The 130232-nt window shown below is 42.9% G+C and overlaps 1 protein-coding gene across 3 annotated transcripts; it reads right to left on the bottom strand.

Annotated features, from left to right (window-relative positions):
- Nucleotides 1-21894: 21894 nt before the first annotated feature.
- Nucleotides 21895-121041, bottom strand: LOC115459096 (AMP deaminase 3-like). 3 transcript variants are annotated; one of them, XM_030188962.1, is made up of 16 exons: nt 120035-120239; nt 113095-113320; nt 104784-104882; nt 88640-88847; nt 84738-84903; nt 74899-75118; nt 73088-73217; nt 58680-58874; nt 56593-56724; nt 46826-46989; nt 42635-42761; nt 35782-35945; nt 31312-31432; nt 25366-25539; nt 23756-23866; nt 21895-23295 (listed from the first exon to the last, which is right to left on the bottom strand). In XM_030188962.1, exons 1-16 carry the CDS (start codon nt 120054-120056, stop codon nt 23122-23124), a joined length of 2433 nt encoding a protein of 810 aa, XP_030044822.1. In that variant the 5' UTR covers nt 120057-120239; the 3' UTR covers nt 21895-23121. The 3 variants fall into 3 exon arrangements, with proteins under 3 accessions (XP_030044822.1, XP_030044821.1, XP_030044820.1); XM_030188961.1 differs by lacking the exons at nt 104784-104882; nt 120035-120239 and adding an exon at nt 120919-121041; XM_030188960.1 differs by lacking the exon at nt 104784-104882.
- Between the last annotated feature and the right edge of the window lie 9191 nt (nt 121042-130232).

Genomic DNA, 130232 nt, shown 5'->3' on the forward strand with positions numbered 1-130232 from the left:
ATAAGGGAGCCTACCCTAACAATTCAACTTAACTAAAGCCTGCCCACACGATTCTTACCGACGATTGTTATACATTGACCATGTTTCCCATTATTCTTATTGCTATCCGATATCTATTCCTCTCCATCTTCCTACACCTACCTCCTAACGCTCATTTCCTTCTTTACCCAATTCCTCCTTTTTTTTTTTTTTTTTTTTTTTTATAAGTTTCAGTTTTACAAGCATAAAAACTTGTTCTAAGAAAAATTGAAATTTAGAGGTTACAAAAATTCAGGAAAATCTATTTTCATCATAAATATTCCTCTAATCAATACAAGTCCACCATAAGGGAGTTCAAAATACAAATAAGTTGAAGCAAATAAACAAATTAACATTTAAAGAGAGTGAATAAACGCATCTAGCCGTTATTATATTACTATTGAACATTATTACTAGTTGGAAAACTAGTTCCAACTGTCCTTTTAGATGTTATAAAAGTCTCAAGTTGAATAGGATCAAAAAACGCAAACTTTTCGATTTGGTAGGTGACTAGGCATTTGCAAGGGAATTTAAGGAAAAATGTTGCCCCCAAAGTGAGCACTTCTCGTTTCTTCTGTAGAAATTTCTTCCGGCGCAGCTGTGTTTCCCTTGATACATCCGGAAAGATGCTGATCTTTAAGCCTCTAAAAAGTTTTGCCGAATTTTTATAGAATAATCTCAGTATCCAAGTTTTATCCGGAGATAAAACTACCGTAACTATCAAAGTAGCAGGTGTTACTTGTTAAGTGTCCGAAAGCTCTAATAGAGCTGATACATCCAACGGTTGGGTTTCTAGTTGTTGCAAGTTCCTAGACGGAATATAAAATACTTGTGCCAGAGGAGGCATATCCTCTTCTTTTATTTGAAGAATTTCTTTAAAGTATAACTTTAACATCACTTTAGGAGCCATAGTGTTCAAATAAGGAAAATTAAGAAATCGAAGGTTGTTACTTCTGGAAAAATTTTCCATTATTTCCGCTTTTCGTCTTAAATTACTTAAGTCTTTCACAACTACATTTTGAACTTCCTGTAGTTGTTGAATATCTTTGGCTTGTTGTCCCACCTGTGTATTTAAATATTTTACTTTATCTTCTAACTTTTCAACATCTTGTTTAACTTTCTGCATTTGGGGTACTAAAGCTTTGCCCAAATCCATTATAAGTGTCCAAAGGGATTCAAGAGTCACTTCGGGGGGTTTGATTTGTGTTAAAGCAAATGAGAAGGCTCCTACCTCCGTCAGTTGTTGTTGCTGTGTGTTTCCTGGTCGACTAGAGCTAAATCTCTCCTCCGCTGATATTCCATTCAGCTCAGCTCTCTCCTGATCTTCAATCGCCCCCGGCGTCCCTACTGCTACCTCTCCTTCCGGAGTTCGACTCAGAGACGCCGCCACCAAAGGAGGAAACTCGCGAAACACAGGAGGAGGAGGAGGTGTTCGAGCGTCCGGGCTCAATGAAACTTCCAGCTCAAGTGTGTCTCGCATGCCTTCAACTGCTGCGGGAGGCAACAGCGAACCGCCCGTCGGCGTACTAGCGGCCTGGGCCCGCTGTAGGAACGGTTCAATCGTGCCGCTTCGAACCGGGGTTCCAAGTCGCTGGGGGCCGATAGCCGCGGCTTTTCCCCCTTCTTTTCGGCATATGAGGTAATCTTAGGCAAAAACCAGTTTCACCCAAGTTCTAAAAGGAAAGTTCCTCAGGAGCTACAAAGATGCGTCTATCCTCGGCAGCCATTTTGAACTCCAATTCCTCCTATGTTCAATTTACTTATCCGTTAACCCTATTAATATACATTTACTACAAATTGTATATTCTTGTTATGACTTTGTAAGTCATATTGTTACTATGTAAGCGGCATTAAGCCTGCCATGTGTGGGAAAGCGTGGGGAAGCGTGGGGTACAAATGTAATAAATAAATTCTCAGTGAAGTAAGGCTGAAAGAGTGACAGTCTGCTGCTTTTAAAGTCACAGTGGTGTGATGTGGCGCTGCAGGTCCTGATTATTTTCCCAGACCCAGCTCCTTAGGATGAAGTTTATCCATGATTGCTCAAGAGCAACACATACTGGCTACTTCTGTGCCAGTTTGTTTTTTAATTGGGGGTGGGGGGGGGACAGTACTGCTACTGTTGCATTAGTTGGGACTATATGTATGAGAGATCAGACATAAAAATTGGAAAACCCGCAGGGAGCAGTGAATAGAGACCATCACCCCTCTACTGGGGTAAGTCTGAGCCATATGCTGAAAGGAGCAGGTGAAAGCTGCTGGTCAAATTTTAAAAGATTAACATGAAATTATTAATTAGGCTATATCCAAAAGCTTTGAAGAACAATATCAGAATTCTGAGAGTCCTAAAGCGTGATGTTAGGTTTCCAAGCCCTAATGGATATGGACTCTAGGTTAGTAGTGGTGTCTTAGAGTTGAGTTTAGCATGAATCTCCTGTTACAATCCAGTGACTGAAGCAGAATTCTAAACTGGTAAAGAAACTAAATTCAGAACTGTCAGATTTGTATTCATCATTATCCCGTCTGCTCTGTCACATTCAGCAAGTTTACCTAACAGTTGCATATATATCTATACATTTTTCTTTAACCTTTATACATCCCTACTGTGAAGTCATACTAAATATGTGTTTAACCCTCTAGTGTATGGCAATAAAGGAAAACATAAAACTGCTTTTACTGGCCAATGCTTTCCTCTCTCTGTCCCCCGTCTGTGTATCCTAGGGTTAAGGAGCTGACCGATGAGGAGGAATGCTGTATCTGCATGGATAGCCGAGCTGATCTCATTCTGCCGTGTGCACACTCTTTCTGTCAGAAGTGCATCGACAAGTGGTAAGGCATTTAGAGGTCTAGTTAATAAGTTGTATTAACTGTTAATGCAGCAGTTAAGCACACACACTAACGATTAATGCAGCACCTTTGCAGTGAATGCATAGTAATATGGAGAATGGGTGGAGACAGAGCAAGGGGGAGACTGCATCTTACAGTTTATGTAGAGAAATCACCACAGGTTATGGCTTATTAAACGATGTACTGTCCATCTTCAGGACATAACGTGGTGGTTAATGTTCTTCAGAAATGGAAGAGTGTCATAATTTGATAGGAAGAGGAAATAAGAAGAGAGAAACAGTCTTTAGTACTGACACACACACTAAAAAGTACACTAAATAAATCATGTAAGTAGCGATAGAAAGGCAAGAATTGGAAGACTAAGCTAGGTGCAATGCTCCTAAGATTCTCACCAAAAGCTAGAGAAAATAGATGGATTTCAATTCAGTCTTGAATTTTGGAAATGGAAAGTTCCAGTCAAAGGGGTACTGGGAAAGAATTCCAGAGTGATGGCGCATGCAATAACATGCTCTTTGTCTAGTAGACTCCCATTTTGCATTCGATAAAAATTAAATATACAGTTGGCAGTTGTTAAGGGAATGCAGTACCATAATGAGGTGTAGGGAATGACGGCAGATAACATGGTACAATTTATGTCACCTGAATAGGCACGGCTAAATGCTTCATATTATCTGCAATGCAGTTAACACACAGTGGTGATACTACCTCTGTTAATGGGACACCCACAATAGTTCTCTGAGGTTTTGCATTTAGCACACAGTAACTGCAGATCCTTACGGCACCTCAGTAGATAGGCATAATAAAGCAGTTTATTTCTAGGAATGTGCATTCATTTAAAATGACAAAGGAAATGTCTTTGGCATATGAAAACAAGCAGAAACAAAACAAATTTTGTGGGGGGTTTTGTGTACTTTCAATACTGTGCATTCTTTTGAAAGAGCACATGCTGTTATCACTCCCATGATATAATGAATCCCCTCCTCCCCCCCCCCCCCAAAAAAAAAAAAAAATTTTAAAACATAAATGCCCAGTGTATTCATGGTTAGTGCAGTGGGCTGAGAACCTGAGGAACTGGGTTCAGTTCCCACTGCAACTCCTTGTAACCTTGGGCAAGTCTCTTAATCCTCTATTGCCTCAGATACAAAACTCAGACTGTGAGCCTACTAGGGACAGTGAAAAGTACCTGCTTTTGAGCAGGGACTGTCTTTTCTTCATGTTCAGTTGTGAAGCGCTGCATACGACTGGTAGCGCTATAGAAATGATTTGTAGTAGTATATCATCATGATCCTTAACCTTTATTTTCATTCAAGGCTGTGTGTTTTCCATAGCGCTTACAGATGGATTTCAAGTAGCTGGAGTACATTTGACTTCTGAAATCAGAAGCTAGTTTTAGGGTAATAATGTTACAATGAGTGTAGTAATGTACAATTATGCAGCAACAAAAATAGTGGGTCAGATCAAGCAAATTACATGCTGGTGAAAAAAAATAGCGGAAGGGGGGAAGAAGGACCTCAGACTGGTGACACTCAGCCAAATTAATGGGATTACTCATGCATATATACCCATATGCACAGTCACCATACTTCAATCACTGGTCCTCAACCAACCACCTCCCTAGATGTTAAACAATGTCTATTTTTATAACAGTTTTTATGCAAAATGTGCCACATACACACCTCCTCAGGACATAGAGAGCAAAGGAAACAACTTATCTTATAGCAGCGTTAAACTTGGGCCTCCCCAACGGTCCATTTCGCCGGTAAAGGCTTCGTCAGGGGAAGGACGCCCTAATGTGAAATCCTGCTCAAATGGCAAACGACAAAATCCTGAAACAACAAACAAACATCAGACTCACCCATTTCACATGCAGTGCTATAACTAAACAGAAGAACAAAACCTACACGAAAGCAGCTACACATACGGCTTGCCTTCCTGCCGTCAACTACACTGCGTACGCCGCCACACAGAGCATTGCACACCGGGCGTGCTTTTTAAATCCCTTTACGACAGCCAACTCGTAAACCCAATGGGACCGATGCACAGCTGTGTTTGGTTGATAGCGTGCCCTGCCTCAAAACCAACGAGCCCCCGCCAAGATGTCGTACCGCCCACCTAAAAATTGTACATACTGCTCAAAACCTTTTAAGTTGTTACTAAGTAAAACAAAACGTGGGGCGGAAAACGGAGGACCCCCACCGTGGTCACATACTATCCACCTAAACAAAGGGGGCCTACTGCTAAAAACGATCTTTTGAAATTACAAAAAATGATGGAATATAAGACAAAAGACAGAAATAGCCTCAATGTAATGCAGGAACAAACCTTACCTGTGAAGAAATAAAAAAATAAGTGAACAGAAAAGAAAAAAACAAACAACCACATCACACTAACCTAGGACATTCATACACCTCTCAATCTACCACATTTAGCCCGGCGTGCATTGCTCTGTGTGGCGGCGTACGCAGTGTAGTTGACGGCAGGAAGGCAAGCCGTATGTGTAGCTGCTTTCTTGTAGGTTTTGTTCTCCTGTTTAGTTAGCACTGCATGTGAAATGGGTGAGTTTGATGTTTGTTTGTTTGTTTGTTGTTTCAGGATTTTGTCGTTTGCCATTTGAGCAGGATTTCACATTAGGGCGTCCTTCCCCTGACGAAGCCTTTACCGGCGAAATGGACCGTTGGGGAGGCCCAAGTTTAACGCTGCTATAAGATAAGTTGTTTCCTTTGCTCTCTATGTCCTGAGGAGGTGTGTATGTGGCACATTTTGCATAAAAACTGTTATAAAATAGACATTGTTTAACGTCTAGGGAGGTGGTTGGTTGAGGACCAGTGATTGAAGTATGGTGACTGTGCATATGGGTATATATGCATGAGTAATCCCATTAATTTGGCTGAGTGTCACCAGTCTGAGGTCCTTCTTCCCCCCTTCCGCTATTTTTTTTCACCAGCATGTAATTTGCTTGATCTGACCTGCTATTTTTGTTGCTGCATATTTATAAGTTAAGCTGTGTTTTTCCCATTTTTTTTGTTATTTTAGTAATGTACAATTACCAAATAGTTATTATTCACAAGGGATGAAGAAATCATATTTATGTTTGAGCTAAGTCATTTATTTTGTTGAAAACAAATGATTCTTGAAGGATCATGTGGAAATCAAGTTGTTATATTCAAGTTATAGGTACTTGAGGGAGCCTATCTGCGGCCACTCTGATTTTGTTTGCATTGTCTATGGTATATTTGCCTCATTCCTTTTCACTAAGTGTGTAGATTGATACATCCAGGTTCCAGCTTTAGTACAAATTTTCCATAGACATACAGAAGGAATATTTTTCTTCCTTTTAGGATCAAGCACCAAGTGTTTGTACAGATGAAATAGAGGAAACACATTGCCGCTGACCTATAGAGTAGGGTTAAAGGTTAAAAGTTCCTCAAACGTTCTGTTATCTGTTTGAGAGCTGGTTCTTGGACTGGATAGAGTACGATGATAGTTACCTCTGGAGGGAAAACATACTTAAGTTATTGTCACATTCTGCAAATTCAAATTCACTATGGCTGTTGAACGTAAGTGTAAAAATGTTAGTAATAAGAATTGTAGCAAAAATTCAACACAAACAAAAAATAGAGAAAAGAATAGAAGAGCAAGAAAACAAATGTTTTCTTATCAGAGTATCTTCTCTGTACCAATATGGAACATTCCTGTTTATGTGGATGTTCTGATAGAGCACATCCTGTTGGCATACATACAATTAAGGTGTATTTGGGAAGAATAAACGCCATAGTTTTGCCAAAATTTATCACTTTCAAGAAAGAAAGTGACACAGTTCAACAAAAAAAAAAACAATGTTTGGCAAATATTACAGTGGTTGTTGTAAAAATGGCCGCTAAACAAGTACACTCAGGCTCCTCCTGTGATGTGGCTGTCACTGCTTCAGAATCCCTTCCTTGAGTCCTTGGAGAAGAGACAGAGCAGACCTGTGAATCCCCTTCCTTGGCCAGAGGAACAAGAAGTTAGTATGGAGCTTGGGAATTATTATTCTGAGTCCCAGGAGGAGGGGAACTGAAATTCGTGTGGGCCCGAGGTTTCTCTCCTGGAGCCATGAACACTCAAAGGTTTGGACAGGCCTAGAAATTGCTTCCTCAGAAACGAGACACACATTCATACAGGCTCAGTGAACCCTCCCTGGGTTACAGGAATAGAGAGATGTTGGATAGATACCTGGGGGGATTTCTTTTCTGGGCTACAGCAAGTAGAAACTGTGTGCAGTAGGAATTTTACAACTTAACAGACTTGCACAATTTTTGGCATGTTTCCAGTTGTTATAATAATCCTGTGTTGATCTCTGTTGCTTTCCCCATCCTCCTTTGGTTCTAAATGATCTTTTCTTTTTTGCTTTTTGTAATGACTTTTTTTGAAACATATTTTTAAATGGACAAATAACTTTATCTGGGGGGGCGGGGGCTGTATCTTGAACAGGAGCGATCGCAACAGGAACTGTCCAATATGTCGCCTGCAGGTGGCTGGGTCAAAGGATTCATGGGTGGTGTCGGATGCCCCTACAGAAGAAGATGTTGCAAGCTATATTCTCAACCTAGCAGATGAGGCAGGCCAGCCACACGGCCCATAGTACTGAGGACCAAGCTTTGTTCATTTAATAAATGCTTTTTTGAGGGGAGGCAGTTCAGTTGACATCTGTTTGTCCTCCCTGTCATATATTAACATGTAGTTTTCTTACCTTCTGTTTACATGGTTTGTTACTGTAAGCTAAGTTTATACTACTGCATAGGTCTGATTATTCAGTTCTAATGGCACATGGAGGTGAATAATGGAAATTACTTAAATGCTTCCAGTCATCTTACACTTGAAGGAAAGATCTTAAAGATTTATGTTTTGAATAAGAAATTAACACTTTTAATTATTTTCATATGGGATGTAGCTGTGTTGTGTAGTTTTTATTTATAAAACATTTTACTTTGTGGTATGCTGAGCTCTTCATGGTCTTTATAATATTATGGAAGAATTCAGGGTGGAAATTGTGAGATTTAACAATGATAAATTCCAGATTCACTTCTGAAATTATAGGGCGCGGCTTCTGCCCCTTGACTATTAATATTCACCTCAGTTTTTACAGAAATACTGGATTTTTGTAGGCTGTAAGGCCCTTTATTTATTGGATATTTTACTTGCCCAGTAGCTATACAGCCCCCTGGCAAGAAAAAACTATGAGTACAAATACTGCAATCAAAAACAACAGCTTTTTAGTTCAGCTAAGGATGGTTGTCGATCTGAACCTTGAGACCAGAGGGGTTCTTTCTTCACGCACAATTTTACCCCAAGGCCTTTGGATAATTATTATGTTAGTTTCATATGGGTCTATAAAGAATACAATTTTCTTCAGGGCCAATATGGCCTTAAGGAAGGCTTCACAGGCTAGCTCTGGATTTAGTGATGACACTTCTTAGACACTGAAACTATCACATGATAGAATCAAAACTACTAGTGTAGAGCCTTGTATATGAAGATGCTGAGCACCTAATTAGAAGCACTTAGGGGTCCTTTTACAAAGGCCTGCTGAAAAATGCCTTGCGGTAGTGTAAGTGCGGATTTTGGGCGCGCGACGATCCATTTTTTAGTACGCCTGTAATGGACGTGTGGCAAAATCAAAATTGCCGCGCGTTTATTTTGGGTCTGACACCTTACCGCCAGCCATTGACCTAGCGGTAAAGAATGCGGGTGGTAATGACCTATGTGCGTCAGATGCCACTTGGCGTGCGTCCGTTACATGCGCCCAAAAATATTTTTCAGATGCGCGTATCGGATGCACGCCCAAAATGAAACTACCACAAAAGCCACGTGGTAGTCGGGTGGTAACTCCATTTTGGCACGCGTTGGGCACGTGTAGACGCTTACACAGCTTAGTAAAGGGGCCCCCAAGTGTAGGTGCTTAAATTAAGTTCCTAACTTGAGAGAGTAAAGGTTCCTAAAAATAACATTTTCTGAATATCAGAACCTTAACTTTAGGCACATAATCCAGAACAGTGGTTCCCAAACCTGGTCCTGGAGGCACCCCAGCCAGTCAGGTTTTCAGGATATCCACAATTAATATTCATGAGAGAGATTTGCATGCAAATCTCATGAATATTCATTGCGGAGATCCTGAAAACCTGACTGGCTCTAGGACCGGGTATGGGAACCACTGATCTAGAAATTCCTGAATGTTAGGTTTGCTATGGGGTTGCCTGAGGGTGGGCACTCAGCCCTTTTGAAAACTGACCTAATAGTTTTCAAGTAGTCTGTCAGTCATCTGTTTCAGATAGCTGTGGATTTCTGAAGCGGTGAGTGTTGACCCTGTCCTGGTTGCACACTTAAGCAATTTAGTTTACAGAATATCTGTAACATAATATGCATGAGATGGATTTGCATACTTGGGAGAGTCAGTATATACAGATCTATTTCATGCATATTCATAGTGCCTGTCATAAAAACCTGACTAGTTAGATGTGCCCCCAGTACTGGATCGAGGAGGATTGCCCTATTATCCCAGGCTTAGCTTTTGGTGCCCTGATAGATTAGGTAAAGGTTTTTATTTATGTGTAATCTGTAAGGGAAAATCTGCTTCCAGTTTTATGCATTATTTTTAATAAGGATCATTGACACTTAGAATGTAATGTTTTACATGTTTTCCTATTAAAGGACTATAATTGCACCATTTGCCATTATTAGCTTCATGTTGTCTTGAGATTCTGTTGGCATTTACCCTGGGTTGAGTAAAACAGCAGCATTACCTTTCTAATGAAAAATATTATTCACATGCACTATTGTCTTTGCACAAGAGGAATAATATGCCTCTTATTTACTAATAAAGTCTGATATGATTAGAATCCACTGGAATATGAGGTTTCAGAAGCTGAAAAAAGGGGTGTAGGAACATAAGTATAATTTGACTGCTTTGTTTGGCGGTGCAAGGAGGTAGGGAGCTCAGATTGGTGGGTGAACTTTCTCCCCTTTCCTCAGATTATCATTGATTAGTTCTCTCTCGCCTCCCTCCCCACTGACACACACTGTGTCACCCACACATACACATTCATACTTTCTCATTTTTTCTTTTTTTCACATTTCTTCTCTCTTCTTATTTCTATCAGTTCAGTATTTAAACTCCACACTCTGTTTTAAACACCAGCTGTGGTATTTAAACGTATACTCAAATATTCAATGCCAGCCAATATCTGGATATTGGCATTGCTTATCTGGGTACAACAGTGAAGGCTGCCATTATTAAGATAAGTATACAGATAACTTAGGACAGCCTCTTTACTCTCTTGAGTTTTCTGGATAGTTTTCTGCTTTCCTCCAGCATATATCTCTTAATCTGAAAAGCATGCAGTGCAAATTACTGTATGGTGACACAGTTTTGTGGACAATCTATAGGTGCCCCCCAAGACCTCTCATGCTTTCTTGTGTAGAAATCCCTACCTTTAGCCATCTGTAATGTACCTGGAATATATTATCTTGAGCCACTGCCTTTAGAAGAGATGAAATACAAATTAGATTGACCCATAGCAGTTGTCCATGAAAATAATTTATGGAACACCCAACCCTTCTGATGTCACCATAGCCACTATCAGAAATGGACCAGCTACTGCTTTGTTAGTGGAAAGAGGAATGAAGAATGCAAGAGTTCATGCATGACTTCCTAAGTGAGATCTAATGCCTCGTTTACTAGTCTTTTATTCCCCCCCCCATAAGGACAAGAGGAGAACAGGCTTACCTCCTGATTCTGTATATGGCGCCCAACTTTACGTGCACTTCCAAGATACATGTGCAAATAAATTGGATAATGAGCTTTGAACCATCAATAATTGGGTGCTCACAAGCAATTATTGATGTTGATTGGACATGTATTAAAATTTAAATGCGCATCTGGATGCTCACTATTCTATAAGGCACTGCACCTAACTCCTACAACTTGTATCTGAAAAGGAGGCACAGACATGGCAGAGTGTTCTGAAAAGTTGCAGATGGAAGTACAGAATACTGCCTAACTTGGGTGCTAGCAGTTACATGAGGTTTTAGCAGGCATAGGTGTGGGATCCACACAAAACCCTATTCTATATACAGTGCACACCCTTATAGAATAGGGCTGAATATTTTCAACACCTAAGTTTCAGCGCCATTTATTGAATCAGGCCCTAAATTCATCAGAAGTAATCATATTGCAAGTAATTTGTGGTTATTGTGATGAACTTGTGAATTGTAAGCACTACTGGAGTTAATGTGGCATGAGAACAAACACGTGAGTCATGATATATTCATATATAAAGGAGAAAGAATCGGGAGGGGATAAACAGAACAGGTTAGAGGAAAGAGAGATCAGAAAGAGAAGAAATGATTGCAGATGATGTTGGAGATTGTAGTTGTCCTTTTACTCTGTTGTGGTAGAAAAACTGTGAAAATGTAAATGACATATTTCTGCATAGCCTTTTTAATTTTTTTTTATTTTGCTAGTTTAAGTATTGCTGTAGCACAGGTACAGGACCATGGGGTAATTTTATAAAGCACTTTTCTGTGTGTAAAACATACGCTCAGAGCATGGCATGCAAGTAAATGCCACAGTACAACCAAGAAAAATGGAAAAGGAACCCCTACGCAGAAAGCAGAACAAAAATAGGGGTGAACCAAAAAAACACTTTCAGGCAAACAAATATGTGAATCTTTACTGGGCACTACTCATTCATGAGACCCGACATGGGAACCATGTTTTAACGGGAAACACTGTCTGCCTCGGGTCACTTACTCAAGAGGATATCTTACATAAGTCGGTGCAAAATCAACTCTGTAGAACACTGGACTGCTCAACTTTGCAGTCTGTAGCAAAGATGCCATCAAAACCACCAAATTAGCTACACACTGCAAAGTTGAGCAATCCAGTGTTCTATGGAGTTGATTTTGCACCGTTTTATGGAAGATATCCTCTTTTGAGTAAGCGACCCCATCAAAACATGGCCCTGTGTCGGCTTTCATGAATGAGTGGTGCCCAATAAAGATTCACATATTTATTCATTTGGCTGGAAATGTCTTTTTGGTTGTGTGAAGCAGGATTGCAGTGTATATATGTTCTTTACAAAATACTCATATACACAATTGCATGTGTGCATTTACATCTGCCTCAAAAGTGCTGTAAATTGAGTGAGAGCATTTGTATGCTATTGGGATTATTGAAGGAGCCTGTTTTCTAAAGGCACAGAGGTACCTATGTTGTCTGCATAAAATAGGCATGTTTTTGAGAATTCTTGGAGATGCCCTGCTATGAAATTACTCCCTGAAAGAAACTGAACATGTTCTATAGGTTTTTCTTCTCTCCTCCATTTAGGGGGTAGTTACATACTTGTGTTAAGTGTAATGCATGTTTAAGTCAGTGTGCTATCTGATTATTATGTTAAATAATGCAACTTGTATTGAACTTTGCAAGTTGTGTTATTTGTGAAAAAATAGCACCAGTTTTGAGCTGGTGTTATTTTTCCTGCCCATGAGCACTGGGCCACTAATGCATGGCCTGATGCTCCTGGGCAACTTCTTAAAGGGGCTTGTGAGGTAGGAATAGTGGTGTAGGCTTCACTCCCCTCCCCCTCCAGGCATACCTCTGAAATTGCTGGTGGTCTAGTGGAATGAGTCAGGAGTGACCCCCAGTTGCTTCTACACATAAGAATGTAAGAATAACCATACTGGGTGAGACCAATGGTCCATCTAGCCTAGTATCGCAGTGGCCAATCCAGGACACAAGTACCAGGCAGAAACCCAATTAGCAACTGCAAGACTACTACTAGGGGTCAAGAGGCATCAATTTGAACTCAGAGCCCGACAGGGTAGGAGCGAATGATTGCTCCTGCCCCATTCCACTAGACCACCAGCAATTTCAGAGGTAGATCCGGGAGGGGGGCTATAAGAGGAATGCAGGAAGGAAAGGGGGCCTGGGGTTGCTGTTGATCAGGGAGGTGAGAGATTTTGACTGGGGTTTGAGGGGGGGGGGGGGAACTATGTAGCATTTATCCGTCACCAGCCCTTTTAAGAATACGCCTGGGGAAAAAATAGCACATTATCTTAGCTTAATAACTAGCCCCTTTAGTTGGATAAGAGAAAGACACTTGACACTGTGCTTGTAAAATTCTGTGGTTCTCTGATGTGACTGATTTGGAGTAGGAATTAGTTCACTCACTCACAGGTTTCTTAGATTGTAGTTGGAAGAAGAGAATCACAATGCCATATTCCAGGACAATGTGAAAATTCCTAATACAGTTGTTAAGAAAACTTTAAATATCACTGTATTTAAAATGTACAGGCAATTGTCACTGACACTTTACTTATTGATTGTGTAATAAATGCATTTTTGGAGATCAGATAATGCGTAAGGGTAATATGTCTAAATTGTTCACATTGACAAGAGTCCAGTATCTTTGGTGCACACATAGATGGTTGTATTTGCAGCCTCCAATTTTTGACTCTTCTGTCCTGTGACTCATCTACATATCTGTACTGTGGAGAGGAGTCAAACTTGGTTAGTTTACAAAAGCTAAACACTTCTTCTATTGTTAGCATAATTTTCCTAGCTCTCAATTTTCATGTGCCTTTGATTCCCCTACCTTAGAATTTTCTTTAGGCATATGGGCTGGTTCAGTTTAGTTCTATTGGAAGCTCCATAATGTTAGAGTATATTGTGATGTCATCAAGTATTTTTATTGTTGCTTTGCCATTTGTGGTTGTGGTGTGTTTTTAAATCTGTCCTGCCATTGGTTGACAGAAAATTATAAGCTGGCTTGCTGTGGTTTAGTGCATCTCATCACCAATGTATCCTTTTCCTACTTCATTCAGGGGCCCTTTTACTAAATGGTGGTAAATCTTGCAGAGTGCACAGTTGCAAAAAAATACTGTGCAGTAAGTGCAAAAGGCTCTGTGAGGTAAGTGCATGGGTGTGGCTACCATTTGCCTGGCATTTACCACACAGGGCATATGGTTACCACAGAGGCACCAAGTTACATGCAGTTCAATGGACCCCCGCATGGGGTATGGGGCAGGATTTTTTTTGGTAGGGATTGGGTTTCTTTGATGGGGGCGGGGGTGAAATTGAACTGGAGGGGTTGGAGTCTTGTGGCAAGGGGACCTGAACTTGTAATGGGGGTGGGGACTGTTGAACTCTGGATAGGATGGATATGAATTGCAGGGGTTGGGGTTCTTGCTTGAGGAGGGCTGTTTTTTGTGTCAGGGCTCAGGGTCAGAATAGGGGGGATCAGGAAAGGGTTACTTTTTTGTGGGGGTGGGGGGTGAGTTGGGAGTACCACCATATTCTAGCAGCTGCGCTACTGGACTGCTGGTAGCACAGCTGCTATTACCACCTTTTGGGGTGGCGGTTAATTTTGGTTGTGCTAGCATCAGTTGTGATAGTTAGTGTTCATTATTGGCCCATCTGCTAGCTGCAACACCTCCACCTGCCCATATCCCACCCTAGTCCCATCCAGCTAACGTGGGATTTTTACTTCTGGCTGCCTTTTTAATGCAAGAGACAGTAGTGCAAGTCTGTTCTACTGTCTTCCACATAGTAAACCGCACAGTTGCAGCTTAGCAAAAGGGCCTGTAAATGTAGGAAAAATTATTAATATTTTAATGGTGTATTTATTAAACACAGGGGCTCATTTTCAAAGCACTTAGACACAAAGTACCATAGATGCTTTCAACATTCTAAGTGGCAAAGCCACAGTAGAGCCTGTATGTTGACAGCAAATGTTGTTTCTTTCTATGAAAATCCTATAAAACAATTTTTAAATCATTGAGGGCAATTATATGAATTGGCATCTCAGTCTAGGTGCCTTAATGCCATGCATTTAGTGCCAGTTCTATAATGGCATTTTGGTGCCAAGATTCTGTTACAGGTATTAGAATAAGGTCTCCATTGGTGCAACCATGTGTAGGCATTCCCTCAAGCCATGTCAATGGCAGGCATAAGTTGGTGTGCCTAGGTGAGCCAAGTGACACTCATAGTTCATAGTATTCTATAAGCAATGTACATACCAGGGAGAGCAGCCCATGTGTTCACACTCCTTGCAGTTAGGCACTATATGGTAAGAACATAAGCATTTGCCACACTAGGACAGACCGAAGGTCCTTCAAGTCTAGTATCCTGTTTCCAACAGTGGCCAAACCCACATCACAAGTACCTGACAAGATCCCAAAACAGTAGAATACATTTTATGGTGCTTATCCTAGAAATAAGCAGTGGATTTTCCTCAAGGCCATGTTAATAATTGTTTATGGACTTTTCTTTTAGGAAGTTATCCAAACCTTTTTTAAACCCCACTAAGCTAACTGCTTTTACAACATTCTCTGGCAACGAATTCCAGAGTTTAATTACACGTGTGAAAAACATATTTTCTCTGGTTTGTTTTAAAATTACTATTTTGTAGCTTTGTGTGCCTCCTAGTCCTAGTATTTTTGGAAAGAGTGAACAAGCGATTCACGTCTACCCATTCTACTCTACTCATTAAAATAAGTGGATGATAAGCCATGATTGCAGGATACCAAAAGGAGCCCCAGTTTCTGGCCTGGACCTAGAGTTATCTCTACAATGACTGGACTAAAACAAGATGGAAGGGGATATAAAGTCAGGGGAAAATCCCCACAGTTAGTTGAAAGTGAAGGCTTATAGCAGTGGTTTCTCAAACGTTTTCAGTTAACGGCAGCCGTCATATCTGAGCAATTTTTCACGGCACCCCCCCCCCCCCCAGGCCACACTGATCTTTGCTCCCCACCCTCGACCACACAGATCTCTGCCCCCCACCACCAGCTGCACAGGTTTCCATCTTTTTCTGTGCACAAATATAACAGTGCTAGGGTGTCCTTATAGCCAGCCCCTCCAAATGACCTCTTTCATATCTCCCCTCAGCCGTCTTTTCTCCAAGCTACCTCCCCTCAGCCGTCTTTTCTCCAAGCTAAACAGCCCTAGCCACTTTAGCCTTTCCTCATAGGGAAGTTTTCCCATCCCCCTTATCGTATTTGTCGCCCTTTTCTGTGCTACCTAAAAGAATAGCACCTTATGCACATAGGCATCTGCCTTTCAGTGGAGCCTTTAATGCAACTAAATGGCACCTACCTCTAGCTGCAACCTTATAGAATTGCCCATATTTATGTTTACGGCCTTTGAGAGGAATTCAAACCACCTCACGAGTGACACTTTCTGGTTGACTCGGCCCAAATGTTTGGGTTCCAGTGGGTGTCACAAGGTCAAGAGGGCTGTTGGTGCAACGTCTGGACTAGGCAAGAGAGGAGGCAAAAATGAAATGGGGGAAAATATTTGGGTAGTAGTGAATGAAGAATCATGACATTTTTGAATGCAGTAGGGTAGGTTCGTGAAGCCCAAAGGGGAAAGAGGGTGCCAAAAAGACACAAAAACAAATATCTTTTCCAAGGTATATTAAAAAGATTTCTGGACTTGTTTTCTTATACTGTGCTTCCACCAAGATGTGTATAATTATTACCTATGTATTCCAGTTTTTAAACCACTTTCCATAGGTATGCTCAGTGTGGTGTAACAGAAGAAAAACAAGGAAGCTGACACATTTTTCACTTTTTAATGTAATTCCCATCTTTAACATTCTTAATAAATTACTTATACATTACTTAAAGTGTTCACATCATCCACAAAAACTCAGTATGGTGTACACAGAAAGTTAACATCATTCAACCATTGTGAACAATCAGAAAATGTCTGACCAGTAAAAGGGAAGCGTGTTTGGCATTGTATATCAAATGATGAAAATTGGTCTGAGTTCAAGAAATACAAACCATGGCAGAAAGATAGTTCTTTAGTGATAAAGACTGAGCAACTGGCAAAATATTAAAGTACCACGAAAGATGGGACTAGTACAAATCTAGAAAGCTGTGATTAGTAAATGTTAGACCTTTGGCACATGCTACCATAATAATTTGTTATGGTGGAACATCAATTACAATAACCTATTTGTGAAAAAATAAATTAGTTGAACAGCAAAAACAGTATCAAAAAGAATCTTTGGCCAAGCAGTTGTAAGATCTGACAATGCCAACTTGAGCACTAAAGGAAAGAAGAGTCTTTGAATCAGCACTTTTAGATCTCTTAGTAGCATGTGGTCAGAGTTTACGTTTACTTCCCTTCTAGCTTTTATTTCTTCTCTCTCTTTGTCCCAGCATGCTTTAATACTTCTATTTTTGTTCAGTTATGGAATAAAAGGGATACACTTACTTGAGCACATCCCAGATTTTTAGCTATTTTATTCCTTGAGTTCATTCTTCACCAGTTCATGCAATATTCGTGCATTAAACATAGTGTAGTGCATGCATGGGATATTAATAAGGATTAGTACAGCAGCACTCCAATTTACTTCAAATTTGCTAAAAAGAAGGCTTCAAACCTCATAAATGCCGATACGGAATTGTGTATGAAATATGAGTTGGAAGACGAAGGTGGAATGATAAAGGACTTGCTTCCAAGCCAATGTGTCCATGCATAGAAAATGGAGAATGATGCTAGGGCACCTATTATCTATCCAGAGCAAAAACAGTTGACTGCCTCCTTTCCTTTCTTGCAAATAAAGAAGAAAACAAAGAGAGAAGATAACTAGACCTCACAGACATGTAACAGCAACACAGAAGAAGTGAAGGAAACAGAAGAAACGAGGACTCCAGAAAGTCAATGTAGGGCCTTTAATCTCATCAGCAAATTCAACACATCAACAACCTGACACGGCTGTATTTCAGAGTGTGAGCCTGCCTCAGTGGTCAATAAGTCCAATATATGTGTAAGTAGGCTTTAAACAGCCGTCCTGAGCCATAATCAGTAGTGTTGGTGGGCATTGTTCCTGTGTTTCGCATGCAACGTCATAAAACAAAGCCGTGTCAGGTCCTTGATGTGTCGCAAAGTTTGGGAAATGCTTGCTTCTAGCAATGCTTCTTAACCCATTCCTTGGGGCACACCCAGCCACTAGGGTTTTCAGGATAGATGTGCATACCAAGGAGACAGGGTATGCAAAATTATCTCATGCTCATTCACTGTGGATATCCTGAAAATCTGTCTGGCTGTGTGTGCCTCAAGGACCTTCCGGTGGAGGTTGTGGAGACGAAGACTGTGTCGGAGTTTAAGAAGGCGTGGGACAGACATGTGGGATATCTTAGGAAAAGGAGTTAGGGGTTACTGAGTATGGGCAGACAAGATGGGCCATATAGCCCTTACCTGCCGTGATGTTTCTATGTTTTTAAACTTACAAAAAGACACGCATAAAGAAAATTATACAGAACAAAACAAAACATCAAACTCCATCTGTAAAATAAACAGATTTAGAAGTAACCACTAAATTGCCTTAAATACTCATAAAAGCTTTTTAAATTGCAATAGACATGTACTAAAACACATAGGGCCAGGGACAGCATTCCACAGTACTGGCCCTGCAATGGGAAAAAACACTTTTAATTGTATAAAACATAATGTATCTGTCTCAAATCTCAAACCATTGCCTTCCTGTCATCATTTGATCTCTGTGATCTATTAGCTTTAGAAAGTTGCATTACATTTCAGGAGCAGAACCAAATACGCTTTGAAACATCAAAACTAAAAGCATATAGTCTATCTGCTATTTCATAGGCAACCAGTGTAGTTGTTTTCATACTGGTGACAGATGGTCAAACCTTCCTATTTCACAAATTATACAAGCAGTAGTATTTTGAATCATCTATAGTGAGAGCCAGTAGCTTATAGTGCTGATCACTGCCCTGGTTCCAATTGAGCTGGAAGTTCAAAGGAGCAGGGGGACACTGGCAGGTCCCCCCAAAAAAAACGTTTAGCCCTCTTCTATGCCATGAAGAGGGTTGGTTTTTAGATATTCACAATGAACATTCACTTTGTATGGCATGATTACCCTGAAAACCAGACCTGACTATAGATGTGCATTCCTTTGTAAAGGCTTGGAAAATGTCAATGTGACTCTGCAACTACAGGAAGAAATGCCCACATTTCAGCTTTTCCTGTGTCTCATAAATACCGCGCATTCTTTCCTGATAGTGTGTGCCGGGGGGGGGGGTGTTCTCGTGTCATAAATAGTGCACGCATGCACAAATAAATGCATGCCATCAGGAAAGAAAAAATGCACACTACTGAAAAACAGTGCACACTTGAAATGAAAAAAGAAACAAGTCCCATAACCAACACGTTTGGGGCAGAACATCCCTAGATCTGATAGCAGCCCTTGAGTGGTATAAAACCCCCTGCCTTAGATATATTAAGCTCTGGTGAAACTGTTCTTCATCCAGGACTGTGTTGGATCTTCTAAGATTAATTGGAGGGGGGAAAAACCACATTGGACCAGACTGCCAGTTGTCTTAACTAAAAGGTCCATGGCTTCCTGTAAGATCTGGAGGCATCCTAAGTCTGACTTTCAGAGTAGCCACAATATATGCATGATATAGATTTAGATAAAGGTGTATACCTGCTAGATCCAGTCTATTTATCATTTACTACAGCAGATTTGTTAGATATATCTTCAGAGCAGTGATTCCCAAACCTGTCCTAGGGGAACCCCAGCCAGTCAGGCTTTTAGGATATCTACAACAAATAGTCATGAGATCAATTTGCATACAGATCTCTTATGAATATTCATTGTGGATATCCTGAAAACCTAACTGGCTGGAGTTCCCCCAGAACAGGTTTGGGAATCACTGCTCCAGAGCAAGGTTGAGAATCACTGAGCTAGGAGCCTGTTGTGGGCCAACAAAACAAAATGGACCCTGAGTAAAACACTTCATTTCAAATAAGCAATTTTTTAATGATTTTGATAAACTAAGATTCCTGCAATAAAAACATTTTTAAAGTCTAATGTGAAAGTGATAACGTTTGGAAAACAGTTGTATGGAACAGAGTGTTTCCAAGTGGTAGTTAAAAGGAGTTGTCCAAACCTTGTCTTAGAAAAACATTATATAAATAAATAAATAAAACAAGCAGTAAACATGTCACCAAGAGTAAAACAAATATGATAATAAAAAAAACCTCCCTCAAAAGCCACACAGTTGAAACTAAATTTTAAAAATCAAACCACTTTTAAACAAACTGAATTGTGCTTATATTAATTTCAAACAAATATAAAATGTACTAGTATTTACAAAAACGACTGAACTCAATAATCCTTACATTTATGAATGTAAAGTATGACATAGTTGCACTATAGTTAAACTAGATGCAAGCAGAAGAAACAGAAATATGGCCAATAAGAAAAAGTAAAACAAGTCTTAAATATTACTACAAATGTTTAACTAAGTCCTACACATATACACATATGGAATTATATTTCATGTTTCTCACAGTCCGTGTGCAAGAATTCTCACTTTCTGAACATCCTGAGTAAAAAACATTTTCTTCCCAGACTCATGTTTCTTCCCAAAAGATTAATTAATCATATAAAAGCATTTTATCTGGTCCCATGGATGTTCTTATAGGAGGATTCCACTGGGCAGTATGTCTAGCAGGCCAAGTTATTAACGTTAACACGTTTAATGCAGGTTACTAATAGCTAGGTACGATTGCATGAAATAGGACTTGTATTAAAATGCCAGTTAACCACATTGACACACACTAAATTTGTAGTGCACATTAGTAACTACACCTGATCGTGCAAGCAGCAATGAAACAGCTACAAGCTGAGAACTCTCCACTATATATCAGATGAACTCTTTTTCAACAATACAGTCATTGGGGCTTGCCTGGCAGTCTGTGCACTGCTATGTGGGGAACCAGGGCTCAGGTCAAAGTTCAAATTTTCTGCTCCCATGGCTGGTTAGGACTGGAGATTCTATGGGGGTAGCATTCACAGTCCTTAGGAGGGAAGGGGGGACATGAATGCCAGTCATCCTACAATTGGAACACCGTGTGCCAAGATTTAAGGTCCATAATTGAAGGGCTCTAGAAGGAGCTCTGGTGCTTTCTTTCTCCTCACCCCCTCCCCCCACACTGACTGTCACTGACAACTAGGCTGGAAGAATATAAAAAATATTGGGGAAGAAATACCTGCATCAGGGCTGCCGAGGGGGGGAGCAGGGGGGAGGCAAAATTCCCCGGGACCCAGCCTCCAAGGGGGGGGGGGGGGGCTAGGCCTCCCCCTACTCCTGCGTGCTGCCCAGGACCCAGATGACTGTATTAGCGCAATATTGCGTTAATGCAATCATCTGGGTCCTGGCATGGACAGGAGCAGGAGAGGACACACCGTGGGAGCAGACATGTAGGAAGCAGCTTCCCGGGCCTGGGCCCCTCCCCCACTTGGAGACAAAGAGAGAAAGGTAAGGGGCCAGGTGGGAGGGAGTGGTGGTGCAAGTGGGGGGGCGGCTTGCGGCGGTCTGGTTCTGACCACAGGCCTGGCCACATCTCTTAGCGGCCCATGACACTGGATCTGAACTAGAACAGAGTCAAAAGCCCAAATGAAGCACAAAGAATACTGTCAGATACTCCCTCTCCCTCACTCAAATAGTCTTCCTTTCCCTCCTGCACCCACCTAGCATTATTCATTCTCAGAGATCACTGTTTGAAGTGATAAACCTTCTTATGGGGCAATTTCCAGTTAAATGCATGTCCCTGGAGGATTTTAATGTAGACTGACATACAGTATTGTGTGGAATATTTTGTTCAAAAGAATGCACATTTTTTGATTTTATGATTCATTAACAGCAAAACCAAATATTTTGACTAGAAGCTTAGGGAGATATAGAGGCCCTTTCATTAAAGCTTAATGTGGGCTAACAGAATTAGCACACACTACATCCTGCATGTCCTATCTTATACCTGTGTACCACGAGGCATGTGGCACTTAGCACATGCTAAGTGTGTGCACTAAGCTTTAGTAAAAGGGCCCCTTAGTGAATTGGCCAAGTTCACACAGAGAAGCAGTGGCAGAGGAACATCTTGGACTTATCTCAGGCTGCCTTCTGATTCCAGGGCTGTACCGAGCCAGAATCTCCCCCCCCCCCCCCCCCCCCCCATCCTGCCCACTGATCACAGGCAATGAAGGGGGAACAATTTAGGTGCCCCTGCCTTCCATGTGCTCTGTGCAGTGGCAGAGGACCCTCAGGCAGTATGGCCCTGCCTGATTCATAATCCCATGGGTTAATCACTAGACCACATCTTCTTGATGGGACCAAAACTCAAAGCTTGTAACCTTGCAGATACAATTGTAGGAAATAGGATCCTTATTCAAGTCAAGGGAGAAACTTCCTTATGCAACCCCCAAATAATTCCTACCTTGTGGCGAACATGTCAGCAAAGACATACATTGCATAAGTGATGTACTTATCTCATCATAAGGTGCATTTTGTATAGCACAATTATAATTTAAAACTTTAAAAATAAAGCATGTTAATTAGGATACAATTATAAGCTAAACACTGATCAGCCATAAAAAATTACTATAGAGTCAAATATATGCATATTATTTTTTCACTATTAGTTTCATTATATTACTTGATAATGATTTAAAAGATGCAGAAAAAGTGCTAAATAATATGCCTAAGCACAGTGTACATTTTGTACCAATGACAACATTGTCCTGTAAGTGAAAGAACCCTACAACTTTCTTCTCTATCCAATCTGACTGTTAACGAGTGCCGATTATTAAAGTGCAAGTGCTCTTATGGCTTCACTTGCCAATGAGATCTATCATTAAATCAAACAATATGATTTTCTCATGGTATTCTCAATGTAAAATACCAGATGTGCAATCCCTCAATTGTTTTTGAGGACCAGAATTTTGCATGTTACAAGAATGGATTCTGGAGATGTTACTTTTTAGAAGGATTTCTGAGGCGGTTTATGACTTAAAACTCATATCAGCTCAGATAAAAATATGCAATTGGTAGGTTCAATTACTGCTCAGTAGATGAATGTTATGATTTAGGATAACTCTTTTTGGAGCTGACATCTTAAACAATGACCTTCCACCTGCCTGAAAGAATCATCCTGAATAGCGAATTCTGATGTTTTTCAACACAGAATATGTTAAAGCTAATTGGCACAACCAACACAACCAGAAACATACTCATATAAAGTCTCTACAATGTCATGGTCGTTCCAACATAACCGAGGAGAATTCGATATGCTTCCAGTGGTCATGTGCTCCTCACGGTTGTGTTGTGATCATGGTCAGACGCAAACACTGCTGAGCAGAAGCTTGTATCCAGCATTGATCTATCTATACTTTTCAGTCTTGATGTTCACTGTGATGGAGCTGTAATCTCACATTGCATGGCGTCAGCTAGGAAACTCAACTCGTTGCATAGGGTCTCATATCGGAAAGCCATTCGAATCTGTGCAACGTTTGTCCGACGAATGTCGTTCCCTTCAGGACCTTCTTTCAAATAGTTCTCTCCCAAGAAGTGTTTCTTTTCCTGTGGAAGAAAACCACAATGTGGAGGAATGTAGAACACTACGAGTACCGGTCAGAAACAAAAAAAGTAGTGTAATCAACAGGACACTTCCAGAGAAGACACTGTTTATATATTTTTTAGACTCCTGATGCAGGCACACTAGCCAAAACATGGTGTCATGTCGAGTCCTTTTATGTGAGTTTTTTAAGGAAAGGTTACAATTCTTTCATTTTTGGAGCATGTAAATAGCTTGGAGAGTAAGGTTCTATGTATAGTATCTGTTTAAGTTGGTTAGTACATATGGAAATTCAGAAGGCTTAAATGCATGTTAGAAATCTCTTAGGTTTTTGGGTTTTTTTTTTTTCAATTTAAAGGAGATCTTGCATTTGCAGTTTACGATCAACTATTCCTAAACTCCTATTATCTGTTTCTGTTTTGTTTGGAAAATCTCATTATTTCAGTGCAAGAAAATACTTTTTACCTTGTCTGATAATCCGCTTTGCAGGACACTGTTTCTGGCAATTTCACACAAGTCACAGGTGCTGAGTTTCCACACTTGTGCAGCTATCGCATATTCTTCCATGAGTGCTTCCTGTGGAAGTCCACAATACAAAATAATGTCAGACCAGAGCAAATCTTTATTCTAATGCTATTAGAAACACAATTGTTCTTGCTAACATTACAATCATCATACAACCTCATTGAAATGTGCTTTAAACACTTGCCCCCCCCCCCCCCCCCCCATATTCAAAAGCATTTAACCAGCCAAGATCAGCACCTTGCCGGTTAAATATCCCATAACCAGCTATCCAGCAATATTCAACAGGTGATAGCTGACTACCCCACTGAATACTGCCGGTTAGTGGCTAGTGTATAACCAGTTATATCAGGCGATATAGCCGGGTATCTGCTGGTTTTCAGCCCAGGTTTAGTGGCCAAATATGGCCATTTGAAAACGTGGGATATCTTTGGCCAGCTTCAAGATAAGTGTCTACTTAGCCAGTTATGTTGAAACCGGCTAAAAATAAACCAATGTCAGTCACTGGAAACGGCCAGGCATTGAATATCCAGCATCACCATGGACTGTAGGCGTTAGCCAGGCTAACTCCTGTGGTCTGAATATTGGCCCCTTAAATGTCTCAATTCCCTGTGACTCTAAAATATAAAGAATTCTGAGAAGAGAAATAGCAATATACCAAAATGGAAACTCTCCAAAAACTGGCCTTTAAACAGCACTGCACAATTTGAGAATGATATATATATATATATATATATATATATTATATAGAGACCTTCAGCACTTATAGTAAGAAGAATATTTTATTGGATTCTATTGCGTCACTGCATGTCTACCAGTGACATCAGACAACGTTTCAGCATCCTGGGACCATTTTCTTTTGTGGTGGCAGAAAAACTATCCATGCAACAACATAGGTCTTGAAATTTTTTAAATAATGATTTTTGTAAACTAATATCTCCAAAAGGGGAAAAAAAAGAAAGTGAAAAAAAACAAATCTTTCAGTCCTTGTGTCATAATTAGAAGGAAAGTAAAGAGAAGCTATTCAGGGATTAGAGTAGGCTAATATTTATTAGGATTTATTTACCGCCTTTTTGAAGGAATTCACTCAAGGCAGTGTACAGTAAGAATAAATCAAACATGATCAATAGACAGACAATTACAGACGTAAAAATATTCAAATAACAATACAAAGTATAGCATAGCATTTTACATTACAATGTCAACACAATACGTAATAGAACATTTTAATTGACAGTATAGGGCAGTGGTTCCCAAACCTGGTCCTTGAGGCACCCCAACCAGTCAGGTTTTCAGGATATCCACAATGAATATTCATGAGAGAGATTTGCATGCACTGCTGGTTTCTGTGCAAACCAGTAAAATGAAGCACTGAGTGGGACAATGACCATTGTTGACATGAGACATGACCCACACATGCATTTGGATGCCTATCTACGATGGATCTATAAAATTCACTGGCAAATTCATATCCCCTATTCTTACGTCCTTGCAGCAGAGTCTGGTACCTCTGATTTGTAACCATGTCTCTAGGTGAGCTCTGCCATACTGACCTTAGTGTAGTGGAATTGCATTGGATCGTCCGTGGAGAGAGAGACCACCAGCCCCTTATGCAGAAATTCCCGAAGTGGATTTTTGGAATATTCCAGGAAGAGACTGTTGTTGCTTAATGGAGACATAGCAATGGGAATTTGTGCAAGGTAATAAAGGTACTGGAGAACTGGACTCTGTAAAAGAAGAGCACAAACTGTTATTAAGGAATCAATGGGCACACACAGCAAACTCTGAAGTGTGATAACGAGTTTTTAATGGTTGAATGAGTTTGTTGTGTGTTAACCTATCTTATCATTACATGGAGTTCTTTTCTCTTTTATTTTGAATTGAAATTTTACACCATTAAAGATAAAAAACTGATGAGCAAGAAATAATTGAGCTAGATTAATAGCTGAAGGGCTGTCTGGTAAGGTTTGCATTTTTGCAGACGATACCAAAATCTGCAATATGGTAGACACCCCTTATGGTGTGGATAACATGAAAAAGACTTGGCGAAGCTAGAGGAATGGTCTGGAATTTGGCACATTAAATTTAATGCTAAAAAATGCAGGGTCATGCATTTGGGCTGCAAAAATCCAAAGGAACGGTACAGTTTAGGGGCTGAAGTTTTTTTGCACGAAAGAGGAGCAGGACTTGGGTGTGATCAGATGTGATGATCTTACGGTGGCCGAACATGTAGAAAAGGTGACTGCGAAAGCTAGAAGGATGCATGGGAGCATAGGGAGAGGAATGGCCAGTAGGAAAAAGGAGTTAATGATGACTCTGTATAAGACTCTGCTGAGACCTCATTTAGAATATGGTGTACAATTCTGGAGACCACACCTTCAAAAAGATATAAACAGGATGGAATTGGTGCAGAGGGCGGCTACTAACATGTCCACCGGTCATAATAAAGTCTATGGGGACAGACTTAAAGCTCTCACTATGTATTCTTTGGAAGAAAGACGGGAGAGGAGAGATATGATTGAGACATTTAAATACCTACATGGCATAAATGCACAGGAGGTGAGTCTCTTTCAATTGAAAGAAGCTCTGGAATGAGGGTGCATAGGATGAAGGTGAATGGGGATAGACTCAGAAGTAACCTGAGGAAATGCTTCTTCACGGAAAGGGTGGAGTTTTTTTTTTGTTGCATTTGTACCCCATGCTTTCCCACTCATAGCAGGTTCAATGCGGCTTACATATTATATACAGGTACTTATTTGTACCTGGGGCAATGGAGGGTTAACTGACTTGCCCAGAATCACAAGGAGCTGCCCGTGCCTGCGGTGGGAATCAAACCCAGTTCCCCAGGACCAACGTCCACTACGCTAACCACTAGGCCACTCCTCCACTCGTAACCACGTCCCTATGTCTCTAGGTGAGCTCTGCCATACTGACCTTAGTGTAGTGGAATTGCATTGGATCGTCCGTGGAGAGAAAGCCCACCAGCCCCTTATGCAGAAATTCCCGAAGTGGATTTTTGGAATATTCCAGGAAGAGACTGTTGTTGCTTAATGGAGACATAGCAATGGGAATTTGTGCAAGGTAATAAAGGTTTTGTGGAACGGCCTCCTTGTGGAAGTGGTTTAGACGAAAACAGTGTCTGAATTCAAGAGAGCTTGGGACAAGTACATAAGATCTCTAAGGGAGCGATAGGGAGTGTAGACGGCATGGATGGGCAGACTGGATAGACCACATGGTCTTTATCTGTCTACATTTTTCTATATTTCTATTTTTAACCTTTGTACTTCTCCAGGATCGGGGATCATGTGTTGAAATTATTTTTCTGCCACTGACTCACAAAACTTTCTGGTCTCTGTCTTGAACACATGAAATGACATCTCACAAACTGCAGCATCATAATGTGCTTTATATCAAGAAACCAGCAACATTAGCAGCTCAGACAGCTATTTAAAACAGACTGCAATGACAATCATTGGCTGGCAAGAATTTAGTCATTATTTAGTTTCTACCACCATCTAGTGGCCAACTTCATTCACTTTTACAGAAATAAGAGCCCACAAAATATGTTCAAGGTGATATACACTTCAGGAGTTATGATCCCTTCTAGAGGCCAACTGAATTTCCGTTTCAATTTTGGCACCGAAACCAACCCAAATTTCTTTTTCTTCTCAGTTTCAGCTGAAAGGTTATTTTAATTTTCTGCCAAAAATGACTATGGGTTTTCAGTGGAAGATCAAATTTGCACTTTGTTCCATTTGTCTCCCTCCCCTCCAGGAGTTGCTCCTCCTCCTGGAACTCCTGAGTGCCTTCCCCCTTCCATCTGTAGCCTCCCATGGGCCTATCTTACAATTCCTGGTGGTCTAGGAGTGTAGTTGGGGCAGCAGCGGTCCCCTGGCTCTGCTCTGAAACTGGCTGCCATGACTGGGGCATCGCTCCTATCCTGACAACAGCACTAGACCACCAGGGATTGTAAAGTAGTCCTAGTGGGGGGTGGAGAAGGGGGACTACTCTTTCTATTCTTTTGTGTGTGTGTCTACTGCAATTGCAAGTAATGCAGTTATGATCTTGCATAATAATTTATGTGTTACATAGAGTGCTCCAAATAAATGCTTTTGATGTAAAATTTTAGAAGAATTTAAGCCTTTCAAATTTGATAAACTCCTTAGGAATTAGCTTCTCTGTGGTGTTATGACATCAGGTGTCACTCCAAGTGTGGCACAAAGTCATCCACTGTAAAGCCACTGTAGCTTTTAGTTTCAGGTTTTCATTGTGTGGAGTCTTTTAGCTTGGAGGTAAGACACAGTCTTTCGTTATTTAAAGTGTTAGATTCTTGATTGGGTGTGCTCTGTAACATTGCACATAGGGCCCTGTTTACTAAGGTGTGCAAGCGTTTTTAATGCATGCACAAAATTAGCTGTGCTAACTGTAGGCACCCCATAGGAATATTGTGGTGGCTACACAGCGCATGCTAATTCTTAGCACACAATAAAATTGCTAACATGCCTCTAGCATGGTTGAGTAAACAGGGCCCATATCTTTTAGAATGCCCACAATCCACCCATTCCACACCCCTTTTCCCAATCTGCATCTTAGAAAGTCCATGTGATGGCAAGATTATATGTACTTGTGTGTGCATATTCTAGGCCAGAGTTTGGACACAGCTTGGATGGAGTCTCAATTTACACACATATTTTATAAAATACATGTGATTATAATTATTGTACATGCATGCATTTATACTTACTCTTGAGCTGGTTTGTTTTACCTGTTTACACAAGTTTGTTTTACCTGTGATATCTGCACGATTTCTGCTAGTATATACGTTTCCAAGTTTATTAAACACTTGCTACCCTGCACATCAAATATCTGAGCGGCTTACAATTCTAGAGATAATAGAGGGAGAGAGAGAGATAGGGCAAGAGAACAGTATAGGAGGGTGAAATTGGAACTAAAATAAATGACAGGAAAGACTGACAGTAGTAGGAGACAACGAGGGGTTAAAGAAGCAAATCTGAGTTGGCCAGCAAACTCAGCTCAATGACAGCCTCAAGAGAGTATAAATGTTTTTTCAAAAATAAATGTTTTAAGATCAGATTTAAATTTTGCTAAGGAGATCTGCAGTCTAAGATGAAGGGGTAGGGCACTCCATAAGGTGGAGCCAATGACTGAAAAAAATAAAATGATGTGTGTTATCATACCTAATTTGTCAGAATGAGGGCTTAACCAGGAAATGCTGTTGGGATGAACGTAGAGCAAATGATGGAGAATAAGGAGTCAGGACACGTGCAAAGAAAAAAGGGGAACCAGAGCTCTTGATTTTAAAAACTAGGAGAAGAATCTTATAGGTGATTCTGTGGGAGACTGGCAACCAATGCGCACCTTTAAGAAGAGGGGTGGCATGATCAAATTTCTTTGAACCTGTGATCAGTTTGATAGAGGCATTTTGAATTAGCTGTATGTGGTGTAAGTCTTTTTGCCTAGACCCTTATACAATGAGTTAAGGTAATCTATTTGGGTGAGGACAAGAGAATAGACCAGTATTTGAGGAGCTGGGGGATGGAGAAGTGATCTAATTGATTGAATCAAACATAGTTTAAAGAAGCAACGTTTAATCATTGAGGACATTTGTGCTGGAAGTTGAAGGCATGTTTAAGTAGAATTCCGAGCGGTCTTATAGTGGGAACAAGTGGGGCTTGCACATCACAGAGTAGAAGTGGTGTAGGAAGTGTCATGAGAGGTGGGTCTGAAAACAAGAGGGCTTTAGATTTCTCCGGATTTTGCTTTAATTTATTGTCAGTAAAGTTGCAACCTGGGAGAGCTTGACATTGAGGGAGTGGATGTCTTGAAGACTGGCAGGATCTAGGGGCATCACTGAATACACACTTAAGGTGTCTTTATAAAATCGGTGCTTTTTTGCCCCCTCAGTCATAGAAACATGGAGGGGCATTTTCAATATGACATCTAAGTCCAACTTTGGATGTTTTGCACAAAAAGTCCAAAATCTGAATAGAAAATAAGGTCATTTTCAAAAAAAGAAAAAACGTCTTATCTTTTTTTTTTTTTAAATACTATTTTGAACAAGGTTTTGTGCTTTTTTCTGGACCATTTTTTAAAAAGAAAAACGTCCAAATGAAAAACGTAGAAAATCAAGCCATTGGGATGTAGGAGGAGCCAGCATTTTTACTAGATTGGTCCCCCAGACATCCCAGGAGATCAGTGGGTCACCCTAGGGGGCACTGCAGTGGACTTCAAATAAATGCTCCCAGGTACACATCTCGCCATTGCTCCCTTATCTTGTCTGCTGAGCCCCCACAACCCACCCGAAACCCATTACCTCCAACTTTACAACATTACAATAGCCCTTATGGGTGATCGGGGCACCTATATGTGGGTACAGTGGGTTTGTGGTGAGTTTTGGAGGGCTCACAGTTTCCACTACAAGTGTAACAGGTAGGAGGAGGTTTGGGCACTCCACCCACCACCTCTCCAGGGATCTGCATACTGCTGTAATGGACCTAAGTATAACATCTGAGCCTGGCATAGAGGCTGGTAAGTAATGTTTCTAATCACATTTGGGGGGGGGGTGTCAGTGGTCATCTGGTCATTTAGGGCACCTTTTTGTACTTCATTTGTTCTAAAAACAGGTCTAGCTCAAAACATCTTAGGTTTAGTCTTGGACATTTTCATTTTGTTCCATTATGGCTGAAAAACAACCAAGTCTTAGGAATGTCCAAATCCTGCCCTTAACATGCTCCAATATGCCACCATGTGATCTGAACGCACTTCTGACAGACTTCATAGAAAAACATCTAAAAATTGGTTTTCAATATATCAATTTGGATGTTTTTTGTGATGTGTTTCTCTTTTGAAAATGAGCCCCATAGTAACACAAGTAGATGATGACAGATAAAGACCTGTTTAGTCATCCAGTCTGCCCAGAAAGATAAACTTGTAGCATAGCATAACAGACACTCTGTTATAAAACTGCCCTCTTTATTCCTAAGAGAATACTACTACTACTACTTGAACGCGCCGTTCACAGCCGCTGCCTTGATTTTCTCTCCTCTCATGCCATCCTCAATCCGCTTCAATCTGGCTTTCGCCCTCTACACTTGACAGAAACGGCACTCACTAAAGTCTGTAATGACCTGTTCCTTGCCAAATCCAAAGGTCCCTACTCCATTCTCATCCTCCTCGATGAGGATGGAACCTATTTAAAAAAAAACATTTTGCACAGAGTAGGCGAAATAACTTAAATGTGGATCCCATGGGTGTAACAGTTGTTCCTATCTTTTACTCAGAAAAGGAATTTGTGAGGATATATGCAGTCACTGTTTTACCCTACAGTGGCCTTTACATCATCTGGAAATTCATTTTTATCTAAAAATGTTAGCCTTGTGACTATCTCTCAAAGCCTGGGAAAAAAACAAATGTGATATGAACAATTCCAAAAATGGCAAAGACCACAGATTTCATTCTGCACATGACAGCAGTCATACCTTCTTCAGGTTTAGTCCATGTGAGATGTTGTCAGCTGTCAGGAAGGCTGACACCAGGTGAGTAATGGAACCGGCTTCCCCACAATGTGGTCGGAACTGGAAGGTGCTCATCCCTCTCTCCCTGCAGAACAGGGAGCAAATCCAGAAGTGAGATCCTAAACCAGACCAGGATTCAGCAGCACTGTAGGCCTAAGCTAAGGTCAAGAAAACTCCAGCAACAATCCACTCATGCTTTAGAAAAATGTTATAATCATGCAGAATTTTATTATTAAAGTGTACATTAGACTTACAAAGTTACATAGAGGGGCATTTTCGATGTGATTTTTATGCTAAATGTCCAAAATTCGAATAGGAAATATGGCCATTTTCAAAACCACAAAATGTCTATTTTGTTTTTCAAAAATACCATTGTTAACAAGGTCTGTGTGTTTATCTTTTCAGGACATTTTCAGAAAAAAATGTACAAGTGAAAAACATAGAAAATGAAGCCATTAGGATGTGTAGGAAGGGTCAGCACTTTTTAGCAGACTGGTCCCCCCAGACATCCCAGGAGAGCAATAGGGCACCCTAGGGGTCACTGCTGTGGGCCTCATATAAATACTCCCAGGTACACATCTCACTGTTGCCCCTTTATCTTGTCTATTGAGCCCTCCAAAACCCACCCAAAACCTATTACCCCCAACTGTACACCACTACAATAGTCCTTATGGGAGAAGGGGGCACCTATATGTGGGTACAATGAGTTTCTGGTGAGTTTGGGGGGGCTCACAGCTTCTACCACAAGTGTAACAGGCTAGGAAGAGGTATGGGCTGGGTCAATCTATTTACAGTGCAATGCACCAACCATTACACTACTCCATGGATCTACATGCTACTCTAATGAACCTAGCTATAACATCTGAGGCTGTCATAGAGGCTGGTGAGTACTATTTTTATTCACATTTTGGGGGGATGGGAGGGGGCAAGTGACCACTGGGGGAGTAAAGGGGCTCATCCCTGATTCCCTCCAGTGGTCATCTGTTCACTTAGGGCACATTTTTGTGCCTTATTTGTTATAAAAACAGGACTAGACCAAAACATTAATGGTTTTGCCCCAGACGTTTTTGTTTTGTTCCATTATGACCTGCCTTAATCCTGCCTCCACAACACCCCCAATATGCCCCTTTGTGATTTGGACATATTGCAGATGAAATGCATAGATAAATGTCTGCAAATTAGGTTTCGAAAATACTGATTTGGATATTTTGAGAAAAAATCCGTCCAAATGGTGTTTTATGACACTATTTGGACATTTTTCTGTTTTGAAAATAAGCCCCAGAGTAACTCATGTAACTTTGTAAGTCTATGTGCTTTGAAAATGAAACTCTAAGGGGCCCTTTTACAAAGGCACATTGAAAAATGGCCTGTGCTAGTGTAGACGCGTGTTTTGGTCGCGCACAGAATCATTTTTCAGCGCACCTGTTAAAAAGGCCTTTTTAAAATTTTTGACAAAAATGGACATGCGGCAAAATAAAAATTGTAAAAAAAAACACACACAAAAAACAGGAATCACCAATAAATCCTGGCGTTTATTGTAATACATGTTCCACTGCTGTTCAGCACTAAGCTCTGGACAGCTCCTGCGAGGTACAAATACCCCACATCAAAAACTAAGGGGTCCTTTTATTAAGGGGTCCTTTTACTAAGGTGCCATAAGCACTACTCTGAGGCTTCCCACAGTAAGTTTTAAATGTGCGCTTGCTACCCACGCACAAAATTTTTTGGCTTAGGGGACATGTTTGGGGGGCAGTGGGTATTTCTGCGCTAATCAGTTAGTGTGTTAGCATTACAATACAGGTGGCGATAAAGGGTCATTTGCTAATTTTTGTTAATGGCTAATTTTTGTCAAGTCATATTTGATCTGTGAATTCAGTAAGAGAAGATGTTCCCAGCCATGAGTTACACTCACTCAGAAGACCAGGATCAAGGTGAACCTTTTATTTGACTCATGGCTGAAGTAATAAAGTGCTCCAGAACACATCCTAGGAGATCTGGTCATGCAATTGAGATATCTCACTAATACCTATGTCCCCAGTGCCTTGTTAGAATTACAGTTTAAAAATGAAACAACATTTGGATCTTATACTAGGACAGTCTCCTGTTGGGTTAGATAGCGATCAGAACTTTTAGTGTCAAACCATGCAAATATGTAATATATATCTCACATGTTGTAATTGATAGAAAGAAGGCATCTCCTGGACCAGTGGTATATTACATTTTTCATAAATAAATACTGCCCTGTGCTGTATCAGTTTGTCAGAAGTACTAGATTTGAACATTTTTTCTACTGTTAGATTCTGATATGCCATTTGTATAGTAATAGTAAAGTTTGATGGAAAATGCTTCCTGTGCTCATCCTTAGTAACTTTTCATGCTGCCTGCATATTAAAGGCATGAGAGCATTTGGTATAGTATTGTAGGAAGAATGCAGGGAATGGAGCTCCAATTTCCATACAAACTTACTGAACTTGTGACTCAGATGTCTATTATCTCCAGAGAAAGAAGACACTTTGAAGGCATTTGGTCTCTTGAGGTAATCAAATCTCTGTCCCTTGTAAGCATGCATTTTATAGAAATCTTTTGTCCTCATTGCAGTATTATGGTTACATATTATGCAGCATAGACTGTGATTTGCTGCTACCCCTGCGCTATTTAGAATCTACTCCTGAAAATGCCCCAGGCTAGAAACTAACAGGCTTATTTTCGAAAGAGAAGGGCGCCCATCTTTCTACACAAATCGGAAGATGGGTGTCTTTCTCCCAGGGTCGCCCAAATTGGCATAATCGAAAGCCGATTTTGGGCGTCCTCAACTGCTTTCCGTCGTGGGGACGACCAAAGTTCATGAGGGCATGTCGGAAGCGTAGTGAAGGCGGGACTGGGGCGTGCTTAACACATGGGCGTCCTCGGCCGATATAGGAAAAAAGAAGGGCATCCCTGACGAGCACTTGGCCGACTTTACTTGGTCTATTTTTTCTTGTGACCAAGCCTCAAAAAGGTGCCCGAACTGACCAGATGACCACTGGAGGGAATCGGAGATGACCTCTCCTTACTCCCCCAGTGGTCACTAACCCCCTCCCACCCTAAAAAAAACTTTTAAAATATTTTTTGCCAGCCTCAAGTGTCATACCCAGCTCCCTGACAGCAGTATGTAGGTCCCTGGAGCAGTTTTAGTGGGTGCAGTGCACGTCAGGTAGCGGACCCAGGCCCATCCCCCCCTACCTGTTACACTTGTGGTGGTAAATGTGAGCCCTTCACAACCCACCAGAAACCCACTGTACCCCCATATAGGTGCCCCCCCCTTCATCCCTATGTGCTATGGTAGTGGTGTACAGTTGTAGGGAGTGGGTTTGGGGGGGGGGGCTCAGCACCCAAGGTAAGGGAGCTATGCACCTGGGAGCAATTTCTGAAGTCCATTGCAGTGCCCCCTAGAGTGCCCGGTTGGTTTCCTAGCATGTCAGAGGGACCAGTGCACTCTGAATGCTGGGTCCTCTCATGACCAAATGGCATGGATTTGGTCATTTCTGAGATGGGCGTCCTCGGTTTACATTATCGCTGAAAACCGGGGACGACCATCTCTGAGGTCAACCTAAATGTTGAAATTTGGGTGTCCCTGACTGTATTATCGAAACGAAAGATGGATGCCCATCTTGTTTCAATAATACGTGTTTCCCCGCCCCTTTGCGAGGACGCCCTCAGGAAAACTTGGGCGCCCCATTCGATTATGCTCCTCAACATATTTAAAGCCTGGGAGACTCATAAAGCTGAATATTCTTCCAGTGCCAGTAAACACTTTTTAGTTGCTGCCAGTGTTATTCCTCGATATTCAATGCCAGGCCATGTCCAGGCATTGGCACTGAAAATCCAGGTTTATGCAGCCAGCTCTCTTTTACGCTGTTCAGTGCAGTATTCAGCAAGTAATTGCCTTAGCAATACCGCATAAAGATAGGGCTGACTTCTATGCAGTCCGATATGCACGCTTAACTTAGGGCCTCTTTTATCAAACCATGCAAGCAGCTCCCACTGTGATAATGCTGACAAAGCCCATTCACTCTGAATGGGCTCCGTCGGCTTTGCTGCGCGGAAACCACTAGCGTAGCTTGATAAAAGAGGCCCTTAGGCAGTTACGTGCTGAATATTAGCACTTAACTGCACCCCCTGGACCATCCATAAAATAGATGACTTGTACTGTTGTGGTCTGTGGTGATACTCAGTGGCACTAACCAGTTAAGGGTAGCTGAATATCAGCATATACCCTGCACAAGTGATTTAATCAGCCAAGAGCCATTTCTATCTGGTTTTATCTCTGTGAATATTAAAATTTAGTTTCCGTGAACCCTTCCTCACTTTCCCCAGATGTAATGGCAAAACTACAGACAGGTGGGAAGACTGCACTTATGTACTTATGCACTAATTCTTCCAAGCACTACTTACTTCCGAAGATTGTTGAGGATCATAATGTTTGCATACATATAATAGAGATAGTAGCTGTACGGGGGATTCTGCTCAATAATCCAAACATCAGGGCACGGACTCTTATTGCAAAACATGTGATCACTATGCTTAGATTCATCATCAACACTGTCAAATCCTGTCACCTACAACAGAAAAATGTTCTCATTAACTTCCTCAGGATGCTAGAGCTGCCCAATATACAGCAGATATTAAAGAAAGTAATAATATGTACAAAAAAACCCAACCCACAGCTATTAAACTACCACTCCTCCTCATGCCTATTGGTGGATCTCTCTCACTGCTGCAATATATAAGCTCTCTAAAAACACCAGCACTCTATAGAGAGTTTGGCCTGATTACTGGATGCACAATAGCTGCCTGTAAATCACTGGAGTTTCCACCAGGGGCCAGCAGAGTAGAATCAGAACCATTTCTTAGTGACACACACTGTCTGCTGTTCTGCAGAGATCCCCGGAAGCAGCAGAGCTGCAAATGACATTAAAATGCCATCAGCGTAGTATTTCTGGTAATTAAGTGAACAGAAAGTCACTGAGGGCACTAGGGGATAGGAGGTGTTATCTGGTGGCAATTCGTTAAAACGCCAACAGACATAAGAAAGATGGTGCTGCGCACCCCTGAACACTCCTGCTGGCAATTAAAGACATCATTGTGTTACCAAAACCATGAAAAGCTGCACAGCATGACTCACCAGTAATGAAAGTTTTATGTATTCCATAAAAATGCTATACTGTACGACAGTAGCGTAATAAGGTTGGGCAGAGGAAACAGTCTGCCATGGGTGCAGGCAGCAAGGGAGTGCACAGAGCAGTCATGCAGCTATCGGTTCCACTGGTTCCCTGCCCCCTCTGACGTTACTTTCTGTTCCAGGGCAGGGAACTGGTGGTGCCAACAGCCGTACGACTGCTCTGTGCACCCCCAGATGGTGAGGATAATGTGCTTCGGGGGGGAGATGGGTAATACACTTCAGGGAAGGAGGTGGGTGATGTGCCAGGGGGTCCATAGCAGCAGCCCATCCCGGGTGGCAGCCAACCTATGTACGCTACTGCTGTATGAAATACTAAGGGGCCAATATTCAGCATGGTTTAAGCAGGCAGGAGAGGAAGTAGTTAATCTTAGATTCAGAGAAGTATGCAGTGCTGGCAGCCACAGCTGTTTGAGGAAAGGCAGAGCAGCAGCAGCAAAAGAGATGCTCCTGTCACTCTGCTAATGACTAGCAAGTACAGGGCAGTTGAGGAGGGCTAAAACCAGGATCAACACAATGGATAAGCAGCTTTTAGTGCCCCCTGAACATTGGTACCCCCCTGCCATGCTTACCCCACTTACCGTGTTGCACCAGCTCTATCGATATTCAAAAGGATTTATCTTAAAACCCAACTGAGTGAGCCAGAACCTAGTATTCACTGGCACTTAACCAGTTTGTGCTGCTGAATATGTCTGCTAACCAGTCATCCCCTAACTGGCTAGGTTAGATGCAAGTAAGGATCAACCACCAAGGTGGAAGAATGTGAAACACTATGAACAGTGATCAGAAGCAAAACAGTAGTGAGCCAACAGGATACTTCCAAAAAGTCACGATGAGATGATGATAGGTTGTTGGGGTAGGGGGGGGGGGGAAACGGAGGCAGAGTTAGGACAGAGCATCAATTTAGTTGGTTAGCAGCGATTTTCACTCTGCTAATTGTCCAAGTAACAGCATAAGGTTAGGATAGCAAAATAGCTGTCTATGCAGTGGGTTAACCAGGCACCAGTCTAAATATTGACCAGGGACTGGTTAATTTCCGAGTTGGTGGACATGTGGATATTCAGTGCCAGTAGCTGCACATGCCTTGGCACTGAACATCTGGGATTAGTTCAGCTCACAGCTGGAAGCAGCTTAGCAGCCATTTACCACCATGGATTGAATATTGACCCCTGTAAATATATATATATATATTTTTGGGGACATCCAGTATATACACATCTATCTCATGAATATTCGTTATGGTATGCCTGAAAACCCAACTGGCTAGGTGCATCTCCAGGAGAGGGTTGAAATGCACTGCTCTAAAGTGCTGCATCAGAGGGAAATACTAAGCCATGCAGGCTGTACAGGCTTCATTTACTGTCATACTCTGTATCTTTCTACGTGCCCTACAGATCATCTAAGAATATCTACAATCAAATAACTTTTGCATTATAAGGAAATAACGTAAGAACATAAGCATTGCCACACTGGGGCATATCAGTTGTCTTTCCATGAGTGTATAAGATTTGCCCTCTATCCCTGTTTTTCTCCCCCTCCCACCATTTGTCTGAGCTACTACAGGTCCCCTTTCTGCCTGAGGGAAAGGTAGGAGAAAGTCTAAATCCTGCAACATCAGTCATGTGTCAGCAGAGATACCTCCTAAGTCAGTCATCATTCTATCTTCCCTCCCCCCTCAAGCATGAGCACACCATCTGCTCCCTCTTATTTTCCATGACAATGCCACCTCAGGGTATATCTGTTCAGCCTCCTCTTTTGCTCATCCCACAATATCATTTTGATCGTTGTTATCTTTTAGACCCCAAGTCAATACACTATCTGCTATGTTTTCCAAGAAAAACAATATGGTCTCTCAGACTTTTCATGTAAACTCTTTCCAAGAAGGTGGCTCATTACCCCTCTCCCTTATCCCAGCACCAGCCATTTGCGGTGTAACATTATTCCTCCCCTAAGAATCAATAGAATCACTTTGGGGCAATGCCAATGCATTAGTACAGAAAAAGTGTGAGCTGGGCAAAGCAATTTAACTTCTCAGATGGGTAGACTGCAGTGTGGCCATCTACCACACTCAGTGGGCACTGATGTGCTCAAAGGCTATTTATGATGGCAATTTCTGCAAACCATGACAAATGTTGAAATAAGGCCATTTTAACAAAGCCAGGCTGCTTTCCAAAAGCACACAAGGCAATATAGAATCAACCTTTGCCACCCCCCCCCCCCCCCATATAACACACATACCCAGAGACAAAGACTGCAGATCAACTTTCCTTTGGATTCTTGCGAGGGCCATTGTAATAATTTTCATTACACAATGCAAATCATCAGAACAAAAGACAGACAAAAGAGTGACAGACAGACAAAACTGTGGCAATGTACAGAGGTGTACTATTTTTGTTCATGGGTGAGAAAATATGGCAAGAAAGACAGTACTGCTTGAATTCTTCTTAAGAGACCCAGCAGTCATGCATAGGCATGACAAACAGAAAAGCCCTTCAACATGAACCATGACCAGCATTTAAACATGACACGAATAATGGGAAATTAACAAAAAAATACTGAATGCCAGAAATCTGACTGGGAAAGCCATGAGGCTAGCTGAATTAGTATGAGTGTACCTCAGAAGCATTGTCCAGAGGAGTGAACTATGAGTCAAAAAAAATCCCAGCATTCCAATTTGAAAACACAGTTTACTACTACTACTGTAACTACTGTAACTCTGCTGCCCGTCTCGTCTTCCGCCAGGGTCGCTTTACTCATACTACCCCTCTCCTCAAGACCCTTCACTGGCTCCCTATCCGTTTTCGCATCCTGTTCAAACTTCTACTAACCTATAAATGTACTCACTCTGCTGCTCCCCAGTATCTCTCCACACTCGTCCTTCCCTACACCCCTTCCCGTGCACTCCGCTCCATGGATAAATCCTTCTTATCTGTTCCCTTCTCCACTACTGCCAACTCCAGACTTCGCGCCTTCTGTCTCGCTGCACCCTACACCTGGAATAAACTTCCTGAGCCCCTACGTCTTGCCCCATCCTTGGCCACCTTTAAATCTAGACTGAAAGCCCACCTCTTTAACATTGCTTTTGACTCGTAACCACTTGTAACCACTCGCCTCCACCTACCCTCCTCTCTTCCTTCCCGTTCACATTAATTGATTTAATTAGCTTACTTTATTTATTTTTTGTCTATTAGATTGTAAGCTCTTTGAGCAGGGATTGTCTTCTATGTTTGTGCAGCGCTGCGTACGCCTTGTAGCACTATAGAAATGCTAAATAGTAGTAGTAGTACTACTACTTAACATTTCTAAAGCGCTACTAGAGTTACGCAGCGCTGTACAATTTAACATAGAGGGACGGTCCCTGGTCAAGGAGCTTACAAGTGAACGGATAGTCCGATAGGGGCGGTCAAATTGGGGCAGTCTGGATATAGTGAACGGTAAGAGTTAGGTGCCGAATGCAGCATTGAAGAGGTGGGTTTTAAGCAAAGACTTGAAGATGGGCAGGGAGGGGGCTTGGCGTAAGGGCTCAGGAAGGTTGTTCCAAGCATAGGGTGAGGCGAGGCAGAAGGAGCGGAGCCTGGAGTTGGCGGTGTTGGAGAAGGGTACAGAGAGGAGGGATTTGTCCTGTGAACGGAGGTTACGGGCGGGAACATAGGGGGAGATGAGGAAGGAGAGGTAGTGAGGGGCAGCAGACTGAATGCATTTGTAGGTAAGAAGGAGAAGCTTGAATTGAATGCGGTATCTGATTGGAAGCCAGTGAAGTGACCTGAGGAGAGGGGTGATATGAGTAAATCGGTTTTGACGGAATATGAGACGTGCCGCAGAGTTCTGAACAGATTGAAGGGGGGATAGATGGCTAAGTGGGAGGCCAGTGAGAAGTAAGTTGCAGTAGTCAAGGCGAGAGGTAATGAGAGCATGGACGAGAGTTCGGGTGGTGTGTTCAGAGAGGAAAGGGCGAATTTTGCTGATGTTAAAGAGGAAGAAGCGGCAGGTCTTGGCAGTCTGCGGATATGCGCAGAGAAGGAGAGGGAGGAGTCAAAGATGACTCCGAGGTTGCGGGCAGATGAGATGGGGAGGATGAGGGTGTTATCAACTGAGATAGAAAGTGGAGGAAGAGGAGACGTGGGTTTTGGTGGAAAGACGATGAGCTCGGTCTTGGACATGTTCAGTTTCAGGTGGCGGTTGGACATCCAGGCAGCAATGTCGGATAGGCAGGCTGATACCTTTGCCTGGGTCTCTGCGGTGATGTCTGGTGTGGACAGATATAGCTGGTTTACAGATTCTGTCTCAAGCGTGAGCCCTGGTTAACATCACTGCTTACAATTTTAGCACTTGTTTTTCTCAAAAAGTTGCTTATGTATTTGCTTTGTCTGTCTGCCTATTTGTGTACACATGGAGGGGCATTTTCGATATGACATCCAAGCTGGACTTTGGAGATTTTGTGCTTAACATCCAAAATATGAATAAAAAACATGACCATTTTCAAAATTGAAAAATGTCAAGCCTTTATTTTCAAAAATACCGTTTGTAACAATGTTTTGTGCTCTGTGTGTTTAATCTTTTCAGGCCATTTTAAAAAACGTACACATTTAAAACGTATAAAATCAAGCCATTGGGATGTAGGCGGGGCCAGCATTTTTTAGCAGACTGGTGCCCCAGACATACCAGGAGAGCAATGGGGCACCCTAGGGTTTGCTGCTGTGGACTTCATATAACTGCTCCCAGAAGCTCTGAGAAAAGAGGACATTTCTCTGGATGCGGTGTTTCAGAATGCAGCACCATGTACAGTTCATTGCATTTCAGAGTTTTCATTTGAAGATAAGTCATATCCGTGACCTTTTTAAAAGATCTGACTGCATTTGACCCCAGGCGCATGCGCGCTGAAACACAGCCCGTGTAGGGTCTGTTTATTAAAGATTCTTGATTGATCCAGTCCTGAAGGCCCTTTTGTGCTTATTTTTGTTTTATCCATACCACTAAATGAAAATGAAAAAGAAAACCTAACACCCTTGCATACTCTTAAAATGAAGTGGCCCTTTTACTAAGCTGCGGTAAGCACTAACGTGTGCATACTACAGGCTAAAAACCACTACCGTGGGACACACTCAGGCATCCCGTGGTAATTTTTGGATTGACGCACACTTCCCATGCTCTAAAAAATAATTTATATTTTTTGGTGTTGGGGCGGAGAGTAGGCGTGCCCAGCACTAATCAGTTATACACTACATCGCCGCACGCTAACCGATTAGCACATGGTTAGCATGGGAGCCCTTACCACCTAGATAATAGGTGTTGTAAGGGCTCCTGTGCTAATGACCATGGGCCAATTGGGAAATTAGCACATAGCCATTAATGAGGGAAATAAGAAATGTGACCATTTTACAGCCACACTAAAAGTGGTCTCAGTGCATGTGAAACCCACGCGCTAGTCAAAGTGCAGGACACTTTTTAGTACAGCTTAGTAAAAGGGCCACATAAAGTTTCCTGAAAGTCAGATAATGCTTTTGTAATAAGGTTTTGTTTAGGATTTGGCTGCCTTAACATAAATGACTGAGGTGAAAGTTTGAATTTGTTATTAAGGGGTTTATTTTAAAAAATTGGGGGTGGGGGAAGGGATCTAGGATATCAGCATACTGGGAATAAATACCAATAAACCACTGAACTGGAAACTAAACTGCGGCGGCACAAACCAGCCCAGTCTGCCGCTCCACTATTAGCCACTGTTGGGCAGACTGGATGGACCACACAGGTCTTTATCGGTCGTCATCTACTACGCCACTATGTTATGTAGCCGTTTCCTCAACGTGTTGTGCCCAATAGAAGAAAGGGAATATCTTTCAGAGTTATCCAATTACACAACCTGGCATGTTTTTGTCAGTGGTAAATCTCAATACAAGCCACTATTTTATAAAACCAACCATATATCACAATTAGTTTCTCCATAACAGCACGGCCTCTGTACTAAGGATATTCCTTCCCCTCCCCCATCCACAAGGCACAATACAGGAAGACCCACTTTAGGAGAAGGCACCCCAATGGTTCTGAAAGAAGCAGTTTCAAGGAAATACTTACATATTTCAGGAAAAGATGCAGCTCTTTATGCTCTGAGGGGTTAATTGTTGCCTCAAATAGAGGTAAGAAGATGTTCTCTAACATTTTCCCAAAACTAGGCAGAATCTTTTTTGACCTAAATATATCACTGAAAGACACAAATAAAGAGCTATCATTTTTTAAATGATCTGGACAACTTTGCTGCCATCTTGACATCTATGATGAAGCTGTTACTGTATCTCAAGTTTCAGTCAGAGCATGGGTAGAACTGTACTCCAAGGCTCTCAATAGTGCAAAGTTTATTATCAGGTCACAGGCAATATAAGGTCAGATCCCAGCTTTCTGCATTACAGGCAGACCTTGATTTAGGAAAAACTGCCTAGTACCCCAGATATTAAAGATGCCAGATAGCTGGGCCAAGGAAAGAGTCTGCCCCTACTTACTTTACAGCCATCCACGGTACCACTTCAAAAAAGCACTACTATGACACTCTGGTCCAACACCAGAACTGTCTGAAATACAATCCTTGGTCTGGAGGACTGTACAAAACCTGATTCCATCAACATTTATATAATCTGATCTGTTTTTTTAATTAACTTTGTTTTATATAATCAAATCTATTTTTTAATTGACTTTTTAAAAATAATGGGCCCGATATTCAGCCAGCAATGCTTAGCGTTTGGTGTTATACCCAGAAACTCAATGCCAGGTCATGTCCAGGCTTCAGCATTGAATTTCCAGGTTTGTGGAGCAGACTAATGCATAGCTGGTTAAGTGCAATATGCAACACTTAGGGGCCCTTTTAGAAAGGCGTGTAAGGAATCGGCATTACCGCCCAGCTACCGCATGCCCGGGTGGTCATTCCAAATTTGGCGTGCGCTGAAAACACACGGTAGAAAATAATTTCTTATTTTCTACCATGGGAGTTTCCCGGCAGTAATCGGCAGTTGGCGCACGATGGACAGTTACCACGTGGGTAACATGTGAGCCCTTACCACTAAGTCAATTGGTTGCGTTAAGGGCCTAGGCCATAAATAGACATGCACTGGTTTTCACTTTGCCACACGTCCATTTCCTGGCCCCCCGAAAAAAACGTTTTTCCAGACGCAGTGGAGAAATGGTCCAGCGTGCATCCAATACATGAGCCCACGCTACCACAGGCCACATTTTGGCATGCCTTTGTAAAAGAGCCCCTTAACCAGCCAAGTACTGATTCCACCAGTTTTGACATAGGTGCTAACCGGATATTTTCTGTGGTTACAACCAGTTTGCCGCTGAGAATGACCGGTGAGCCCTGAGCAGACAATTTAACCGGCCAGGAACCATTTCTTAACCAGCTATGCACACAGTGCCCAAAAAAATCCCAGAAATTCAATGCCGGTTGCTGGATAAGGCCCAGCATTACATTTCCAGGTTCCTCACCAACTGCGGGAGGCAGGCCAGCTAACTCCCGCGGTCTGAATATTGGCCGCCATAGTGCCTAGTGTTCTATCAACAAAGACATCCAATTTTCTGTCATTACAAACTTTGCAACTTTGTACGATAGAAAGTTGGGTGCCTTTGTTGAGAGAACACTATATTTCTTTTCTAGCTCACTGGTTTATTTTTTAATATGTTTATTTGAAAAAACAAGTCAGATTATATAAATGTTGATGGAATTAGGTATTGCATTGTCCCCCAGACTAAGGATTGTATTTTAGACAGTGTTATGATTTAGTCTTAGGGTTTATTATAATTTCATTTACACTTCCAGTATTATGTTCTTATTGTATTCAACATCAGAGCTGCCACATTATTTGGTTCCAGGAAGGAGATTTCAGGCTGGTCCTGGATTTCCAACAGCTCTGCAAGACTGCCTGTAGCACTAGAAAACAAGACTGTCTCCCTGTGAAGAGGAGAAGGAGTTTCCTTGGCCTTAAAACTCAATATATATCACTTCCATATTTTACACTAGTTCCCTATCAAATCAATGCTACAGCTCAAAGTCTGACACATTAAAATAGCTCCCTGTTGATTAGAAAATGTGTATGGGGACTCTGTGTTCCCTCCTCAGAGGCACAAAACGACTGAGTTCTTCTTGAGGAGTAAAAGAATGGCAGGAACTGCAGCACCCAAAATATGGAGAGAAATATCTAATCAGCTGATTTCCCCCCCAATGGCACCTTGCTCTTTAAAACTGGACTCTGAGGAGTCATTCTCAGGGTTAAGGACGGGGGGGGGGGGGGGGGACGACATTGGGAGAGAGGATGTATGTGCAGGGATTTGGAATTGCCAGTTCCTCTCCCCACCTGGACCCTGATCTGCTCACAGTTAAAGAGGTTCAAAAGTATCTCCAAACCCTACTGCAGTAGTCCCGGGGCAATTTTTTCAAGTTGATTAGTTTTGCGCCTAAAATGACAGGAATGGACCTCACTCTTAAGCCAGGACATGTGGAGTATAATCCGTGTCTCTCAAATTTACTGCTAACGCTTGCTGTGTGATTAATTTGATGAAACAGCACCTGTGTTGGACTTGTTATACTGGAACCAAGGCTGGAGGAACTTTGTACATGCATGCTATAAAATACAAGCCTAAGGACCAATCCCTGCCCCTGTGCCCATTCTTCACCATGGGATTGCCAGTGTTTTCTCAGCACCTATGTTTATGCTCAGATATGTCAAGGCAATTAGAGAAGCTCCTGTTTGGTCATGCAAAACACTGCTGTACACACTCAGGTGGTTTTTCAAATTACCCCTATGTGTCCCTGTGGAGCATTTAATCATAGCCAGGAGCGTAGCCAGACTTCGGCGGGAGGGGGGGTCCAGAGCCTGAGGTGAGGGGCACATTTTAGCCCCCCCCCCCCGGTGCCACCGACCCCCCTGCCACTTTTGACCCCCCCCCAGCGCCCCTCCCCCATCCATTTCGCCCCCCCCCACCGCCGCCAACCCTCCTCCGCCACCGCCAGGTACCTTTGCTGGCGGGGGTCCCCAACCCCCGCCAGCCGAAGTCCCCTTAAGTGCCGGTCTCCGAGTCCGGCGCGTTCACTGATCTGAATTCTGTTTCTGTGAGTCCTGACGTCCTGCACATTCCTATGTGTAGGACGTCAGGACTCACAAAAACAGAATCCAGATCAGCAACGGACCGGAGACCGGTGCTGAAGAGGACTTCAGCTGGCGGGGGTTGGGGACCCCCGCCAGCAATGGTACCTGATGGCGGCGGCGGCGGGGGAGGGTTGGCAGCAGCGGGAGGGGGGGTCGAATGTGGCGGGGGAGGGTCAGCGGCAGGGGGGTGAAAGCAGGGGGGACAGGGCTAAATTTGCGGGGGCCCATGCCCCCGTGGCCCCACCTAGCTACGCCCCTGATCATAGCTCTAACTCCTGAGAACTTACACTGATGTCTTACTGTCACTAATTGATCAGATATAGTATTCAACTGACTCTATGAATGTGGTGTAATATGTTTGTGCCCCTCTAAGACGGCTTTACTGATTTCATAACAGTTTCTTTTGTTTCTTTAAAACTGGAAATGAATTGCCTTCAATTTTGAACTTTTTAGATGAACAGGCCTGGCTAAACATAAAAACAATGCCATTTTTCCTTTATAATGTGCTGACATGGGTAGATAGCAATCTAGTAATACCACATACGTCCTCTGACGGTAGTCAGCTGGAAAATATATGTGAATCTACTTTGTTTTAGCTGTCTGCATTCTAGCCTGTTTAATTTAAATGTCCAGATTTCATATTCATCCTTAACAAAATCAAATCAGTAAAGTGGATGACAATAAACAAAAATACAATTACATACAAACATTAAAAACAATAACTTAAAAATGTTAATAATACTCATATGGATTATAAACAAGACAGAGTTACTTAACATCTAATCATGACTTCTTAACAGCATCGGCATTGCATGCAAAAGCTTAGAACAGACACAAACAAGACAATCTCCCAATTCAAATATAACAAAATCTTTTCCTCACTTTCTCAATGACCAGGGGAAAAATCAACAATGTTCTCAGGCACAGTTTCTTCAAATCAAATAAATATTGCTTCTTTATACCCTCAGTTACTGGTGGAGGACGGGAAAAGCAAAAGAAAAAAACAGGAAGAATGGAGGGACATGGAAGGAACTTGGTAAGGATCAAAGAAGAGAAAATAGACTAATACTGAAAATAGGTTGTTTGCACAATTGTAATCAGTTAATATTATTGATAGATTCGGTTTACTTACTAAATTCTGGGAACCTGAATTATCCAGCGCATGTTGGGAGAATAGACCTTGTTCTTGATGAACCAGTTTGCCAGAATGTTCCATTCATCTGTACAGCGTCCATATATGGACAGTCGAGGTTCTGTATACTGGTATTTGCTATCCTCTAACTCACGGGCCACCTCCTGTTAGAACAAGATAGTTGATAAATTTAAGTTATACGGTAAAGACTTTGCAGGATATTATGGGTTTTATCAGGAATGAGCCATACCCTTTATATGCCAATATATGACCATAGTGATATTCTCAGAAATGGTTGGAATCAGTCAATTCTGTGTTCCTCTATCTCAATGAGATTGACAGGTTTAGCTATTTCCACCAAATGTCATCAAAATGAAAGGCCATAATCTGGCTGCAAGAACAATATGGATCTTCCTCTCTATTGCACCCTTTCCAACTATCTGTTTGCCTCCCACATGAATTCATTTATAATCCTCCATATGTTAGTATAATGATTAATACATAAAACCAGGTTAGGGCTTTTCAGCTTGGAAACAAGAAGACTGAGGGACATTCAATTAAATTACATGGAAATACTTTTAAAACACATGTAAGAAAATATTTTTTCACTCAATAAATAGTTAAGCTCTGGAACTCATTGCCAGAGGATGTGGCAACAGCGGTTAGCATATCTGGATTTTTAAAAGGTTTTGACAAGTTCCTGGAGGAAACGTCCATAGTCTGCTATTAAAATAGACATGGGGGAAGGCACTGCTGAACCTGGAATTGGTAGAATGGAATGATGCTACTACTTGTGACCTGGATTGGCCACTGTCGGAAGCAGGGTTCTTATTTATATCATGAGGGAGAGATATCAACTGCATAATTCTGCCAAATTTCAGCTTCAGGTATGGACTAGATAGTTGAACGGGGACAAAAATTTCACCCGTCTCTGCTGGAACCTAACCCACCCCACCCCTGTCCATCCTCACAAATAATCTCCTCCATCCCTGCCCTTACCCATAACTTTCAGAAGTAATTAATTCTTTTTTTTTTTTTTAGTTTTTATTGAGTTTTAATAAAAATAAAAATAGAAACACAAACAAATATGCGCAATACAGGGATAAAACCAATACCCCTCCCCCATTCCCCAACCTTAAACTAAGAGACTGACAACCAAGGAAGAGAACAATAACCAGCCACTCAGCTCCAATACAGGGTTGGAATCCCACCAACACAGACATCTTAATCGGGGCTATATAGCATTGTCTATATGCACCTGCCTTTCAAAGTCCTCACGGTAGTGCAAGTTAGAAAACACAAAAGGACTCTCCAATCTGCCTCTTTTTTAAGAAGCCGGTTTCCTGAGATAGAAAGCAAGCATCCCAGAGAGCTTGTCATATGGATGCAAGTGTGGACATTTCAAGCATACACCATTTTTTGGCCACCTTGTGGCAAATCACTACCAGGCAGGGGAAAAGCACCTTTAAGACATCTGGCGGCACTCTTAACCAGAAGCGTAGCCAAGTTGAAGGCACAGGGGAGTCGAGAGCAGACCGCTGACGGTGGCTACGCGTGAATCACATATAAATAGGTGAAGGTAAAAGTCCATTTGGGTCAGATGAATGAGAGTTCCATAAATCACAAACTAAAATACATTCATAGTAACACAGTAGATGACAGCAGATAAAAACTTGTACGGTCCATCCAGTCTGCCCACCAGACATGCAGATACAGTACCTAGTTGCCCACATCCCTGCCAACATTTACCATCACTCCCCTGGGAGAAATACACAACACAGGATGGAGTCAAGTACCATTCTATATAATGATTTGATCCTATTTTCCACTAAATTCGCTGATATTGATACCCAAAATGTATTTTGATGAACAAGTGCTCAGTCCTGTTTTGTAAACACCCTCCCTAAATCCTGCTTCCAATTTAAAAGATACTTAGGTCAATAAGGTCCCATTCCCTCCAATAAGCGAGATGGTATTTTAGGCTGTCTAGAGCCCTTACGCATGATGACGTTTTTATGTTAGATGTACAACAATAATAGAGGTGAACTGAACAATCCAGAAAATCAATACTGTATCAGCTCATGTATACTTGGTGAGCAGAACCATGTGAAGAAAATGGTTTCAATCTGTATTATATAAGAGAAAAATGTGGAGAAAAAAAGACCTCAGGGGAAAATGCAAACAATTTCCCACAATAATTCAAGATTGCTACTCACACATCATTGGTCAGGAAAAAAACCACAAGTCCACATGCTCTTCATTATTTAATTTTATAAAGTTCACACTGGTACTAACTCACTGAAGAAAACCCCAAGTGGTATTTAAAACATTGCTCTCCAAGGGTTCTAACAGAGCAGTTTTTCAGTAAACAGGAGCAAAATATCATTCCAATAGTTTGTATACAAAATTCAACATCTCCAATAGTGGCTCTGATTGAACTTCATCACTTGGAATGGGCCAAAAACTCTCTTCCCCTTAACAGAATCTATGTTTTGCTAGAAGCTGCATCAGGAGGAAAACTCGGCCTCTTGGTCCGGCATGCCATTTTGGAGAGTCGATCAGCTGACCTGATGCTGCTGGCCTGTGCGTGTGTCAGACAGTGATTGCAGCTGTGCTGATCACTGAAAGGAGGAGGAGGTGACTGCGGCACAAAGAGTCCTCCTGGATAGGTACTAGGTTGGCCTGGCACTGTGTAGACTTCCACAGGAATCCAGCAGAAATTGCATCCATTCCTGCAGGACTCCCACGGGAGTCCCATGGCCCTGGAGGGGATTTCCCGTGGGATTCCCGCAAACCCCATTCTCATGCAGCTCTCTAGTATGGGCTACTTATGTCTTTAAAAAATGAGAAACATCAATTTTTAAAAAAGTACGTTTTTTGGAAAAACACATTTGAAAAACAGCAACATTTAAAACATCTATATCTCTGTAATCCATAGGAATTTAGGGATAAAATTTTGACCATTTTTGTATAGACTGATCACATTTCAAAAATTAAAGTTGCCCAAATTTACCCCTCCAAAATTTTATAGCCTTTATCTCTGTTATTTGTAACCTTATTTTTGGTACCTTGGTTACATATAGATCTGAGCAATATAAGTTTGAGTGCACCTGTCAATAGATATCTAAGCAGTCTCAAAAGCCCTTTTGCATCATGGGTGCAGCTTAAATATTTCAAACTTATTGATTCCATCACTTAATAGTGTTAAACCACGTGTACGCTTATGAAAAAATGCAATTACATTTAACAATGTCTCAAGAGGCAATAGGTATCCTCTAAGTTAATTTAAACTCAACCAAACACATTCTCCTCGGTGTGTGAGAGTAAGTGTGTGATAGAGAGAGAGTGAATGTGTCAGTGTGTGTGACAGAGAGAGTGAGACTGGGTGCGAGAGAGTGTGTGTGTGAGAATGAAAGTGTGTGCCAGGGGCCCCCCCTCCCTCCCAGTTCCAGGGTGGCCCCGCCCCCTCCCTCCCTCCCAGTTCCAGGGTCCCCCCCCATCCCTCCCTCTCTCCCAGTTGCAAGGTTGGCCCTCTCCCCCTCCCTCCCAGTTTCAGGGTCACCCCCTCCCTCCCAGTTCCTGGGTCCACCCGCCCCCTCTCCAAGTTCCAGGGTCCGCCCCCCTCCCTCCCACCCACCCAGTTCCAGGGTCGTTGCCCCCCCTCTCTCCCTCCCGGTTCCAGGGTCGTTGCCCCCCTCTTCCCCCCCCCCCTCCAGCCACCCTGCGATGTTTAACTGCAAAATTAGGGAGCTATGTAGTGTAATAAAACGCACCTGCAACGTTGTGAAGCTGACACCGTGGCTTCACTGAAGTGAAGGGTTCGTAAGGTTCATCAGATTCGTCAGTCTGTCACCATCTCTCTTGACCTCGCCCTCTCGCCTCTCATAGGTCCACCGCCCTCGACGTTATCATGTTTTGACGCGAGGGTGGGGCCGAGAGAGATGGTGACAGACTGACGAATCTGACGAACCTTACGAACCCTTCACTTCAGTGAAGCCACGGAGTCAGCTTCACAACATTGCAGGTGCTTTTTATTATAGTAGAGATAATTGCTTCATTAATCTGTTTGTATAAAGTAGGTACCTCTGAAATCTTCTTTTGGTTATGTTTATTGCTGTTTATATAACACAAGAAAGATATTTTGTAGAAAGCAAACACAGGACACATGTACAGAAACATCAAACCAAATTGTATTTCACAGTAAATATCAATGAATTATTTAAATCTTTTTTCCAGAGCAACCAAAGTGAAGAACAAATCAACTACAATGCAACAGCAATAATCAAAAGAACATAAGAAAAGGAATTGGGTGCCCAAAAGAACTAGAATGGTTCACTTTACAACCCAATATGCAAAAAAATTATATTCAAGTTCTGGTGTTACCAAAGTAACAGCAACACAAACTCTCTCCACTGCCAGGCACTCTGCAAAGCCACACAAAACCTTGCAAAAAAAAAAAAGGCACTCAGAACCTTATCATAATGTACCATAACAGCACTAACACTCAGGATTCAAATAGAAACCACCCTACCTAGCAATCTGAATAGTACAGAGGACTGTGAAACACCAATGAACCTACTATGGGTTAAACAGAAAACTCTGACCTGCTATCAGATCCTTACACCAGCAGTTCCCAATCCAGTTTTCAGGACACACCCAGCCAGTTGGGTTTTCACAACATCTACATCTAAATCTCCTGCATATTCATTGTGGATATTTCTACTTTGGTGTTGCAGTGCATACAGAGTTTGACTTTCTGGAGCTTCCAGTTCAGTTTTGTCTGCACAATCCTATTTCTAATTCATGATTCCTAAATCCAGTGGTTCTCAAACCTGTCCGGACTTCATGATATACCTAATGAATAAAGAGTCAGATTTACATGCCTGTCACCTTCATTATAAGCAAATTTCTTCATACATATTCATTAGGGACAGTGGTGTGCTGGTAAATGTTTAACAACAGGCTCTCTCCCCGGTCCCCCTCTGCACCCCCGCGGTCCCCCTCTGCGCCCCCCCCCCCCCCAATTGCAGAGCTGGCTATAGCCGGGGAGAGAGCCTGGGGGGGGGGGGGTGGCAATGAATTACTCCAGAAAAAAAATTAAATGATCCCAGGTTCCAATCTTACTATATAAATGAAGAGTGACCGACGTGCCGCGCATGCGCAGTACAGCGCAGCTGTGCCGCGCATGCGTGGCACATCACAGATCACTCCCGCGCCGTCTGTCGTTTACAGGAGTTACCCTGACGAGCTGCGAGAGCGCTTCTTAACGCGGCTCCTGCTGTTTCCCCTCCCCTCATCCGGAGGCGGGGGGCTGCCGAGGGGAAACCCATGTCGAAGAGGAAGCGGAGGAGTAATAAGGTGTGCGCATACTGCAGCGTGCCCGGAGAGGCTGTAGGCAGCAGCAGTGGTTCTCTCTCCTTATACTTGCTCCTGTCAGCGCTCCGATTTCTGCCTGCAGCACTAAAGATGAAGTCGAAGGGCTGAGAGGAGCAGGTATAAGAAGAGAGAGAGAACGTGGACTTGGTGGGGGGAGGTGTGAGGGTTCAGGAGTTAACAGAGAGAGAGAGAGAAAGGGGACCACGGGGAGGGGTAAGGGATTCAGGAGACCAGAAAAAATTACTGGTAGAAGAAGGGCAGAGAGAGAGATGTTTGAAAGGGACAGATGCTGGGAACAGGAGATGAAAAAAACAAGGGAGACTGTGGTCATGGAGTGGAAGGGAGAAATGGTGATCATGGAGGGGAAGGGACCTGGAGAGAAGAGAGCCAGGAGGAAATGGTCATACACACTCACACTCTCTCTCTCTCTCTCTCAACTCACTCTCACTGTCTCTCTCTCTCTCAACTCACTCTCACTGTCTCTCTCTCTCTCTCACACACACAGACAAAATATTACAACAATAAGGGAATTACATTTCACAAATAAAAAATGCTGCCCATTTTAATGGGCTAAACGGCTTGTCTAATTCATGTTTAATGTGCGATAAAATGCCATAAATAAGTAAATAAATATAAACTTTTAATATTGAGCACCTGATTCTCAAAGTGAACATATTCCAAACACTATAATGAAAATAAAATGATTTTTTTCTACCTTTGTTGTCTGGTGACTGTTTTTCTGATCATGCTGGCCCAGTATCCAATTCTGCTGCAATCTGTCCTCTTCTCCGTTTCCAGGGCTTCCTTTCCATTTATTTCTTTCCTTTCCTCCTTTCTTCTTCATTTCTGGTCCTCAGCTTCTGCCTATTTTCTTCATCCATGTGCAGTTTTTCTCCTCTCTTCCTTGTCCCTCATCTCATCTCCTTCTTCACTCTTCCCTCCCCTCCATCCATGTCCAGCATTTCTTCTCGCTCCCCTCCTCTCCCCTGCCCTCCATCCACCCATGTCCAGCGACCCTTCTCTCCCCCTGCCCTCCATCCACCCATGTCCAGTGACCCTTCTCTCCCCCTGCCCTGCATGCACCCATACACAGCGACCTTCCTCTCCCCTGCCCTGCATGCACCCATACCCAGTGACCCTCCTCTCCCCTGCCCTGCCCTCCATGCACCCATACACAGTGACCCTCCTTTCCCCTGCCCTCCATCCACCCATGTCCAGTGACCTTCCTCTCCCCTGCCCTGCATGCACCCATACCCAGTGACCCTCCTCTCCCCTGCCCTGCATGCATCCATATCCAGTGACCCTCCTTTCCCCTGCCCTGCATCCACCCATGTCCAGTAGTGACCCTCCTCTCCCCTGCCCTGCATGCACCCATACCCAGTGACCCTTCTCGCCCCTCCATCCATCCACCCATGCCCAGCGACTCCCTTCTCTCCCCTGCCACCCCCTCCAGAGTTGTTCAGCGAATTCTCCTCCCTCCCTCCCTCCCTCCCTCCCTCCAGATCCAGTCCCTCACCGACCTGACTCTGAGTCACCCTGCCTTGTCCTTCGAATTCTTTGGGGCAGGCACTTTTGCCTGCCCGCTGCCAGCGCTGACTCTCACCCGCTGCCGGATCGCACTTCAAAATGGCCGCCGAGACTTACAAGGGCGGCCTCCAAGACTTCAGCAGAAGTCTCGCGAGGCTGCCTCTGGAAGTCTCGGCAGCCATTTTTAAAGCGCAAATCAGCAGTGGGGGAGAGTCAGCGCTGGCAGCGGGCAGGCAAGACTGCCTGCCCCAAAGAATTTGAAGGACAAGGCAGGGTGACTCAGAGTCAGGTTGGTGAGGGACCGTATCCGGAGGGAGGGAGGAGGGAGGGAGGAGAGCCAGCTCGCGCTTTTTAACAACCGGCTCACAAGTCGGAAGAAAATTTAACAACCGGCTCTTGTGAGCCGGTGCGAATCGGCTCCAGCACACCACTGATTAGGGCTATCTTGAAGACCTGTCTGGTTGGTGGTCCCCCAGGACAGGTTTGAGAACTACTGTCTTATTCTGTATTTGGTGAGGGTCTGTTCACTTTGACTTAGGAGAGATATTTGGGTACAGTTTCTGCGTAGGGATCTAACATAGTAGATGAAGGCAGATAAAGACCTGTACGGTCATCCAGTCTGCACAATCTGCCCAATAAGATAAACTCATAGCATAAGGCAGTGAGTCCCAAACCTGGTCCTGGAGGCACCCCAGCCAGTCAGGTTTTCAGGATGAGGAGGAAGTGCAAGCAAATCTCTCTCATGAATATTCATTGTGTACATCCTGAAAACCTGCCTGGCTGGGGGGCCTCCAGGACCAGGTTTGGGAACCACATGCAAAACATATGATGTGATATTACATATGCATACTTGATCTTGATTTGTCCTTGCCATTTTCAGGGCACAGACCATAGAAGCATGCCTGGCACTGGCCTTGGGGAATACACATAGCAATCCTGCTTGTTCTGTCTTCCCAATAAGAGGTGTGTTGGTGTTCTAGGGACTAGAGTAATGTTTGTAATGCTGCCTTCTCATATATTACAGGAGTAAGGCTATGTGAAGACAGGGCTGCAGGGGTGGGAAGGAACAGTGCATCCCCCCTCCCCCAGTATATCTGGCCCTTCCACCCTACATGTGGGTATCAACACCTTTTTTCCTAGAAAAAATGCATGGACGAAGAGCGACAAAATTCAACTGTTCTCTATATACTTATATAGTTAATTTTGGCCACAATTAGCAGCCAGATAAGTTATCCATTTAAAGTTATACATTCAGATGACCAAGTTAAATGTTTGGCTCAGTTGAATATATGCATAATTTTAAATGAATAATTTGTATCCAGTTAAAGTTGTATGGCACCCACCTCACTGAATATTTTTGGAGTCATTATTGACAAATTACTTAACTACATATTCCAAGAAAAAAAATTCCTTCTTTAAATTTGATAGGCTCTTTGATCAAAAATCGTTATGCATCCTAGTCCATTCACTCACACTACACCAACTAGACTACTGCAGTGCCCTCTTTCAAGGCTTCCAGGTTACTGATATTAAACATCACCAACTGATCCAAAATAGTGCAATCATGCTCATAACAGGTGCACATCAATAGGATCATATGACCCCCATTATTGAAACAAGAATACTGGCTACCAATCACATACAGGATTCCATTTAAAATACTAACTCTGATTTATAAAATACAAAATACCAGCCTCCCTTCATTCTTACTGCATCTCTTGATCGCTTACCAACCGTCAGAATCCCTACACTCTCAAAATCAACACCTTTTATTGGTTGCCTCTTTTTCCAGATTAAGTTTGATTTCTTTTGTAGCAGTCTGTCTATCATCACAGGTCCATCTCTCTGGAATAACTTACCACTACATCTTCAACTAGAGCTCTCATTCTTAAAATTTAAGGCTATTCTAAAAGTGATTTCTTTGAAAAAACATTCCAGTAAAGAGTAGCCAACCTTTCTGTCAAGAGACAGTGGGACAAGGCTTGGAACTGGACAACAATGAGAATTAATCTAACTTACCCCCTTCCCCTTATAATGTAACTTCTTCCTTCTTACCCTACTCTTCTTCCTACTTTCCATTATCTACTATGATCTTCTATGTACTTACCTAGATTGTAAGCTCTTTGAGCAGGGACTGTCTCTTTATGTCAAATGTTAGCGCTGCCTTCGGACAAGATCTGGATTTTAAAGAAGTTTTTTTCAAAATAAAAAACCTTTCGTGGTTTGCAAACTCGTGTTTTTCCAGTTCTAGCGAGGGAAACGCAAAGGCGACGACAAAAGTTTTTACAGATGAGACAGGAGACACTTCAACTTGGCGCAACTTTTTACCTTAAATATTCTTGTAAATGTTTAATCTCCTATCAAGCCGTGAAATATGTTTATTTTGATCCTGACCAATTGTCATCTTTTTTAACATCTAAGAGAGCTCCTAGTTAAGTAAAGTCGAATAGAAACTCGTCTGTATCTCAAAATTTGATTTATAAAGTTTATTACCTGTTTTCTCCTATTTAGGAATCTTGGACTCCTGTTGTGGACTTTAAATGAAGCTAAAATACTTAATTTGTGTTATGAATAATATCTTTAGATTTAATTGTAATAGTGGATTTTTCTTTACAAGTTTATACTTGTTTACTATGTATAAAAACGATAAATAAAATTTAAAAAAATGTTCAGCGCTGCGTGCGTCTGGTAGCGCTATACAAATGCTATTAGTAGTAGTAGTACTTACAATTATAACAATTGTCAAACACTTAGCTGGAACACCGATAGGCAGTAACCTGAATACACTTCAAACTTGAATATCTATGCATTTTCGCATCTCACAAAGAGACAGCATATCCATAGAGAGCTAAAATAATAGTTACCTTGACAATACGGGCAAAGTATTCACCACCAAGATAGTTTTCAGTTTTCAAGTACAGGTCCCTCAGTTCACTGGCACCAACCGGATTGTATTTCGCATTAAACTTGTCAAATCGATGAAAGGTCTGGCGGCCCTAAAGAGGAAACAAGTTTCAGTCCTATTTCAGTGCATTAAATTTAAACATATTCCATTTTATAGTTAACTGTATCACTGCCCAAACTGTGCTTATTTTAAGCAATGTCATTTAATTACAATACAATATATTCCATGATTACCCATCAATTTGGTTCAGTACAGATTACAATAAAAAAGAAGGTAGAACATATCGTGGAATTAGAAACATAAAGTAAAATGTACCGTACTTTAACATAAGCTATCCTTTTAAACTTTTCTGAAAGAGAAATGTTTTTAATTTCCTACAAAACCACATGTATTTGGTTTCCGGTCTAGCTGCCATATCAGGGTGTTATTCAATTTACATAGTAATTAGATGTTTTGCATGTACTTGTAATGCTTTGCATTGCATTATTATGTATCCCATGGTAAGTTAAATAATATAAAGCACATAGAGGCCCTTTTGCTAAAAAGCATTAAGCCCTAATGAACCTTTAGTGTGTGATAAAAAGCTTACTATAAAACGCTTTAACACATTTTGTGATGATTTCGTCAGTTTGCACATGCTAACCACACATTTTTAAAAATATTTTTTTGGGAATGAGCATGGAAGCATTATCCAGCTAGCATGTTCGCATTAGTGCACACTAACGGGATAACACAGACTTATCGCGGGAACACTTAGGGCTTCCTAAAAAAGAGGTGGGACCCCAGTAAGTGATCCATCCTTTTTTTTTTTTTTTACAAGTTCCATGCACTAATGGAAAAATTAGTGTAGGACCTGAAAAACAAGTATAAAAATCTCTAAATATTGGTGCATTAAATCTGGGTTTAGCACTCAGGAAACTCCCAGGGCCCCAGAATTGCCATTTAACACGTTCTTCCAGAATCTATAAACGGCGACTACAGTTCCACGTGCAAATCAGCATATGTAGCTGATTTGCACATGGAACTTAATTGGTTAACAAGCCAGTCAGCTTGGATGTTAACAAGCAATTATCAGTACTAATTGGGACTAATTAGGATTTACACACATAACTCACTAAGCATATTCTATAAAGTGATGTGCATAAATCAGCCCACATGGATCTCAAAAGGGGGCATGGCCATGGGAGAGGCATGGGTGGATCGTGGGCATTTTGAAAATTTACGAGCAGTATTACAAAATATGCCTGATCAGCGCCTACATAAGACGTGGGCATTTACTTCAGGTTTTAGTTGACATAAGTGCCTGCGTCTAAATTTTAGTCACCAGACAGCTTCTCTGTGTATTCTATAAACCATGCCTAACTTTAGGCAAGGTTTATAGAATAGTGCTAAGCGCAGGTTGTTGTTGTTTTTTTGTGCTGATTTTTTAGGTGCCATTTACAGAATTTAGTCCATTAAGGGCAAATAACATGCATTATTGCCATAACACACCTTAATTACCATCCCCTTAATGATATGCTTCTTCAAGACCCTGAAGCACATTACAGGATCAAACAACAATAATATGCATTGTACAATCATGAATATAATCATAACAATAAAAAGTACTCTACCATGACTCAATAAATGGCTCCTACTTACTCCTTAAAAGTATCCATCAATCACTAGGCCTTAATTCCTTTTCAAAACACTAACAGGTCTCTCTCTTGATGAAGAGACAGAGGCAGAGAAATCCAAAGGGTGGGGATTTAATAAAGGGTAATTGATGAAAACATCCTTTTAGACTCTACATCCTTCACAGAAAAAAAAGGATCAGATGGTCCTGATTATGTAATGACTTATCAAAGGGACTAAAGTCAAAAATGTCCCATGTAAGCCAAGCTAAACCATAGATAATTCTAAATACTCAAATTACTTTTGAGTTACAAGGATGCTAACAAAGGGCTTTAGGTCCTGGGCAACTGAAGACAAAACGGCTGTATGCTACCATTAAATGAATGTGTTTTGGTTGTTATTACATCATATATGCCAAAGAAACAGACTTACAGCATGCACGTCTAAGGAGTCCACAGTGAGATCATAAGGATCCATGTTAAGACTATCAAACAGTTGCTTCAGCGTCACTTTCTTTCCTCCTTTCTCAGCAACAATCCTGTCTGATTCAGTCCGATAGGTATGCTTGATGAATCGGAGCAAATGTTTCTGATTCATGCAGGCAGCAGCATGGATGTGAGTATCAACCTAGAATGAGAAAATTACCACAGGCGTCCAGTCACTTAACATTTGAGTAGGACCATTATTGCCATGCAAACCAACGTGCAAAAGAGACAAGCTACATGAGTGAATTCCCCTAGGGTAGGGTTGAGGGTATCAGGTCTTGAACTGATGAAAGAGCCAGTTTGGAAGAGAGAAATCCCTCTGTGGCCCATTACAAAGAGATCCCTTTTAAATAGTGTTCTATTAGAATAGCCAAATCTAAATATTTTAAATAAATAAATAAAACGCTGACCACGGTATTTGAGTGTATGCCTGGATATTCATTATCAGGCCATAGCTAGATAGCAGCACAACTTGCCAGGGCTGCTGAGAGACAGAGCCAGACCCGGGATAGGGCCGCCGCCGCTGGGCACCCCAAAGGACCGCTGCTGCCTCCCCCTCTGGACCTCTGCATAGCCAGACCACAAAAATTGGGGGGGCTGGAGCCCAAAGTGGGGGCACATTTTGCCCCACCTTCCTGCACCCTGCTGCAACTCCACATACCTTGTCTGGTAGAAGTCCCCAAGCCCCACCAGCAGAAACCTTACTCCAGCATTGTTCTCTGCCGCATTACCTGCCCTGCAGCTGCTTTTCCCCTTGATCATGCATGATGTACAGGGTTTGGGGGCCCCCACCAGCCAAACCAGAGACCCCAAAGTCCTGTGTCTGCTCCTCCCCAGCCTCTAAGGGGGGTCCAGCACCGGAATTTTCTCTCTCCTGATCCTGTCAGGATGAGATCACCTGGGTCCCGTCAGGAGCAGGAGAGAAACAGACCCTGGCACCGGGCTCCCCTAGGAGGACGGGCCCAGGAGAATCTTGCCCCCCCCCCCCCCCACATCTCCCTCTCAGTGACCCTGCAACTTGCAACCTTATATGCCCCCCCCCCACCCTCCATCCTATCTTTAATATTCTTCCCTCTTCTATCTTATTTCTTTTTTTTTTTTTTTTTTTTAACCATATTTTATTAAAGATTTTATGGAAATTTTACATCAATGTGGAAACATCACTGATCGAACAGACACATACGGAATAACTTACTATTAGAAAACATCCCACAACCAACTTTATCAACACAATATAATTCCTTCTTTACTATTATTCCATCATTCCCTCCCTCCCCTCCTCGCCCCCATTACTATCCCCTCCCCCCCGGAGCCAGATTTTCTCACGTTTCTCCTCGTATGGGCCCCATGTTTTCTGAAACATCCCTAGCAAACCCTTCCTCATCGCAGTCAGTTTTGCCATTTGGTATATATATTCTACTTTATATCCCACTCTTTGCAAGGGTGGAGTTTCCCGTGTCTTCCAAGCCCTTGCCAGCTGCATTTTGGCCGCAGCAAATATCTGAACAATAAGCTTATGTTCTTGTACTCTAGTTTTTTGTGGGCGGGCATGCAATAGGCAGTATTCTATCTGGCGTGTATAGCCCCCTGTGCCCAGTTCATTGACTATAGCTATAATTTGTTCCCAAAAGGCACATACCTTGGGACACTCCCACCAGATGTGTAAAAAGGATCCCTGCCCCCCACATTCGCGCCAGCAGTCCTTAGATATCTTTGGATAGATCTTGTGGAGGCGTAGGGGCGTATAGTACCACCAAAACAATATCTTGTACCCACTTTCAATCATCGGCTGAGTGATTGATGAGCGCACCAGGAACCTGAAGCTATTAGCCCACCAGCCTGTAGGGAAATTCTTTTGTAACGTTTTCTCCCATCTGTCTGTATAAAAGTCAATCGGGGAGCCCATGAGCAAAAGAGCCTTATAGAGTCTAGTTATACATCCCTTCCCTCCTCCTACCCTTATCGCCCGCTCTAAGCCCGTCTCCGCCAGCTCCAGCTCATCCCTTGCTTTCCTCTGAATATAGTCTCTCACACAGTGATAGTACACGAGGTCCCTGGGGGATAAGTCATATTCCTCCTTCACTATCTCAAAATCTTTTACCGCATTCTCATCCCATAACTGACCCAACCTATATAGCCCTTTGCGGGCCCACATTTGATAGGTCTTTTCCTCCGTCCCCAAAGAAAAACCCGGGGCATCACTTATAGCCGTTTGTAAAAAATATTGCCTCTCTGGGAACACTCTATTTCTAACTTGTAGCCACGTGTTAAGCAGATGAGCTAGTCCCACCGGCACCTTGCGAAGAGCTGTCAGGATCTGTTGTTTCGGTCCCCATAACACATTGCCTAAATATTTAGTGCCCATCCATGCCCTTTCCCAGTGGAGCCATTTCTTGTTATTACTGGGCTGCCATTCAGCCAAAATTTTTAATTGGGCTGCTTGATAGTATAGGAAAAAATCGGGGACACCCATCCCTCCTAATGCTGGGGGGTGGTGCATTGCTCTCCTACGGATTCTTGGTGGTTTCTTTTTCCAGATGTAGGCAAATACTTTTCTATGCAGTTGCTGGAAAAAGGAACGCGGAATAGGCACCGGTAAGGCCATGAACATGTATAATAACTTGGGTAGTATAATCATTTTTATTGCATTAATTCGACCCGACCATGACACTGTCCTGGCTTCCCATCTATCTAGTTCCAGAAATAGTTCTTTACTTTTTTGGGGGTAGTTTGCCTGATATAGCTGATCTATTTTTGCTGTTATCTGCACTCCCAGATATCTAATAGAGTTTTGTGCCCATACAAATGGGTAACGCTGTTGTATCTCTCTCATATCATCCTGGTCTACTGACAGGTTTAGAATCTCAGATTTTGTCATATTTATCTTGAATCCTGACATCCTCCCATATTGTTCAAATATCTCCATCACCTTCTGCAATGACAGCACCGGGTTCGAAACTGTCAATAAGATATCGTCTGCGAAAAGCATTATTTTCTGCTCACGGGAACCCCGAACCACCCCTCTAATATCAACCTGTTCTCTAATTTTCCTGGCCAGTGGTTCTATCGACAATGCAAACAGCAAGGGAGACAGAGCACACCCCTGTCTCGTGCCTCTATACAATTGGACCGGCTCGGTTAACCCCCCATTGATCTTAAGTAGGGCTAGAGGTTTATCATATATAAGATTTATCCACTTGTCAAATCTCTCACCCATGCCCATCCTCCCTATCAAAGACTGCAGGAAGGCCCAGTCCACCCGGTCAAAGGCCTTCTCTGCGTCTATCGACAGCAGCAGGGCTGGGCTCCCCTCCTCCTCAATCTGTTGGATCACATGCATCAGGGTTCTTATATTGTCACTGCCTTGACGTCCCTCAATAAACCCCGCTTGATCCTGATGGACCACACGAGGCATTATCCCTCCCAATCGATTGGCCAAAATTTTAGTAAAGATTTTGTAGTCATTATTTAGCAGGGATATGGGTCGGTACGACGCGCACTTCTGCGGGTCCTTCCCTGGCTTCAAGATCAGTACTACCTCTGCCACTCTCCAAGAGTATGGCAGTGAATGTTCCTCGTCGAAGGACCCAATCGCCCGCAGTAGCAGGGGGGCAAGCCATTTCTTAAACATCTTATAGAATCTGATTGGGAAGCCATCTGGGCCTGGAGCCTTATGTGTAGGCATCCCTGTTATCGCCTCTTCCACTTCTTCTATTGTTATTTGCGCTGAAATGTCATCCCGGTCCTTCTCTGAAACCCCCTGTAAGCCCAGGTCCTTTATATACTCTTCCTGCTCTTCCCTATTTGCAGTTTGCTCCCTCTCATAAAGCTGGCCATAGTATTCCCAAAAAGCGTGTTGTATAGCCCCTGTGGAGGTGCACATCTCTCCACCCTCCGACTTTATAGCAGCTATAGAGTTACGTTGTGCTCGTTTTTGCAGTTTACGGGCCAATAACCTGCTAGCCTTGTTCCCGAACTCAAGTGCTCCTGCTGCGCTGCTTGTAACTGAGCTGCTATTTCCGCTAGTTGGGTCTCATTTAGTTGTCTACGTATTTGTTGTATCTGTCTCTCTCGCTCATTATCCCTGGGGTCTGCCTTATGTGCCTTTACCAGATTGTCTAGTTGCTGCCGCAGTGTGGCCTCTCCCTGTTTCCTTTCCTTATCTACATGAGATTGCAGCGCAATGATATGCCCTCGCACCACCGCTTTCATACCTTCCCATACACTCACCGGTCGTGCTTCTCCATTGTCATTCAACCGGATGTATTCCTCAATACATTTCTCCACTGCACTTGCATGCTGAGGGTCTAACAAAAGTGCTTCATTCATACGCCAATTCCTGTGGCCCCTCTTCTCTCTTATAAGGCTTAGCTCTATGCTGACCGAGCAGTGATCTGACCAGGAGCAAGGCTCAATCTTAGTCCTATAAATTTTGCCTCGAAAGGTTTCCTCCCCCAACCAGTAATCTATGCGTGAGTACGTTTTATGCTTAGGGGAGAAATATGTATAGTCCCTTTCAGTCCCATGGATTTCCCTCCACATATCCACAAGGCCCTCGCGGGCCATCCATTCATTCATTGCATCTCTATCCCTTTGGGCATAGCCTGCTGTCCCCCCTGAGTTATCTACGCTCGGATTTAAGGTGACATTAAAGTCGCCTCCAATCAATAGAAGGCCCTTTGCTCTCCTCCTAATTACTCCCTCTATTTCTTTTATGAACCCCCCTTGGTCTTCATTGGGAGCGTACACATTCATCAAAGTGTACTGCACATTCAGCATTGAGGCCACCAGAATCAAATACCTTCCCCCGGGGTCCCGTATCACTTCGTTCACACTCCATGGGCACGCACTGGAAAGCGCTATTAGGACCCCTTTGCTTTTGGTTCCTGCAATATTAGATGCATAGTATATTAGGGGATATCGTTTATGTTTGACCAATTTTTCATGCCCGCGCTTCAAGTGCGTCTCCTGGAGGAACACAACATCTGCCTTCAAACGCAGCATTTCTCTAAACATCTGGTTGCGTTTCTGCGGGGAGTTAAGCCCTCTCACATTCAACGTTACACAGTTAAGAGCCATGGCATTTGCTTTTATATTGTTCGTACATCCAGGCTTCCTCTGGCCTTCCCCACGGGGTCTCCCTTCGTTTGATTATATCATATCTGTCTGCTCCTCCCACCCTCCCCCCTCCCCCTTTTCCCTCCCCTCCCCCCACCCCCTCCTCTTCATACATTTTAAGCACCCTTCTTCTTCTAGTTGCTAGGTGCTACCCGTGAAGGAAGTGGCTCCTCCACACCCTATTGTCGTTCTTTTCTAGCATTGATACATATCTTCAACTATATACATGTAAAATCAATACTTTAAGCATCTCAATCCCTCCCCCCCCACATCTCTATATACCCCTCTTTTTGATACCACTCAATCATCTTTTCAGTCCTCTCAGCACGCCATGGGGGCTGTATTCTCCAATCGCTAAGATTGCTTGCTTCAGCCCCGGGAATCTCAAGTCAAACGGTTTGCTGATTGTTGTCTCTGCAGCCTGTTGCGTCTTGCTCGCTGCCATTTTGGCTGGGTGGCCCTCCCTCCCGAGTGGCCTCTTTTTCCTCCTGCACTTGGTGGGAACTCGGCCAGCCCCTCTGGGAACAGTTGCTGTGCCTCTGCTCTCGTTCGAATCTGCTGCATTTTGCCTTCTTTATAAAACACCAGTGCGAAAGGATGTCTCCATTTATAGCGTATGTCCATCTCTCGTAGCTTCGCTGTGACCGGTTTCAATTCAGCTCTCCGCTTTAATGTCGCCGCTGCCAAATCTTGATATACCTCTATGCGGTGGGTGTCCCATTTAAACTCTGCGCTTTTGCGAGCTGCTTGTAACACTTTCTCCTTCATCCCATATTCTCGAAAGCACACGATGATATCTTTGGGCAGATTCTGTCTTGTCGGGCCCAGCGCCCTGTGTGCCCTTTCCAGTTTGATGTCCTCTGGGCTCACCTCGGTTCCATCCGTCAATAGTAGCGCACTAGCCACTTTTTGTATCACATTCTCAGCCTCACGGTAGGCAGGAGTCTCTGGTAGGCCTCGAAAACGGAGGTTGCAGCGCCTGCTCCTGTTTTCTAAGTCCTCAAGCTTGTCATTAATTTGTTGTTGCCCCAACCTAATATCAGAGATTTGCAATTCAACTGCTGTCAGAGCCTCCGTATGGTCTTCCATTCGCGTTTCTACTTCTTCTACTCTTTGGCCAATCTCCGCGATTTCTCCTCGCAAGCTGGCCCCCAGGTTCGTGAGTTCCTCCCGAACCACCTTCAGATCAGATCTTATTTCCTGCAGCCAGTCCCGTAACTCGGGTAGGATTTCTCCCAACCTATCTGTTTGTTCTTGAGAGGTGAATAGTTCTGGCGCCGTGTCTTGTGTGCACGCGGTCAGTGCCGGCTGTTCCGCCATTTTTTTTTTCTGCGTCGCACTGCCTTCAAACGCGAATTGCGTAAGATTTACCGCTCCTCCGTTCGCCTGCATCCTGAATTTTTCCTTACCACTATCTGGGTATCTCTGATAACTCTGTTGGCTATCAATTCGCCACCGTGGGGGAGAAGGAGATTGCTTTCTAGCCGCGGGTGCCTTGGAGCTCAGCGTTTAAGCAGCCATTCGCTTCGCTGACGTCACTTCCTCCTTTCTATCTTATTTCTCAGTCTCCCCACACTATCATTTTAGATTATAAACTGCCCAGATAGCCCATCTGATAGGCGGGGTAGTAAATTAAAAATAAATTTTAAATGGAATATCCGGGTATAAGATGAATACTAGAAGTTCTCTGGGTATTGCCAATATTCAGTGCTGGGATCAGGATAACTATCCAGATACATCAAGGCTGTCCTAACTTATCTGGATAGTTCTCTGAGTACTGGCACTAAACAACAGGCGCTGACACTATCCAGATAGTAGAAGCACAGAGAGGAAATTATCTGCAAATGCTCAGCAGCAGACGGATGAGGCAGACGAGCAGATAGTAGAGGTAAGAAGTTTTATTATTCGAAAGTGTCCGACGTGATCATGTCTCGCTTGCACACAGGCTGCGTCAGAGGCCAAATGACAATTCAGACATAAATTAAATTAAAGCCAATCCAATAAGTTACACATATATATCAATTAAATCAACAAATAATGATAAATAAATGAAACATTAAAATCAATGATTCATACATAACAAAAAAAGCTTTCCATATTGGTAATTATAAAATAGTCAAAAGTGTATGAGACACAAATACTAATATAAAAGAAACAAAAATTCAACAGGCTATGAAAGGTACAAAATATATGTAATAGAATCTAATGTGAGTTGTAAATGAAAAATGCACAAACTCCTGAATTCTATATAGAGCGCCTAGAGATTATGGTGCAGATTCTATAACAACGCGCTAACTTAATTGGCTTAACAAGTTAATCAGCGTTGATAACAGCTCTTAACAAGCAATGATGAGCCTAATTGGTACGGATTATAATTTACTTGCATAACTCGCTAAGCGTATTCTGTAATGAAGTGCGCCTAACTTTTAATGTGTTCTGGAAAAAAGGGACATTTTGTAGGCATTCTGAAATTTACGCACGTAGTTATAGAATATGGCCCAATGTGTATAAATCTAAGTGCCGGGATTTATGCCACATTTTCATCGGTGTAAATGGATGAGTGTAGTTTTAGGCACTGAGATATGAACTAAACATATTCTATAATCGGCACCTAAATCTAGGCGCCGAATATAGAATATGCTTAGTTGGCACTGATTTCAGCACCAATTTTGTAGGCACCATATATAGAGAATCTCCTCCAAAGTGTATAATCATTACAGATAACTCTCTGTTGCACCAGTGACTGAACTAAAAAAGGACACATACCTATAGGGGATCCAAAATAATCCTTCCCCCACCAGGGCAGTCAGTAAAGAGTTTCAGATGCACTATCCAGATAATGGTTCCTGAAAATCAGTGCTTCGCCCCAGTGAACAGCACTTATCCGGGTAGGAGCGGCTTCTACCTAGTTAAACACCTCTGAATATCAACTCCCAAAGACACCCCTTGAACAGACCCTCCCCCTGAAAGAACCCTACTCGCCTACAGACACCCTGGGTCTACCTCTTCAATGGTAGGGACTTTTGGGGCAGGAACAATCCTCAGTCACTCCTGACCCTGCTATCGCTGTTTTCTAGGGCCTGCTATCAATGTTCCATTTCTTCATCTGAACCACAACAACTGTGCCTTATTCTTTATACCCTCTCAAATGGAAAGGCGCTTCTCCTGGACTGCTTGCAGTACTTTCATGACACAGTTGTCCCTGCATGTTGATTGTGAGTTACTGTACTACCCTTGCAGAGAGCCCGCATTACCAAGATGCTGAACTTGCTGGTTCAGTGCTGCAGAGCTGGGCACATTTCTCAGCTCAGGTTTCCTTGCTTATGGTGCCCTACTCTGTTTATTTATCCCCCCCCCCCCCCCCCCCCCCCCCCCCCCCCCCCCCCCCCCCCGCACACCCTGAGGGTTCAGGTCACATTCTGAGGCCAAGAGTTTCACAGTAATGAATTTCTAGAATCTGACTGGTCAAACTATAGTTAGAACAAGTTATTTCCAGGACAGAAAGTGCTCACCTTTATGCATTTCAAATATATTAATTGTTTAAAGCTGCTGCTGCTGCACAGGCAGTGTTAAGACAAGGAGAAACCTCTTTGGTGCACTAAACCTCATGGCCCCAGGTTTCTAAAGAGTTTTATGTAGGCATAGAATAGGATAAGCTGTTCTGGTAACAGTTTTATACTGCCACAGCTTATTGTTTTCTTTAAGAAGCTGTTGTAAATATATCTTTAACTTTGTTTACGCTTCTTTTATATACCATTGTGTTTATCTATATTAGAATATGATTTTCTTTCATGTCTTCTGAATTATTTCACTCTGTTTCCTTTTACACCAAGGGGACAATGCTGCAGTGTGATGAGCGCTAATTCTCTAACAGCATCTGGGCATCCAGATTCCAGTATGGAATACTGGCATAAGTTGCCTACTTATGGCATCTGAATAGCAGATGTAAATGAACACTTAAATGTAGTACTTTAGCATCTCAATGGCTGTATTCCATCATTTACACACACAAAAATCTAGCACGCCAATACCCTGTCCATGTACCTCCCTCTTGCCATTATGCTCTATCCCCCAGATCCTATAAAAATAATTAATGGGCTTTAATTACTGGAGTTAACAAGCACTTAATTGGCACTAATTATGATTTGGGCACTAATATGGCTGTGTGCTATTCTGAAACAGTGGGTACCTAAATCAGATTGTGTGCAACTCAATAGGGGGGGTTGGCCATGGGAGGGTCGGGGCATTCACTAGAGATGCAGTGTTACAGAACAGCGGGGATCCACGCCCAACTTGCATGCCAGGATTTGCACCAGGTTTCAGCTGGCGAACTTGGTGCTCAATGCTATTCTATAAAGAGCACTCATAATGTTGAGCGCCAACTTTTAATCGGTGCCTAATTTTTTTCACCATTTAAAGAATTTCCTCCTCACGTTCTAGACTACTGCTGAGCACACACATAGCACTTGTGCTCATACTATATAATTTTAGTGCACAAATGGTGCCTACATTTAAGCACTAAGGGCTAGATTCTATATATGGTGCCTGAAAAATCCACGTGGTAAACAAATACACCTAGGTGTAGTCTCTAAAGTACACCTAAATTTTATAGAATTTGCTTAAATTTCCACGCGATTTATAGAATATGCCAAGCATCTCTTCACGCAACCAAATTTGGTTATGTCCGTTTAGGCCATGTTTTACTTGGCCTAAATCCCTACGCCTAAATTAGGCACAGAACAGGTATATTTTATAATAATGCACATAGAATTCTGAAATACCTACGACCCACCCATTCCATGCCCATAACCACAGGAAAACACTGCCTTTTTGCTGATACCAAAAGATACAACAGGGCACGTACCCTGGAACAGAGCCATAGCGAGGGGAGCTGACACCCGGGGCGGGTCGCCGCTGCGCACCACCCCCCCCCCCCTGGGTGCAGCACGACGCACCCTCCTCCCGCTGGAGCGCACCCCCCCTGGAGCGCATACCTTCCCCCCCCCCACCAGAGCGCATACCTGCGGCGAGAGACGGGTGGGAGGGCCGATCCGCCCCGACTGCATGTTGCTGGGGGGTGTCGGCTCCGCGCTGGTTCACTGCTCTCTCTGTCCCGAAACAGAAAGTAACCTGTTCCGGGGCAGAGAGGGCAGTGCACCAGCGCGGAGCCGATACCCCCCAGTGGCGTGCATCCGGGGCGGACCGCCCCCCGCCCCCCCTTCCTACGCCACTGCCCTGGAAAGTGTGGAACACATCAAGAAGAGTCTAGTGAAGCTTGAGAAATAGTCTCAAGTGTGGCAGCTAAGATTTAATGCTAAAATAGGCAGGGGAATGCATTTGGGGTATAAAACCCCAAGGGAAAGGTACAGTAAAGGGAATGGAGTACTTCTTTGCATGAAAATAGAACAGGATCTAGGATTGATCATATCTAATTACCTTAAGGTAGACAATTAGGTAGAAAAGTTAATGGCAAGAGCTAGAAGGATGCTTGAGTGCACAGGACAAGAATGGTCCATACGAAAAATGAGATGATAATGCCTCTATATAAATCTCTGGTGAGACTTAGTTTGGAATACCCTATGTAATTCTGGAGCCCACACCTTCAAAAGGATATAAGCAGGATGGAATCAGTTCAGAAGTAGATATTAAAATGGTTAATGATCTTCATTATTTAACATAAGGGGAGAGACTTAATCTAAATATGAATGCTATTGAAGAAAGACAGGAGAGGAGAGATATTATACAGACATCAAAATACTTCCAAAGTATAAAAGAGTACATAGGAGTTAGGCCTTTTTTTCAAAGGAAAGCAGGATCTGCGATAAAATCACAGGATGATGGTGAAAGGGGCAGATGCAGAAGTAATATAAGGAAATATTTCTTTACAGAAGGGATAGTGGATGCATGGAACAGCCTCCTACTGGAAGTGGTGGAGATGAAGATGGTATCTGAATTCAAGAAAGCATGGGACAAACACAGAGGATATTTGAAGAGGAAGGGATTGTAGAGCTTTATAAGCTGGTATGGGCAGACTGAATAGGCCATATGGTCTTTAAATGCGGTATTTTTTCTACGTTTCAATAAAACCTTATGCAAATTAAGGCATTTGGAAGTACTAAAATTCATTTCCAATGTTTTGAAATAATCTATTTCATTGACCTACTAGCAACTGAAAAACAGGTTAAACAAAGATTGCGAACTCATTGCGAAGTCAATAAAACTTGTATAATTAGTGTCCTCAACTGTAGCAATAATTATGGATGACTCATTGGTGAGTTACCTAAAATATTGAGGTATGACTGGGTGTGAGTTAGATATTACTACAGGACATATATATTTGAGGTGTTGTAAAACTTGTCACATGAGACTCTTAAAACGAAATTGTTCTACTTCTAAAATGTATGATCTTGTTGGAAACAAGCAGCAATGGCTAAACTGTTCTCAAAATGTGTTTTCTAAGTCCCCGCCTCTCTATAATTGTTTCTTATTTTTCATTTTCAACTTTTATAGCATTTTTCTTCACCTGTTTTGCTAGTTCACATTTCTTTTCCATTTCTGACTCTATATACACACTATATCAAGACCCCTCTCCTAATGCACGATCTTCTATAAGAGTACATAATCGTTGTAACATGTAACTGCAAGGGGTCGTACACATGGGTGGAGCATGGGCATGTCTCCTACTTAACACACACAACTTAGAGAATACTAAGGGGCCCTTTTACCCAACTGCAGTAAAAATAAAATGGCCATAGCGCGCCCTTACGCAAGTCATTCCTGCGCACTAAGGCCATTTTTACCACAGAGGTAAAATGGCTGATTTTCCTATTTCCCTTATTAATGGCCACATGCTAATTTCCCCATTAGCATGTGGCCGTTAGCTCAAGAGCCCCTAATGGCACTCATTATGTAGGCGGCAAGGGCTCACACACTAATCAGTTAGCGCAAGGCAATGTAGATGCACTAACCAATTAGCACAGAATGTGCCCATTCTCTGTCCCCAGACCCCCCCCCCAGTGCTTAAAAATAAATGTTATTTGTTAGTGCATGGATAGCACACAGCAATCCCCAAGTTAACACAGGTCACCTGAACATGCCCCTTGGTAAGGCATTTTTTGCTGAGGTTAGTGCTTAACACAGTTTGGTGAAAGTTATGTTCATTGCAGAGTACTCTTAGATGTGCCCGTTTACGCCAACCATAGAGATGGCATAAAGAGTTGTGCATAAATTTAGGCATGCCAATGAGGGTTTATGTTAGTATTCTATAATGGAAATGGGGATCCCAGATTCTGTTATCGAATAGGTGTTCCCTCGCAGCAGTGGGGCAATTAAATGGAAGTACCTTGAATTAGAATTAGGCTCCTACTTACTGTGTTAAGGTTTTGCAGTTAACACACAGGAACTGCAATAATTAACACACAATATCTGCAAGACCTCTGCAATAACTGTTGTGGAAGGATCCTGGCACTTGGGGAAACGCAGTCGTGGGGCAAACGTCGCTGCTGCACAGTCATTAACATGGAAAGTAGTTAATTGTTCTGCATTATCTGACGTATTAGAGTTAAGCGCAAGTACACTCTTCATCTCCTCCCTTACTCCACCCCCTAAAATAAAATTCTGTGTTAGGTGGGTGCTTAACCCAGAAGTTAACAAGTTTTGCTTTCACAGCACCTTTGGAGGATCATTTTATTAACAACAAATCTAAGATCAGAGAATGAGTGTGAAAAATCTAAGCAATGTTGGACAAGTGAAGCTCCTACATTTCCTCGTCTAATATTGCTTTTGTGTTCTAATCATGCATGTCTTGAGTTTCCTCTTAGTTTTCCCACATTTAGCAGTGAACATGGGCAGATGATATAATCTATTTGCTCTGTGCTGCAGTCCAACTGATGCTTTAAAATGTGTGTTTTGAAAGTACAGGGGTGTTTGAATTCCTTAATGCTCATGAACGACGTGCAGACAGAACAAGCACCACATGGAAAATGGCCGCAATCTTGTTCTTTCCTCAGTTTTGAAAATGGTAAGGCTGAGGGTGCAACAATTTCTTCCACGGGTGTGAGCATCAGTCACACATATTTTATAAAATAAATGCATATGTGAAGATATTTATACTGGTTCTCAAGCAAGGCTAAGTGTCCACTGGGGTCAATTCTATAACTTAAGGATGCCGATGCCATGAGCTAATCGCAACTCTATAATGGTATCTGTGCACGAAGATGCCATTATAGAATACTAGCATAAACCTAAATTGATGTGTCTAAATTTAGACATGACCATTTAAACCATGTCAGTGAGTAAATGAGTGCTCCATGCAAAGTGTATAAATTAAAATGTATTCTATATGTTGGAGACACACCCATGCCTCTACCTGGCTCCGCCCGCATTTATAGAATAGCGTGCAGTGAATATACACACATAAGAGGCGCTGTTCTATGCACCTTCCTGCCCAATTAACCTAGGCACCTCTAACAAAAGCACTTTAAAAACCAGGTTAAGCACTTGACACGGTTTAGTAAATAGGTCTCCTACTGAGAGCCGCCCTTAAAGTCACAGAGGGCTGGATTCAGTATATGGTGCTCAAAATTAGGCAGCAAAAAATTGGCTTTAAGCAAAATTCCATAAAAGGCACCCACTCTTTATAGAATTACACATAACACCGATTCCTGGGCCTAACTGCTGAAACCTGGTGTAATACTGACACCCAAGTTAGACGTGCTCAGGCCATATTTTACAAATCCATGTGCAACTTTTCAGAATGCCCCTGACATACCCATGAACACATCCCCTTTTGAGTTACACACTATTTACACACTAGTACAGTTAGGCACCATTCGTTATTGAATAGCGCACATCTAGACGCGCATGCAAATTTTTATATGTGCCAATTAACCTCAATAATTGGTTGTAGCATCCAATTATTAATAGTTAAAGGCTCGTTATGCAATTAATTTGTGCGTGCAATTTTGGGCATGCAAACTTGGGCACCATTTATAGAATTCAGGGGTGAATGCCCCCTAAAAGGGCATTATACACATAGAAGTCAACATTTCAAAATGATTAGGGATGATAAACCCAGTGGAAATTACCCCTCTTTGGACATTGTCAAGGGGTTGCTCAAAATTGGAAGTGCTCAAGCAGCCACAGAGCTGGCTCCTGTGATTCTACTAATATCATATATTCCAGCAGAAGCCTTCACCCAAAAGACCCAGGTAAAGGAGTCTCTTCACAAAATGGTACCTTTCGAACATTGTAGAAATCCCGGTGAGGTACACTTTTCAGCTCTTTCAGTTCCGACATTTCATTCAACATCTCATGAAGATTGAACTTTGATCCTAAAAAGTTGAGTCTGCGATGGCAGTAGGTTTTCCTGTAGAAAGTGCAGTTTATAAATGCATTTACTATTTACTTCACATGTTTTTGAGAGTTTGGGGCAGATATGCAATAAGTAAGACAGTACTATTGACCAGGGCTGTAACCAGGATTCGGGGGGTGCCAAGGGATAGACTGGGGGGGGGGGGGCAATGCATTTTACCTCTCTTCAGAGATATTATTAATTGCCGACGAAATCAAATATGTAAACTTGTGACATTTAAACAGAAAAAAGCACATTAATGCAGAATACAAGATAAGCCAGGGAAGGGGTGAGAGTGTACCAGGGGACATGCTGTTTTTCCAGTGTTTATCCAATAAACACATACTTTCATTTTGTTTGTACTGGGGCTGTTTTATGGGTGTTTATTTGTTAAAACTTAAAAAATCAGAAGCCTTATGGATATTTCAGTACAAGTAGAAAGCTTGGAGACTACCATCCTTTGTCTTTTGATATGTAAAGTTTATAGTTTCACAGTAAAGCAAAAATATTTTGTGGATGTGGGAGGGGTCTGACTGTTCCTCTTTTCTCCTTTTTCTTCCAACACAGTTGGTATCAATGCTGGGGTCCGGTACCATGAGTCTTCATTCCCCATTACCAAGGGATTTTTTCCCTGTTTTAATGGACCCACCTTTCCCACTATTCCTAGTCTGGTCATTGCAGCAATTATCTGGAATCCCATAGCACCACTGTCACTCTTAAAGAAGACCTTGACATTTCTCCATGCCCAGGTTCCCTTCTGAGGCCTGTCATGCTGTTTCCATGCCATTCCTAATCCCAGCCAACATGGGCTGCAGAAACCCCACTGTGGGATCAAACTGAGGGTCTTCTACATGGCAGCACACAGCACTGAGCCACAGGACTAGCCCAGAAAAATAAACCTCAACCAGTTTTCAACTGAGCAAAATCTCTTCCAAAGCACAGCAGCCAACTTTTCAAAATGAGTGGGGTGCTAACTGCAGCATAATAACCCCTCCCTGGGTATATTAAAGGAGCGTGCTAAACAAAGGGAGTGCTCAACACTCACTGACCCACAAGAGCTGATACCTATGATCCAAAGCATTACTGGTTTAAGTGCGTACTTGGCAAAGCTTGAATCAAAGAAGGTGGTGTGAAATGCTGAGGTGTTTTATGATAGCTAAAGCTATTAATTGACAATAACAGATAGATGCTATCTCTAGAGTTTAAATTAACATAAGAAGCTAAGGCTGTTCCAAGGTACATATTGCCTGAACATTCCTGTTCAGGCAATATGTACCTTGGAACATATTCACCCTGTTCACCTGTGGGCGCATGCATGTGTACACAGAGTGTGAAGATATGGAGAGAGGGAATGTTGCAGATAGCTGGCTCAAGGACAAAACTGATAATAGGGGACAGTAAAATATTCAAAGCATGAACAATTTCCAGCTGCCAGTTTTACCTGGATAGCAGCTTAGTTACAAGTGATGTCGTTTGAAAATTGCCATTTTTTAAATTCAGTCAACAACCTTAGAAATTAGAGCTCCTTATGATGCTAGTTGAGACTGAATCAGAGGCCTCAGGATATGGAAATCATTCATTGCAACCGCCTATTCTAGCACTTTTTAGTCAACAGCCTGGTGCTAAATCATTAAAACTGAAACCACTTTAGCATAGGAAAAGATCAAATTACTGTATGTTACAAAAATGGACATACGTTGGGCCATCGGCAATGAGAGCCAGAATATGGCTGAGGTCCAGTGTGTAGGTCTCCAAGTCTGGGTAAGGCAGGCTTCGAGGCTCTTCATTCTGCATCTTTTTGAAGCTATCATAAACATAGGGTATACCCCCTTTCATCTTCACCATGCAGTCCAGGTTCTTGAAAGAATCTTCAAGATTGTAAGGATCTTCTCCTTCACATGGGGGTGGATGCAGATCTATAACACAAGATAAGGTGGGATTAGAATTACCAGCTGAGATATATTGTCATTATATCCTAAGTATCTTTTACACAATCTAAACTATGCTTCAATGAAAATGTTAAGGTAGTAATTCTGTAACTGTGTGCCTATATTTAGGCATTTAGGACTAGATTCTATAAATTACGCCTATAAAATCGGCACCAAAATATGCCTAGGCATATTCTATAAAGTACGCCTAAATTTAGCTGTACTTTATAGAATAATTCTAAATTTCTATGCAGTTTATAGAATATGCAGAGCACCCATCAGTGTGACTAAATTTAGTCACAGGCAGTTATGCCAAGTAAAATTTGGTGTAATGCCAATGCCTAAATTACACGCAGAATTACATGCAGACCAGGTGTATTCTATAACCACTCACATAGATTTTAGAAACACTCATAACCTGCCCATTCCATGCCCATGGCCACATACCTATTCAACTATGCGACTTAGAATTTACGTGCATCAAATTATAGAATAAGCTTTGACAGTTATGCGCCTAAATTCTACTTAATGCCAATTAATGTCAATAATTGATTAAGTGGCAGTTATTGGCACTGACTGGCTTGTTAACTAATTATGTTGTGCGTGCAAATCTAGACTATGCATTTGCATGTGCAACTTAAGTCACGCTATATAGAGTCCGGGGGTTAGGGCCAAACTCAGTAAATGGTGCCGAAAAATAGGCACCAGGAAATAGCCACACTCAGCGCTATTTTAATTCTTTATGTATTTTTTAAATTCTTTATTTTTGCAATTTTTACAATAGCTCAGCACTAGTTTATAAAGCTCACTCCAGGCTGAGCACTTTTTTCAGAATTGCACTTAGCATGGATTCCTGAACCCAACTTTAGGCACAAGGACTTACACCAATTGAAACCTGGCATAAATCCTGGTGCACAAGTTGGGCGCACATCCCCCAAATTCTGTAACACTGTGCATAACTTTTTGGAATGCCCCTGACCCACCCATGCCCCTCTGATGGCCACACCCCCTTTTGAGTTGCACATGAGAAGATATAGATGCGGTTCTTTATAGAATTGCGCATAGGCAGTTGCATACGAAAATTCAAATTAGTACCAATTAATGCCAATAATTGTTAGCAGCCAATTGGATGTTAATGGCTCATTAACAAATTTAGTTGTACACTCAATTCAAGGCCGCTCTCAAATTTGGGTGACCTTTATAGAATCCTGGGGTTAGAGGGCGCCTATGTAGCTCCTATTCTGTGAAGGAAAGCAGTTGCCTACAGAGTACTGTGTAGCAGATTAAAAAGATTTGTATTTATTTACAAATTTATATAGTGCAATATCCAAAAGATCTATAAGGTTTATAATAAAACGTACATAATAAAACACCACAACATAAAATAAAACAGCAGCATAAAATCAGTACATCAGTTATAAAAATCTATTCATTGAAAGCTTGTAAAAAAAACAAACTTAAGGTTCTTACAAAAAGACAAATTAGTAAGATAATCACATACATAAACATAAATGTTTTGATTAGGCAGTTTTGCTTTGTATTTGGTATCAGTTTTTACAAGCAAGCATCAATTGACTGTAATGAATTAATATTGTTAAACTTTGTTTACTTCAATGTATTGAAATTTTGAATAAACAAACATGGACAAAAAAAAGACAACAAATTGGGAATTGTTTTCAACTCTTCAGGGAGTGAATTCCATAATGTAGGCCCAGCTACTTAAAACATTCTTATGCGAGATCTTTCAAAATGGACGTGGTGAAATGATGAAATATCAAGTAATCATTTATTTAAGGATCTGAACTGGAAGGAAGGTCTAAAAATTTTCAAGGCAGAAGCGACGCTTTGAGGAGCATCATTACTCAATGCTCTATATATCAAAACTAAAAATTTATTTATTTCAGTACATTTATACCCCGCCTTTTGCCATAGTGTTACAGCCCCAAAGCGGCTTACAATGAACTAATCAAAATAAATACATTACAGTTACAATTTAGAAACTAGGGTGGGAGAGCAGGAAAGGAAGGGAAAGGAAAGGGAAAAAAAGACAGAGATGACCGATGAAAGTCCTGGTGGGCCAAGAAGAGAGAAGAAAAAACAAGCTGACGCCGAGAAGACCAGCAAGATGATCCCCAATTCGTGACACCAGCAGGGCCCAAATGGAACAAATGAAGCTGGATACAAACTTCCACAGCGATGCAGCCATCCAAGCAGGGAACAAGATGGCGGACCAACAGTCGTCTTCTGCTTCCTCAACCGCCGGGGCACTCCTCCAGCTGCCAGGGACGTCCATCACAGCAACTCCGAGGAACAGCTGATTGGCGTCGAGACGGGCTCCTCCTCCACAATGCTGAAATGGAAACCGAAAGCTGCAGCGCCAAAAACGCTGACAGGCACGGAGGCATGCAGGGACAGACCAGAGGGAGACCAGCGGCCCCGGAAAGGAAGCGCGGCGCACAAGCGAGGGGAAGTACAATGTGCGGGCGATGTCCTGAAGCAGCCCGAAATCCGCTGTCAACACGATGTCCAGTCGAGCCCGATCATAGGCTAGATCCACCCCAGTGCACAGACAAGGTAAGCGCGACGGCAGCACGACGTGCAATCAGTGACCGGGTCTGACCCGCTGGCAGCTCAATATCTTTGCAACAACGGCCCCCTGTCAGCCCAAAATCAGCCCTACTGAGCCAGCTGACTGCGCAGTGTACAGGATGCGCAGGTATGGCTCATTTTAAGCCCGATGTTAAGTCTCTTAAAACTAGGTCACCCGGAGCTAGCCGACAGCGTGATGTTTAGTCAGCGGCCATCTTGGCCATTTAAACCTAATACGCCAAATTGGTAACCAATATAATCCTTTTAAAAATAGAGAAATATGATCAGTATACCAGATACTAATAATGGGCTTGATTCTATATATCATGCCTAAAAAATCAGTGTAAAAAAAATACACCTAGGTGTAGTCTGTAAACTATGCTTAAATTTAGGTATGGCATATAGAATGCGCCTAGCGCCCATCCACATTACTAAATTTAGTTGCAGGCAGTTACGCCAAATAAAACTTGGTGTAAATGCCTACGCCTAAATTAGGAGTGGACAGAGTGTATTCTATAAAAACGTGCATAGATTGTAGAAATGCCTACAACCCACCCATTCCACACCCATGACCATGCTCCTTTTTCAACTATGCACCTTAGTATTTATGAGCATTATTTTACAGAATATACTTAGGGCCATGTTTACTAAGTTGTGCTGTAGGCGTGCTAAAAATTAGCATATGCTAATGATAGAGACATAACGGGATAAAAACTTTGTGTGCCTACAGCGTGGCTTAGTAAACAGGGCCTTTAAGACAGCTGTGCACAAAAATTCTAATTAATACCAATTAGTGTCAATAATTGCTTGTCAATTGGCAATTATCTGCACTGATTGGCTTGTTAGCTAATTAAGTTGCGCGTGCAAATCCAGAATATGACTGGATTTTTATTTTATTTATTTATTTATTATGACATTTCTATCCCGCATTTTACCAAGAAAGATCAGGTTCAATGCAGCTTACATAACAAATTAAGAAGAAGTATTACAAGACAGTTAATATTAATACAAGAATACAACTATTAAAAAAAATTTCTTTTCATATTAGCTGAACACAGATCTAAAGAAGTGGGCTTTAAAGTAAACTTCTAGATGACACATAATCAACTGAAGGCCAGATGCACTAAACTTAACGAGCCCTTAATGAGCCATTAACGAGCCATTAACGAGCAAGTAGTAAACCCTGGCATACACTAAAGACGTTTTTATTATTGCAGGGGGGAACATAGTAACATAGTAGATGACGGCAGAAAAAGACCTGCATGGTCCATCCAGTCTGCCCAACAAGATAAACTCATATGTGTATACCTTACCTTGATTTGTACCTGCCTTTTTCAGGGCACAGACTGTACAAGTCTGCCCAGCAGTATTTCCCGCCTCCCAACCACCAGTCCCGCCTCCCATCTCCGGCTCTGGCACAGACCGTATAAGTCTGCCCTCCACTATCCTCGCCTCTCAACCACCAACCTCTCTTCCCCCACCTGCTCCGCCAAAATGGCAGCCAAAATGGACGCCCCTCCCAAAAAAAAATGTCCATTTTGGCTGTCATTCCCCCCTGCAATAATAAAAACGTCTTTTTTGGCAGTGCTTCACTCAGCTGAGAGTCCAAGAAGTCTTTGAGCCAATCACAGCACGTTTAGCTCGGCTGAATGCGTTGTGATTGGCTCAGGGACTTCCAGGTCTCAGCTGAGTGAAGCACTGCCAAAAAAGACGTTTTTATTATTATACCATAGAGCTGGTGTAAATGCTCATTGCCTAAATTGCCAACAGGCACATAAATTATTGTATTCTATAATGTACCCCACCTATACTCTGCCCAGACTCCACCATCCCTCAGATTCTATAAATGGCGTGCAAACCATTGGACCTCGTAAGGCTCTGGCCCAGGGTGCCAGTGACTAAGGGCAGAAAAATACCCTGCCTCACCTTGCCTACAGGTTAAGCCTTTTCTCCTCCTCCTCTCAATCCAGTCTCTCCCCTTCTCTCTTCCCTTTCCCTGTGGGTCTGGTACTGTTCCCTCACCTCTCTCACTCCTCCGTCATCTTGTGAAATTTATCTTGGTTGCCAGTGGGAGCAGCAGCAGTATGACAAGCTACATTCTACCAGCCCACAATAGGGAGAGATGCCGAACCCACAGGAGGAGGAGAGGAGGGGGGAGGAGGGAAGGGGTGTCAGAAGGAATTCCATGGGGGTGGAGGGCTCCGCCAAAGCAAGTTGGCCCACGGCACCACTATCCCTTGAGCCAGCCCTGTGTGCAAATTTCAGAATGCAATCCTAAAATGCATATGCAACTAAATTGGCTAACAAGCCAATTAGTTCCAATAACTGGGTGTTAACCATTATTGGTGCTAATTGGCAACAATTTGGATTTGCAAGCACATCTTGCTAAGTACTATTCTACAAAGATCCAAACACAAAAGAGGGTGTGGCCATGGGAGGGGAAGGGTGGATCAGGGGTGTTTACAAAAGATGCGCACAGTATTACTAATTCTGGGGATCTGCTCCTAACTTATGCACCAGGATTTTAACCAGGTTTAAGCTAATGTAAAGCCTCGCCCCCCAAAGTTTGGCATGGAAATCAGCACTATTACCTATTCTATAAATGGCGTGCAACTCGGAGCGCTGTTTATAGAATACCACTCTGCGTGGATTGTTTTCAGCACCATTTACTGAACCTAGTCCCATGTGTACATCCATCTTCAAAGATGCCAGTATTCTAGTCCTCTGCGCTCACGTTTGGCATGTAAATGTTACTGGTTATGAACTATAGGGACGTGCATTTGTTTAAAACAATACGGGAAATGTCACTAATATTTACATGTTTGTTTTACGCCATTTTAAACCTGAAATGACATGCAAAAAATTTTCAAAACCTACATAAAACCAAAAAGCCCATAATTGACATAGGAGACTAAACAAAATAAAAATGTTTGGCTTGGCCACGCCTTACAACTGGCTTGTAAAATCTAGAAAAGCAGTGGAAAGGAAAGGTCATCACTAGAGGTTTGCACCAATGCAATTCTTCTCAACAGGTTCAACAAAATCAATGCAAATTTATTTTGTTTTATGTACAGATAAAGATTTGCTTAAAACAAAAGCATCCATGGTGCAGAGTTTCCTTCTGAGTACAAAGGTTATGTTGTACTCAGATTATACCCTAGTGTATACCCAGACACAATGTTCACCAGACAAGTGCATTCTTTTCTTTGTTCCACACAGAGAAAATCTCAAGTTACTTTTCTGATCCTCTGCTACCTCTAAGTCAACTGTTGTCACATTTAATTTATAAATCAGACTAGTAAAAAAGGCCCGTTTCTGTCAGAAATGAAACGGGCGCTAGCAAGGTTTTCCTCGGAGTGTATGTTTGAGAGAGAGTGTGTGTGAGAGATGGAGAGTGTGATAGTGTGTCAGAGACAGTGTATGTGAGAGACAGAGAGTGAGTGAGTGTGTGCCCCTCCCCCCTCCCTTTATGGTCTGAGGCCCCCCTTCCACCCCCACACCTCTCTGGTCTCACCACCCCCTCCCTCCAGCCACCCATGTCCAGCGACCCTCCTCTCCCCCTGCCCCCCCTGCAGCCACCCATGTCCAGTGACCCTCCTCTCCCCCTGCCCCACCCTGCAGCCACCCATGTCCAGCGACCCTCCTCTCCCCTGCCCCCCTGCAGCCGCCCATGTCCTGCGACCCTATTCTCCCCCTGACCCCCCTCCAGCCACCCATGTCCAACGACCCTCCTCTCCCCTCTCCCCCTCCAGGCACCCATGTCCTGCGACCCTCCTCTTCCCCTGCCCCCCTCCAGCCACCCATGTCCAATGACCCTGCTCTCTCACCTGCCCCTCCTTCATCCAACCAGGTTGTGTAACCAATTCTTCAGGGCAGGCAGGAAAGATCCCCGGTCCTGCCTGCCCGCTGCTGGCGCTGAGACGCTCCCCCGCTGCCGGATCGCTGTTCAAAATGGCCACAGAGACTTCCAATGGCGGACTCGCGAGACTTCTGCTGAAGTCTTGGAGGCTGCCCTTGTAAGTATCGGCGGCCATTTTGAACAGTGATCCGGCAGCGGGGGAGCATCAGCACCAGCGCCAGCAGTGGGCAGGCAGGACCGGGGATCTTTCCTGCCTGCGCCGAAGAATTGGTTACACAACCTGGGTGGATGAAGGAGGGGCAGGTGAGAGAGCAGTGTCCCTTGACATGGGTGGCTGCAGGGGGGGCAGGGGGAGAGGAGGGTCACAGGACATGTGGCTGCAGGAGGGGGGGCAGGGGAGAGGAGGGTCGTTGTTTGATGCGCCGCTCCCTGCCACTTGCTCCGCATGTTTCCCTACTCCTCCCCCTGCCTGGGAATCAGCTGTGAGTGACGTCAGCCTGGCAACGGAGCCTAGCTCAGCAACTTCGAAGGCGCCACGGACACAGGCAGACACATTAAAACGTTGGTGGTGAGAATTATTATATAGAAAGAGACCCCCCCACACTGTGAGAGCTCTCATCTGTTAGCACCTGCCAAAGCCTGTGGAAGGTGTGGCCTAATGGTCAAGGCAGCAGATTTTGATCCTGGTAGCTTGGATTCAATTCCCACTACAGCTCCTTGTGACCTTGGGCAAGTCACTTAGGGGTCCACTTACTAAGGTGCGCTGAAAAATGGCTGGCGGTAGTGTAGGCGTGGGTTTTGGGCACGCGCCAGTCCATTTTTCAGCGCGACTATAAAAAAGGTCTTTTTAAAATTTTTGCTGAAAATGGACATGCGGCAAAATCAAAATTGCCACGAGTCCATTTGGAGTCTGTGACCTTACCGCCAGCCATTGACCTAGTGGTAAAGGCTCACGCAGTAACCAGGCGGTAATGACCTACGTGCATCAAATGACACTTGGCGCACGTCTGATATGCGCATCCAAAATTAAAATTATTTTTTGGATGCGCATATCGGACACACACCAAAAATGAAATTACCGCAAGAGCCAAGCTGGGTGGTAACTCCATTTTGGCGAACGTTGGGCACGTGTAGATGCTTACACGGCTTAGTAAAAGGGCCCCTTAACCCTCTTTTACCTCAGGTACAAAAGCCAAGATTGTGATCCCTCTAGGAATAGAGAAAGTACCTGCTTATAAAGTGTGATATAGAAACAAGTGGTTAAGCAGATTATAAATGCCAGAATTAAATGACATTATTGTAGTACCTTCAGCTCCATGCTCTGACTTCCAGGTTTTATTAAAATTTGATATACCACACAACGGTAACCATCTAGGTGGTCTACAATTAAATTACCATTGTAAGAAGTTTGAAAAGAACTACGAAACCAATAGGACAGATGAAGCATGAAACAAAGTAAAAAAAGGAAAGAAATATTATGAGAAAAGGAATTAAATAATAAACTAAAAAGGAGGGGAAAACAGCAGATTCCAAACTGCTGTGTACCATTCCATATCCGTCTCACCCTTCTAGTTATCTCTTCGTTCAATCTCTCCACCAGCCTTCTCCCTCCTCATCTCTGCCCAGTCCCTATCCATTCTCTGCTGTCACTATTCTGGCCTACTGCTGTCACCTTCCTGCTGGGGACCTCTGTTCTGTGAGCCAGGAAGCCCTGGAAGGAAAGGAGCCATTGCCAAGAAGTTCTTGGCATCCACAGCTAGGGCAGAGAAAAGATACAGCAGTACCACTGATCTGGTGTAAACTATAAAAACATCACTACGCCTGCCCTTAATAGAAAAACGAGTTTGGTTTTATCAATGTTATCTATTTATAGGGAAGCAACCACACCTTCACCAGGTTTGTTCCAACACCCTATGCCAAGTATCAGCCTATCCTCAAACAATGAGCCTTCAAAGCTTTAAAGATAAACTCACCAGCTGATATTTCCCTAGGAGTATGTTAATGTCTGGACTCACTGACTTCCTGTTTTTGGTTAATTTCTAGGTCTCCTTTCTTCCCCTCCTCTCCTCCCCCCCCCCCAATCTATTTCTTATATTTTAACACATTGTTAGAACAATGGTGGTACCATTTTTATTATAGCCACATGCCCTTATTTTTTTTTTTTATCCTCTTCCTGATTTGCTCTTCTGATGCTCCTACTACCTTCATATGTGAAACCCCATTTTGTATAGGAGCTCCATGTGGGAAATAGAATAATTTCTTGAGTATTTTACAAAAGACTCTGCTTAATGCAAAGCTTTTTGTAAAATATGTATGCCAGCACATGCAGCAATATCAAACCACTAGATATAGAAACAAGTGGGGGAAGCAAGCAGAATATGGCTCGTTGTATTCTTTCCAACTTAGAGGGGGGGATGAGGATTAATTTGGGAGGATTGAATACCTTTTGTGGTAGTTTTTGTTGGGGAGGTAATAATGGCTAGAAAGATGAGGGTAGCTGGGTAAAGGGTCATGGATTTGATATACTGCCTTTCTGTGGTACATTCTCTATCCCTAGTGAGCTTGCAATCTAAATTTTTGTACCTGGAGCTAAGCGATTTGCCCAGGGTCACAAGGAGCTGCAGTGGGAATCAAACCCAGTTCCCCAGGTTCTCAGCCCATTTCACTAAACATTAAGCTACCTCTCCACTGCACAGCTAGCGGTGGACAGGTAACTCTGGTGGGTTATGTTGGGAGATTGGTTAGTTGGAAGGGTAGGAGGTACTCATGGGGAGTGGGGCTGTTGGGGGTGGTGAGAGTAGAGAATGGAGAAGCAGTTGGAAAGGAAGAATTCTCTAACTGTTATGGTTTCATTGTATGTAACTGTGCTGCAGAAGCTGGAACTGCTCCTATAGAAATTTTACATCCAAAGATTATCCTGCCTTTCACCCCATCTAGTTACCTCATATCCAAGCTCAGGTCATATCAAACTCTAGCTTCAATAAAACTATATTCCAGAGATTTATTTGCTACTGATCAAATAACCACACTATTGTAAAGACCTGGGAAACAGTGTTCTAGAAAAGTCATGGTAATCATGGCCAGAGTCACAAGTTTATCACCAATAAAGTCATCTACGTTTATAACACTGACATGCGGCAAAGGACAGAAGGAGCCCACCTGGAAAAACTTCATCTTCCAGTGTACGGTTCTCATCACGCATGGAGCACAGGTACTTTGCAGTTGTTCTAGGAAAGCGGTGGTAGGCCAGCCGGGCATACTTCTCCCGAATGAGTAGAGCTTTCGCAAGACCTTTAGCAGCCTGTTCATAATCATCTACAGTGACCTACAAGAAATTTTTTTTTTTTTTTTTAATTTATAAATTTTTATTGAACATCAATCAATGTAACAACAGTTTGGAGCCCATGACTCCCCCAACTTTCCAACAAGGTAAACTTCAGTCCAGTTCCACAAGTGTTTTCGCCCTCCCCCCCTCCACCCCCCCCCCTCCCTCCCCCCCACCTTTCCCTCCACCCCCCACCCTTCCCACCCTTCAAAACTGTAGCTTAAACAATCCTACTCTCTATGTTCCCAGTAAAGAGTGTCTCCAATTGCGTCCATTCATCAGCAGTGGAACAATATCTCCCTCTACGCCTGTCCGTCATCTTTTCCATAGCCGCTATTATCTTAAGCCTCTCCACCCAATCCTTCCCCGTGGGGCCCTTTGTTTGTTTCCAATTTAAGGCCACCATAGCTTTCGCCGCAGCCATACCCATTCGTTTTAGTCTGCATTGCCATCTCTTCCCCCTCCTATTGCCCCAACCCAACAAGCACCACTTAGGATCACATGGAACCGTACTGCCCAACATTGAAATGATTTTTTTTATTGCGAACAGTTCAAAGCTAAAGTGAAAGATCTCTTAATTTGCACCTCAGTGCTGTGTGCTATAGTGCATTCTGCTTGGATTCCTGCATTTCACAGATCTTTTCTGATCCAAAGCACTGATACCTACTATCCTTCCCAAAAATCACCTCATAGAAGCTATTTAGAGAAGGTGACGATTGACTGAAAAATTGCTTACTGAAGAGATGTTGGAAGACAGATTGTGACAGGGGCGGACTTCTGAGCCTCCAGGCAGGGTGATCTGCCCCCCCCCCCCCCGCCACCGTGCTGCCGCACCCCTCCCATACACCACAGTTCCCCGAGCCTCAGTGGGCCCCTCCCAGTCCTACTTTGAAGGGCCCTGGTGGTCTAGAAAAGTCATGGTAATCATGGCCACAGTCACAAGTTTTAGCTTCAAATCTAAGCTAAAAGCCCACCTTTTTGATGCTGCTTTTAACTCCTAACCCTTATTCACTTGCTCAGAACCCTTATTTTATCTTCCTCACCTTAATATTCCCTTATCTCTTGTTTGTCCTGTTTGTCTGTCCTAATTAGATTGTAAGCTCTGTCGAGCAGGGACTGTCTCTTCATGTTCAAGTGTACAGCGCTGCGTACGTCTAGTAGCGCTATAGAAATGATAAGTAGTAGTAGTGGTCTAGTGGCTTCTTTGGAAGCAGGAATGAACTCCACTCTTTTCCTGCACACTACCAATATTCTGCCTGGCACCGCCGTGTTTTCAAAATGGCGACCAAGACTTCTCATGCTAATGTCACATTTCTCGACAGTCTCATGAGACTGCCGCAGGGAGTCTCTGTAGCCATTTTTAAAATACGGCAGCGCCAGCCAGAATAGTGGAAGCAGGCAGGAAACAGTGTTGTTCTTTTCTGCCCCCCCCCCCCCCCCCGCACAGGCATCTAGACCACCAGGACCTTCAAGGTAGAACCAGGCCTGTTGTAATGGGCAGCAGCGGCAGGCAACTGGGAAGAGCATCTGGGCCCTCGGGCACTGTCCGGTTACCCAAATGGTCAATCCACTTCTGGATGGTGACAATAAAGGCAACTATCAACCATGGCTCCTAAAAAAGAAATGAACACCTCACATACCGGAACATTAGTGATCTTCGGTTCAGTTTTAGTCAAATGCTAATGCATATTAAAAATATGTAATTGTGCTAACTAGTATAAAAGGGAATTCATTATTTAATTGTTTTCTACAATCAGCATGACCCCAGCCCTACCTTTCTTCCTGTCTCTGCTTCAGTTCAATTTGCAGCATTAACCAATGGATGCTACTGCTGTTTCCTCACCACCTGTCAAGACCATGTCGTTGGATGAAGTGTAGTGTACCATCATCCTACACAGTTCAATATCATCACTGTCTGGGGGGGGAAGGTTTGGTAAGGGGGCGATGGCCATGTTTACCTTTTGTGACCCATTTTGGAGTTATAAGCAACAGTTTGGAAACCGCTGGTTTAGTACACCTGGCCCTTCCCTGCCTCTACGTATCTTATATGTATCTGCCAACTTATGAGAGCTACTCAGCCCTCAGACAGGGATAAGTGTCAGTCTATACACCCAATGAAATCCAGTTTGATTTATCCACAAACTCTTCCCAATCTGTATCAATTGAGAATAATGTAGTATAGTTACCTATTCAAGTGTATTTATATGGTATGAACAGCCACGTAGCTAGGACTGAAAGGGCTCCTATAACACCATGTTAACCAAAGATGGGGGAAGGGGGCAGGAGGATCTCTCTCAGAGCTGCAGTCAGGGCAGGATTAAGGCATAGGCAAACTAGGCATTGGTTTCAGGCATGCCAACCTGTGGTTTCTCTCATAATCACCATAAAAAGGTTATGAAGAGGATTTCACTGACAGACAGCAACTGCTTAATGCAATGCAGCAGCAGTGGGAAAAAAAAGCAACAATAAAACTTGGTTTTCTAAAAAGCAGGCTAGAGACAGGAGCATTTTATGCGGTTAGAAATAAAGCAGAATTCTCACTTATCTCCTGCAGTAATGCAGCAGTAATTTGTCAGCAGAAGTGAAAGCTCCTTAAAACTGTACTCTTTGCAGACACAGCAGGTTTATCACCCTTCAGAACTGCAGGGTAGGACGTGGCCCTGACTGAGACTGATTAATGGTTTTGCTTTACCATCACTATTTTTCTGCCATTTGTACTGCAGTATGAAGGTGCTGCAGGTTCTTTTAATAGCAGCTTTGTTACTGGTTCATGAAAAACATGACTTTCTTTTTGCTTTTTTCAGCCAGCGGTTTCCTCCTGCTTCTTCGGGCTTCCAGCACGATCAGAACCAGGGCCGGAATGTGGCCCTGGGAGCCTTTAGGTGCAAATACCTGCTGAATTCGTCCTGATCCAATTTACTGTAACATCACCAGGGATCCTTCCAGAACCCTGCAATAATGGGCTATGAATCTGGACTCTGGGTGTTACCACTCCATGGTAATTATCACAATGACCTTTTCCACCCAAGGTCTGGGTGTGGTGTCTCTGCTACCTTGCCCTTCCCAGCAGGGCAATGCAAACACTGCTGCAGCGCTACCAGGCCAGCTGTCCAGGAGTCTTTCTAAGAATGCAAACACCTTTTTGACAGTTGATAGGATTAAGGATTCAAAGTATAAAATGAAGTAGATTTTGTCATACTTTTCATTCAAATGTATGTCAACATGGATTAAAATTACATATAGCACATGTACAACCTAGAGCTGCAGTTCCCAAACTTGTTTTGTTTTGGGAGACATTCAGCCAGTCAGATTTTCAGGATCTCTACAATGAATATTAATGAGTAGATCTGCATGTACTGCCTACATCAGTGGTTCATGAGAGAAATTTGTACGCACTGCCTCCACTGCATGCAATTCTCTCTCATGAATATTCACTGTGGATATCCTGAAAACTTGACTGGCTGGGGGCCTCCAGAACCAGGTTTGGGAACCACTGGCCTACATTGCGGAGATCCCGAAAACCTGAATGGCTGGCTGGGGGTACCCCAGGACAGATTTGGGAACCACTGAGTTTGAGAACTACACTAACCTTTTACCATATCTGCTTTCCACACTGCTGGCACCCAGTCAGAAGTGCTTATTGTGCTGTGCCTAATGAAAATCACTTGTGAAAAAAAATACAGATATACAGTATAAGTATTTATTTAAATGTGTTGGAAAATTCTATATTTCTTACCCCTGCACAGTAATCTCCACTAATGGTGACTCTCTGGAACTCCGGAACCTCATATGGTAGCTCTATTGTCTCAACAGCATCTGGAACTGTGGCAAGGGCTGGCTGAACTGGAGTGACTGGTGACATAACGGGAGTGGCTGATGAACCCTTCCAGTCTTGAATTTGCAGCGACAGGGACTGGGACCTGATGATCTTGAAACTTTTCCTCCTATGATACCCACAGTAAAGAATAAGACAAACATTTAGTTTGAGTACATACCACCTAAGTGTATTCTACAGAAATAACCCCACAGAGTAACAAACAGAGTTGCTTGTGCTGTGTAACTAGTACATGGAAGATGGAAAAAGAATCCAGTAGACTGTCCTTAATAAAATGGAGCCCTGTAGGGGTATTCAATGAGGCCTTTCCATCTAGGGGCTTGATTCACTAAGGGGCCCTTTTTCCAAGCGGCGGTAAGCCCAACACGGACTTACCGCACGCTATCCCAGAACTACCATTGGCCCAACATGGCCAGCGGTGGTAGTTCTGGATCCAGCATGCTGCCTGGTTACCGCCGGGTTACCACAGGAGCCCTTACTGTCACCTCAATGGTTATATTACCACATGGCCATTGTGTGGGGGGGGGACAATATTTATGTACTTCAGGGCCCTGACACATGGGGAAAGTGGCCCCCGCTGTTACTGCAGGGCCCTTTTTCTCGCAGCTAAGTAAAAGGACACCTAAGGCAGGCCCTCCCAAACTTGTCTTGAGGATACCGCAGTCAGCTGAGCTTTCAGGATATCTATAATGAGTATGCATGAGATGCAATCTGTGCAAATGCGTTTATGATTATTTATCTCATGCATATCATTGTGGATATCTTGACAATCCAACTAGTTTTGTGCAGCTGTTACATATTAAGATGCTACTGTGGAGCACAGATAACTTGAATGACTGTGTAAATTGCTAGCATTTAGATGTTACAGAAAACTTGATAAAAACTAAACTGCAGGAAAAATAGGGGGGGGGGGGGTTCCATCAACAAGTAGGATTGAGTCAGGACTTAGTTACACAAGGTCATCCAATGGCACTGGGCTGGAACTGTTTTCCAAGAGCTCAATTTGAACCTGTGTAAAGTCCAGGTACTCTCTGGAAAGTCAGCTTTCCGCTTGCGACCTTTCTGGCGGGGAAACTTCCACCCTTACATCCACTTGACAGTTCACATTTATTTAATATACTACAAGTAAAACAGTTATCTAAGCGGTTTACAAGCAATCATAAATTAGATTTTGAAAAGAGGAGGGAGAGATACAAAAGGATTCTGAAGATACACAGGGAAAATATCAATGAAGGAGGAAAAGTATGCTTTAATAAAGAGGTGGGATACACACGGTGGGGAGGGTAGTGAAAAAGGAGTCAGGAGAATGGAGGGAGAGTTATTGCTATAAAGGAACAGGAACTGGAGGGGAGAGGCTGGGATTATTAAGGTTACCTTGGAAATGCCTTAGAGAAAAAGTGTGCTTTAAGGATAGCTGGATGAAAGTTCAGTTCTTAGAGGCAGGAGGATAGCATTCCAGACAGAAAAGGTGGAGGATCTACAGAAGTGTGAATGGATCTGGAGGGGACAAGAAAATGCTGATGGGTAGAACCTATCTCCTTCAGATGTTAAAGGTTATCTTGACTGTTAACCACTATGAATCCCAATTGGAAAATGGTGGGTATATAAAACATCAATAGAATAGAATAGATGTTCGAAAAGAAGACAGGAAAACCATACCAGAAAATGTGGAAGGTTAGAACAAGAATTTTATAAGCAATCCTGTAGGAGAGAAGTAACACTATCAAACTTCTTTGCTCATATATTAATTTGATAGAGATGTTCTCTATGAGCTGTAACTGACGTAATTGGAAATGTGCTAAACCATGGAGTATAGAGTTACAACAATTGAAATAAGAAATGACAAAAGAGTGGATAAGAAGGCAAAATGAAGGTTTATCAAAGAAGGACCTTGCAAGACGAATCTGCTAAAGAACAAAAAAAGATTTACTGACAATAAAAGAAATATGATGTTTAATAAGGCGATTATTAATGATGACCCTGAGGATTTTAGCCTCATCTTTAATTGGGATAGGTATACCAGAGATGAAAGGGCAAGAAATATTTGGGGTGGCAACAAGGGGGCAAGCCAAACTGACACTTCCACATATCATGTCCACACCACAACATTACACACACCTTCCCCCATCTCCACACTTCAAAATTAGCAATATAAGGCACCGTGGCCTTTTATGCATAAAGAAACCCTCCTCCCTCCAGCCAGTTCCAGCTACCCAGTAAAACTACCTTTATAATTGACTACATCAGTCAACAAATTCTTCTTTGTGGAAATGAAGTCTGGATTCTCTAAAGAATTGGACAAAATCTCAATACAAATCCTGAAGCTCTAGTTCTGTATTAGAAAACTATATTCCCCAACGATGGAGCTATCCCCCTTAAAATCCATCATACAAAAATACTCACATTGTAATTAACACTTCAGGAACAGCAAATGCTCCTTTCACTGACAGACACTTTTTTTTTTTAAGCAGATGAGTTATTTGTGTGGTGACCCTATAGGCTGTGGAGACCACTGTCTTGACCCTTTTTCCTTTTGGGAGGCAAGGGTTAAAGGCAGCACTTGCCCCTGAGCCTGCTTTCAAATAGGACCAGACACTATGGGCTCCTTTTACAAAGCTGTGCTAGTGATTCCAGTGTGGCAAATGCAACAAAGCCCAAAGGAATTGAATAGGCTTTGTCATATTGGCTGCACTGAAATCGCTAGCGTGGCTTTGTAAAAGGAGCCATATGTGAAATAACATAAAACCCTGGAAAAAGACACTGAAAACCTATACAGCAAACATCACACCATTACCGCTCTAACTCCCAGGACTCAAACGTAGCAATACTACCTATGGAAACACAAGGCTATAAATATCACACTAGACCTACAGCACCAATGTGCCTACTGCTGGGAAAATGGGACAAGCTGGATTATTACAGATTTCTGCAGAGACACTATATGCTAACAGAATTCATCACACATTCACAGTTCCTCACCTGATACAGAACTGGATGATAAAAACATGCAAACAAAACCTGAAATGTCCATTTTCCCACCTATTTGAGCCTGCAAATAGGTGGGAAAATGTGGGGTAGAAATATAACAAATAAATAAATAAAGCCAGGCTCTACAAGCAGTGCAATACTGGTAAAAAGAAAAAGAATTGAAAAATACAAAAAGAAAAGATGTACATTTCCCAAAGCAGACACATTTCAATCCTCTTTTCTACCTTTATTGTCTGGGCATTTCACTTTTCTAAATGAGCTGGTCCCAGTCTCTCTTGTACTTTCCTTGTAGGTCTTCTCCTAAATTCTTTTCTAGTGTCTCCATTTCTTCTCTTTCCTTCAGTTTTGTTCCCTTGCATCTATACATCTGACACTAATCATTTCTTTCTTCTCCGATTCTCTATTCAGATTTAATCCTTCATTTTCCCCTTCTCTCACTGTTTAGTCTTCAGTCTCCCTCTTTTCACTCCTCACCTACCAGCTTTCCATTTCCCAGTCTCATCCAAACCCTCCCATTGTCCCCCCCATCTCCTTTCCCTGCCTATTCTGTCTTTTACTCAATCCATCATGCTCCGTTTCCATCCTCTGTACTTTCTAACTCCCAAGCCCTCATCTACCTTACATAAGTACATAAGTAGTGCCATACTGGGAAAGACCAAAGGTCCATCTAGCCCAGCATCCTGTCACCGACAGTGGCCAATCCAGGTCAAGGGCACCTGGCACGCTCCCCAAACATAAAAACATTCCAGACAAGTTATACCTAAAAATGCGGAATTTTTCCAAGTCCATTTAATAGCGGTCTATGGACTTGTCCTTTAGGAATCTATCTAACCCCTTTTTAAACTCCGTCAAGCTAACCGCCCGTACCACGTTCTCCGGCAACGAATTCCAGAGTCTAATTACACGTTGGGTGAAGAAAAATTTTCTCCGATTCGTTTTAAATTTACCACACTGTAGCTTCAACTCATGCCCTCTAGTCCTAGTATTTTTGGATAGCGTGAACAGTCGCTTCACATCCACTCGATCCATTCCACTCATTATTTTATACACTTCTATCATATCTCCCCTCAGCCGTCTCTTCTCCAAGCTGAAAAGCCCTAGCCTTCTCAGCCTCTCTTCATAGGAAAGTCGTCCCATCCCCACTATCATTTTCGTCGCCCTTCGCTGTACCTTTTCCAATTCTACTATATCTTTTTTGAGATACGGAGACCAGTACTGAACACAATACTCCAGGTGCGGTCGCACCATGGAGCGATACAACGGCATTATAACATCCGCACACCTGGACTCCATACCCTTCCTACTAACACCCAACATTCTATTCGCTTTCCTAGCCGCAGCAGCACACTGAGCAGAAGGTTTCAGCGTATCATCGACGACGACACCCAGATCCCTTTCTTGATCCGTAACTCCTAACGCGGAACCTTGCAAGACGTAGCTATAATTCGGGTTCCTCTTACCCACATGCATCACTTTGCACTTGTCAACATTGAACTTCATCTGCCACTTGCACGCCCATTCTCCCAGTCTCGCAAGGTCCTCCTGTAATCGTTCACATTCCTCCTGCGACTTGACGACCCTGAATAATTTTGTGTCATCGGCGAATTTAATTACCTCACTAGTTATTCCCATCTCTAGGTCATTTATAAATACATTAAAAAGCAACGGACCCAGCACAGACCCCTGCGGGACCCCACTAACTACCCTCCTCCACTGAGAATACTGGCCACGCAATCCTACTCTCTGCTTCCTATCTTTCAACCAGTTCTTAATCCATAATAATACCCTACCTCCGATTCCATGACTCTGCAATTTCTTCAGGAGTCTTTCGTGCGGCACTTTGTCAAACGCCTTCTGAAAATCCAGATATACAATATCAACCGGCTCCCCATTGTCCACATGTTTGCTTACCCCCTCAAAAAAATGCATTAGATTGGTGAGGCAAGACTTCCCTTCACTAAATCCGTGCTGACTTTGTCTCATCAGTCCATGTTTTTGTATATGCTCTGCAATTTTATTCTTAATAATAGCCTCCACCATCTTGCCTGGCACCGACGTCAGACTCACCGGTCTATAATTTCCCGGATCTCCTCTGGAACCCTTCTTAAAAATCGGAGTAACATTGGCTACCCTCCAGTCTTCCGGTACTACACTCGATTTTAGGGACAGATTGCATATTTCTAACAGTAGCTCCGCAAGTTCATTTTTTAGTTCTATTAGTACTCTGGGATGAATACCATCAGGTCCCGGTGATTTACTACTCTTCAGCTTGCTGAACTGACCCATTACATCCTCCAAGGTTACAGAGAATTTGTTTAGTTTCTCCGACTCCCCCGCTTCAAATATTCTTTCCGGCACCGGTGTCCCCCCCAAATCCTCCTCGGTGAAGACCGAAGCAAAAAATTCATTTAATTTCTCCGCTACGGCTTTGTCCTCCTTGATCGCCCCTTTAACACCATTTTCGTCCAGCGGCCCAACCGACTCTTTGGCCGGTTTCCTGCTTTTAATGTATCTAAAAAAATTTTTACTATGTATTTTTGCTTCCAACGCTAATTTCTTCTCAAAGTCCTTTTTTGCCCTCCTTATCTCCGCTTTGCATTTGGCTTGGCATTCCTTATGATCTATCCTGTTACTTTCAGTTGGTTCTCTTCTCCACTTTCTGAAGGATTGTTTTTTGGCTCTAATGATTTCCTTTATCTTACTGTTTAGCCACGCCGGCTGACGTTTAGTCTTTTTTCCCTTTTTTCTAATACGTGGAATATATTTGTCCTGAACCTCCAGGATGGTGTTTTTAAACAGCATCCACGCCTGATGCAAGTTTTTTACTCTGCGAGCTGCTCCTTTCAGTCTTTTTTTCACCATTTTTCTCATTTTGTCGTAATCACCTTTTCTATAGTTAAACGCTAGCGTACTTGATTTCCTAGTTTCACTTCCTTCAATGCCAATATCAAAACCGATCATATTATGATCACTGTTATCAAGCGGCCCTCGTATCGTTACCCCCTGCACTAGATCATGAGCACCACTAAGGACTAAGTCTAGTATTTTTCCTTCTCTTGTCGGCTCCTGAACTAGCTGTTCCATGAAGCTGTCCTTGATTTCATCAAGAAATCTTATGTCCCTTGCGTGTACAGATGTTACATTAACCCAGTCTATATGCGGGTAATTGAAATCCCCCATTATTATTGTGTTGCCCAGTTTGTTTGCGTCCCTGATTTCCTTTAACATTTCCGCATCCGTCTGTTCGTCCTGGCCAGGCGGACGGTAGTACACTCCTATCACTATCCTTTTCCCCTTTGCACATGGAATTTCAATCCACAGTGATTCCAAGGAGTGTTTTGTTTCCTGCAGAATTTTCAATCTATTTGATTCAAGGCTCTCGTTAATATACAATGCTACCCCTCCACCAATCCGATTCACCCTATCACTACGATATAATTTGTACCCCGGTATGACAGTGTCCCACTGGTTATCCTCCTTCCACCAGGTCTCAGAGATGCCTATTATATCTAATTTTTCATTTAGTGCAATATATTCCAACTCCCCCATCTTATTTCTTAGGCTCCTGGCATTCGCATATAGACATTTCAAACTATGTTTGTTGTTCCTAAGTACATCATGCTTAGTACTTGACAGTATTAATTGGCAATCTTTTGTCTGATTTTTATTGTTATTTAAAGATACCCGATCTACTACAATCTCTTTTGCAACCTCACTATCAGGATACTCTATCTTCCCTGTTATGGTGATATCTTTGAAAGATACCTTATCCCGAACCATGCTCTTTTGTGCGACTGTCGGCCTTCCCCCCATTTCTAGTTTAAAAGCTGCTCTATCTCCTTCTTAAACGCCGATGCCAGCAGCCTGGTCCCACTCTGGTTAAGATGGAGCCCATCCTTTCGGAATAGGCTCCCCCTTCCCCAGAATGTTGCCCAGTTCCTAACAAATCTAAAGCCCTCCTCCCTGCACCATCGTCTCATCCACGCATTGAGACTCTGGAGCTCTGCCTGTCTCTTGGGCCCTGCGCGTGGCACAGGTAGCATTTCAGAAAATGCTACCCTGGAGGATCTGGATTTCAGCTTTCTACCTAAGAGCCTAAATTTTGCTTCCAGAACCTCTCTCCCACATTTTCCTATGTCATTAGTACCCACATGTACCAAGACAGCCGTCTCCTCCCCAGCACTATATAAAATCCTATCTAGGTGACGCGTGAGGTCCGCCACCTTCGCACCAGGCAGGCAAGTCACCAGGCGATCCTCACGTCCACCAGCCACCCAGCTATCTATATGCCTAATGATCGAATCACCAAGTACAACAGCTGTCCTAACCTTTCCCTCCCGGGCAACATTTGGAGATATATCCTCGGTGCGAAAGGATAATACATCCCCTGGTGGGCAGGTCCTGGCTACAGGAGTACTTCCTACTTCACCAGGGTGATGCTCTCCTTCTAGGAGACCTCCCTCCTCCAAGGTAGCACAGGGGCTACCTGACTGGAGGTGGGACTTCTCTACAACATCCCTGTAGGTCTCCTCTATGTACCTCTCTGTCTCCCTCAGCTCCATCAAGTCTGCTACTCTAGCCTCAAGAGAACGTACACGTTCTCTGAGAGCTAGGAGCTCTTTGCATCGGGCACACACATATGACACCTCACCAATTGGGAGATAATCATACATGTGACACTCAATGCAAAAGACTGGATAGCACCCCTCTCGCTGCTGGACTGCTGACTCCATCTTAGTGTTTTTTTGAGTTTTTCCGTAATTTAAAACTTGCTAAAGTATTAAGGATATCAGCCTATCACTAACTTACAGTTCCTCCTTTAAACCCCAATCTTCAAGTTCCGAAAGCACAAGCAAAATTTGTTCACTTACCAGAGAAATATCCTCTTCTCCCAGAACTTATTAGAAGGAAAGCTAACGGCGCGCGGCACCTTGAGCAGAGGCCCCGAGTGGATCGGAATGGACCTGGGAGTCACTCCGGCGAAGGCTCCGAGGATATGCAGATGAGCTGCAAGTCCTCCACGGCACCTGAGAAGGCAACCTGACTCATTCCTTCACTAGCCCCAGTTCCTTCCCTGTTACTCATCTATGCCCTTTCTTATTTATTTTTCTTACCACCTATCCAGCTTCCAACTGTCCTCTTTCAACTTCTTCCCAGTCCTTTATCTACATTCTGTCTGCCTTTCCACAGTCCCACCTCTCAACACTGCCTCTCTACCTCTTCCTAGGCCCTCCAGACATTTGTTTCTGTTTTTTTGCTCCCCAGAGCTAGCCCACAAGTATCTGACATCCTAGGTGAACCTGTAGCCTTGTGCTTCCCCCACCGTTTACAACATATGTACAATTAACATTGGAAAAATAATTTTGAACATGTAGCTGAGTATATATTCTGCATTTATATTAATTAATCTAGTTCATATGAAAGAGTAACAGTGAATATTTTAAAATGATATATGATATGGTATTTATATTCCACCATCTCCCCAGAAACAGGTTCAAAGCGGATTACAAAACAATAAAGTACAACAAAGACAAAAAAAATAGTCTAATAAAAAATGTCCTAAAAAGATATGTTTTTAGCACACAAAGAGACAAAGCACAATATTCTGAGGTACAGCTATGACTTACAGTGAAATGTATATTATATGTAGATGCACTGTTGTGGTGATAACTGAAACAATTCTGGAAAACCCTGCAAAAAAAACATTCAATACCATATAGAAAATGTGCCATACCAGAAAAACACTAACTTCCAGGATTTTCACAGCATTGCAAAGGTAGTAGTGCAAATATACTGGGCTATAGTCCATTGGTACATCTCGTACTGAGAAAGCAGAACAAGCCAGACTGTGATAGATCCCTACACAGAACCTAAATGTAAGCTTAATCCTTCTCTGCAGACACACATGCAGAAAAAAGATGCTCACTAAATAGAAAATAAGGGACCACACATTAGAAACAGAAGTATGAAGTGAAAATCTGAATTTAAAAACCTAAGAAGTCAGATTGTGACAGATTCCTAAACAGAGACTACATGTGAGCATATAGCATGCCATGCAACACTGAAGAAACAACAAACAGAAAGGGAACTCCTGCTATACAGAGCAAAACACAAATACATAAGAAACATATGTTTCCAAAGCTAACACATCCCAATCGCTCAAAATAAAATGCTTTTCTTGTACCTTGTTGTCTGATTATTATATTTTTTCCAATTAGGCAGGTTCCGGACTCTTCTTTCTGCTTTCCCCTTGTCAATTTTTTTAGGATCTTTTCCATTTTCTGTTTCTTTGTTGTCTTCTTCCCTTCCTCCTCTATAAATGTTCCTTCCTTTTATATCTTTTCCCCCTATTCTCTCAGCTACCTCTGTACCCACACTAGATAAATTTTCCTCCTCCCCTCCTCTCACCCTCCAGTTTTCAGTTCAGCTTTCCAAATCCCACTTTCACCTTTCCAGTTCTTTCATTACCCCTCTGTCTTTCACTCCTCCCCCAGTCTTCTATTTCTCTCTTTCACCTACTCTCAAGCCCCTGACTGCCACTTCTTCTCCACCAGCCATCATCTTCCTTATCCTGCCTCTCTTCCCCCTATCTGTTCTGGTTAGTTCAATGTTATTCATTCTTTCCCCTGCCATCAGCCTCTTTTTTCTGTCTCTTACCCCCTACCATTCCACTCATTCCCTTTTTCACCTTCCCCATTGTGACCCTCTATTATTCCCTTCAAAGGCTCATCCTCTTCATTTGCCTCTCACTCACTCCACAGTCCCCTTCCACTTCCTTTTGCCTCTCAACCCTTCCCTACAGCTCCTCTAGGTTTTGCATAACACCTCCCCATTTTTTTCACAGTCTCATACCCCATAGCTCATCTAACACACCTCTAGTCATACCCTTTCCACTGTCTTCTTCTGCCCTCACTTACTCCTTGAATCTCCACATTCCCATGCTACTAATCTAAGTCCTGAGTCCCCACATTCTATCCAATTCCAATCTCGCACCCTGCTCTTCTGCTCTCCCACTGGGTTTCTGCATACCTACCGTACTCTTTATTTATTTATTTATTTATTGCATTTGTATCCCACATTTTCCCACATATTTGCAGGCTCAATGTGGCTTACAAGGGCCTGTTATGGCATCGCCATTCCAGGGTAGAGGGTACAATTGGTGTTACAAAGAGATCAAGGATGAGAAAAGAGGTCTAAGCAGACAGTTATAGAAAGATGACATTCAGAATGAGAATGGAGTGGTGAAGTGTTATAATTAAGCTATAGGTTTTCGTTGTAGGCCTTGTTGAATAGATAGGTTTTCAGAGATTTGCGAAAATTAGTTATTTTGTTAATTGTTTTCAAGTCAGTTGGTAGTGCATTCCACAACTGCGTGCTCATGTAAGAGAAGCTAGTAGCATGTGTTAGCTTGTATTTTAGTCCTTTACAGATGGGGAAGTGTAGATTAAGAACTTTGCGGGATGATCTTTTAGCATTTCTGGGAGGCAGGTCCACGAGGTCTAGCACGTAGGTCTGGGTATCTCCGTGAATGATTTTATGAACAATCGTGCAGATCTAGAACGCGATATGTTCTTTGAGTGGGAGCCAGTGAAGTTTCTCTCTTAGGGGTTTTGCACTTTCATATTTTGTTTTTCCAAATATGAGTCTGGCTGCAGTATTCTGGGCTGTTTGAAGTTTCTTGATAGTTTGTTCTTTTCAGCCGGCGTACAGTGCATTGCAATAGTCCAGATGGCTTAGCACCATTGACTGTACCAGGTTGCGGAAAATGGATCTCGGGAAGAAAGGTTTTACTCTTTTGAGTTTCCACATGGAGTGGACCATCTTTTTCGTTGTATTCTTCACGTGTGTTTCAAGTGTGAGATTCCAATCAATGGTGACTCCAAGAATTTTCAGATTGTTTGAGACGGGAAGAGAGAAGTTTGGTGTAATTATGGTGGTGAAGTTACTTGTGTTATGTTGTGAGGTGAGTATGAGACATTGTGTTTTTTTCTGCATTAAGTTTTAGCTGAAATGCATCCGCCCAGAAGTGCATGATTTGGAGGCTTTGGTTGATCTCGCTTTCTTTTAGGTCGTGTTTGAATGGGATATAAATCGTGACATCATCTGCATAAATGTAGGGGTTGAGGTTTTGATTGGCTAGTAGCTTGGCTAAGGGTATCATCATTAGGTTGAAGAGGGTTGGTGAGAGAGGGGATCCTTGGGGGACTCCACATTCAGGTGTCCATGGGGCTGACATATCCGTGCTTGCTATTACTTGGTATGATCTTGTGGTCAAGAATCCTCTGAACCAGTTAAGAACGTTACCTCCAACTCCAAAGTATTCTAGAATATGTAGTAGTATTCCATGATTGACCATGTCGAAGGCACTTGACATGTCGAATTGTAGGAGGAGTATGTTGTTGCCAGTTGCAATTGCTTGCTTAAATGAGTTCATTAAGGTCATTAGTACAGTTTCAGTACTGTGGTTCGACTGAAATCCTGATTGAGACTCGTGCAAAATTGAGTGTTTGATTAGGTATTCATGGAGTTGTTTCGTCACTACACCTTCCGTGAGTTTGGTTATTAGTGGAATAGATGCTACTGGGCGATAGTTGGTTAGGTCCTTTGTACTTTTCTTTGCATCTTTAGGTAAAGGAGTAAGTAGAATGTTTCCTTTATCCGCAGGGAAGAGGCCATTTTGTAGCATGTAGTTTAGATGTTTCGTGAGGTCTGTTTTGAGTTGTTGATGGGCAGATCTTATAAGGCTAGTGGGGCAGATGTCTAATTTGCACTGTGACTTGGCATATCTTCCAAGCAGTTGGGAGATGTTGTCAGTTGTGAGTGTATCAAAGTTGGTCCATGATTGGTCTGCTGGGTGTTCTTCAGGTATTGGATCTAGGCACTCAAGAAGGTCTACATAATCAGTTGTGTTGATAGGTATCATGAGTCGTAGCTTTATAATTTTCTCCTTGAAGTAATTCGCAAGGTTGGTTACTGATGGGGTGTCTATGTTGTTAGAAGTAACCAGTGTAGTGTTTAATAGCTTGTTTACAAGTAGGAAGAGTTTATGTGTATCCTTGTAGTTTGGTCCGATTTTGGTTTTATAATATGTTCTTTTAGTTTGTCTGATGGTGTATTTGTATTTTCTTTGTAGTTGTTTCCAGTTCTTGAGTGTTGAGTCATCTTTTTTCTTAATCCATGCTCGTTCTAATCTTCTGACTTGTGTTTTTAGTTTTTTTTTAGTTCTTCGTTAAACCATGGTATAGAGTTACTTCTGTGTGAGGTTCTGGTTTGAAGCGGTGCTACGTTGTTTAACACGATTCTGCATCTGTTGTCCCATTCCAGAAGAAATTGGGGTGAGTCTGTTGGTGCTGTCCATGCGTCATTATAGAATTGTTGCCAAAATGTTTACGGGTCTATTTTGCCTCTCGTGGTATAGGTTTGTTGTTCTTGTTTATGTTGTGAATCTTTTGTTCACCAGTGAAGGGACAGGTTAGCTCTGTAGTGATCGGACCATGGTTTAGCTGTCCATTTTATCTCTTTTAATGCAAGATTTGGTTCTGAGGAGAATTTGTATGTGATAATATCTAGTGTGTGACCTTTATTATGGGTGGGTTGCATGTTTGGCCAGTGAAGCTCCCATAGTTGAAGGAAGTCCTTGCATTCACATATGTTACTTAGGTTAGTGTCCTCAAGGTGAAGGTTGATGTCGCCTACTATAAGAAGGTTTTGGGTGGAAACACATGTGTTCGATATGAAATCCATAAAATGTGTTTGGGAGTCTTGCCAATTGCCTGGTGGTCTATAAAACAGGATAAGGTTGAGGTGGTCTTGTAGGGTTGGGTGGTTGATTCTAACTGAAGCTAGTTCAAGTTGGGGAATTATGGATTCGGCTATTGTTGTGAAGGTGAATTGGGAACTGTAGATTATAGCTATGCCTCCTCCTCTTTTTCCGTTCCTTGTCCAGTGGATAATTTTGTACCCTGGAGGGCATAGTTCTAAAATTATGGGATCTTTGGATACATGGATCCAGGTTTCGCTGATAAGTAGGAAATCAAGATTGTCGGTTGTGATCCAGTCGGTTATTGTCGTAGTTTTGTTAACTATAGATCTAGCATTTATATAACCCATTTGTATTAGTTGGTGGGGTTCAGTTGGGTTCGAGGTTGTGATGATTTCTATTAGTTGTCTGTCCTCTTGGTATTTGAGTTTGCTGAGTCCCTTCTTTCCTTTCTGTTGATTGTGTCCGTAGGTGGTAGGTTTTCCGTTCCATTTTTTTAACTTTTGGGTAGGTGTGTTGTGTTTGGGTTGTGTGCATGGTTTATGTACTGTGGGTACCTTGTTGTCCGTGAGATGGGTTGTGAGTATGTAGTGAATTAGGGAGAGATAGTAGATGATTAGGAGTAGTTTGTTAGTATTCATATTGGTGGTAGTGTGTAAAGTGCAGCAGAAGCGTGCGTGAGTTAGTGTTCAGCCTTGCAGAGCAATGGTGATTGATTAAAGTTTGCAGTTGATCATGCAGTTCCGTGTATGTACTTACAGTCCATAGTACAATTCAGTATATTATAGAGTAGAGTAGGGGAAGTGGTTAGATTCAGTTTTAGCCGTTTACATGCTTGCAATTTGGTACAGTGTTATGAGATATATAGAAAGTATTTGAAAGCATTAGAGGATTAAGTCATCAAACATTTCAATAATGCAGTGATTTTATGATTTATCCTACCTAGAAACACAAAATGCTGACTAGAGAGTTATTTTAAGAGGTCGCATAGCATGCTGCAAATCAGAAGTCTGCAGTGCTTCCCTCAAACCTACCCAACTACACAAAATACTGATTAGAAAGTTGTTTTAGGAAGTCACTCAACATACTACACAACAGAAGTCCATAGTGTTGCACTCATGCATCTCAATTTAGTATCGCTTACGGGCTATAGGTTTGTCCGTCGTTACTCTCCTCGTCCGGCGTCCTCAATTTGGGTCCGGTTGGGTCGAGGTAGTGAGAGTGCAGACTTCTTTTGTTGCGTCGGTTAGGAGATGTGGGACGGTTTGAGTGGTTCTTGTTGTGTCGGAGGGAGGTCGGCGATCGGGAGGTAAGTCTGGGTGTCCAGGTCTCGTGTGGTCCTTTAATAGAGGTGCAGCTGTTTCTCCCTGCTTCGGGGCCATTGAAGTGTCTTTTTCCACTCTTCTCTCGGTCCTTATGCGACTCGTGCGTCCTGTGTTGAGGTTTGCGATCCCGGTGGGTGGATGATCATGAGGTCAGTCGTTTCTTCAGGTGATCGCTGTTCCAGCGTGTTGTCTACCAGGTCTATCTGCTTTGGGGTTAGCTGGCGGGAGGGAATTCTGGGCGTTCGGGTCTCACTCGGTTCTCCTGGGGAGGGGAGCAGCTGCTTCTCCCTGCTCCAGAACCGCCGAGGTAGCATTTGCCACTCTTCTCCTCACCCGGTGCTTTGCTATCTGTCCTGTGCACTTTGTGATCTCGGCGGGTGGATGACCACGGGTCGGTCGGCTTGCCTGGTGGTCCTTCCTCACCTAGTGGTCCCCGTTCTCGGCTGGATCGTCTGCCAGGTCTCGCAGTGATCGCCCCGCTGGTCCGCCTGGAAGGCTACAAGGTCGGTCGGCTTGCCCGTTGGTCACAAGGTCGGTTGGCTCGCCTGGAGGTCGCTTTTTCGGCAGGATCGCTTACCAGGTAACGAAGTATACGTTCCGTTTGTTCACCTGGTTGGTTCACCTGGTGGTTGCCTGGAAGGCCGCGAGGTCAGTCTGTTCTCCCACCACTCCATGTCAATATGTGATCGTCTGTCTCCTGGCCCCTTTCTCCAGAACTCACACATCTACCTCTTTCCCCAGCATCCACTCTCCCTTCCTCTCCCACTTTCCCAGCATTTGTCCATGCCTCTCCAGCTCCCATCTTCCTGTCTCCTTCCTCAACATCCATTCCCTCTCCTGGCATCTGCCTTGCCTCCTTCCCTAGCACCCCTTCTCTCCTCACATCTTTCCCAGCATATACCCCTGCCTCTTTCTCCCCCATCTGCTTCCTTCCCAAGCTTCTAGTCCTTCTCCCCCTTTCTCAGCATCTGGTCCTGCCTCCCCAGTCCATCATCATTTGCCTTTGCAAGTGTTCTTAGAAAATAGGCTTGCTACTTGTAGAAACCAGACACCTAAATTTTGGCAGCCTATTATAGCGGTGTTCTACAATGCAAGGTCCGGGGCCAATGGCACTCCTGGAGACCTCTGGGGCAGCCACCATTGTGGGTTTTTTAAAATCATTTCTGCTACTTTGTCTCACTATCCAGGCTCAAGATGAAAAAGGGAAACTGGAAAGGGGGGAGGAGGGAGAAGAGCCACATGTTTGAAGGACAAGGTATTTCTCAATAGACATTTGAAAACACATTTGAAAATGATCACAACCTTGAGGATCCCCCCCCCCCCCCCCAGCGAAGTTTAAAGATGAACTGGTGGAGCCAGATTTCATTGACACACACTGGTCAGCAGTGTCATGGCCCCAAATGGGAAGATATTTTGCAGCTCTCCTTCAGGTCATTAGAATCCAAAGTGGCCGCAGCTTAAAAATGAACACCACTGTGTTAAACAATTGCCTACTAAGAGAGAAATATTAGAAGTCATTTTCATGCCCAAAAAGCAGTTTTAAGCACATAAATGGGTTTTAAAAAAATTAAGCCATGCCCAAAAGTACAGATGGTGCAAGCGAGTGCATATTTTTATAGTAAGCATGCACAGGAACGATGATGAGCAAGACACAGATATAGTCACAATTCATACACACCTTAAAGCCTATGTGTCGTTATAAAATAGCATCAGAATAGTTGTCTTCTCCACCTGCAAAATATTAACCCCTAAAAAATTTCCTGTGCTCCAGGAAAGTAAAGAAAAACTCAGATGCCTAGCTACGTATGTTCAGAGCGGTTACTGCAGTTCTTCATATGTCAAACAGAGCTTAAGTCTAAACAGAGTGATTAGAGAAACCAACCAACATGGTGACAGATGTAAGTGTCTCAGCCATTTTAGTGTTACTGTAGCAGTGTCAAGCGCCATAAAACAAACACAGAAAATTCAGTACCTTACACAAATATGTTCATGTGTCATCTTGGGTATTTCAAACAGAGTCCTGGGACCCCAAATCCTCAAAGGACAGTCTCTGCCACAAATAGGGCCTACACTGAATGGAGGAGGGAGGTAATCCAAACATTTGACATAATCAAATCAGCAAAGATGAAATAAACTCTCCATGCACAACAACTGCACATGCAATAATCAGTCCAACAAAACATGCCTAAGCTGCAGTATTCAACAGCTTCACATCACCCCAACCAAAAGATCCATGAACAGAAAGATTTGTCACTGTTTAATCTCCCAGGAGGGTTTTTGTATGCTGTGGGATTCATGATGGTGTCACTAACAAAAGTCAGTCACTAACCATCGAACATGATCCAACTAACAAAAATGTCAAATTAATAGCTGGTCACATGAAGGGCAATTCTTTAACTTACACTTGTTAATGTACAGAATACTAGCACTTATACACCTGCAGGGTAATTCTATAAATGATGCTTAAAACTGTATGTGCAAATGTGAGTGCATAATGAGCCTATTAGCGCCAATCATTGGGCATTAATTATTGGCGTTAATTGGCAAAAATTTGGATTTATGCCTACATCTTGCTAGGCACTATTCTGTAAAGATGCGTGTGCATATTTTTTAGCATGCAACCAAAAAGGGGGGTTGGCAATGGGAGGGGTGTTCACTAAAGATGTGCGCACTATTATAGAATCCAGGGGATCCATGCCTAATTTAGGCATGGGGATTTGCACAGGGATTCAGTTAGTGTAAATCTTCGCTCCTAAAAGTTGGCACAGATCCCGGTGCTGCGGAGCTATTTTATAAACAGTGCCCAACTTGGAGTGCCGTTTATAGAATAGCGCTCAATGTGTAGTTTTTCAGCTCCCATTTACTGAGTGTAGTGCAAAGTGTGCACTCACCTGTAAAAGTGCCTGCAGGGGCAGAAGTGGTATAGCACATAAATGCAAGGGGCTGTACACACGGCAGAGCATGGGCAGGGTTCCCAATTATACACGTAACTTACAGAGTTATATGCACACCTGCCACATTTACACAATCGCAGTTATGCTAAATCTATGGCAATCGCGGGTTTGTAAATGTTAGATATGCCAATAGCAGGTTACGCTAGTATTTCTATTATGGAATGTGGGCATCCAGATTTCACTACAGAATAGGTTTTCACTGCATGGCATCTTAATGAAGGCACCCACTTACAGAATCGCCTCCATAGAAAGTTAGATGGCCCTGTGCCAAATCACCAGGAAGCAACTTAGGTCTCAGAACAGATTAACCGCTACTCATGAACTCCCCAAGGAAGGCTTAGCAACGTGCAATTCAGAGTTTGAAATGCGAACTCAGGTGTAGATATCCAGTCTGCAGCATTAAGCGACTGGTAAGCTGCTTCCAGCCATGATCTGAACTAACCCCAGAAATTCAAAGCTGGGACATGTACGGCTCCTGGCACCGATTACCCAGAATTTAACCAAGTACTGGCTGATGTTGAGACTGATGCCCGGTTAACTTGGCACATAAAGTTAGGACACATGTTTTTGCTGTTCTAATAATATGTTGTTTCTTAGATGGTTAGCAGACCGAAAATCACCATTAACCGGCTAAGTTGCCTTGCTGCTCTACCCTAACTCTGTCCCCAGCCCACCCCTAACTTATCCGGTTAGGGGATGGCCAATTAGAGGACATATTGAGTGGCACTAACCAGTGGGGTTTAACTGGGCAGGAGCTTCTCCTGCCCGGTTAAACTCTTTTGAATATCAACCCCTCAGAGTGTTTGTTTCTTCTCTTAGTTCCAATACTTTGTTTGCATTTATTAAACAAAGTACATTTTATAACATCTCAATGGTCCCCTTTAATAAGTGCTATGAAGTCCATGGACCATCTTCCCAACATAGTTAATACTGAATTTAAACTCATATTCCCTATATTAGCGCAAACACCACCAATTAATGCTTTACAGAAGAACGTAAGAACGTAACAGTAGCCATTGGATTTATTTTTTACGTATTGACTAGGATAAGACAAATTCCTTATTTTCAACCAGACCACAGAAATCCAGGAAGATAAAATGCTTGTCCAACATCATACAGTGTGAGCAGCAGAGAAGAATCATGCAATCAAGCTCCTCATTTTCTAATCAGTCAGCATCAAATGCTCTAACGACTGAATCACTCCTCCCAGTGATGCAAATATGAAGGTGCACAAAAATTGCTCTCAGCCCACTGTCTCCTCTCATTGGCATTGGAGAAGTGGACGAGGTAGGTGGGGCACCAGTGGATCAGATACTATAGCTTGGTACCATCCAGACTGTTTGGACTTTTTTTGGATGGAAAACACATATCACCCAACATGTAATTAGACTCTGGAATTCGTTGCCGGAGAACATGGTACGGGCGGTTAGCTTGACGGAGTTTAAAAAGGGGTTAGATAGATTCCTAAAGGACAAGTCCATAGACCGCTATTAAATGGACTTGGAAAAATTCCGCATTTTTAGGTATAACTTGTCTGGAATGTTTTTACGTTTGGGGAGCATGCCAGGTGCCCTTGACCTGGATTGGCCACTGTCGGTGACAGGATGCTGGGCTAGATGGACCTTTGGTCTTTCCCAGTATGGCACTACTTATGTACTTATGTACTTATATCAGATTCATTAAAAATAAAGAATCCTCTTTAGCAGCATCCAGAAGCATAGTACAAAAAAGTTTAACATTCTCACTCCACAGGGATCATAAGGCACAAGGTATAATCATGATGAACAAATACGCTTCCTTATTTTGAAACCTAAGAATTATTGAAATAAAAACAACCAACTATATGGACAACCCCAAATCTCAGTCCCGTTCCTTTTCCCTATCTGTGTTATCAGTATGTTTATGTTTATTGCAGAATTTGTATACCACCATTCAATGCATCATCATAGCTCTTTATATACAATCAAAATCCCATAAAAAGAATAGCAGGAAAAAAAGCAGCAGCAAAAGCTAGAAAATAAAGAAACAGACTGGCTGTTCCTCCACCCCAGCCAACACAATCACTAGTCGTTCGCAAACACCTATGAAAAATATATCTTAAGTGCCTTCTTAAACCTTGTCAAATATAAGACAGTAAAGAATTCCATAATATAGGGGTGAGCATGAAAACAGCAGTAGTACTCTCAGTTCCCTGAACTGAACATCAGATTCTGCCCCCCCCCCCCCCCCCCCCCCCCCACACACACACACACTTGGACACATAGAAGGAGCCACACTAGTTGATATTATATTCACTCTGCCATCCCCGGGCTTTACTGCCACCCTTGATCTGATCTACAAGAGCTCAAGAAAAGAAACCTTGGTGAAGATAATTCTACTTATTAGGGCATAGCTAGAAGACAATCTCGGAATATTGCCCTAAGAAAGATAATTATTTCAGCTCAATGCAATAGCAGAAGCCATCACCTATTTGGTTTTGTGCTTGTTTAACAGGCACATTTCTTTGGATCTAAAGCTATTTAGATAACAGTCTAAGACTGCTGCAAAAAGTCCAAATTTTTATTCATTCCAGATTTTGCAAGTATTCTGCCAATACCATGCTTTTCAACACTACTCATTTACAGGGCCTCAGTAGTACTCTTATGCCAAAAGGTCATTACAGCGGCAAGAACTGATCTTCCTTTCTGAAATTGAAGTGCCTTACCATCATGGTAGGCCTTAAGCACTCCCCCCTTCCCCACTCCCTGACCCATACTCAAATGCTGAGTCACTGCATGATAAAGGACTACAGCTGATCCATAGGAGCTCATAATATCTTTTTCCATTCTACACATTTTCTGTTTCAATATGCCTCACTTTTTTCAATATCTAAGCATTCAGTCAAGTCAGAACATGCTCCAGCCCCATTCAATGGAATTTATAATGGTGGCCCAACACTGAGACACCATCCAGCTTATTTTCGAAAGAGATCGCCGGCCATCTTCCAACACAAATCAGGAGATGGCCGGCGATCTCCTGAATCCAGCCAAATCAGCATAACCGAAAGCCGACTTTGGCCGGCTTCACCTGCGTTCCGTCACGGGGCCGGCAAAAGTTCAAGGGAGTGTGTCGACATGGTAGCAAAGGCAGGATGGGGGCGGGACTGGGGGGCGTGCATTGAGATGGCCGGCTTCACCCAATAATAGAAAAAAGAAAGCCGGCCTTGACGAGAATTTGGTCTGCTTTATTTGGCCCCTTTTTTTTCAGGTCCAAGTCCAAGGCATGTGAAGGGGACCAGTGCACTACGAATCCTGGCCCCTCCCACGACCAAATGCCTTGGATTTGGCTGGATTTGAGATCGCCGGCTTCGGTTTCCATTATGGGCAAAAACTGATGCTGGCCATCTCAAACCCGGCCATCTCTGACATTTGGCCGGCCCCAACCGTATTATCGAAAAAAAAAAGATACCCGGCCATCTTTTTTGAAAATACGGTTGGCTCCGCCCACTTGCGGAGACAGCCCCGGTGATGGCCGGCGCCGTTCAATTATGCCCCTCCATGGGACTTCATTGGCAGCCACAAATAGTTTTCCTCAACTAGGCAACAAAATCAACCTCTCTTGATATAAACTACAAAGTACTTTCTGTATTAATTTATTTGTTACATTTGGATCCCACATTTTGGACTAATACATTCCTGTGAAGCGCAAGACCATAATAATGAGAAAGGGAAAAAGCCTTTGTACCCAAACCTCCACCCAATATAATAATTTATGAGATAAGGAGGAAACAACATGGGTCAACTTTCTTCATCGGCATAAAAAAACCCTATACTCAATTCTTATTTTGCTAAAAACTTCACAGGAATACTGGATCCCAAAGAACTTCTAATGAAAAAACCTTTATCTTATAATGAAAAAAAACTTTGCTTAAACTTGTGAAGACAAACTGCGGGAGAAGTCAGTCACACCGACTGTGGCCAGAGTTTCACTGTATAAGCTGTCTCAAGGTGGGTATGACATCAGTAGTTTAAACACAATATGTCTTCAGTTCAACTAGGCCACATTTCCTCTATCTCAGCAGCATCCTTTTAGCACCCAGTATATTTGTTTCCAAATCCCACCACAGACATCGCTGTTGTACTTTGGGGCTCATTTTCAAAAGAGAAAAAAAAAGTGGCATAAATCTGCATTTGGACATTTTTCATCCAAAATGGAATTTTCAAAACCAATTTTTAGACTTTTTTTTTTTTTTTACGTCCGTCAGAAGTGTATTCAAATCACAAGGGAGAATGCCAGGGGCATGTTAAGGGCAGGATGTGTGTGTTCCTAACAATTGGACTTTTTTCTGCAATAATGGAACAAAACAAAAACATCCAGGGCTATAAGTTGTACGTTTTGGTCTAGACTTGATTTATTAACAATAAGACACAAAGAAGTGCCCTAAATGACCAGATGACCACTGCAGGAATAAAGGAATGACACCCCCCTTACTCCTTCAGTGGTCACTGAACCCCTCCACCCCGCAAAGATGTAAATGAAAGAGTAGCCTCTATGACAGTTTCAGATGTTATGGCCAGTCCTATTAGAGCAGGAAGCAGGTTCCTGGAATAGCCTAGTGGTCAGTGCAATGTATTGTAGAGAAGGGGAACCAGGCTCATAATCAACTCTATTACACTTCTGGTGGAAAGTGTCAGCTCCTCCCCCCCCCCCCCAAAAAAAAAACCCACCCAAATACGCACTGAGGCCCCCTTTTACCACAGCAGGTAAAAGGCTGTCTCTTTTTTTTTTAAAGAAATGGCCATTTGGTAAGTGAACCACTTACTGCGCGGCCATTTTGGGGGGAGCACTTACCGCCACCCACTGAGGTGGCAGTAAGGGGTAACCGGCAGCAAGTGACCCTGACAATTACCGTTGGGTAAGCACTGGTGCTACAAAATAGAAAATAATTTTGTAGTGCTGGAAATGGCATACACTGGGGGTGGGAACTACCGCAGGGCTCCTTTAGTAAAAGGGATCCTAAGTGCTGCTAATAGTAGGCACAATTTATAGAATGTGGAGGTATTGTCTTGTCAGCTTTTCCTCTGTCAGTCTTAGCAGACTATGGTGTTCATTTTCATAGCACATAGACTTATAAAGTTACAATAATAAGCTATGTAACTTTGTAAGTCTATGTGCTTTGAAAATGAGGCACATGCTTCAAGAAACAGGGGCTATTATAAGTATCAGAAAAACACTGCATTACACCCATTACTGCTTATACAAATGATTGCAATAATAATAAAAATAATCTGACCATTTGCACTGGAAGATGTTGATATTGTGATATACTGACTGAAAATTTCAGTCTGAGTTCTGTGGGTTGAAGTTAACCCCCCTATTTACTAAGCCACGTTAGCAGCTGCCATGTGCTAATGCCAACACAGCCCATTCACTTTGAATAGGCTGAGTCGGCAGTGCCACATGGCAGTCGCTAGTGCGGCTTAGTGAACAGAGGAGTAATTTTACTACCAATTCCTCAAGCAGGTCTCATTTTCTAGAAGTGAAAAAACCTTGTAGGTCTCTGCATACCTGTAAATTGAGGGGATCTGCTTTCATCAGCATGTATTTGGTTCATTAGTGTGCCTTAAAAACAGTGCATAGAAAATCAATTTACTGTGTATTAACCTAAGAATGAACACACATAGAGGCCCTTTCACTAAAGTGCATTAAGCATTAACACACACTTAACGCAGGAAAAGTGGCCTTACCAGTGGCATACCAAGAGCGGGTAGTGGGGGAAGTCCGCCCCAGGTGCACCCTGCAAAGGGGTGCAGGAGCAGCGGTTCCCTGCTCTCTCTGACATTACTTCCTGTTCCGGGGCAGAGAACCGGTGGAGCCGGCAGTCGTGCGACTGCTCCCTGCACCCCCAGGAAATGATGTGCCAGGCGGGTGGAGATGATGCGCCGGGGGGGGGGGGGGTGCGCAGTAGTGATCTGCCCAGGGTGGCAGCTGAACTAGGAATGCTACTGGGCCTTATAAAGCATGTGGTAAAGCATTGTGCATTAGTATTGCATTTTTGCATGCTAACCATGTGGTATTTTGGGGGGAGGGGGTGTGTCAGGAGTGGAGAATGTGCATAGAAGTGCTATTCAGCTAGCTCGCTGGCACTAGTAAGTGCTAAGGGGCCCTTTTACAAAGCAGCAGTAAGCCCAATGCAAGCTTACCACACACTAACCTGGAGCTACGTGCCATTTCCCATGCTGGGGGAAATAGGGCTGTAATTTTTAGAACAGCACTAACCTGGCAGTAATCGGGCAGCGCCACATGCTACCCAGTTGCCACTTGGTTAGCGTGGGAGCCCTTACCACCACCTCAATAGGTGGCAGTAAGTGCTCCCCCTCGCATGGCCACACGGTAAGAGCAATCTTAGCACATGGCCATGGCTATTTTCAGCCTTTTTTACCTGCTGCAGTAAAAAGGGCCATAGCACATAACAAAAACAGCCCCCATCACTAGTGCAGGGCCCATTTTACTGCAGCTTGGTTAAAGGACCCCTGACTGAATAATGCTGACAATGCGGGCGCCCTTAGCACCTCCTAAATAGGAGTTGGTAAGGGTTACTGCATTAATTTTTTTCAGCCATGTGCTAATGTTAACATTAATGCACAGCTAGAAAATGAAATAATTGAAAAAGTCTGAATTTACAGACACACTAGAAATGGGCTTAGCATGTAGGAAGGTCCCACATTATTTATTTTATTTATTTATTATTGTATCCCACAATATCCAAAAAGCAAATATTGGTTCAATGTGGCTTACAATGAAACAGTGAATATAACAGTATTACATACACAGGAATGAGATGTGCTAAGTCCATTTACTAGTGCAGCTTAGTAAAACAGCCCCACCGTTATTTTGTTTCTGACGTTGTAATTTTATGTAACAAAAATGTCTGAAGCAAACCAAAAAAATGTCTAAAAAAATCAAGGAAAAAAAGTCCAGAAATGACCTGAAATTTGTTGCCATGCACATCCCTAGTAAAATGGAAGAACTGTGCATCCGAACATTCATAAGAGGTCTGTTATCCAGTAATTTAGACAGGCAGTGAGTGGGTCAGTCTATTAAAATAGGCATTTTTTCTCAGTGACAAGACACCTTCAGATCTTTCTGAAAACGTCCCTATTAGTTTTCGCAGAACAAAAAGCAGTTCACACAGTTTTTTTCAAAGCAAGAAAATCCATTTTACTTTGCCTTTTTATGGATGCAAAATCAGTGTTTACCAGTTCCTGACATGCATGTTAAAACTTTTCACACAGACACCACATTTCAAGTGATCTACCAATCGAAAGCCTATGTATATATTGAACAAACCTTTTAGCTGTCTCTGCTGATTTCTGCTCGGCCATCTCTTTCTCCAGCTCTCTTTCCTTAGCCTCCTTCTGGCCAATTGGACAGTCCTCGGGCACACTGAAGAGCGAGAAAGCATCTTTGCTATCTTCCTCTCGAAGAACTTTGGCATACACTTTCTCTGCTAGAAGCCGCACCTTCTCATCCACTTGAGAGATATTAGTCTTTGGGAACTGTCTTGGCATTTCGCCTATGAAGAAAAATGTTTAAGATAGATCAACGCAAATAACAGCCATCTCAGAGACGTGAAAATGATGTATTTCCATTTGGTTGCCTTTCTTAAGACTTTTGGGCTCATTTTCGAAAGAGAAGGACGCCCATCTTTCGACATAAATCGGAAGATGGGTGTCCTCACAGGGTCATCCAAATCGGTATAATCGAAAGCCGATTTTGGATGCCCCCATCTGCTTTCCGTCGCAGGGACGGCCAAAGTTCAAGGGGGCGTATCGGAGGCATAGTGAAGGCGGGACTTGGGTGTGCCTAACACTAGGACGTCCTCGACCCATAATTGAAAGAAACAAGGACGTCCCTGAGGAAAACTTGGATGACTTTACCTGGTCGTGTTTTTCTTATGACCAAGGCACAAAAAGGTGCCCGAAATTACCAGATGACCAGAGGAGAGAATCGTGGATGACCTCCCTTTACTCCCCCAGTGGTCACTAACCCCCTCCCACCCTCAAAAAACATCTTTGAAAATATGTCGTGCCAGCCTCAGATGTCATACTCAGGTCCATCACAGCAGTATGCAGGTCCCTGGAGCAGTTTTAGTGGGTGCAGTGCACTTCAGGCAGGCAGACCCAAGCCCATCCCCCCCCCCTACCTGTTACGTTTGTGGAGGAAACAGCGAGCCCTCCAAAACCCACTACAAACCCACTGTACCCACATCTAGGTGCCCCCTTCACCCGTAAGGGCTATGGTAGTGGTGTACAATTGTGGGTAGTTGGTTTTAGGGGGGGGGTTGGGGGGCTCAGCACACAAGGTAAGGGAGCTATGTTCTTGGGAGAATTTATGAAGTCCACTGCAGTGCCCCCTAGGGTGCCCAGCTGGTCTCCTGGCATGTCAGGGGGACCAGTGCACTACAAATGCTGGCATTTGGTCGTTTCTGAGATGGACGTCCTTGGTTTCGATTATCGCTGAAAATCAAAAATGACCAAGTCTAGGGACGACCAAATTTCAGGATTTGGGCATCACTGATTGTATTATTGAAACAAAAGATGGATGTCCATCTTGTTTTGAAAATACGGGTTTCCATGCCCCTGGATGGGGACATTTTGTGAGGACGTCCTCATCAAAACTTGGATGTCCCTTTCGAAAATGCCCCTCTATATGGCTCAGCAAGGCAAGTAGGACAGTCCCTTGTTATATGACACCTAATTTCAGTGATTCCCAAACCTGTCTTGGGGGAACCCCAGAGAGTCAGGTTTTCAGGATATCCACAATGAATATGCATACAAAGTAGACGCAGTATACAAATCAATCTCATGAATATATTATTGGCCATATCATAGTAACGTGTAAAAACAAGTATGCAGTGGTGATCAAAGGTCAGCTGCCACCAGGGGTGGATCGCCACTGTGCACCCTCCCCCCCAGGTGCAGCAGCATCCATTCCCCCAGGGTGCAGCATGACACACACACCCCCGGCGCAATGACACCCCCCTCCCCGGCGCATCAAGCCCCCCCCCCCCCCCCCCCCCCCCCCCCCCCCGGGTGCATTCTTGGCTGCTGGAGGGTGCAGAGAGCAGCCGTGCGCCTGTTGGCTCCACTGGCTCCCTGCTCCCTCTGCCCCGGAACAGGAAGTAACCTGTTCCGGGGCAGAGGAAGCAGGGAACCAGCGGAGCCAACAGGCGCACGGCTGCTCTCTGCACCATCCAGCAGCATGCACCCGGGGTGGACCGCCCCCCCCCCCCGCCCTTGGTACGCCACTGCCAGTATGTCCATCTAGTCTGCTCAGTAAGATGACTCGAGTTGTACTTGCCTGCCATGACCTCCTCTAGCCATTAACAGCATAACACACTTTAGTTAAAGGACCCTTAACTCCCTGATGAGAGCTGGATGGGAAGGAGTGACAGAATCATTCAGCTACATGGTGACTATAATACCTGGGGTCAATGTTCAAAAAGAGTTAACCAGTTAAGAGAGACTTTTTTCCGATTAACACACTGACCAGGCCCCGAGGGAATATTCAGCTGGATAGTGGTGCTGAATATCTCCTCTAAACACTAAGGACCCTGTTTATTAAGGTGTGCTAGCGATTTTAGCATGTGCTGTATAAACGCCCATAGGAATATTATAGGCATCTACACGGTTAGCACATACTAATGCTTAGCGCGCGCCAGAAATTCTAGCTCGGCTTAGTATGCATGGACCTAAAGATGAAACAGGCTATTGTGTGGGCAGTCTGGGGGAGGAGTCAGCATTTAACTGGATAAGTTAACTGGGCAAATAGGACCACATAAATAACAGTCTTATCTTTGAATGGTTTAGCTTAACTGGTCAAGGCTGAATAACAGGACTTAACTAATTAAGTGCCAGCCGGCCGCACATACCTGGATATTCAATGCCAGTGGCTGGACATGAGCTGGCATTGAATATCTGTGCATGCAGGTGATGGGAATGAAAAAATAACTGTCTACCACCTGCTGAATATTTACCACTCCCCCCTCCCCAAATTTTTTTAAAGTAGGACTAGAAGTTGCCCTTGGTACAGACTAAGAGATTCTTTTACTAAGCTGCAGGAAAAAGGGACCTGCGGTAGTGGCAGGAGCCATTTTTCCCGTGCGCCAGGGTCTTTTTTACCACAGTGGGTAAAATGCCTCAAAAAAATGGTCAAGCGGTAAGATAACTCTTACCGCGTGGCCATGTGGTAACCAGGCAGCACGCAGTGGTGACTGATTACCAACGAGTTAGCGCCGCACTACAAAAAAATTTCCCGAAGCACCGGAAACGAAGCACTTGAGCCAGAACTACTGCCGGTGGCCGCATTGGGCCGGCAATAGTTCCGCAATAGCATGAGGTAAGCCCATGTTGGGCTTACCACCACTTTGTAAAAGGGCCCCTAAGTTAGTCCTGACTCTGGTTTGTGTGCCTTTATAAAATACTAGACATAAACCAGCAGAAACTTCAACTAAATCAAAACAGAGCAGGCATAAACAAGACAAGAGAATGGTTATATCTCAATTTAAACGGACCAAATGGACCTCAACATGATCTAGGACCTTTGTGGAATAATTTGCCACACACTATTCATGCAGAGGTAAATTTTAAAATGTTTAAGATTCTGCTAAAAACTTCAAACAGGCTTTTGAGGTTGAGCTGGATATTAGGGTATATTAACAGTTCTGCAGAGTATAAACATTTTCTAAAGAATTTGAATGAGGAAATAAATGACTCTTGATATGAATGTTTGAGGCTTTTCTGTTCATTAATGGAGCTCTTTTAATTGTTTTATTTGTATTTTTATGTCTATACGTTTGTAAACCACTTTGTTCTGAAAAAGTTAAGCGGTATATAAAGTTTAATGAAACAAACAAACATAGATGTTGCACAAATATCAGAATCTTTTTGCTTTGACTGCAGAATTTGCAGTCCTATGCAACTGCCTAGAGTGACTGATGGTCATTATTTATTTTTTTCAAGGACAAAAATATTAAGAAAAGTATAATATTTTCATTATCTTGAAAGTAAAATGAATAAAGATCTCAAGTTTTGATATTTGGAATTTAATTCTAAAGTTCTCTTTTAGAATAGTTTATTGCAGGGAGGATCCAAGATGGCATTATGAACCTGACGTCAGTGGAAACTCTGCCACTTCTTGTGACTGTTTTCCTCAGGATGCCGAAGCATAGGGGTAGGCCGGCTGCCACTGTTGCCTCTTGTCAACCTCCCATGCCGACGACTGGTGTTTTGGATTCGTTTCTGCAGAAAACTAGTGTGCCAATGAGGTCAGAGAGCAGCCCGCTTGCTACGACCGTTGTGAGTAAAGACCCCAGTGTGATGCTAGGGCTAGATGTTACTCTGAGCCCCAACCACAGAGTGCTAGTTCTCCGTTGACAGTGTCTTACCCTCTGCAGCCAGGAAGTGCAGCAGTGTCGGAACAACATGAGGCACAATTACATCCAGTGGAGGACAGGGGGATTTCAGCTTCTCTGAACTCCCAAACAGCTACTGTGGGATCGTCTGGCCCTGCGGGAGATTCTTTGACTACAGTTGGTGACCTGAGTGCTCTTGCTTTACCAGTTCAACAGGTATAGACTTCACTTTTTCCTACTTTTCTGACTGAGAAACTGACTGAACTTACCCTTGATAATCTATGGGCTCTAATTGTAAATCTGGGTAAGGCTTTGTGCCCCTAGATTCAGATAATGGAGCAAGAAATGCAATCTCTTAAACAGAGACTGGAAACTGTTGAAAGAACTTGATACAACCGTGATTAAGAATGTACTGAATTTGAGGAGAAAAGCTGAAACTTTTGAAAATTCCTTGAGAAATAATAATCCACGTTTCTTAAATTTCCCTAGCATTTTTTTTCTATTACTTCTGCTCAGAAGATATATCAAAGAAATTTTTCCAGTGTCAGAGGAACTTCCGCCTTTCTCTCAAACATACTATCTTCTGAGTAAACCGGTGGAAGGTCAATTGACTTAAAAACAAAGTGATGTCCCTTTAGATGTTTCAGCAGTTGAATCAACCTTGTTGGCAATGGTTGCCATGGCTCCAGATAAAGACTGGTTGATGAAAATGTTCTTTAAAAATAAGGATAAGATCTTTATGGGATTTAAAATTCAAGTTTTTCCAGATGTGTCAAGAGAGAAAAGACACCAGTTTCTATTGCTTAAACCAGGGGTTCTTCAGATTTGTGCTATTTGCTATCTGTGTAAATGTGTAATCCGTTACCAATCAGTTAAATATGTGTTTTTTGAGCCTTCTCATCTTACTGACTTTTTAGTTGCCAAAAGACTCACGGGGGCTAATTAATACTGTCATTTGCTCTAAAATGTAATAAGGCATTCCGTAATTAGTCAGGTTTAATTTATTTACATAATTAATTTTCCCCCCTATAAAATATGTCCACTTATGTAATCTTGAATCTGCAAATAGTGGACTTGAGTTTAACTATCTAATATTTCTATTTTGCTTTTGTATAGAACTTCCTATTCTGAATTACTGGATAGCTTTACTTTACTGTACAAGTTTTACTTGGTTGTAAGATCTGAGAAGAATAAATTAAAAAAAAGAACAGTTTATTGCAAATTATGGTGGGAACCGACTAAATTATTTCTAAAGCAGTATAAGGTGAAGCAGTCTGGGGAAAAAGGAGGCTTCTAGTCTCTGTTAAATGCAATTTTGTCTTCCTAAAGCAAGGCTGGGGACAGCTGCAGTATATGATGTGTCTACCCCAGGAGTAGCTGGATGCTAGGGAATGTTGACTTATTTCCCAAACTGTTCAAGTCAGATACACCCTTTGTACCCATAATGTCTATCTTTAGAAACACCATCAGAAATAGTTGGAAAGATAATACAAGCTATTTTCAGACAATATAGATAAGAAGGAAAACATCACTGCTGGAATAAATAGAGCTGCTAGAAGCTGTCATCTTTCTATGGATCATATTTCTGCAAGTTTGCTGGGGATTAGACGTTGCCACGCAATACTGATGTTTTGGATAGAGGTATCTAATGATCTCACCTAGTGCTCAGAAAATTTATTTACCTTTAGTAGATTTGTATCTATTCCAAAAAGATGGAACATAAATTGTATAAATAATGATTATGAATAAGCAATTTTCTTAAATAGGTTATATTTTCATTGGAGTTTTGACATTTTAGGCTCTTGCTTGTCTTTTTGATCAACAGTATCATATGATGATACCAGATATAACAGCCCTCTCTGAGGCTTGACATCTTTCTGAATGGCTCAGCCATTGATCTGCAGAGAGTCTGCAGTGTGTCAGCATTCCTCAGTGGCAAGGTGCAAAACAACTGTTCCAGCCGCACAACATTGCTCAGCACACACTGGGACTAGGTATGAAAACACTTTAAAGCATCTCTTTCCATAAATCGTCAGGCGTCCTTTTGCATAAACACATTTTTGTTACAGATAGCCAAAGCAAGTTCCTCACCTACCTAGCAACATTTTTATTACAGTTTCATTGATAAATCAATCTGAAGGCATAATTATGAATGAGGGAGAAAGAGCACCGTTCAGTAACATTCTGATGTTTCTTCAGAAGCAATGCAAATGTTGACGACTCTTCGGACTGTCAGGGCTGGCTTAAAGCATTTGAGCTCGGTCATCGCAGCACCGGGGCTCCTTCTAGAAGGCTGCATTAATGGAAGTACAGTCGCTGCTGTACAATGACTGAGCCCCCCCCCCCCCCCCCCCTCCCCCCCCCCCCCCCCCCCCCAGACCATCCCGAGACGCAGAGCCCTAGCCCTGGAGCCAAGCCTATGCAGACAGTATGATAATCTGCCACACTGCTCCGGAGCCCCCGTGCTGGCCTTAAAGCATAATAATAAAAATAATAATAATAATAATAAATTGAATGCACATTTCAAAAGGACAGCGCATAGCCTAAAGTAAATTACAAGCAGAAAACTACACTCGCTTCTATCGAGCTAGAATAAAAGCAGTTTAGATGGCAAAAGACTGAGAAGATATTTATCTTTCAGCTTCACCATTGTATGTATTTCTTCTATCGATGGACCATTTTTCCTTATTTAAAGATGTGTCTAAACTGAAAGCAGTATTGCTGTATTTTTGCTACTGCCGCATCTGGTGTTTAACGCCCGCTTCAGGCTATATTAGCAAGGGGGACTGCAAGGTCTTTTCTCAGACTCTGACTGCAGGAGCAATGCAGCAACGGCATAGAGAAGCTAAGATCTGCAACCGACTCTGTCCTTACCTAGAGCCCCAGTTAAAGCCATGGCTCTGCTATGGAAGAAGGGGCCAGGAGGAAATACGCCGAAGTCCCGTTTAACAAGTAGAATGGGATCCTCTGTCTCTCTGTCTGCTCAGAATAGATCCTTCCTCCTACTGACAGCCTGGAAACTCGGCTCGGAGGTTTTCTTATACCGCACCCCTTTTCTATTTCAGGACGCCGATCTTACGCGTACCGCTGCCTGGTCGAGTTTTCATCATACTCGTCTTAATGTGGAACAACTCATCATCCAATTAAAAAAAAAAAACCCGGAAGAGCAACAACTGTACAACCGTGGAAGGTAGAGAGGAAGGATTTAGTGAGCGATTGAAATTATTTCCAAGGAAAGAAAGTATCTTTAGAGCAAATAGCTGGTTGGCTGCCTGACCTCCCCCTCCCCCTCCCGGCAGCGCGTCTTTGCAGCTTTATCCGTGTCTGCTAATGCAGCCTCGCGCCACAGCGAAAGTGATGCCACCTGCTCCTTTTCAATGGCACCTTTCGAGCACGTGACGAGGGAACTTGTTAGCTGTGTAATGTAACTTTCTAGATCCCACGGCTGGAAGGGCTCGGGGGGTTCTTTTGACCTCCCCAAACGAGTCTGCGCGTGCCAGGCCGTGCTGGAGTCTGGGCAGGGGGCACGGGAGGAAGTTAGGGAGAAGAAGTAAGTTCAAGCCCTGATCCAGCTCAAAGCGGCAGCCTATCGCAGAACAGACCAAGCACCCCTGCTTTCCTATCCCCTTAACCCCCCCCCCCCAACTCATTTAAAATCTGTAATTCAAGAAATCCAGATAAAATGTTAGATCATGCATGTCAGTGACTTTCACACATTAAATTTCCCCTAGGATTATTTATGATCTCTACGGGGTTACCTGTGTATTCTTTGGCTGATCAGATAGGAATAATCTTGTGTAGTTTCTCCCTGGAAAGTAGCCCAAGTGTGCAGTCTGCAGGTAGGACAGCGTTTCCCCTGCCAGGCTGGGTTACCTGCGAAAACTCAGACCTGGAATCGCAACAGAAAAGTTCTCTTTTCCGGCCTCCGGTCAGTCCCTCTGCTGGAAATGACGCGCATTATCCTATACATCTTACACAGATACAGTAACCCTTGGCAGAAGTATCTGACTCTTCCAGTGGCGTAGCCAGAAGTCAATTTTTGGGTGGGCCAACAGGTTGGATGGGTGGGCACTAGACAGTGGTGTGCTGGTAAATGTTTAACAACAGGCTCTCTCCCCTGTTCACCTCTGCGCCCCCCTCCCCCATCCACCTGTGCACCTCCCCTCAAAATTGCAGAGCTGGCTATACCGGGGGAGAGAGCCTGGGGGGTGGGGGAGGCAATGCATTACTCTCTCCAGGAAAAAAAACATTAAATGATCCCAGGTTCCAATCTAATTCATGTTTAATGTGGGATAAAATGCCATAAATAAGTAAATAAATATAAACTTTTAATGTTGAGCACCTGATTCTCAAAGTGGACATGTTCCAATCATTATAATGAAAATAAAATGATTTTTTTTTTCTACCTTTGCTGTCTGGTGACTTTGTTTTTCTGATCATACTGGCCCAGTATCTGATTCTGCTGCTATCTGTCCTCTTTACTCCGTTTCCAGGGCTTCCTTTCCATTTATTTCTTTACTTTCCGCCTTTCTTCTTCATTTCTTGCTCTGGGTCCTCCGCAGACTTGACTGTCCAGTGGATCCAGCTTCTGCCTATTTTCTTCATCCATGTGCAATTTTCTCCTCTCTTCCTTTTCCCTCATCTCATCTCCTTCCTCGCTCTTCCCTCCCCTCCATCCCCTCTGCAGAGGAGACGCTTCCGGGTTAGAAGCAGGAGGCAGCGTGTTTGAATCACGACGCTACCGCTGCTGTTGAGAGTGAGACAGAGGGAGGAGGTAGATCGTGGCGGCGGTAGGCAGCGTCTGGGAAGCGCTGCTGTCAGAGAGAAGGAGGCAGATGCAGGATCAGCGCTGCCTGCTCCCTCCGCTCCGCTGCTGGGTGGGCCTGAACCCAAACTGGGTGGGCCTAGGCCCACCCGTGGCTACGCCCTGCTTCATCCTACCCTCCTGCCCCAAAAGATGAGTTTAAACAAGAATTTTCACCCTGAAATGGAGCCATCTAGATTGTATGTACATTCATCCATGATGTGAGTGTATGTGTGAATGGGGGGAGGGGAGGGGACCCCTGCCAGAATCTTCGTGTCACTGCTGACATGTCCTGAAAATTTGCTGTGGATAGAACACCCAAAAATTATCTGTCTACATTTGGATTTTGCTAACACCTTTTTCAGTAGTAGCTCAATGTGAATTACATTCAGATACAGTAGGTATTTCCCTGTCCCTGGAGAGCTTACAATTTAATGTTGTATCTGAGGCAATGGAGGGTTAAGGATTTTTTTTTTTACTAAGGTGCGCTAACGGATTTAGCACATGCTAACAAATTAGTGTGCATTAAATGACACGCAGCCCATAGGTATACAATGGACTGTGCAGCATTTAGGGCCCTGTTTACTAAGCTGCACTATAGGCACGATAACTTTTTAGTGTGCACTAAAGCTAGAGACACCCATAGGAATATAATGGGTGTCTCTATCATTAATGTGAGCTAAAAAGTTAGTGCGCCTACAGCGCAGCTTAGTAAACAGGTCCCTTATTAGTGCACTAATTGTTAGTGCACATCCAATAACACACCTAAATGACTTGTCCAAAATCACAAAAAGCAGCAGATGGGATCAAAACCAATATGCGCATATCCCATAAGCCTGCTTTAAATTAGAACAGCAGGTTATAACTTTATTCATTTAAATACATTTAATCAACACCCTCAATTCAATTGATATCAAAAAGGATCAAACCAAGAATTAAAAATAGACCAGCACCATCCAACATAAGGGAATTATATAATTTCCACAGATACAAATCGAGACCTAACAAATGGAAAAACATATCAGATGCATGTTACCTGAATGCCTTATGTTTGGTAATTATTGCTTTGTTTTGTCACCATGTACTTGATTGTATATTATATATGTTTTGTTATTATCTGCATAGTTTGGTATGCAAAATATAAAGAGAATAAATAAATAAATCTGAAGGATATAAATCTTTTTACAGGGGTCTTTTACTAAATCCACCATATTGGTCTCAAAGAAAACAAATCGTGTTTCGTATAGATGTTCTGCATGTTATGTCTCCATGCAAAGTTCCTTCATGTAATTTTTGCATACTCTGGATGCTTACTAAGGGGCCCTTTTGCTAAGCTACAATAAAAAGTGGCCTTAGTGTATGCTTACGCACAGGAGCAGCCCAAGACAATCTGATGCCTGAGGCAAGGAATGAGCTGCCACTCCGGCTCCTCCACTGCCACCCCCTCCCGCCACATCTGACATCTCCCCCCTTCCTTCCCCAACCCTCTTCCCTTAATTTCCCTTTTCTTTTCTTGTTTTTGAAAAGGTGGAGGTGTGTACTGCTATGAATTTTACAGCCTGCTTCACTGACACAGACTACTCAGTAATTATTGTGGATTCTTTTGGATTCGTATTAGATAAATGAAACCTTTATTAGAGGAGCTAAAGTCTACATTGATTAAGGTATATACAATGATTAGCTATATAAACACAATGATTAGCTATATATAAACAATCATTACATCACTGGTCTCTACATCTAAGTAATGCTAAGAGTTCTTAGACCGGGAAAAGAAGCAATAATACATACATACATACAACATCACTGGTCCTTACATCATCCAGGCTCATCATCAGCTGGAGGGGGGGCGTTACAGCGAAAGCCAGGAGCTTTTTAGACCAGGAACAGATCCTCTGCGCAGTACATACGTTACTCACAGATGAGCTCCCGATTTCACTGAAAGAAACTCCCCTTTTTATTAGGCTCAGAACTCATGTTCAGAGCTAGGGAAAATTACAGAATGCTTCTCTGTCTAGGTAAACAAGCCATACTGTGGGAACGTGGTCACATGTTCTCCAACTCCAACACAATCAAAGTTAAACAATCATTTTTAAACAGAATTACTTCTAATCAACAATACATACCCCTACTGCACTGGTCAGTCAAGACAGAGCTGAAAAACAATCTTTAAAATTCACTTCCATTACAAGGTGGCAGCAGCAATTCCCATAGCTGCCCTGCCACCAGTCCTGGCCCCTTATCTCAATTGCAGCCCACCTCCATGGAAACCAGGGCCATGCCAAGGGTCTGTGGCGCCCCCCTGCAGAAGATCAGTTGGCGCCCCCCCCCCCCGCAGATGAACAGTTGGCGCGCATGTGCCCCCTCCCCCCGTGAAATGATCGCTGCCCTCCCATCCATGCTCCTCTCTCCCCTGCCCTCCCGCTCCCATGTCCCAACTGCCCGCCCTCTTCTCCCCCCCCAAGATCCCTTTTAAATTTACCTCCGTCCGGCAGCAAAGGTGCAGTGTCAGTGAAGGAGGCGGCGCTCCCGACGTCTCTACTAGTCTTCCCTTCGCTCAATGTCCCGCCTTGACGTCAGAAGAAGGCGGAACACTGAGCAAAGGGAAGACGTCGGGAGCGCCGCCTCCTTCACTGACGCTGCACCTTCGCTGCCGGATGGAGGTAAATTTAAAAGGGATCTTGTTGGAGGGAGAAGAGGCGGGCAGTTGGGACATGGGAGCGGGAGGGCAAGGTAAGCATGGTGCGGCGGGGCGCCCCCCAGAGGACGGCGCCTTCCTGCCGTGCTTACCTCGCTTACCGTGTTGGCACAGCCCTGATGGAAACAGGAAGTTACATCAGAGAGGCAGGCCACAGTAGAGAGAACGGGCCAGGACCGGCAGCAGGGCAGCCTTTGGGAATTGCTGCTGCTACTGTCGCCACTGCCTTTTAAAAAACAAGGAAAGAAAAGGTAAGTTTGAGGAAGGGAGTTGGAGAAGGAAGAGCAGAGGTGATGCCACCTCAGAAGTGTGCCGCCTGAGGCCCCTGCCTCAGTTGACCTAATGGTAGGGCCGCCACTGCTTACACATGTCATTCCCATGTGCCAAGGCTATTGTTACCGCATGCATGTGCACATGCAAAAATTATCACAGGACATCTGAGCACACCCCACAGTATGCACACATTAGTGCTTACTGCAGCTTAGTAAAAGGACCCCTAAAAAAATTAAATATTGAGTTCAAACCCTGTAGTTCGATTGCATGTCATTTGCAGAAGACCTCTAGAAATCTCAGTGTGTTGTAAGACATCCTGTGAGGTCTGAACTTGTTTTACATCACTTTAAAATCACAGAATGCCAAATTACAGAAGCGTAACATCCTGCCTAGGATCTCTACACACCTTCTCCAGAAAGGACATGTTAGGTTGATGTATTCAAATGGTTTTTAATATGTTTATATTATTGATTTGCCTTTCCTGCAGAGCAAAGCAAACTAATGGATCATTTAATCTATAATGGGTCCATTAAAGCAAAAGCAGAACCTGCATTTGAGTAAAATACAATATCTTTATCCACATCAGGAATTGGTATAAAAATGGGGAAATCTTCTTATATCTAATTAAAGAATGCTTTACTGGAACAAGTTGGTGAACTGGTGAAATACATATTCTGGCTGGCTGGCTGGCGAAGATCCAAAGAGAGAAACCATCGGTCTTGCTCGAGCAAATTCAAAACAGATTTCACAGTCCAGACCAATGAGTGCACAGGCCGAGAATTACATAGCCCAGAGAAGATCAGATGCTAAATTTAGCTCACAGCTTTCCATGGATCAGTGCTATTTATTTGCAGTATGGAAAGGAGTTTCCAGCAGGATATAACATGTTAAAGTCATAATCAACACTTTCTAACATTTGAATATTACTGGAAGAAGACAGTAATTGCACAGGAATTTCAGTAATTAGCCAGCGGTTTGGGACTCCATAGAAATCCCAGGGGGAAAGAAAAACGTTTTCAGAAAGCAACTGTTTACCTCTACCACCCATATCCCCAATTTATATCTTTATATTTTTTTATGTATTTGTTTCGAAACACTTTAATTGCTACAATAGAAAAACAGAAATGTATTCCCTACATACAACAGAAAGGCAGTAACCCTTTACCCCCTTTGCCCTTTACTGAGATAATCACCAATAACGTAACATAAATCTTTTACAGGTTTTCATTTGTTTGACAACTGGAATCTTAACACTGATATACTTATTTCTCATTCTGTATTTCCCATTCCCTCTCTTTATTTGAGACCTTGAAGAACTGTTTTAATAGGTGTAATTGAGTGCCACGTATTTTGCTATGGGAGAAAAGTTCAACCAAGTAACCCATCAGCTCTTTAAAATGCTTTGGTCTATCAGACATATCTTCCTTCCATTGACATGCTCTGTCACTTCCTTTCCAATCATATCAGAAAAGCTGTGACTCACTCAAAAAAGATGTCAGGAAGTATTTTTTCACGGAGAGGGTGGTGGATGCTTGGAATGCCCTCCCGCAGGAGGTGGTGGAGATGAAAACGCTAACGGAATTCAAACATGCGTGGGATATGCATAAAGGAATCCTATGCAGTAGGAATGGATCCTCAGAAGCTTAGCCAAAATTGGGTGGCGGAGCAGGTGGGGGAAGAGAGGTTGGTGGTTGGGAGGCGAGGATAGTGGAGGGCAGACTTATACGGTCTGTGCCAGAGCCAGTGATGGGAGGCGGGACTGGTGGTTGGGAGGCAGGAAATACTGCTGGGCAGACTTGTACGGTCTGTGCCCTGAAAAAGGCAGGTACAAATCAAGGTAAGGTATACACATATGAGTTTATCTTGTTGGGCAGACTGGATGGACCATGCAGGTCTTTTTCTGCCGTCATCTACTATGTTACTATGTTAATTGTATACAGCAGCAGAGCTCCAGGCCCCCACTTCAGTAGAAAGTATTTGAATGGGATGACCTGGTGGCTCAGATGGTAAGTGCAATGTGTGTCAGTGTGGATGGTTCTTGGTTGAATTTCTGGACTGGAATTTGTTCTCCCAGGGCTTACTGAAGCTGAAGATGCTGCAGAAGATCTATGAGCTGGCTTGCAGGAGCCTTCAGGCATTAACTGCCGGATTCTATATAGCGCACCTAGTGTTCAGAGCTGAAATCTAAGCGTATTCCATAACAACACACATCACAACCACAGCGGAATCCATTCTACCACAACTTGAAATCACCTCGGTAAGAATCAATCACCCAAACTTGCAGGAACACCTAAACGCAGTCCTACTCTACAGACCACCAGGCAACTGGAAAGATTCCCAAACACACCTTATGGACTTTATTTCAAACACATGTGTCTCCACCTCAAACCTTATCATAATAGGAGATATAAACCTGCACCTTGAAGATCTTACCTCAACAAGTACCCAAGAATGCAAAGAGTTCCTACAACTATGGGATCTTCACGCACCAAACACACAACCAACTCACACTAAAGGACACACACTAGACATTATCACACACAAATTCGAACCAAACTCAAACCTTATACTAACAGATACAAGATGGACACCCGCACCGTGGTCAGACCACTATAAAGCATACATCTCCCTCCAATGGTGAACGAAAGACACAATTAATAAACAAGAACACAAAACCTACACCACGAGAGGAAAAATTGACCTGGTAAAATTCTGGCAACAGATCTACCACAATGGATGGACAATAAAGGCAGATACAAACCATTCCTCCTAGAATGGGACAATAGATGCAGATCAGTATTAGACACATTGCCCCAACTCAAACCACAACCTCACACAGGAAGAACTCAACACCATGGTTCAATGAAGAACTGAAAAAACTTAAAACACAAGTTAGAAGGTTAGAACGTGCGTGGAATAAAAAGAAAGATGATCCCACACTCAATGCCTGGAAACAACTTCAAAGAAAATATAAATATACCATAAAACAAACTAAAAGATTATTTTATAAAACTGAAATTGGACCAAAATACAAAGACACACATAAACTCTTCAACTCGTGAATAAACTACTAGATACCACACCAATCACAACCAACGGCAAAGATACACCAGGAGCAGACAATCTCGTGAGATACTTCAATGAGAAAATCGTACAACTGCGACTTAAAATACCAGTCAGTACACCGGATTACACCAAACTCCTTGATTGTCTAGATCCAGACCCTGATGTATACCCAGCAGACAGAACCTGGACCAACTTCGAGATATTATCAGAGGATCTCATCTCCATACGCTCAAAAGATTCACCAAATCTCATTGCAAATTAGACATATGCCCAAGCAACCTTATGACATCTGCCCCTCAACATTATAACAGACCTCACGAATCAAGTGAACTATATGTTTACAAATTGGACTCTTCCCAGAAGCAGAAAAGGAAAACATTCTACTCACCACCCCTACCAAAGACGCGAAGAAGAGTGCTAGTGAACTAACCAACTACATGCCAGGTAGCATCCATTCCCTTAATAACCAAACTAACAGAAGGGATGGTAACCAAACAACTCACAAACTATTTAAACAAATTTTCAATACTACACGATTCCCAGTTAGGATTCCGGTCTAATCATAGTACGAAAACGGTACTAGTAACTCTCATGAATACATTTAAACAAATGATCGCAACTGGCAAGAACATACTACTTCTACAATTTGATATGTCCAGCGCCTTCGATATAGTTGATCATGGGATACTACTACATATCCTCGAGTACTACGGAATTGGAGGCAACGTTCTCAATTGGTTCAAGGGGTTCCTAACCACACGATCATACCAAGTGACATCTAATTCGACTACATCAGCTACATGGATACCTGAATGTGAGTTCCACAGGGATCCCCCCTCTCACCGACCTTATTCAACTTAATGATGATACCCTTAGCTAAACTACTATCAAACCAAAACCAAAACCTTAACCCATACATATACGCAGACGACATAACGATCTACATCCCATTTAATCAAGATCTAAAGGAAATTTCCAATGATATCAACCAAAACCTACATATCATGCATACTTGGGCGGATGCATTTCAGCTGAAACTTAATGCAGAAAAAACCCAATGCCTAATACTTACCTTGCAACATAACACGAACAAATTCACCACCATTAAACCACCAAAATTGAATCTTCCAATTTTGGACACCCTAAAAATTCTTGGACTTACTATTGATCGACACCTAACACTCAAGAGTCATGCGAAAAACACAACCAAGAAGATGTTCCATTCAATGTGGAAATTAAAAAGAGTAAGACCTTTCTTCCCAAGGACCGTTTTCCGCAGCCTGGTACAATCAATGGTACTCAGTCATCTAGTCTACTGCAACGCACTCTACGCTGGTTGCAAAGAACAAATAATCAAGAAACTTCAGACAGCTCAGAACACCGCAGCTAGACTAATATTCGGTAAAACAAAATATGAAAGTGCCAAACCCCTATGTGAAAAGCTACACTGGCTCCCATTTAAAGAACGCATCACATTCAAAATATGCACCCTAGTTCACAAAATCATTCACGGAGACGCCCCAGCCGATATGTCAGACCTGATAGACTTAGCACCCAGGAATGCTAAAAAATCATCCCGCACATTCCTTGATCTTCACTTCCCCAACTGTAAAGGTCTAAAATACAAACGAACGCATGTGTCAACCTTTTCCTACCTGAGCACACAATTCTGGAATGCGCTGCCGCCGCGCAACTTAAAAACAACCTATGAACTAACTTCCGCAAACTACTGAAGACCCATCTCTTTAACAAGGCATACCACAAAGATCAACAAATGTGAACTCCTATACATATATCTAGAACTGTCTTACAATATTTGCTTGTTAAACTACTATCATGTTCTATCAATATCATGTTACCCAAGATCCTCCTGTAATACTAAATGTATATTTTCTTATGTATTTCCACCATTAATGATGTATTGTAAGCCACATTGAGCCTGCAAAGAGGTGGGAAAATGTGGGATACAAATGCAACAAATAAATAAATAAATAACGTAATTGGCTTAACAAGCTAATCAGAGCTGATGATAGCACCTAACAAGCAATAATGAGCACTAACTGGCAATAATTAGAATTTACACACACAACTCGTATTCTGTATTGAACTGTGCCTAAATTCTAATGTGTGCAGTTCAAAAGGGGCATGGTTATTTATTTGGATTTTGCTCACACCTTTTTCAGTGGTAGCTCAAGGTGAGTTACATTCCGGTACTGTGGTATTTCCTGTCC

The sequence above is a fragment of the Microcaecilia unicolor genome, unplaced genomic scaffold (genome assembly GCF_901765095.1).
Source record: "Microcaecilia unicolor unplaced genomic scaffold, aMicUni1.1, whole genome shotgun sequence".
Lineage (NCBI taxonomy): Eukaryota > Metazoa > Chordata > Amphibia > Gymnophiona > Siphonopidae > Microcaecilia > Microcaecilia unicolor.

Bases quoted from the DNA above. Each gene is read 5' to 3' on its own strand.
- LOC115459096 (XM_030188962.1), bottom strand. From the start codon at position 120,056: ATGGCTTTAACTGGGGCTCTAG. The intron at 56,725-58,679 runs GTAAGTCTGTTT...TTTCCTCTTTAG, and splicing joins ACTCCTTAGACGTGCATGCT to GGCCGCCAGACCTTTCATCG. The intron at 23,296-23,755 runs GTAAAAAGTATT...TTTCTTCCACAG, and splicing joins AAAGCGGATTATCAGACAAG to GAAAAGAAACACTTCTTGGG.